Here is a 121,896-nt window from a genome sequence, read left to right on the forward strand (position 1 = left end):
TCAAAGCACGTCCCTGATCTCCTGCACATGTGCTCTGGAGGTGGAGAGACCCAAGAGCTGAACTCGAAACAGACTCAATGAACTCAGATGGTGAGAAGAGCTGGATCCATGGTAGACAGGGTGGACCACCAGAAGAGGGCCTTCTTGGAGCGGCTGACCTTCTAACTAAAATCTGAACGACCAGCTTGCTGTGTGACCCTGCACCAGGCTCTGCCCTCTCTGAGCCTCAGTGTCCCTATCCGTACATGAGGACTTTGAACCAGCTGGTGATTTTGGGGACTGTAGCAGTGGCTCCCAGGGGTGGTTGGAAAAGTGGATTTCTTGCTAACGGGGTCAGAACAGGGAGGCAAAATGAGATCAGAATCCATTCCCCTTGCCGTGGCACCGAGCCCCGCCTAATGGGTTGTTTATTAGGCTGTGATCTCCCCAGCCACCCCCTGACCCCCCACCTGACATTACCTCCCCATTATTTAGCACACCTCCCCGTACATAGTGGGGCCTCTAGTAAATGTGTGGGGACCCTTTCTCTAGGCCATTGACCCCCCCCACCCACCCAAGCTGAAGCCCGAGAGGACAGTAAGGGGGTGGGGGGCAAGGGGATCACATGGGGGCGGCATCAGCATTTTATAGCGCACCCCCCACCCCTTCATAAGACAGTGCTCTCTAAATGTCAAGGCCCCCCCAAGCTTGGGTTTTCACAACCCACTTTGGTGGTTCTGGTTCCTCCTCCCTGGTGCTCAGGATGGCTTTGATGAATGAGAACTGAGACTATGAATTAATTATTATTTCACAAACAGAGTGGGTTAAATAAACAGAATCCTTCCGAAATGACAACTCACTGCCGGGGGAGAAGGGAGAGCGAGCCCAGGGGCCTCTGCGGGTGCCGTCGGTTCCACACGCTCTCGGCTTTGCTGATGGGGAAAAGGAGGCCCAAAGGGGAAAAGGGAACTCATGCAGGTGTCCCCACTGGGTCAGACCCACTTCCCCTGTGCCACTCGGCCTTCCCCTCCCAACCCTAAAGATCAAGTCCAGAGGGAGCCTCACTCCTTGGAGCTCACCCGCCTTTGTTAGCCTGACCGGAGGGCTTGGGCAGGAGGCAGCTAGAGCAGGAAACAGAGCAGAGGCCGGAAGGAGGTCAGGAAGAGGCGGACAGGGCCCTGGCCCTGCTCACACCCAGCCCTACCAGTCTTCAGGAGAGAAACAGGGTGTTTCCAAAAATATTTACAGTGAGTCTTAAATTAATGAGGTACTGTATCAGCACTGACAATGGGAGGATGTGGAGCCAGGCCCTCCAGGAGAGAAGACCAACGCCAATGGCCCCTCGGCTGCACAAGGGCTCTAGAGCCTGGGGAAGGCCCCCTGCGACCACTAGAGGAGGAAGTCAAGCCCTCCGTCCTGGGCTCCCCATCCCCACATTCCAGCGGCCGGAGCCTAGTCTCCCAGGGAGCCGGAAGACTCCCTGGACCCCCACCACTGCAAAGAGCATCACCAACCTGCCTCCCTGCTCCAATCCAGCGCGGCAATCTCCTCTATTGCACCCCAGTCTGAGGGCCATCCAGGGGCCTCTTGAATACCTCTGCTTGAATACCAGACACTCACTCCTGCCCCTGGGAGCCATTCCCACTCCAACTGGGTACAGCACTGCTTATTCAACAGTGACATGTGCAATAGAGCAAAGGGGTTTAGAGCACAGCGCTGCAGCCCACAGGTCATGTTGCCATGGGTAAAGGAGCCATTTCAAGCCTCGGTTTTCTCATCTGTAAAATGGGAGTTGTAATAGTATCTACCTTATGGGCTTGGTGTGAGGATTCAACACGAGTTGAAGTACCCAGTGGGGGTGGGGGGGGATGCCACATAGGCAGAAACACACAGCAAAGGTGCAGAGACACAAAACGAAGTTATTTTTTTCTTGGAGCTAAAGTTAGATAGAGCTGCGGCTAAAGTTACATACAGCCGGAAAAGCCAAGCACCATTTTGTTGCCATTAAAGTGACACAGAGGGGCGCCTGGGTGGCTCAGTCGTTAAGCGTCTGCCTTTGGCTCAGGTCATGATCCCAGGGTCCTGGGACGGAGTCCTACATCAGGCTCCTTGCTCAGCAGGGAGCCTGCTTCTCCCTCTGCCGATCCCCCTGCTTGTGCTCTCTCTCTGTCAAGTAAATAAATAAATAAAATCTTTTTAAAAAGGAAATAAAGGTACACAGAAAACTCGACCTGCGATGTTCCATGTGTTATCTGCTCAGCAAAGGTGGCTACCGAGCCCTTGAAAGGCGGTCAGGGCCAGTGGAGAAGAGTTACGGTATAAGACACATGCCAGGCTGTGAAGACTTCCCACAGAGACAAGACGTAAGACATCTCATTAGTAATTCTTTATTTGATTACGTGTCCAAATGATAATATTTTGAGTACATTGGGGTAAATAAAATATATTATTAAAATGACTTTTACCGGTTTTTTTACTTTATTAATGTGGCTCTTGGGAAATTTTTGATTAGCTATGTAGTTCCCATTATGTTCCTGTCGGACAGCACTGAGCTAAAGGATCGGCTCTAAGCTTTAAGACGCCCACTCGGGAGGCACCTCAGAGGGTGAGTTAGAAGGGGGAAGTAAATGCAATTGTCCAGACCAAAGTTCTGTATTAAGGGGAGGACTCAGACTTTTTTTTTTTTTTTTTTTTTTTTTGGTCAGATGGCACAATCCAAGAGGGATGTGATTTCTCTCTTCCTGAGCTAGGGTGCCAAGTAAATATGACTTCTAGAAATAGGTTAAAGCTTATCACATCTTGATAGGTAATGTTGTCAGGCACTGCAGAAGCACCTCTAAATGCTTTCCTCAACGTAATTTTCATTTAAAAACATTTTTTTAATTTCATTTAAAAATTCATCGGATAACTTCCATCATGATTCCCATTTTACGGATTAGTAAACCAAGGTTCAGAAACTGACATCACTGGCTCGGGAGCACTTGGCTTACAAGTAACAGAGAGGAGACAGAGGGCTGCCGTCGGGGGGGGGGGGTGGGTGCTCACAGGGCCATGACAGCAACAGAATAGTTTGCAAAACCAGCAAACGTGCTTTGCACTGATCATGAGAGTAAACTCTGAGGGCAAAACGCCTGGTTTCAAATCCTAGCTCTGCTACTGTATCCCTCAGAGCCTTAGTTTCATCAACTATGCAGTGGGGTAATAACACACTGCAGTGGTCAGAATCATGAGATACTACACAAAAAGACTGGGTCTACGCCTGGCGGAGAGAATGGCTTAGCAAATACTGCCGATTACAGCGATCTCACGTAAATCCTCACAATCACCCAACGGGACTGGAAGGGTCAATGAAAATAAAGAGGAACAATAATATTCCCAGTTTACAAATGCAGAAATTGAGGCTCAAAGACATTGAGAAACCTGGCTAAGTCCCACAATTTCTAAGTGTTGGAAGGAGAATTCAAACCCAGGATGGCTGGCTCCCAGGTCTGCAGTCTCAAGACCATGGTATGGAGTTCGTCATCTTGAACAATCTGTGAAGTCATATTTTTTTTCTTGTTCTTTTTTAATGACACTTTCTATCTTAGTTTCTTGAGGTATGAAAGTTGCCTGCTCTTCCTGCCCAACATTTTGATGGCAGCCAGTGGGACAGTCCCCAGCTTTGTGTGAGTGCAGAGAGGTTACCTCTGGATGCCACGGAGCTCCGCTGAGGGGTTACCCATGAGCCCTAGGGCTCCACAGTACCGCAGGTGTCCGATGGCAATCTGCCTTCGCCAAGGAGCCACGACTTGCGATGGTAGGTGACACCAGTATCACTACCAGACCAGAGCACAGAGCTGCCTCCCAAGCTATACCCTGGCCAGGCTGGTATCTGCTGTGTGCTTCTGACCGGGGAGATGCTGACATCTGCTGGGGATGAGCTGGTACACAGCCTTGACCTCCCCCTGAGCCTGATTCCCAGCACTGGCTTCTGGGCCCTGCCTTGGGGGCAGAGACCCTGCAGGCTGAGTCCCCCAGGGGGCTCAGGTAAGCCAGACCTCTCCTTCCTCTGGGTTCCCATGGCACTGGAATTGCCAACCCCAGAATCTTCCAGCTGTGGGGTTGTGCTAAGAATTCTTAGCACAGGGGACCTCCCCACAGTCCAATCAGCTGATGATTCTGAGGCTGAGTGGATCCTAGGCCCCAGCTAGCTCAGGTGCCCAGTGTCCTGGAGAATCAAGTACTAGGTCCCTACAACCAGTGCAGTGTTTTGAGCTACATGTTATCTCCTGAAATGTAGTTACATTGAGCTGTAATTATCCAATATCACATTATGACACTCATGTAGGAAAAGAAATGTTCTTGTCATTTCCACTTTGGATGAAAACCGGAGACACTGAATCATCCTCAGTGTTATTCATGACACTTCCTTAAGCATGTCACTGTGTAAAGACACATAAAAGGGGAAAATGTAACTCTTTTATTAAAGAAAGTTATGGACTAGAAAAAGGCTAAGGAAACTTTTTAAAATAAACTGACAAGTGATAAGAAAAAAGTTGGTCGTGAAGTCCCTGGAGGCAAGAATCTCATTGCTGAACACCCAGCGCCACCTTGTGGTTGCTTGCATGACAACAACCGCAGCCTCCACTTCATTCAGCCATTTAAGACTTGTTGAGAACTTGTCTGGAATCTTTTGTCTCGATGGACTTTGTACTGAAATGTCTCCCGCTACACCCACAAATTTTGGCATGGAAAAAAGGTGGACACACAATTGAGGGCCCGAGGGAGAAGTGTGAATATGCAAGTATTCTTCATTCGGAACCCTGCCAAGCTATTGCAATCTTAGCCCTGGGAACTTGGCGGCTACATATGGATTTAACTAATCATATTTTTTTCCTAATGTGTGTGTGTTCTCTTTTCCTCTTTTTCTCTTTCTCTTTCTGGAAAGATTTTCCTACGTCTCAGGCAGCAGCTGCTGTGATAAGACCAGGTGAACTTGGGCACAGAGAGGAGGGGGTACAGATCCAATCAGTGGCCATGCCAGGGTGGGAGCTCCAGGCTCCCCGAGTCTCGCTCACTTAATGAATGAATGTTGCGTTTTCCTCTGTGGGAACCCTGTGCTAAGCTCGGAGATGAACCCAAACACTACCTAGCCCTCTACCTTAGAAAAACAGAGACTAGCGGGGAAGACCAGTGTCTGCTAACTGACATAATGAAAAGTTAATCTGTAGCAGTGGAAAGCAATGACGGAGAGTTAAAGCCACAGTGAGAGTTTTAGGGTCTGACATTTAGAGGCTCCAAGTACTGAGCAGACTATGACCTCCTCCACAATCAATTTGAAATTAAAACAGAAAGACAAGTGTAATGAAATCCCCAAAAAGTCTTGTCTTACCCACGATGACTTCTTTGATGTTATTTTATTTTTGAAAAGTCAAATAGCATGTTATGAAAAATTAGGAGTGACTCTGATTCATTAATGCCTGAAATACAAAAGACACACTTAGTCTGCCTATTGAAGAATCCAGGACTGGATACGTATATAAGAAGGGTTTGACCTAGTCAGGAAAATCAAGAAATACGCCCCTTGAGGAAATGACCACTGCCCTGAGAGCTTCAAGATGAGAAGGCAGGTAGGAGAAAAGGATGACGAACAATTACAGCAAAACTTGGGCAGAGCATGTGCAAAGGTCCTGAGGCAGCCTGGAGCTTGGAAAAGCCGAGGCCAAAAGTAGGCAATGAGGACAGAGACTGTGTTGCAAGAGGAGGCTAAGGGCCAGGCCACATGGGGCTTTGTGGGCCACCTTGAGGAGTTTTGCCTTTATCCTCCTAGCAATGGAGAGGGGTAAAAGGATCTTAATTAGCAGGGCATGGTGACAAGATCCAGTTGGTGTTACAGAAAAGCCACTTTGGCTGTGTGTGGAGAATGGCTGTGAAGAAGGAAAAGAGTTCAGTTAGAAGACACTTGTTCCCATGAGAGACGATTAGAAGCTTTGATTAAGAGTGTGGTAGTCAAAATGGGGAGAAGTGACCAGATTTCAGAGATATTTTGGATCGGATCTAGGTATAAGGAGAAGGGAGATGTCAGGGTGTGTCTAAGGTTTCTCACTTGCTGGAACTAAATGAATGGGGTGTCACTCATGGAAACAGGGTGCGGTAGGAAGTGGTAAGTGAACCCTGATATCTATTTTCTCCTTCTCTATTTAGAGATTGCATGGGAGTTCAGATCTTCTCAGGCTCCCCTGCTCTTGCCCCCGCTCCACAAGGGCCCTGATGAACCCAAAGCAGGCACTCTGGCGGCTCCTCATCTCTGGCCCATGCCATGCCTACTGGCCTCCCTCTCTGGAGCTTCTGGTGCCCATGTCCTTGCAGACATGCCAGCTCAGAAAAGCAAGGGAGTTAGCACCCCAAGGGACGAACCATTGACCAATGGAAAACAAGCCAGTGGAAAAATCCTTCCTGCATTCTCTCCCAGAGGGCTGGTCCTCAGGGGCAGTTTATACAATTTACTGTAGTCGTCTGACAGATTGGCAATTCATAATATGCATGCTCATCTCATCTCTCCCTCCTTCCTCTGCCACGCCCCTTGCCACTTACTCCTAGTCCCTGGCAGTTGGTTCCCTAATAAAATAAGAGCACAGAAGCCCCCTGCCTCAGACGTTGCCCTGAGGGGAACCCAGTCTAGGCGGTAATATGACCCCCCATGTATTAACTGGGGTCACGGCTGCATGACTAGAGACTGGCATGTCCAGCCCCGCTCTCTACAGCTTACTTTCTAACTGTCCACAGGGTATGGGTAGAAGTGGTATGTCCATTACCTGGGTCACAGCTTTCAAAATGGATGTTGCTTACGCTTCACTTCCCGGAAGGGGCGTGGGGCTAGTGAGCCCGTGTTGACCATGTGGGTGAAGACAAGATGTGGAGGAATGGCAGAACATCTGGACATCTTGTGGAGGAGAACTGAGCCACACATTGTCTTGTCTCACTGCTTCACTCTACCTTAACTATCATATAGGAAGTCCAGGTTTGGGGAAAATCCATGAGTCCAGTTTCAGACATTTTTGTTTTTGAGCAGCTTTTGAGAAATCTGAGTGAAATGGCAATTGAGATGTTAGCCTGGGGAGGGCTGGACTGAAAACCTAAGTTTGTGAATCATCTTCCTCTTCTTCGTGACTGGTAATGAAAGTCTCAATGTGTCTGAGGTGGTCTAGAAAGAGGTTAGAGAGTGAGAAGAGATGGGAGCTATGGGAGGGAACTTCCTGGACAGCTCTAGTCATCCCCACCTCCTGTATTTATGCCTTTGTGCAACTCCCCTTGAATGTGGGCTAGACCTACTGACTCGCTTCTAAAAAATAGAATATGGGAAAAGGAATGGGATGTCACTTCCAAATCAGGTCACAAAAAGACTGGCTTCCATCTTGGATGCCCTCTCTCTCAGTCACTTGCTCTGAGGGAAGTCAACCACCATGTTGTAAGCTTCTCTATGGATAGATCCACATGGCAAGGACCTGAAGGAGGCCTCTAGCCAATAGCCAGGGAGGGACTGAAGACCTTAATCCAACATCCTGTGAAAAAATGAATCCTGCCAATAAGCACATGAGGGAGATCGAAAGCAGACTCTACAGTCCTGGTTGAGTTTTCAGAATACTATTCAGCTCTGGCCAATACCTTAATTGCAGGTTTGGGAGACTTTACTCTGGAAACATCTAGCGAAGCCAGAGCCAGATTCCTGACCCAGAGAAACCATGGGATAATAAATGTTTGTTTTCTAAACTACCAGGTTTGGGGTGATTTGTTTCTCAGCAATTGGTAACTAAGACAGAGCCCATGCCAGAGCCTTGAGGATCCCTACCCCTTTAAAGGCTGGAGTGGAGAACAAACCAATAAAGGAGGCCAAGAGCAAGCAGCCATGGGCATAGGAGGCAATCCAAGTGGATGCCAAGTCACAGAACCCAGGAAAAGATAGGAGGGAAGAGTTAGCAGTGTTGGGATGCTGCTGACAGATCAAATAAGGTGAGAGACAAATACTTGATGAACATCAAGATATGGGGATACCGGTGACCTCAGGATCTAAGCTGCTCCCTCAGGACCAGTGGGCCTAGACAACCTGTTTAGAATGATTGAGGAGAAAGCTGGAAAAGAGGAAATACAGAACTTTTACTCAAACTTTGACAGTGAAAGTAAAAACAGAGCAGTAGTTAGAGCAGGACAGAATTTTTTTAATGGCAAAGACTTGAGCTTGATTAAAAGCCAAGGGGGGCTTCTGGGATGGCAGGGTTCAGAGTGCCATGGACCCACTCCCCAGGAAAGAACCATCACTGGTGAAAATCATTAAACCCAATGGCTAGAAGTCTCTGGAAGTTGTTGTAAGGGAGGACAGCACACAAAGAAACATTTATTTAAGAACTAAATCTCAGTAAGTACAGGGAGAGACTATGAAACTTGAGCTTCTTTCCCCCATTCTTCATCTCAACAAGACAATGGAAGCTCGAATCTGAGCAGGTTGTATGCATAAAGTGGGCCTCCCTCTCCCCTAAGTTCCTAGTCGAGAGACAGAATATTTCACAGGGAAAGGCAGACCACTAGCATTTCTCATTTCCCCAAACTCCAAGTTGCAGAGGCTAACTTCCTGGCAAAGGTGGCCAAACTATCAGGGGCTCACTCCCTCCATTTAGTCCTCACTCATAAATCAGAGGCTTAGCCCCAGGAACAACAGTCTAAGAGTATGGGGGCCCTGATTTCCCCCAGCACAGTTCAGTTGTAGGGTGGAGGTTCCACACAGGAGAAGCAAGCAGAGAAGACTAGAGGCTGCCATCATCCCTCAGTGCCCTGCTCTTAAGTCAGGGTTGTCCCTCCAAGATAAGTGACTGTCCCTCACCTCTGAAGAAATAGTTCAGAGATTTTACTTAGGATGAGAAGCAGTTAATACAAATGGAGAGCTCATTCCAGAGAGACTTAATGAATTCAAAATGGAGTGTGGGGAATTTCAAGCCTAAGAGTGCTCACAAAAACAATGAAGATTTTGGTGGTAAGCAATGAAGAGGAAGCTAGTAGATCCCTTAGAGCAACAAGCTAAATCATAGGCCAGTTAGTTTACCAGAAAGAATCAGGTTAAGAGACAGCAAAGAAGAGCCTTCCTGGGTCAGAACAAACCTCAAAGACTTGCCTTTAAAGCTACCTCTGCAAAGGTGCCCAAATCTAATTGGATCAGACTGTGGAACAATGTACGCCCCCAGGGCACTGTCAACAACAATAAAGCAATCAGAAGAAAATGAGTGGAGGCTAAGAGCTAGATGTGATAATAGCAAAGGCAAGCAGGTTAATAGAGATTTTAGAGAAAGAGACCATCAAAGAGAGCCCTGCTAAAACCCACCATCCCAGGGTGACTGTGTGCCTGTCCAAAGCTACACTCTGTGAGGAGCAACATCAGAGGCTTCATATTAAGGCAGAAACATAATTTGCTAAAAGAGTTCAGCTAAGTTACTAAACAAACACATGAGCAACAACAGAAACACACCAGGAAGGTTGAGAATATCAGTCTACAGAGTTTCTACAGTATATCACCTAAAACGTCCAGACTTCAAGAAAAAATTACAAGACATGCAAAGAAACTAAAAATTGTAGCCCATGCAAGGGGGTGGGGGGAAAGAAGCAGCAACAGAAACCATCTATGAGATAGCCCAGATGTCAGATGTAACAGACTTCAAAGCGGCCATTATAAATATGTTCAGAAAAGTAAAGGGAATCACGTTTAAAGGAATAAGAGATATGATGACAATATTCCATCAAAAAGAGACTGCCAGGGCACCTGGGTGGCTCAGTTGGTTAAGTGACTGCCTTCGGCCCAGGTCATGATCCTGGAGTCCTGGGATCGAGTCCTGCATCAGGCTCCCTGCTCAGCAGGGCATCTGCTTTTCCCTCTGCCCCTCCCCCCCATACTCTCTCTCTCTCTCTCATTCTCTCTCTCCCAAATAAATAAATAAATCTTAAAAAAAAAGACTATCAATAAAGCGATAGAGGTTATATTTATTTTTAAAAGAGCCAAATGGAAAAATCTGAAGTTAAAAAGGATAATAACTGATATGAAAATTTCACTGGAGGGATTCAACAATAGATTTGACCCGACAGAAGAAAGAATCCATAAAGTTGAAGATAGGTTGATAGACTATGTAATCCAAAGAACAGAGAAAAAGAATGAAGTAAATGAACAGAACCTCAGAGAAATGTGGGACACCATTAGGCACACTAAAATATACATAATGGGATTACTAGAAGAGGAGATAAAGGAGGAGGGAAAAAATGCAAAGAAATAATGGCTGAAAACTTTCCAAATTTGATGAAAAGCAATTTATACTTCCAAGAATCTCAACAAACTCAAGAAAGATAAGATAAATGCAAGGGGCTCTACACCCAGACACGTCATAGTAAAAATGTGGAAAGCCGGAGATAAAGAAAAAAATTAAAAGCAGCAACAGAAAAACATTTAAGGAAGAACTAATACCAATTCTTCATAGAAATTTCAAAAAAAAAGAATAGGAGAAGAGAGTCCCAACTCATTCCATGAGGTCATTATTACTCTGATACCAAAACCAGACAAAAATATTACAAGAAGATGGGATGCCTAGGTGGCTCAGTCAGTAAAGCATCTACCTTCAGCTCAGGTTATGATCCTGGGGTCCTGGGATAGAGTCCCACATCAGGCTCCTTGCTCAGCAGGGAACCTGCTTCTTCCTCTGTCTGCTGCTCCCCCTGCTTGTGTTCCTGTTCTCACTATCTCTCTCTCTGACAAATAAGTAAAATCTTTAAAAAAAAAAATTACAAGAAGATAGAACTACAGGCCAATATCTCTTACAAATATAGATACCAAAATCCTCCCAAAAAAGCCAACAAACAAAATATACCAACGTGCATTCATACACTATGAAAAAAATGGGATTTATCCCAGGAACACAAGGTCAGTTTAATGTCAATTAATGTAATGCACTATTTCAATAGAATGAAAAACAAAAACTACACAATCATTCCAATATATGCAGATAAACCATCTGACAAAATTCAACACCTCAGCATGATCAAAACATTTGAAAAACTGAAAATGGAAGGGAACTTCTTTAACGTGAAAAAGCATCTATATAAAATCCACAGTTATCATCATACTTAATGGTGAAAGAATGAATGTTTTTCCCCTAAGATCAGGAATAAGACAAAGATGTTCACTTTTGCCATTTCTACCCAAAATTATACCATAGGCTCTAGACAGAACAATTAGTCAAGAAAATGAAATTTCAAAACACCCATATTGGAAAGGTAGAATAAAACTATCCCTGTTTGCAGATGACATGATCTTTCATTAAAAAAAAAAAAAAATCCAGGGGGTGGAGGGTTGGGGTAACCAAGTGTTGTGATGAACAATGGGTGTCATACACAACTAATGAATCATTGAACACTACATCAAAAACTAACGATGTACTATATGTCAGCTAACTGAACATAATAAAATAAATAAATAAAAATAAATGAAGACATCAGTTGAAAAAAAAAATCCTAAGGGATCCATTTAAAAACTGTTAGACCGAACAACAGACTTCAGCAAGATTGCAGGATACAAGATCAATATACAAAAATCAATTGATTTTTCTCTGTGCTAACAATTAACAATCTGAAAATAAAATTAAGAAAACTATAATAGCATCAAAAAGAATAAACACTTGGGAACAAATTAACAAAGACATACAAAATTTAAACTCTGAAAACCATAGGACATTGTTGAAAGAAATTAAATAATATCTAGATAAATGGAAAAGCATCCCATGTTCATGAATTAGAAGATTTCATATTGTTAAGATGGCACCACTCCCCAGACTGATCTACAGATTCCATACAATCCTAATCAAAATTCCAGCTGGCTCCTTTTCAGTAATTAGCAAGATGATCCCAAAATTCTTATGGAAATTCAAGAGATCCAGAATTGCCAAAACAACTGAAAAAGAAGAACAAAGTTGAAGGACTCACACTTCTTGATTTCAAAACTTACTACAAAACTACAGTAATAAAGACTATGTAATACTAACATAAGGACAAGATAGATAGATATATATCAGTGGATTAGAACAGAGTCAATATAATAAACCCTCACATTTATCCGTCAACTGATTTTTGGCAAGAGCGCCAAGACAATTCAATGGGGAAAGCAAAATCTTTTCAACAAATGTGAGGACAACTGAACATCCACATGCAAAGATATGATGTTGAATCCCTATCTCACATCATAGAGAAAAATTAACTCATAATGGACCAAGACCTAAATGTAAGAACTAAAACTATGAAACTTTCAAAGAAAACATAGGCATAAGTCTTCATGACCTTGGATTAAGCAACAGGTTCTTAAATATGACACCAAAAAGCACAAGCAGCAACAACAAAAAATAGATACATTGAACTTCATTAAAATTGAAAACTGTGCTCCAAAGAAGACCATCAAGAGAGTAAGAAGACAACCCACAGAACAGGATAAAATGTTTGTAAACATATATCTGATAAGGGACTTGTGTCTACAATATATAAAGAATTATTTTAACTCAATAATAAAAAGACAAATAACCCAATTAAAAATTGGCAAAGGATCTTAGCGGACATTTTTCCAAAGAAGATATACAAATGGCCAATAAGCATGTGAAAAGATGATTAACATCATTAGCCATCAGGGAAATGCAAAGCAAAATCACAGTGAGATACCATTTCACACCCACAAGGAGGGCTGTAATAAGAAACACAGACAAGAGGGATGCCTGGGTGACTCAGTCGGTTAAGCGTTTGCCTTTGGCTCTGGTCATGATCCCAAGGTCCTGGGATCAAGTTCCCCATCGGACTCCTTGTTCAGCTGGGAGCCTGCTTCTCCCTCTGCCTGCCACTCCCCCTGCTTGTGCTCTCTCTTTCTCTGACAAATAAATAAAAGCAGGTAAAAGGTAGTATAGCCACACACGGTATATTATTTGGCAGTAAAAAAAAAAGAAATGAAGTACTGATATATGCTACAATCTGGATGATTCTCGAAAGCATTATGCTAAATGAAAAAAGTCTACAGAGACAGGAAGTGTATTAGTGGCTGCCTGGCACTGGGTGGGAAGAGGAGGTGAGAAGGGGAATAATTGCTAATGGGGGGGTGCAGAGTTATAAATATGTTCTAAAATTGATTGTAGTGATGACTGCATAACTGAATACATTAAGAACCATTGCACAGTTACACTTACATAGGTGAATTATATGTATGGCATGTGAAGTACATCTCAATAGAGCTGTTATTTAAAAAAACAAAAGTCAACAGAATGGATCGGGTTGAAAGAAGGAGTGAACCAGATGATGGCAGAAAGGAAAAAAGGACGATCTAGGCAAGAGAGCGAGCAAGGCAGAGGTGGAAGGACTCACTTCCAGCAGCAGAACAGCAGGCCTGCCTCCCTGGGGGGTTAGGATCAGTGCTGCTTTTGAAAGGTCTGAAGACCTGGGTTTGAGAACATGCTTGTTCTCATCTGATGGATGAACAGGAAGACAGAGCGGAGCAGGTCAGAGGTTTGAAGGGAATGGAGGTTTGATACATGGTATCTCTGAGCAGTTGCTGTGGAGAGGTTACCTATAGGTGAAGCAGAGCCAGTTTCACCAGTGCGCAACCTGTACAACTGCACAGTGCCTGCACTTAAAAATGCTCCATGTGGAATGCCTGGGTGCCTCAGTCGGTTGGGCATCTGCTTTCTGCTCGGGTCATGATTCCAGGGTCCTGGGATCGGGCCCCACATCGAGCGGGGAGCCTGCTTCTCCCTCTCCAGCCTGCTACTCCCCTTGCTTGTGTTCGCACTCTCTCTGTCAAATAAATAAATAAAATCTTTTTACAAAAAAAATGCTCCATGTGTGCTTTTCTGCTTTGCTGTCAGTGTCTGGAAATTCTTTTTTTTTATTGTTATGTTAATCACCATATATTACATCATTAGTTTTTGATGTAGGGTTCCATGATTCATTGTTTGTTCATAACACCCAGTGCTCCATTCAGTACGTGCCCTCTTTAATACCCATCACCAGGCTAACCCATCCCCCTACCCCCTCCCCTCTAGAACCCTGAGTTTGTTTTTCAGAGTCCATCATCTCTCATGGTTCGTCTCCCCCTCTGACTTACTCCCCTTCATTCTTCCTCTCCTGCTATCTTCTTCTTTTTCTTTTTTCTTAAAATATGTTGCATTATTTGTTTCAGAAGTACAGATCTGTGATTCAACAGTCTTACACAATTCACAGCGCTCACCGTAGCAAATACACTCCCCAATGTCTATCACCCAGCCACCCCATCCCTCCCACCCCCCACCTCTCCAGCAACCCTCAGTTTGTTTCCTGAGATTAAGAATTCCTCATATCAGTGAGGTCATATGATACATGTCTTTCTCTGATTAGTGTCTGGAAATTCTTAATGATTTTTGAACAAGGGGTTCCACGTTTTCATCTGGCACTGGGTCCCACAAATTAGGTAACCTGTCCCACCCTATAAAGAACTATCCAGAACCTGACCAAGAATGGCTACACACATAAAAGTGGCTTCTATTCAGCTAAGACTCGGAGGGGGAATTACAAAATTCAGATTTAAATTAACCCAAGAATGAATCCCCAGATCATCTCTCTCCCTACTATTATTATCTATCTCCCTGGCCCGCTTACTCTTACCTTACACAGAATTTCAGTAAGAAACTATGGCCCTTTTATTGTTCAATTTGATTTACTGGGAAGGAGGAATTAGGCTTCCCCACCCCACTGACATCTGGCTTGGCCATCTGACTTGCTTCAGCCAGGAAATGTGTCACTTCTAAGCAGAAGCTGTGAGACCCAGCACATGGCTTACCAGGGTTTATTTTCCTCTGTTACTAAAGCAGTAATGTCCCAGATACAGTCCGCCCTATCAGCCAGATCCTGAGATGAAGATACCATGGGGTAATGCTCCAGCCAAGCCGGAACTACAGCATGTGCAAGAGACAAAGCTTCGTTGCTTTAATCCACTGGGATTCTAAAGTTGTTTGTGACTGCAATGTCATCCACCTTATTTGGACTAGTCAGAGTGACCTCTGTTTTCCAGGACCACATCAACTCAAAAGCAGCGAATTAGGAGATGCTCTAGGGCTTTTCCCTCACCTCTAGAACTAACTTGACACATAATATGTATTTGTTGCATTCACAGTGGGGAACTCTTGTCTCCTCTGAGTGCTACCCAAACTCCTTTGTCTGTGTTCAGAACTCCCCACCACCAAACTTGACAGCTTTATCTCCCGCTGACCCGCCCCCCCAACAACTGATCTGCTCACTCATCTCCACACATTTTCCCTCTGCTCATTCATTCATTCTTTTATCCAATGTATATTGGTACCCACTCTGTCACGGGGACCGTGTTAGGTGCAGAAAAGTTTACCAGACATGGTCTCCCTGCCCAGGGGATTGAGTCCCCAGACCTTGGTCATGATGTTTCTCATCATTCCGACCCCTCTCTCTGCCCTATTGAAGCTGCTAACCCTCCTTCCAGACACAAACGGAAACCCCATCACCGTCTGCTAATCTGCCCATCACCCCATTTACTCAGGAGTAGCCTCTCCCTCTTCTCAAATCCTGAACTCATCATTTTCTTATAAATTATTTGGCAATCAGTTAGATCCTGCCTGACGACCTCTCTCTTTCTTGTGCTTTGACAGGCTATTTAAATCTCATTATTAAAGCATTTATACTTTTTTTTTCTCACGTCCTTAAATAGATGCATAGAAGCAGCACATTATTAAAGTCGAGTCAAGTGGCCTTATTTATTTCACATGTCTTGCTTATATTCGGCCAACTTTTGACCTAGAAAAATGGTATCCTCCAACCTAATAGTTCTATGGAAAATAACTTGTTGGCTTTGGAGGCCTTTCCCTCGCCTGGGTTCTAGGGAAGAACGCGCGCGACAGGTCTTCGAAAGGGGCTTGCTCAGTGCCTCTTCTGCTCTCTTCCTAAACCTCAAAGGCCCTGGCACCCCGAAACTCCACACCACCCAGAAAAGTGTTGGTAGGTATTAGGGGAGAGAACTATTTCTAGAACATCAGCTCCTTCCAACCTCCTGACCAAGTCCTTCCCTCTCATCGCAAACTAGGAAGGTCTCCAAAGATCCAGCAGAAAGACGGGAGAAACCCCAAAGAGGGGGAAAGTGACATCTGGGGAGCATCCGCTGTGTGCTGGGCACTTGGGCCCAGCGTTGCTTGCACACGTGCTCCCTCAATACTCCCGGAGAGCCCTCAGAGATGGGTGTTCTCCGTTTTCCAGAGAAGGAAGCAGACTTGCAAGACATGACGTGCCATGCCCAAGGTCACTCAGCAGCAAGTACCAGTGTCCCTTTGTCTGGGACGTCCGTGCCACCTGGCCAACTGTAGTTCTTTGGGAGTATCTTCTGGTCTGCAAAGCCTCTCACTGATTGCTCACAACTGTCCCACTCGGTGGGTACCGTCTCCGTCCCACAGATGCCAAGCCAGGCCCCCAAAGACGTTGAACCTGGCCTCTCCCATCACGCAGAAAATCACAGGGGGAGAGCCCCAACAGGGCACACTGGAGTCATCCTGCTCAGCCTGGCCAACTCGGCACAGCCAAGCTGGTAATGGGATGCTCATGGCCACGTGGCTGAATGATCAGAAATAGCGCGGCCTGAGCTTTACCACTATGATTTTAAAGATTATTATTCCGTTATTTCAGCTAATTAAGCCTTGAATGCTGGCCAGCTCAGCTTCCAGCCCAGAGAGGAAGGGAAGCAGCTTGGGCTCTGCTTCCCCTCTGGCTTTTCTCGCTCTTGCTGGCTCAGCAGAACTCAGGGCCTGAAAGGGTGAGGGGTAAGGGGAGTAAGGAAGGGTGCTCAACCTCCCCTGCCACGACCCATCGGAGAAATGGGAGGTCTGGTGTCTGCAGCAGAAAAATCCCCTTTCCTCACGAGCGGGCAGCCTGTTCTCTACAGGCCCAGCAGGGAAGAGCCTGGGCTGGCTTGAAGCCTGGGTTTAAGGCCAGGAGCAGTGCATTGCAACATGGCTTAGTAGCTGTGGGGGTCTGGAGAATCCCCTCCTCACTCACCTGCATGCCATCTGAAATGTCGCATGAGCCTCTCAATCAGGAGGCAGTAGCCTGGTGCTGTGCCTGTCTAATATGGTAGCCAGAAGCCACATGGAGCTATCTAGATTTTAATTTCAATTAGGTAAAATTTAATTAGATTACATACTCAGTTCCTCTGTCACATTGGCCACATATGAGGGCCCTCGGGCTACTGTATCGGATAGGCAGCTAAAGAACATGATGAAGGGTGTGAGCACCCGTGTTCGACCCATGGAGGCGAATCCCAGCCCCACAGCTTACTGGGAGTCTTGGGCAAATTACTTAATCTCCTTGTCCTCAGTTTTCCCATCTATAAAATGGGGAATTACAGGGCCAAGCTCACAGAGCTGTTGTAAAGATGAAATGAGAAATGTATGTGAAACACGGAGAAGAATGCCAAATAATGGTAAAGACCCCATTGCTGGCTCTTATTACATTGATATGAGGCTTCAGTCTTACAAAGCGATTTCACAAATGCTACTTGACTTGCATTTTACGATGAGTTGGAGGCAGGCAGGGACATGAGGAGTCAGCTGAGCCATTTCACAGAGAGACAAACCGAGACACAGAGGTGACGGGACTTCTCCAACAGGTGCCAGAACCAGGACTTGACCTACATGAAGAATTCAACAGCTAACATGTGTGGATTCTTTCATGTCCAACATCCTGAAACATCTTGGCACGTCCTATTTCAGCCTTAGCCTAATCTCATGAAGCCAGGAACATTCCTCGCATGTTAAGAGTAACGTTCTAAGAGGGAAGTAATCCTAATGCTCTCTGGCCCTTATTCTGTGCCAGGCACTGTCCTAAGCATTCATTTAGTCTCCACAGCAACCCAGTGGAGGAGGTACATTTATTATTCCCATTTCAGTGATGCGAAGGGTGAAGCACAGAGAGGGTTGGCAACTTTCCCAAAGTCACACAGCCAGGAAGCTGTGGATCGGGACATGAGAACCCAGAAAGTCTGACCCCAGCCTAGGTGGAGAGATGTCCCACTTCACTCACCCGCGTCCCAGCACACGTGAAGGAAGTGGGAAGAGGGCAGAACCCCTTTGTTCCCAAGGCCTGTTTCTCTCTCCCGCCCATCGCCTGTGTCCAAGGGGAGAAGAAGGCAGGCTGCTCTTGAAGCCTCAGGGGCTGCCGGTGGGAGACGAGAGGTGGAGAATATAGGAGCCTGCCGAGAGGTGTGTGGCCGTGACCTGTGGGCCTGGTGCCTTTCTGTACCTCTCACTATGCCCCCGTCTCCATCTGCTCGGGCGGCCAGGACGAATAGCATGGACTGGGGGACTCAAACAACAGACATTTATTTCCTCAGCTTGGAAGGCTAGAAGTCGGTGGAAGTCGAGGTACCAGCAGGCTTGGTTCCTTCTGAGGCCTCTGTCCTTGGTTTGCAGGTGGTCTTTCCCTATGTCTTCCCTCTGTGCGTGTCTGTGTCCAAACGTCCTCTGCTTGGAAGAACAGTCGTATTGGCTTAGGGCCCACCCCAGTGACCTCTTTTTAACTTAGTGACCTCTTTCAAGACCCTATCGCCTCACATTCTGAGGTCCAGGGCATTATTAGGATTCCAACGTGGATTTGGGAGTGGGGGAGACACAATTCAGCCCGTGATGCACCCTGTCTCGCTCCATGCTGCCCGACCCGGGTCTCGGCCCCCGGAGGAGCCCGTGGGGCAGGTTCTGGGGGCAGAGCTGCAGGGAGCAGGGAAATGGGGAGTAGGGTTCCCAGAAGGAAAGTGAAAACTCTGGGAACCAAATGACAGCCTGAAGCACACTCCACCAGGGGTGATTGGGGTCGGAGCTGAGCGGGAGGAGGACCTTGGTAATCATCCCTGTTTGCTGATTGCCTTCTCTCTGCCAGGCCCTTCAATACTTCACCTCAGTGAACCCCCCCAACAAGCCTGCAAAGTGGGTGTTGTTATCCCATTTCACAGATGAGAAAAGTGATACTCAGCTGGGTTTAAAAACCACCCGGCATTGGGGCACCTGGGTGTTAAGCGGTTAAGCGTCTGCCTTCGGCTCAGGTCATGATCCCTGGGTCTTGGGATGGAGCCCCGCATCGCATCGAGCTCCCTCCTCAGCAGGGAGCCTGTTTCTCCCTCTGCCGCTCCCCCTGCTTGTGCTCTCTCTCTCTCTCTCTGTGAAATAAATAAAATCTTAAAAAAAAAAAAAAAAAAACCCAACCTGGTGTGAGAAAGCCCTTGGAGTTAAGGATCATGGGTCTTCACCTCTCAGTTAAATAGCCCAAGAATCTGTTGTGTGTGTTTGATTGTCTTGCTCCTTCCCACCATGGAACCTTCGCAGATGCTGTTCCCTTCTGTGGAGGATGCCTCCCCCAACGCCCCCAACTCGTCCTGCTTAATTCCTGTTCCTCCTTCCTCTTCCTAGAAACTTCGCCTACATCCCAAAGCCAAGTCTGGTTCCTTGGTTATTTGTTCTAACAGCACCACGATCCTGTCCAGTACCCACAGGTTATTCTGAGAAGTCGGGTGCCCTGCTCCCACCAGACTGTCAGCACCTTGAGGTCAGGCACCATGTCCCTACATCCCCAGTGCCCAGCAGAGTATATGGCATAGAGCCCCATAAATACCTGTTGAAAAGAATAATATTACCTCCTTTCAACAGCCTTACTTAACACGCCTTTCCCGCTGAGATCCAGGCTTCCTTTCTCCTCTTAGTTCCCATGATAGTTTTTATTTTATCTCAGGATATCTTATGCTGAACTGTTCTAGTTATATCGGTCACTCTCTCTCGACTATGAGTCTTTGGAGCTAAGGCTCCAGCCCTATTTATGTTTCTATCCCAGGAGCCCAGCTCATAAGCTTGTACAGAGTAAGAAACCCACTGTGAACTGAGAATGCAAATGCCTCCTGGTGGTAAGATCCCGCCATCCGATAGTGTTCAGACAAACAAAGATGCTTTTTGGAAAACCAGTGTAACAAGCAGGACTCTCAAATAACCGAACCGTTCAGGCGGCCTTCAGGCATGGTTGGATCCAGGGGCTCGCACACAATGGCAACAGGATGCAGCCTCTATTCTATCGGTACTATATTTTGCTATATTAGCCTTAGGCAGATTTTCTCCCAGGACTTAGAGGCTTCCAGAAGGCCCAGGCCCATAACCTCCTCACTGTGAGTCCTGTGAAAAGAGAGGTTCTATCCCCCAAGGGTTCAAATAAAAGTTCACTAACTGAATCCCACTGGGCCAGTTTGGTCACAGACCCACCCCTGAACCAATCACAATAGTCTGGAAGAATTGATATTGTGAGTGTTCGGGCCCCGGAGCAGGACATGGGGTCAGCCCTGCTGAACGGACAGATTTAGAGCTGGCTCAGTAACCAGGAGACCGGAAAATGGACGCTGGGTAGACAAGACCCACCACGTTCCCTCTGACCAGCCTTTCCGACTCCGTTCACCTGTGCTTCCTGGAGCCTGCCAGAAATGTTGCTGGAGACTCTCCACCGCCCAGCTCCCCAGACCTGGTGGACTGCAAGCCGGAGACCCCCAGACCACGGTGCCCGGGGATAAAGAGACCACAACCCCTCCCCACCGAGCTCCTCACACAGGGAAGAACGGGCCCCAAGGAGAAGCACTTAGCCTTGACGTGTTTTCCTGTTGCTGCCCTTCCTACCAAGACGTCACTGGCTTGGCTCCCGTCCTGACTTTGCTATTTTTTTCTAGCTCTTGTGAAGGAGGCAGTAGGCCTGGGAAGGGTTTGTCCAATAACCCCAGCATTTCAGGCTCTCTCATCCTGTTGGTTATAGACTCTCACACATTCAGAGAATGACACTTATTTTTAAGAATTTTGTTTCGTTTGTTGGATGGGTGGATGAATCCGTTCTAGGTACCTTCAGGACTCCCTATGTCCTTATCTCCTACATTTTACCATCTTGGGCTCCAGATGACTGTAAGAATGGAAAGCACTTCTCTTGGCCCGGAAACCGGCCTCCCCGTCCTCCCTTAGCAGTAACAATGGCTGAGATTGAACATAGCAAATTTTTATCAAGCACTTACCCTAATTCAGGCGCCGAGCTCAGCACCCACTTGATCTTCACAGCAGCCCCACGGGCTGGTCTGGGCACTGTGATCACCTGCAATTTATAGTTAAGAAAACCAAGGCTTGGTAGTCATGTGCCCAAAGCACACAGCCTGTCAATGGCAGAGCCAGAACTCAAAGGGTGTGACCCTAACCACTCTGTGATTGAGCCCTATGAGCAAGGACCCTCGGCTCTATCCGCACCAATGTTCTCCTTCTCCTGGAGCATGACACACCTTTATTCATGCTGCTTTGCCCGGAATAAGGTCCTCCCTCCTCCCCTCTGTGTAGACTGATGGCAGGAAATATACTGGTGGCAGGGAGTGCTCGGCTACATTGCTTCACCAATTAACCCCCAAATCTCAGGGGCTTATTACAGCAAAGATCGATTTCTCGTCCATGCCACACTCTGCCGAGGGTCAAGTGGCCTTCCTCTACCTTATAGGTGGCCTCCAACGGGACAGGACACACGGAAGGGGAGCACCAGCTCTTAACTGCCTCTGCCTAGAAAAGACACATGTCATTTCTGCCTACATTTCCCTGACCCCAACCAAGAGCATGTGGACATTTGGTGAACACATCCTGTCTTTGCCACAAATTTTCCATGCAGCTCCTGCCAGGGGGCAAGCAAAAGATAAAGACAGCCAGGCAGCACAGATGGGAGCAGGGGTGAAGGCGAAAGGGCCAGGATCCAGGCTGCTGGTGGGAAAGAGGGGCCGGGTGGGTAGGATTTGGGGACTCACCATGTGCCGCCAACTCCAGACCCCAGCTCGGGGCGGTGCTACATTTCTGCCGTCCTGGGTATTGCTCAGAAGAAGTCAGCCACCACTGAACTTGGCTGAGACTCCTATCTAAGTTGGGGCTGCTAATGACAGGATTTGACCTGAGCCAAGGGAACAATGTAATAAGAATAACAATCCCTGACTTTCCAAACTTTAGAGTTTACAAGTCAGACTCACAGCCAAAATCTCATTTGACCTTCACAATAACCTTGTGACGTGGGTATGTTATCTCCATTGCCTGGTAAGGAAACGCAGAGAGAGATGATATAACAGACCCAAGTCACACAAAGCCCGTGCGTGCTAGAGTCTTTCTCCATGCCAGCTTTCTGGGTCCACACTCGGGCTCTTCCGCAGCTCAGCGGCCTCCCGTGCAAATTTTGATGGAAACCGACCACAAGAAAATGAACATCAACAGGATTTGGACTCAAGAGCGTGGGTGCTCCGGGCACCACAAAGAAGTGCAGGTGCTGGAGGCAGACAGCCTGGCGTGGAGCCCAGCTCTGCCACCTGCTAGCTGGGTGAGAGGTGGCAAGTCGATCCCTCTGGGCTCACTGTCCTTACCTGGAGAACAAGGGTGACAGTACCTAACCCATAAGGTTATGGTGGAGAGTTAATGGAATAAGGGAAATCGAATGCTTAGCACAATGCCTCACTCAACATCAGAACTTAATAAACACTGAACGATGCCGCCGATCCTTCTTAGAGACAAAACGATATCAGTACCTCTTCCTTCCTCCCCGCAGCGTGATTGCGCGTCACTACGTTACACTCGGCTTCTGCCAGAGAACAATCTGACCCCCTAACCCAGCTGCACATGCAGCATCCTACAAAAAGAGAACATTCTTCAAACAAACCAACCAACAAATAGGGGCTCAGTCAGTTAAGCAACTGACTCTTGATTTCCACTCTGGTCATGATCTCAGGGTGGTAAGACAAACGCTGTGCGGGGCTCCGTGCTCAGCAGGGAGTCGGCTTGAGGTTCTCTCCCTCCCTCTCTCTCTCTCTTTCTCTCTCTGTCCCTTCCCCCACGCCCCTCTCCCTCTCTCTTTCTAAAATAAACAAATAAATCTTTTCTAAAGACAACTTTATTTAGCTATTATTGGCATACAAAATGCCATACCTATTTAAACTATACAACTTGCTGAGTTTGGAAATAAGTATACACCCATGAGAACATCACCACAACCTATGTAAGCCATAAACACATCCATCTCCTCCCAAAATCTTTCTTTTGCCCTCATTTTGTGCGTGTGTGTGATGAAAACACTTAACACAAGATTTACCCACTTCGCAAGTCTTTTAAGCATACAATAGAGTATTACCAGCTGTAGACACTATGCCATACAGTAGATCTCTAGGACTTACTAATCCCGTATAATCTAAACTTTGTACCCCTTAATTAACACTTCCCCGTTTCTCCCTCCCCCGCCCCAGCCCCAGGCACACACCCTTCTACTTTCTGGTTCTCTGAGTTTGACTACTTGAGATTCGTCATGTAAGGGATATCATGTAGTATTGTCCTTCTGTGTCTAACTTACTCATGTAGCTTAATGTCCTCCAGGTTCACCCATGTTGTTGCAAATGGCAGGATCTCCTTCTTTTTTACGGCTGAATAATATTCCATTGTACATATATACCATATCGTCTCTTTTTTTTAAGATTTATTTATTTATTTGAGAGAGAGAGAGTGAGTGAGAAGAGAGGGAGAGGAAGAGGGGAGGAATCTCAAGAAGACTTCCTGCTGAGCACAGAGCCCAACATGGGGCTCGATCTCATGACCCTGAGACCATGCCCTGAGCCAAAATCAAGAGTCAGACACTTAACAGACTAGGTCACCCAGGTGCCCCATATATCATATTTTCTTTATGCATTCCTCCATCAATGGACATTTCAGTTGCTTCTGCATCTTGGCTATTGTGAATAAGGCTGCAATGAACATAGGGGTTCAGATAGCTCTTAGAGATCCTGATTTCCATTCCTTGGGCTACATACTCAGAAGTGGGGTTGCTGAATCATATAATAGTTCTCTTTTTAATTTTTTGAGGAACCTCCATACCATTTTTCTTTGGGGATCAGCACTGGCCATTGACCCCAACCCCTGGCCCTTCATCTCAATTTTGCTGCCACCCAGGGGCCATTTCATGCCATGCCAGGGTTTGTCTCCAAGTGTCCCTTTTAGGACAGTAGTTCTTGAAAAGAAAGGGTGGGTGGAGGGAAGAGGAAAGTGTATCTGAGGATATGCTCGGGGAGCCATGAGACTGTAAGAGTTGCAAAAGTCCCACAGGTGATTCTGACATGTGCCTCCTCCCTGTGCTATTAGGGACCCAAGGGCGGAGGCAAAGCTCCAGAAACAAGAAAGGAGAGGAAAGGGGAACCAGGACAATCCTGTCTGCTTTCACCAGCACCAAGAATGCATATGAGCTGTTGCTTCCAATGGGGTTTTTGCTCTGCCTTGTGGATTAGCCAATGTTTTGTTTCAGACACAATTCTCCAGCCAGTAAACCCAGAAACAGGGAAGCTGAGAAATGGCCTTTCCTAAAAATTTGTAAAGCAAACCACAAGAAGGGACTTGTATCAAGAATATATAAAGAATTCCAACAACTCAATAATAAAAGACAAATCAGAAAAGGGTCTAAATAGACATTTCTCCAAAGAAGATATACAGAAGATCAATGTGCAAATAAAAAGATGCTCAACATCGTTAGCCAGCAGGGAAATGCCAAGCAAAACCGCAAAGACATACCGCTTCAAACCCACTAGGAGAGCTAGAATCAAGAAGACAGGTGTTGGCGAAGATGCAGAGAAACCAAAACCCTCACAACAATGCTGGAAAATGGTGCACTTGCCCGGGAAACAATCTGAAAGTTTCCCAAAAGGTTAAATATCAAGTTTGCATATGACCCAGCAATTCCACTCCTTGACATAAACCCCACAGAAATGAACCCTATGTCCACACAAAAGCATATACACAAATGTTCATGGGCATTACTGATAACAACCCAAAAGTGAAGGCAGTCCAAGTGCCTACCAAATATAATGTAGTATAGCCATACAAAGAGTATTACTTGACAGTAAAAAGGAACGGAGCATTGACATATACTATAACATGGATGAACCTTGAAAACATTACACTAAATGAAAGAAGCCAGTTCCTTGGTTTGTCTTTCTCTCTCTCTCTTTTTTTTTTCTTTGCTCATTTGTTTTGTTTCTTAAATTCCACATGAGTGAAATCATATGGTTTTTGTCTTTCCCTGGCTGACTTATTTCACTAAGCATTATACTTTCTAGCTCCATCCACATTGTTGCAAATGGCAAGGTGTCCTTCGTTTATATGGCTGAGTAATATTCCTGTGTGTGTGTGTGTGTGTGTGTACACACCACATCTATACCACATCTTTATCCACTCGTCTTTCCATGGACACTTGGGCTGCTTCCAGAGTTTGGCTATTGTAAATAATGCAATAAACATCGGGGTGCATGTATGCCTTTGAATTAGTATTTTTTTATCCTGTTGAGATGCTCAAAAAATGTTGAGCATCTTTTCTTATGTCTGTTGGCCATCTGGATGCCTTCTTTGGAGAAATGTCTGTTCATGTCTTCTGCCCATTTTTTAATTGGATTATTTGGTTTTTGGATGTTGAGTTGTATCTGTTCTTTATATATTTTGGATACTAACCTTTTATGGGATATGTCATTTGCAAATATCTTCTCCGATTCAGTAGGTTGCCTTTTAGTTGTGTTGATCGTTTCCTTCACTGTGCAGAAGCTCTTTGTTTTGATGTCCCAATAGTGTATTTTTGCATTTGTTTCCCTGGCCTCAGGAGACGTATCTAGAAAAATGTTTCTATGGCCAATGTCAGAGAAATGACTGCCTGTGCTGTCTTCTAAGATCTTTATGGTTTCAGGTCTCACATTTAGGTCTTTAATCATTTTTGTGTGTGGCATAAGAAATGGTCATTTCATTCTTTTGTATGTAGCTGTCCAGGTTTCCCAACACTGTTTGTTGAAGAGACCGAGAATGATTACACACTTTCCTCACACATACCGGAGACTGTACTCACAGATATTTTATACGCTCCCCGTTTCAGGAGGCTCTGATAGGGAGGCAAAGATGTATAGGAGGAATCATACCCTTACAAAAGATACCTTTTCCGTTGGGGGGATGGAGGAGGCAGAGAATTAGTTGACAAGCGCCCTAAAACAGATCAGAGCAGGTCGGAAGAAAGGATCAAGCATAAGGTCATGGCAGGGCCGGGGAGCAGGGTGGGATCAGGAAAGCAGATTCTCTTGCCAGGTCCCAACCAGTGAGAAGGCTTAACTCTGCCTTCCCAGGTCCAGCTGCTTCTCGCCCCATGTTCTAGTTATTATTGGGGGAACAAATTATCCCAAAACTTAGCACCTTGCAACAGCCATTTTATTAGGCAGCTGTATTTCATGGGTCAGAGATTTGGACAGGGCACAGGGTGGACATGTGACCAGAGGGATGACGTGTCTCTATTCCATGATGTCTGAGGCCTCAACTGGATAGATGTGGAGGCAGGGCATGATTTGACAGCTGGAGGCTGGAATCTTCTAGCACCCATTCCCTTGCATGTGAGGTGCCTTGCCTGGGTAGACTCAAGATGGACTAACAACAGGGTGCGTATGTGTGGCCTCGCCATGCGTCTTGGCGTCCTTGGAACATGGCAGCCTCAGGGTAGGAAGCAGTCTTCCAAGGTGGCCCAGTGCTTCAAGGACCAGTGTTCTAGCACATCGGGCAGAAGCTGCATCACCGTTTATGCCTCAGCCTGGGAAGTCCAAAGCATCCTCCCCACACTCACTGTTGATCAAGACAGTCACAAGCCCACCCAGATGAATGGGCAGATGTCCTGACAGGAGGAATGTCAAGAAATTTGGGGGTCATGTTTCAGGGAAGAGTCAAGCTCAGGAGTATACGTGGAACAGACTCTTTGAGGAGGATCTTCCTTGTTTCCAGCAGAATCCAGTGGGAGAGCCTCTCAGATATAAGAGCGAACAAAAGAAGCCAGACACAAAAGAGTGCATACCAGGACCTGAATAGACATTTCTCCAGAGATGACATCCTGATGGCCAACAGACACAGGAAAAGAATGCTCAACATCTCTCATCATCAGGGAAATGCAAATCAAAACTATAATGAGGTGTCACCTCACACCTGTCAGAATGGTTAGGATGAAAAACACAAGAAACAACAAGTGTTGATGAGGATGTGGAAAAAGGGGAACGCTCTTGCACTGTTGCTGGGGATGCAAACTGGTGCAGCCACTCTAGAAAATAGCATGGACTTTTCTCAAAAAATTAAAAACTGAACTACTGGGGTACCTGGATGGTTCAGTTGGTTAAATGTCTGACTCTTGATTTCGGCTCAGACCATAATCTCAGGGTTGTGAGATCGAGTCCCATGTCGGGCTCCACGCTCAGCATGGAGTCTGCTTGAGGTTCTTTCTCTCCCTCTCTCTCTGCCTCTCCCCTTGCTCACGTACTCTCTCCCTAAATAAATAAAATCTTTAAAGAAAACAAAAAGAATTACCATACGATCTAGTAATTCCACTTCTGCATATTTACCTGAAGAAAACAAAAACAGTAATCTGAAAAGACAGATGCACCACTATGTTTATAGCAGCATTATTCACAATAGCCAAAATATGGAAGCAACTCAAGAATGAATAAAGAAGATGTGGTCTAGGGGTGCCTGGCTGGCTCAGTCGGTAGAGCATGCTACTCTTGATCTCAAAGTTATGAGTTTAAGCCCCACACTGGACACCAAGCTTACTTAAAAAAAAAAGAAAGAAAGAAAGAAAGAAAGAAAAAAAATACGGTGTATATACATATACAGTGGAATACGACCCAGCCACAAAAAAGAATGAAACCTTGCCATTCACAACAACAAAGATGGATCTAGAGAGTATTATGCTAAGTGAAATAAGTCAGACAGAGAAAGACAAATACCATATGATTTCACCTATACGTGGAATCTGAAAAAACAAATGAACAAAACAACAACAACAACAAAAGAGAAACAGACTCATAATATTGAGAACAAATTAGTGGTTACCAGAGGGAGGGAGGGTGGGTGATAGGTGAAGGGGGAAGGGGTTAAGACGTACAAACTTCCAATTATAAAATAAAGAAGTCACGGGGATGAAAAATACAGCATAAGAAATATAGTCAGTAATATGGTAATACCTTTTGTGTGGTGACAGATGGTGACTACAGTTATCATGGTGAACATTTCCTACCGTATATAATTGTTGAATCCCTATATGCTGTACCCCTGAAACTAATATGTCATACTGCAATTTAACACTTTTTTAAGAAGGGTGCATACTGTATGATTCTGTGTATGCGACATTCAAGGACAAAACTAATTCATGGTCAGAAGAGTGGTTGTCTGGGGGTGGGGTGCAAAGGGGTACAAGGAAGGGAGACTTCTGAGCTCTGGTATGTTCTATATCTTGATCTGAGTGGTGGTTACACAAATATATTCATACCTGGAAAACCATCAAGCTCTACACTTAGAATTCATGCACCCAACACACGAGGTCAATAAAGGATTTTGAAAAGAATTATGCAGCAGGAGCACTCGCCCTCCATCCCTGCTGCCACCAGCTTTATGTGTCCTAGAAGAGTAGTTTCCCAGGCCTCCCGGTCCTGGCTGGTGGGTGGAGCAGGGAGGCTCTCCCCAGGGGCCCGTGGGTTCCACCCCCTGCTCTCGCCCTTCTGCCCCTACTTCCTTCTCAGTTTCTGGATCCTGAAGTCAATGCTGTAAGGGCCAGGCCCTTAGGGAGTTTATTCCACCCCACCTCCCGTTTTGTGGCGGAGGAAAGCAGGAGGCAGAAGGAAAGGCAGACAGCCTAGGACCACAGACCTCCTAGCCTCCCAGCCCAGGGTGGCCTCACCCCCGACGCAGAACTCCGCTTCCTCCGCTCCCGGGCAAGCTGAGCTCTCTGTGATCCATCAGACTCAGATTAGTGAGACCTTTGTACAGTCCTGCCCACCCAGATGGGAGTTTCTGGAAAGCAGAAAGGTTCACTACTAGGTGTGATGCTGGGACCCACCCAGCTGGGCGGGGCTCCCACGGGGCAGGGCAGACAAGCCCCTGCTGGCCCCTCCTCGGGGCACACCCCATGACCAGCCCTGAAGGCTGTAGGCCTGAGCAAATCTCACCACTCCCAGAACTTCCAGTGCTTTGGGGAACGGAAGATGAGATGCTTTCTCTTTCCAGCGGGCCTCCGAGGCCAGAGCAGGTGCCAACGACTTTAAGTACTGATACAAAAGGCTCAACCCAGACAGTCAAGGCCTTTCCTGATCTGACTCAGCCCATCCCCAGCCCACCCTCCCACCCAGGCCCATTTCTGCATGTTCCGCAGTCAAATCCTGTTACCAGCTGAATTGTGTTCCCTGCCCAAATTCATTATGTTGACGTCCTCACCTCTATACCTCAAATACAAATACCTATATTTGGAGATAGGGTCTTTAAAGAGGTAATTAAGTTAAAATGAGGTCCTATGGATGGGCCCTAATCCAATAAGACTGGTGTCTTTATAAAGAAGAGTTTATGACACAGACTCTCAGAGAGGGAAGACCACGTGAAGACGTGGGGAGATGGCAGGACTGTCTGCAAGCCAAGGACAGAGGCCTCGGAGGAAAACAACCTGCCAGTGCCTTGATCTCAGGGTTCCAGCCCCCAGAACAGCGAGACGTAGTTTAAGCCACCGGGTCTGTCCTATTTTGTAACCGCACCTGAGCCGACCAAGACAACACTCACCATCGAGAGTATCACGTGTTGACACCGGCCTTTGGGCCTTTGCCCAGGCTGACTCCACCCCCACCCGGGGTGCAGTTCCTTCCCTCTTCCTCCCACGCTCTGACAAACCCCACCTTCCAGGCCTAGCTAACTGCTCAGTGCGGCTCCCTTCAAGATCCCCCGAGTCGGCAAACTGCTCAGCACGGTCCAGCTCTGTCCACATGTCACCATTATAATCTCTATGACACCACACTTGGGGTTATTGCCAGACGTTTATCCCGAGACAGGGGCTGTACCTGCCTTATCTCCACGTGCCCAGTGTGAATAACAGATGGCCCGATAAAACGTCTGTTGGATGGAACTGAATCGAGGAGTTTGCTGAGGGCCTTAGCACAGCTCTGGCAGGGTCTCCGGCCCTCAGTCCCCATGACTTCCCCTTCTGTGCCTCTGCCCTGCTCCTCGAACAAACTCTAAGAAAGGCTTTAAGGTCAGAAGAAATTAGCACTCCCTTAGAGATCTTCATTCTAAAACAAAAGCCCGGGGGCGGGGCTGGGGGGTGGGGAAGCAAAGCTTAATCCCCAGATACCCGGTGGTTAGTGATGAAGATACCGGCTATCAGGGGCCGCAAATTGCAGACTTTAGGGGAGAGAAGTCCTTTCCCACCTTCCAAGCACCCCAAAGCTTGAGTCTATGGTTCCTTTTCATGCTGGGTAAGACCAGCCCTAACCTGTATATGAATCTGAAGGAGAGAGAGAGAGAGAGAGAGAGAGAGAGTGTGTGTGTGTGTGTGTGTGTGTGTGAGAGAGAGAGAGAGAGAGAGAAGAGCGAGAGCGAGAGGGCGCGAGAGAGATGGGGGGTGGGGATTGGTTATGTGTGGATCCTGGGGTGGAAAAGACCCCAAACTCCCATGCATGGTAAAGCAGGGATAGAGGCTTCTAGTAATCTGGAGAGAACAGTGTCTGAAGCTCAGCTGGGCCTGGGGCTTGACGTCTTTGCTGATTCAGTGAGCCAAACATTTCGATGAGAGAACCCAGCAGAGCCGCTGACCCTTGCTGGGTCCCCGTCATCCACGGGGTGCTGCCCTTCTCCTGATGTGTGTCTGGACCTAGTGCTGAGCCTGGAACACAGAAGGAATCCTGTTTGGGGCCAGACTGGCAGGGGTTAACAAAGAAAGGCAGGTTGCTTCTTGAGAACAAAGGGCTGGGTTAATAGACCCTGCAGTTGCAGCCATTGATCGATGAGGGCAAAGGCTCCACAGGCGGGCGCTGCCAGCCAGTGTCTTTGAAACCTCTCTCGAAGAGCAATTCAGGAAAGCCAGGCTGAGGCTTGAAAGGCCCTGTGTTATGTCTGTCCTGGGGCCAACATCCTCAGAGCCCAGGGCTCCCTTTCCCCACCCAGAGGACTCCTGGGGATCAGACTCACACTTGGCAGAGCTGGAAGGAACCCGAGGCACCCTGCACCTCGGTTCTTAATCTGGGGTCCGTGGTTAACAATTCAGCCATCTGTGAACTTGAACTGAGGGGGACAGTGTTCACACGCCTGTAACTGAAACTTAGCATTTTTTTCCTATTGTGAACAGAAGCATCAAACCACAGTAGAATCCGGAGTACCTAAGGCTTTGTCACTAAGACTAATGACAGGTTTTTTCATAGCTCGTTAGTCATTGCAGTATTCTCAAAACATTGTTAATATTACCACCTCAAAATTGTAGTAGTGATTGGACCTACCACCAGATCTTGTTTTATGTTACTAAATAAACACATATACCACAGATTTGTTTTTTAATATTTTGATAGCTTTATTTCAGTATAATTAGTTTCCTTTGTGATCCTGTGTATTTTATTTTACTGGCCTACCAGAAGGGTCCATGGCACAAAAAGGGCTAAGAACTCCTACTCTGGTTCGACACCCACGATAGATGGGAAACAGGGGCCCAGAGCAGGCAATGCTTTTCCTGGATGAATGGATGGATGGATGGATGGATGGACGGACAAATGAAAAAAATACCATAGTAATAACAATAATGATAACACTCCCTGCTTACCCTGAGCCAAGCATGTTTTTAAAGTAATTTAAGCTTCGGGGCACCTGGGTGGCCCTGTCGGTTGGGCATCTGACTCTTGATTTCGGCTCAGGTCATGATCTCAGGGGCTTAAGATTCTCTCTTTCCCTCTGCCTCTACCACTCCCCACTGCTCATGCACTCACTCACACTCTCTCTCTCTCAAAAATAAATAAATCTTAAAAAAAAAAAAAATTAAGCCTCACAATAGCCCCATCTGGAAGATGTCATGTCCCCATTGCACAGATAGGAGAACTGAGGCATAAAGATGTGAAGTGACTTACCCAAGGCCACACCGCTAATGAATGGAAGGGCCACGGTTGAAACCCGTGAGCCCGCACTCTGAACCTCCCTGCACTGTGGCTAACGAGGCCAGGTAAGCATGGTTTGGCGCTGAGCTCTGGAGTCACAGACCAAGGTCTCGATTCCAGCTCTACCACTTGCAAAGCTGCGTGACTCTGGGCAACTTCTGCAAATCAAAGTTTTCTCATCTGTAACATGAAGACAGTAACATCACCTCCGTCACTGAGTCATCCGTGGATTCACAAGGCATGGAACGCACTTCACACAGGGACTGGTGCATAGTAAGTACTCAACAGTTCGGTTTTCATGGACGAAACTAAGGCACAGACACATTTAAAAAGGTAATCGGTGCCTCCCTGCTAAGAGCTCCAGAAATTATGAAAATAAAAGGGTCAAGGCTAGAACCCAGATCCCAACTTCTGGCAAGATCCTTAGCGGTCAGGAGTTAACAAGCGCCCATTGGGACTTTGCTCTTGCTTTGGGGGTGAGGGGAAACGTTGAGACTGCAAGCATATCTGTGAATATGCCAGAGCTAGGGTCTTCCTTGCAAAGAGTACAGTATAGAAGGGGGACAGAATAACTTGACAGCAGAGAATCCTGACAGACACTGCCTCGGCCAGCCCGGCATGGTTAAAATGAATAAATGATAGGGGTGCCTGGGTGGCTCAGTTGGTGGAGCGTCCGACTCTTGATTTCTGCTCAGGTGATGGGGTCGGGCCCCACGGCGGGCTCCGCGCTCAACAGGGAGCTTCTCTCTCTCTCTCCCCCTCTCTCTGCTCCTCCCCCTGCTCACTCTCTAATATAAATGGATAAATCTGTTTTAAAAAATGAACAAATGATAGGTCATACTAAGAGCCTGTACTTTCGATAGAATGAAAATGGCACTTTACTTCTACCTCCCGGAAACCTATAATCCCTTTCTAATCACAGGAAAAACATCAGACACTCTCACACTGAAGGACATGCTACAAATTACCAGACCAGGATTCCTCCACACCGTCAAGGTCACCAAACACAAGAAAGGTCTGAGAAATGGTCCCAGGCTAGGGGAGCCTAAGGAGACGTGACTACTAAATGTAATGGGGGTGTCCAGGATGGGATCCTGGAACAGAAAAGGGGAGGCTAGGCAAAAACTAAGGACTGTGAATAAAGTGTGGACTTGAATAAATAACAATGCATCAATATTGCTCCATTAGTTGTAACAAATGTGTACCTTACAAATGTAAACTATTAGGGCAAATTGGGTGTGGGTTTAGAGGAACTCTCTGTACTATTTTGGCAACATGTCTGTAAATCAAAATCTGTCCTGGGCGCCTGGGTGGCTCAGTTGGTTAAGCGACTGCCTTCGGCTCAGGTCATGATCCTGGAGTCCCGGGATCGAGTCCCGCATCGGGGTCCCTGCTCAGCGGGGAGTCTGCTTCTCCCTCTGACCCTCTTCCCTCTCGTGCTCTCTATCTCTCATTCTCTCTCTCTCTCAAATAAATAAATAAAATCTTAAAAAAAAAAAATCTATCCTAAAATAAAAAGTATTCTTTAAAAAAAAATGTTGGCGGCATATCTGGCGACGATGTTACAGGAGGATTTCTGAATCTTACTTCTCTGTGTTTTCTAGGTGGTCCACCATGAATGTTCTGCTTTTGCCATCAGAAGAAAATTCAATAAACTTTGTTTCAAAAAAATGAATGAACGGGTATTTGGCCCTTTGGAGACAGAGCGCTATATAAATAAAAGTATAATTAGAGTCGTTTCTCCAGCAGCGATTAAAACCCACTTTATCACTCTGCGCCCAGGAGGCTCGAGCCACAAGGGCCTGGCTCGCTCCCCAGGGCAGGGTGGTGTGCCTCTGAGCCCTGCCAGCCCTTTTCCTGTCTGTGATCAATCAGCACTTGCTGGGAGAGGAAGGGGGGTGGGCAGCTGCTAGAGGCCAAACGGCTTGTCCCAGGTGAGCCGAAGTTTCTGGCTCAGTGAGACGCTACAGGCAGAGAGATCCTGTCCACCAGCTTCAGCCTGCTCTGGGCCATGAGCCGAGGAATGACTGCTCCATCAGAACTGGCCTGCCTCCAATGCTCTCGGGACAGGCAGTGACCACGACAGATGGCTGGATCACATTTGGGGTCAGGACACTGGAAGGAGGAAGAGCTAAGTGGGCAGCAACCCTTCAGAAGACTCCCCCCACCCAACACCCACCACTACCACCCAGATCCCAAGGGCACCATGGGCAAAGGCCAGCTTGTTCCCAGGCTCTGCCCGACCTCGAACACCAAGTCCAGCTCCTAGATCACAGGGAATGTGGGACCACTCCTTGGGCTCCACTCCTGTTCAGTTCCCAAAGGCTTCCTCCATCATCTGGTATCTGATTCATATGTGGCCGGACTCATGGTGAGGGCCTCAGAAGCAAGGAATAGGAGAGAGATGGTGATGAGACATTCCTACTGGTAATGGGATTGGGACAAGGTTCTCCGAGAAGGGACAGCTCAGCTTTCTAACATCCAGGAAAAGGGTTGAAAAAGGCTCGATTCCTTTATAAGCACACTGACCTGTTGCCTTCAGCCCGAAAGGCTGCACATTTATTCTAGTGACTCTTCCAGAGCTCATTCAACTCTTCAGAAAATGCCTTCAGAGCCACCTTTGACCAAAATTGATCAGCTTCCTTGAATGCCCAGAGTATTCCCCAACGCAAGCCTCCAAGTGACTTTCGGCTGTTTCCAAAAATCCAAATCCAGGCAAAAGACCAACAACACCTGCCCCTCCAAGGCCACTCCCAAGAACCCCAGGCACAGCCCCGAGAAATGGCAGCACCACGAGAACGTTACTATCCCAGTTGTGGTATTTGTCACACACCTGCCTTTATGGTCAAAGCTTGAGTGGGTTGCCCTCTCTCCTGGGCTCCCAACAAAGGCCCTGAACCATTCCCCAGGCGGCGGGTGAGTGTGGGACACCCCCACCCACACCCCAGATCTGGCTCTGCCTTCCCTGGGAGCGGGACCATCTCTTCTTTCCCTCCCAGCAAAGCCCGGGCACCGGGACAGCCCAGGCTCCATTTGTCCCACTAATGAGTCTTAAGTGTTTGGCTTGGGCTCCTGCCAGTGCTACTCATACAAGGAAAAGAGAATGGGAGAGGACAGGACAAAGCTCACACCAGCACCGCTCCGCTGGGCCCCGGGAGGGCTGGCACAGGGGTTGCCTGGCACTGACCCACCAGGGGTGCAGCCACGAGCTGACTTGGGACCCCCCACCTTTCTTTCCCCTCTACTTCAGGGGGCTTCTCAAAATGCAGATTCCTGGGCACAACTACTGGATCGGAAGCCTGGAGGTGGGCCCAGGAATGTACATGTCAGGAAGCACCCCAGGAAACTGTGGTGCCTGGTGAAGGTTAAGAACCATTAGTCTAGGAGGTCCGTGATGGGAATTCCAGGCTGCTGTGTATATGTGCATTTTTCTAGGGAGTCCACAGCTTTGGTCAAATTCTCAAATTAGGTCAACAGCCCCCATACCCCCTAAAGTAACATAACATAATGTAACATAACGTAGTAACAAGCTAAGAAGCTCTGGCGAATGGGACGATTTCCAAATTCAGGTGTAGCTCTGACCTCAGCCACTCAGTTCAGGCTCCACAAGGCGAGGCCCACGGGGGCCTCTCTTCTCAACAAGCCTCGGAGAAAGTGGTTGGCTGGTCTGGGGAACCGGCCGAGGAGGATGCCAGGGCCCGGCGGACACTCCAGAATGCAGGGGCTAAAAGGGCCCTTAGGGTTCACAGAAGCCAAACTCCCTGGCAAAAAGGGCTGACTCTTCACCAACACCCAGTGCTCTCTGGCCACACAGCTAAACTACACTTCCCGAAACAGCAGCCCCTGCAGTTGGCGGGGGCCAGGAGTTGAATTCTGGCCAATGGAAGAGTCTCCCGTCCTATGGTCCCTGTGGGAAGGGTCTCCCACTGGTCCTTGGGGGACTCCAAGGCCCCTGCCAATAGCCAAGCCACCACAGCGAAGAAGCTGAGATCTAAATGACTGCAAGGCGCAGAGCGTCCCCACCACCAGCGCACCCTGGACTGTGCCATGAATGGAAAATAACCCGTTGTGTGTTCGGTTACTGAGATTCGGGGGTTGTCGAATCAGCACACAGCCTGCTGTCACCAATACGCCCTCCTCAGGGACACTGAGCCCACGGGCGCAAGGGAGGTGAGTGTTCAGGGTCACAGCGAGCTGCTGGCGGGCCAGGATGGCCCAGCGATGGCCTTGCATGGGGGTTGGGGCACCTCAACCACACACCACAACCTGGGCAGCACCAATTCCCAAAAAACTTTATTGTTTCAAGTGGCAAAATGTTCTTGGTCTCTGTGGGGCACCTGGCAGGATGGAGGGAGGCCTGGGCTGGGGCTGGGGCAGGGCTCCGCCCATTACAAAAATCAAAGGCTTTTATAAAAATGCTATAAACTGGTATCAAAAGAAAACCCAAGGGAGGCTGGGGAAGGAAGCAGAGAGGGAGGTGTAAAGAGAGCGAGGGAGGAGGGACCAAAACCTTCAACCACTAATGCCTGAATCTGGTCAGGAGGGAAGGAAAGAGGGGATACAAAGTGCATAAATGTGCCTCCCCAGACGCTCCTCAGACGTGGAGGGGGACAGAGGCTGCAGCCTGGGGCCTGGAGGGGCTCCAGCCATCTCCTCGCCGGGGACCCCACAGGAATGGGCACTGCCTGAGACTGCCCAATGGGAAGGACCTGCAAGGGGGAGGGGAGGGAAGAGGTCAGGAGGGGACACCGTGGGGGACACCATGGCGGCCAGAGGAGCCCCCTCAGCTTCAGCTTCCTCTCCCTGTGCCCAGCCCGGCTCCCCCAGCTGAGCCTAGTTGTGAGGAGGGTCCCAGCTGGGGCCCTTGAGCCTCGTAAGTGCCTCCAGGGGTCCCAGACCAGAAGGGCTGGCTGACCCCACTTGGGCCAGCCACGGGGCGGGGGGCGCATGGGGACCGTCCTTGAGCCCAGGGAGGAAGGCAGGACGGAAGCCCTCCTCCTCGTCCATCCCAGGCAACACCTTGTTCTGTTGGCAAAACCAAAGGGAGCCGAGGGGCCCACCAGGTCCTAGAGCTGGGCTCCACTGGCCTTCCTCAGAGAGAAAGGGGGAGAGAACGGCCCAGAAGAAGGTACAGGGCCTCCTGAACCCTCCAGGGCAGGCCCTACTCACCCCTGAGCCCCAGACAGAGCCCCAGCCAGGAACCCACTCTCACCTCAAGGACTTCTCAGACCTTCTTCTTCTTCAGCTTCAGGGCTTGTAGCCAGTTGGGCGATGATCCCTCTGACCTAGATGGCACAGGGAAAACGTCATAAGGCAAACCTTAGGAAAGGTGAACAAAGTGAGGAAGTGGTAGGGAGGGAAACCCGCCCTCCAACCGGAAGAGGGAGGCTGAGGCTTCACCGCAGCACCAGGCACTGGAGCGCCAACTTCACAGCGTTAATTCAGGCCAACCCAGTGAGGCCAGCCGAGGTCACCTACCCTGAGGATTTCTCTGGCTTGGGAGGTAACGCAAGGGGCTTCCCCAGCCCCGGGACCTTGCAGGACTTGGAACGCTGCACGGCGGACTCCTTCTGGCTCAGCTTGCTCTCCGCAGGCTCCCCCTCCTCAGCTGAGCGGTTCCGGGGGCGCAGCTTGGCCTAGGAGATGAGCCCAAGTGCAGAGACACATCAGAGGAATAAGCAGGAGGATTCCCAGAGGGCAAGGCCTTCTCCCAAGAGTATGCTGTCCCCAGAATCAGGCACAGACCCCTCTGCAGTCCTTTTGCCCAGATGGATGGGAAGTCCCTTAAAGATAACCCTTCAAGAGCTGAGCCATGCCCTGAACAGAGTAGGTGCTCAAGAAGATCCTGCTACACTGAATTCAGACCAACTGGGCTGCACAAAGCCAGTGGTGACTTCCCAGCCCTGTGTCTTTGTTCGTTCTGTTCCCTCTGCCTGGAACACTTCCCCGTCATCACCCCACCCTCCAGAGCCAACTCCTACATATGCCTCAAAGCCAAGATCAAATACCTACGTGAGACCTTCCTCAATATACCCTCCCATCCCGTACCGTATGACCATTAGGAAATAATCCCCCCACACACTCTGAACAGGCCTAGCCCTTTATCTGTACCTCCCCAGTGACACCTAAACACCTCCCCCTCTTCACCAGAGCTAATCAGAGACAGGGCTTGTGTCCCCAACCCACCCCCATGAAGTACTGGGACATGAACGCCTTGTTCTTCCTTCCATCCTACTTAGCACACAGCATGGGCCAGCAGGGCCCTCAGTGGAGAGCAAAATGACAGGAGAGAAGGGCCCAGAGGATGGAGGGAGGGAGGGAGGGAGAGATGAACGGACAGAAGAAACGCTGGACGTAAGGTGGCTAGTGGCTGAACGTGTGGTTGAAGGATCAGACGGTACCTTCAGGGCTGATGGACTCAGGCCAGGAAAGAGGTTGACTTTCAGCCCCTTGGTGCCCAAGGACATCCGTGTCCGGCGGTTCTGAGGCTCCTCCACCACCTCCTCGTCTGAAGATGGCACCCGAGAAGCTCGTGGCTCTGCAAGGGCCCAGAGTGGGGGCTCAGCACAGACAGCAAGCCCAGACCAGCCCTCCCCTGCACAGCCCGCAGGCAGCGACACGGATGTCACCCAACAATACAGGGGCCCTACCCGTAGAGTCCTGGAACAGGCGTGCGTCCGAGTCTGCTGCCTCTGACAGGCCCAGGGTGCCCCCGGGCCGAATGGCCGGGGCCCGGTGCCCTCGCTTGCGCCCCAAGTTGGCACGGCTCCGATACATGGCACTGTCAAGGATCTCGGTGTCCTGCTTGGGACAACGGCAACACCACTGCCATTGCTGTCCCATGGCCCTGCCCCATCCCCCAGGAGCCCTCAACAGCTCCAGCAAGCTAGAGTACCCTGTTCATAGGACTCACCCACTGCCCACTTCCTGCCCCCACCCCGGGCTGACACGGCTCAGGGTGGCCTGAAGGCCGAGGCTCCAGCTGCATCACCCACGTGCCCCCCAACAGCCCAACCACTGCCCTGGGCTCACGCTGCACTGACCTCAATGAAGGAGAAGTCCTGACTGGGAGAGCAGGGAGGAGGGCCTTGGGAGGGCCGCCGAGGGGGCCGTGTCGGGCCCTCCTCGCCCTGCCCGACCCCGGAAGGGCTCCAGGTGCCGTCCACCTCTTCTGTCTGGCTGGCTTCACCATCCGGCTGTGGCCTCCAGGAAGGCAGAGGGTCCCCGCTAGGCTCCAGGGGCTTCCCCTGGTCAGTACCCGCTGTGGCTCCTTCCTCCTCCAACAGGCCACTGAGGCCCGAGGCTGCTGACCCCCCACAGACCGCTGCCCTGGAGTTGCTGGTGGCCAGCATCCCCTCCAGCAGGCCCTGGGAGCCAGAGGGCGGGGGGCGGGCCGGGCACCCACCAGGACTGCAAAGGAGACAGACCGGAGGACAGGGTCACCCATGAAGCCCCATCTCCCTCCCCCAAAGCCCACTCCACAGTGTCTGTGCCCCCCACTTCCCCCACCCTTTTCCTCTCCCGCCTTTCCAGGCTTTCCCAGACTCCTTCCAGAAGGATGCGGTCAGGGCCTTATACAGCACAGCACAGAGGGGACAAGGTGGGCAGCCTGGCAGGTTCAAATCCCAGGTCCGCCACTTACTGAGGCTTGGGATGAGTCCCTCCACTACCAAAGCCTGAGGGTCCTCTAACTCCAGAGTCACTGGGGAATGAAATGGGAACCAAAGCGCAAAGCCCAGTGCCTGGCCCCTAGCGTGTACCCCATCACTGACAGCAACGGGCCCCTCCTAGGGGCACCTGCTTGGGACGGGTCAGGCACTGGCCCATCGGGCTGTACAACCTCTTCAGCCCTCAGCCCCCACATCATCTCTCCCTGTGCCCCAGTCTCACAGAACAGCCAGGGACTCCCAGAACATGCTGGGCCTTTGCAGACTGCAGTGCGTGTGTGCACGAGCTGTTCTCTCGCCTGGGAGGCTGCCCCCCGCCCCTCTGCTCACTCTCCCTGCAGTTCAATTCCTCTTCTGAAGCTGGCCTGCTCCCCTCCCTCAGCCTCTGCCCCCCTCCGCAGCCCTGCACACCCTGGGCTCCCACCTGGACCAGCCCCTGCCTCAGAGCCCATCTGGGAGCAACTGAAGGGCAAAGATGGGCTCCTTTTGCTTTTGTGCCCCGAGCCCCTGGGCCAGCGGCCTGGCCAGGAGGAGCAGGACTAAGCAAATGTTTGCCCAGTGACTGAGAGGCTGGGTCACCTTGCACCTCAATACAGCCTCCGCATCTCCTACCTGCCACTCCCTCAAAACACGACACAAACACGCACGCTCGCTAACTCACACACCTCGCACCGCGAGCCGGTGCGCTGGCCAGCTCCCCCTGAAATAGGGACACACCCTGCACACACTCACCACACACCTCCCTCAAGGCACATCTAGGACCCTGCCTCCATACGCACAGCCAAGCCACAGCCCAACACACACACACACACACACACACACACGCGCGCGCGCGCACACACAGGGCAGGGCCGTGCTGGAAGCCAGGCCTCAGAGAGTTGCCAAAGAGACTGGAAGGGGAGAGGAGTAGGGCAGGTGAGTCAGTAGCAGGCCGGAAGGAGGGAGGGCAAGAGAGAACATGTGTCAGTCTGTCCTTCCACAAGCTGCTGACAGATGGAAATTAAAGCGGTCTGGGGAGGGAGGGAGGGAGGGAGGCAGGCAGCAGAAGTGCAGCAGCCCTGGATGGGGGCCAAAGCCAGCTCACCCTGCAGCTTAAAATCAGGGAGGCCGGGAGAGAGGGGGCAGGGGTGGCACCCCCATCCAGCCTGAGGCCCTGCCCAAAGCCTCTCCCTGCGGTGGGGAAAACACAAGGCTGAGGGCAGGCCCGCGGAGTTTAAGGGGATGTGAAACAGCGGATGGGTGGATGGAAAGATCCACATCTAGAGCAAGACCTGGCTCCAAGCCACGTGGGCAGAGGGCAGCAGATGAGCTCCGTGGGCTTCGGGGGTGGCCACAAGGAGGGGAGGGTGGGAAGAGCACCGGGGAATGCAGTGTGCATCATCCCTGCTGGCTTGGCTCCACCCCAGCTCGGGAGAAGCTTGCCTGCCTCTGAGCACCCAGAACACCTATAACCTGAGCTCCTCCCTGGCAGGGAATCAGGAGAGAATGGTCGGGAACCTGTGCTGGGTGCTGCCACTGGCAGAGATGGGCTCCATCCCCTACTACACCTGCGGTACTTGTCCACTCTGAGTCTCAGCTTCTTCATCTGCAAAATGGGGACCATAAAAGACTGATACTTTGCAGGGTCTGTTGGCAACACACTGGAAACATGTGCCCAGCACACCGTTAGCACCGTGTGCTAAACTTTGATAAATTTTTAGGATGATCGGGGCACCTGGGTGGCTCAGTCAGTTGAGCATCCGACTCCTGATTTTGGCTCAGGCCAGGATCTCGGGGGGTCCTGGGATCGAGGCCCACATCCGTTTCCATGCTCAGTGGGGAGTCTGCTTGAGGATTTTCTCTCGCCCTCTGCCCCTCCCCCACTCATGCCTGCACAATCTTTCCCTAAATAAATAAATAAGTCTTTTTTTAAAAAAATTGGAGGCGCCTGGGTGGCTCAGTCATTGGATGCCTGTCTTCGGCTCAGGTCATGATCCCAGGGTCCTGGGATCGAGCCCCGCCATCAGGCTCCCTGTTCCGTGGGAAGCCTGCTTCTCCCTCTCCCACTCCCCCCTGGTGTGTTCCTTCTCTCACTGTGTCTTCCTCTGTCAAATAAATAAATAAAATCTTAAAAAAAAAAAAAAAAAAAAACTGTTTCAGGATAATCACCATCCCTAACATAGGTTCCTGGCCCGAGAACTTGTCCCATCTTGCACCATCTATACCCTCGACCCCATCTGGACTTAGCGTCTCCTGAGGGTCAGGACTTGATCCAACCCCACCCCACCCCGCACAGCCCTTCCAGGCACAGAACTGGGGAAGGGCATGAAGCAGATGTGCACAAAATCAGCTTCCCAGTACTCAAGGCTCCAAGACCCAAAATGAGGGAGGCTCAGGCCTCCAGCTGGAATGATGTGCCTAAAGGGCACATGGCCCGGACCCAAGAGAGACAGGAAACATGCCCGGAGAGATGATGACAAGGCTGGGGCCCGAGGGAACATGAAGGAGCCCATAATCACCAGCTGTGGACCTTGTGTGAGTCACACTGCCTCCCTGGGCCTCAGTTTCCCCACCCATGAAATGAGGGAGCTGGCCTCAATGATCTCTGAGGAGATTTCATTTAGACCCCAAAATGACTGAGAGACGTCCGCACCCCTGGGCCTGGGGGAGGGGCAGGAGATGACCAGGAGGCCACAGAGAGGAGAGGGCAGTTCATGAGCTCTCGGGAGACCCGAGAGAGCCACTCCCACCAGGAAAAGGTGGCCCTAGACACAAAGAAGGAGGCTGAGCTCTCCCCGTGACCCACCCACCCCCACGCTGGCCTTGTCACAACCGTGCTGGACAGCATTCCAGCCAATGACCGCCTGCCATCAGGGGTCATTGTCCCACACAGAGGCAATGACAAAAATGTCCCTGCAGGCCTCACTTTATGGACAGCTCAGATCCATCCAAACTGGCAAAACAGATACGAGTAGCAAGCATTTTTTTTTTCAGTCATCACCACGTGCCAGGCAGGTTTCTATCACTTTGTGTGTGTCCGCGCCTCTTAACTCTGTGAGTAGGGGGAGTAAGTGCAAGAAATAGGAGGCCCTGAGAAAGAGAAGGAACTTGCCCAAAGTCACAGAGGTGGTGGCTGAATCAGGACCCAAACCTGGCAGATAGACCCAAACCCAGACTACTCTGGGCTATCCTCAAGGATTTCCCAGGGGAATCTCCAAAACTTCCCACAAAGAGCAATTTTCCAGGGTGTAGAATTTCCCCTAAGTCAGATGCCCAGAACACCAGCTCCTTGGATATTAGTCAGATAAGTCTGGGAAACCTTGCACTAGAGAAAGGTAAACAGGTTTCCTTATTCCTGTGCTTTCACCTGCTAGCACATGCTCATGCACCAACACTCGAGGTCTCCTTATGTGGCCACAGAGCACAAAGCCTTCCCCAAACTTAGAACACAGACAGAAGACCAGAGCGTCTTAAAGGCAGGCTAGAGACCGAAGCTCAGCTGGCTGAGTGCTGAGTCCTCCTTCTCCGCTCCTACCTTCCCCTTCCCCAACCCAGTCCTGCAGCCTCCTGACGGCCCTCACCCCGGTCCTAAGTAAAGGGAAAAATCCCCTTCTCAAGAGCCACCCAAGCAGAGGGGAAAGGTGAGGGCGTCAGTCCGGCTCCCTAGTAGTCTGAGACTCTCAAGCACTGCGACCACACCTGACAGCATTTACAATGTCGAAGCCAGAAAGAGGTACACACCCCTCGTCTACATGCAAACTGGAGATGGTAAAAATCCCTTTCCACGGCACAGGGCAGCTGTGAAGGTCAACAAGGTAAGGTAGGCAGCAGGGCACTGGGCCCTGCAGAGCAGGGTCCTGGGCCCCAGGAATGGGAAAGTTTCCTGAGGCTAACGTTACAGATGTCCAGGAACTCATCCAAGACCCCAGGAGCCTCTGGATTCCATGTCCTGTGAACCCACCCCTGCCCTGCAGCCTTCGGCACCTCCCCACGCTCTGCCCACCTTCCTCTCTCTCTCTCTCCTCCTCCTCCTCAGCTCCAGTACCTCTCCCAACCCGTTGGCTGACATCCCCACCATTCCCTCTAGACCCTTCCCCGTCCCTGCCACTACCCTCAGCCCCTTCCACTCACAACACGGCCCCCACCCAATGCCTCCCTTTCCCTTCTTCCCCGACTGCCTGGTGAGAAGCTCCAGCTTCTTCAGAAAAGTATAACCTTCTACCCAGTCAAAAGAGTAAAACCAAATCTCAATGAATGGGAAATGTTAACAAAACAGATGCAACCTCTTTTTAGCCCCGTTTCCATCTGTGAGACCACCTCAACTGGTTTCAGAACATAAAAATCCCTGGGACAGCCTGTGGTTGGCTCGTAAAACCACTAGTCTGTTCCTCGGGAAAGCTCCCTTTCAGTCACTGTGTGTGTGGAGGTCAAGATCAGGGGGTCAGGAGCCAGGTCCCTATGACCTTCAGGTTTTTAAACTGTTGCTCTTCCGGGCCTAAAGACAGGGCAGGCAAGAAACACCAAGTTCCCAATCTCTGCAAGAAACAAGCACCACTGTCCACTCCACTCCTAACCTGGAGGGTCCCAGGCCGAGTGGACACAGAGCCCAGTCCTCCTGCTGACACCCGTGAAAGCACCCATGTTCCCTGGCCCGGGAAGCCCTGCGGCTTTGGGCCAAGAGACCTGGGGGACCCCAAAGATGGGACACACGCCGTTCCAGCACAGTCACGATACACAGTCACCAAGGAGCCTAAAGCATGGGCAGCACCCACCACCTCAAACATCACCATCATCATCAAAACAAGAATCCAACTGTATGTGTATCACACTCCAATTAAAAAAAAAAAAAAGTAAAATTAGTAATTCACAGTCCAAACCATCTCAATTTTCCAAACCCTACAAGTCCCTGGGGGAAAGTGGTTTCTTCACTCCTGAAAAGGGCTGCAGTGTTTCAGAGAGCTGCCAAACCTTCCCTCCCACACAGGGATGGGGCTCCCTTACCTGGTTCCAAAGCCGGGGGCTTCTCCCGTCTCCATCCCGGGGTCTTCAGGGCAGGTCTCCAGGGAAGGTGTGGAGTGGTCTTCACCATGGGTCTCTGGCCCACCTGTCCCACCAGGCCCCAGCTCTCTGGCCTCCAGGCCCAGGGACAAGGCGCTGTGGTCCCTGAGCCCTAGCTCCGGGCACTGGCTGACCTCTCCCACGCCATGCTCCCTGGCTTCACTCGGGGCCCCCGAGAGCTCCACGTCCCGGAGTCCCAAGTCCTGGGTCCAGTCCATCTGGCCCACTCCACATCCCCGTGGGTCCCGAGAACCTCCGGACTCTAGGTCACACGGCACTTCCAAACTCCTTAGGCCCAGACTGCTACCCCAGTCCACCTGGCCCGCCCCAAGCTCTCTGGGGCTACAACCTGCCCCCGCCATGCTCCTCAGCCCGAGGTCTGGTGTCCAGTCTGCCTGTCCCACCCCACGCTCCCTTGATTTAAGAAACTCTCCAGCCTCCACACCCGACCAGTCAGTCTGTCCCACGCCGCTCTCTCTAGCCTGGCCGGGGCTCCCTACCTCCCCAACACCAGCCAGATCTCTGCTCCTCCCCCCGACGTTGGAGGTCCAGTCCTTCTCCCCAACCCCAATCCCCCTGGGCTCCTCGGACCCTCCAGCCTCCAAACGGCCGGCCAGGTCCACATCTCTCAGGCCCAGCTTGTCTGACCAGCCCATGTGTCCCATAGCTTCCTCCCTGGCCCCCCTTGAGCCCCCAGAAGCCACACAGCTGGACACCTCCAAGTTCCTCAGGCCCAGCTGGTCGGTCCAGTCCACAGGCCCGGCCGGGGTCTTCTCTGGAGGCACAAAGGGACCTCCCGCCATCTGGCCAGAAGGGCCCAGGACAGCACTGCCCGCCCGGTCGTCACCGATGATGCCGAACTGATGGCCTCTCTCGGAGGCTTCCGCGCAGAAGTCACCACTCCAATCTCGCTGCCCCGGGCTGAAGGCGGTCTCTGGCTGGGGGACGACACCGCGGCTGAAGTCGCCCGCCCAGCCTCCCCGGCCCACCTCCCTGTCATCCTGGCCAGCGTGGCCCGAGCTCTGGGCCCCTGCCTCCTGACCGGCGCCACCGCCATGAGAGCTGCTCTGGTCCCTCTGTCCCGGTGCCCCATCCTGGCCCTGGGGGGTGCTGGGGCCAAACAGGCCCCCCGATTCTCTCTCCTCAAGCTGGCTGGCCTCCCTGCTGGTCTCGCCCGGGCCGTCTCCACCACTCGGGACCTTCTTCTCAAACTCCTCGTCCTGCTGCTGGGCTTCCTCGGGGCTGAAGCCGGTGCGCAGGGCTCTCATCCCGAAGCCTCGGTCCTGGGGGCCCGCGGCTGTGGAACTGCTGCTGCTGCTGTAGTCCCTCATCCAGGCGCTCTTCCCGAAATCCTGATCCGGCGGCTCTGCACCCCGGCTGCTGAAGGTGCTGAGCGAAGACGCGCTCTTGCCAAACTCCGGGTCCTGCCCATCTGCATCCTCGCTGCCGTACCTGCCACGGTGGTCCTTCTTCCCCAATTTCTGGCACTGCTCATCTATATCCTGGCTGGTATAAGCACCCAGAGAGTCTCTCTTCCCAAATTCCCAGTCCTGAAGGCTTACATCCCGACTGCTGTAAGTACCCAGCGAGTCTCTCTTCCCAAATTCCTGGTCTTGGAGTTCCGCATCCCGGCTGGAGTAAGTGCCCTGGGAATCCCGCTTTCTGAACGCCCAGTCCGGAACATCTGCCTCCTGGCTCTGCTGAGCACCAAGCTGGGCTGGCTTTCCAATCATCCAGTCCTGGGCGGCAAGGCCCCCCGGGGCAGACACTCCACTCCCATCCCGGCGGGCGAGCTCGATGTCCTCCTGGCCAATGCCACACCTGCTGGCCCACTCCCTGGCACTCCCCTCCCCTGCTGCTTGCCCACACTTGCTGGTCCAGTCTCCCTCTCCAAGGCCTGGGTCCCCTCGAGGGCTTGCACTCCCAAGGCCATAGTTTTGAGAAGTGTCCTGGGACCAGCTGGAAGGACTGAAACTGCTGGGAGGTGGGTCTGCTGCAATCCCAAATTCACTCTGCAGATCTTTCTGGGCCCAGCCAAGGAGTCCCTAGGAATCAGAAAATAAAGACACAAAAACACAATGCTTACAGTCCATCAGAGTGGGAGTCCATGATGAGACACAGCACTGCCTAGTGTCTGAGAGCCCCACTTTGGCAACAGAAAGCCTGGGTTTAGATCCCAGCTGTGTGACCTTGAGCAAATCACTTAACCACTCTGGGCCTCAGGGTCCTCACCCTTAAATGGGAAGAATTCCTACTGCATGGGGTGGTTTGGGAGAATGAAACAAGATCACTTAAACCACACCTCAGCAGAGTGCCTGGCATGCAAGGGGCACTTCTTATGGACACTCAATCAATGATCCCATGGTCATGTTTACAGCCCTTGGGCAACACTTGGCTAACTGCCAAAATGAAAGGCAGCCTGGCAGAGTGGTCTTCACAGGGCTGTGAAAGAGGTCCACTTTCTATTAGGAATGATCAAGACTTAAAGGCCCTCCACAACCTCCTTTCCAAGGGAACAGTCCGACCCTGCCCCTGGCCCTACTCACCCTTCCTGAAGTTCCCAGCCCCTTCCTCCCTATGGAAAGCACCCTTCTCCCTAGCCCTTTGCAGGAAGACCTCGTAGCCCTCGCCTCATCCCTGGAGAAGACAACCTCTGCCATGGCAAAAGAGCCAGCCCAGGGCTCCCTGCAGCACCCCCCATTCCCCCACCCCAACTCACTCCTTCAGGCGGGGGAGCCCTGGGCTCGGGGCTGCGGAGCCGGCCAGCCTCATCCCTCAGCGCTGCATTGGCTAACAGCCTCTCCAAGATAGACATGCTGGGTTCCCGGTCCCCAAGCCCCGCCATGGCCCCTGCCCCCAGCTCGTCCCGGGCTCCTGGGTGCGGCTGGGCGCAGGGACAGGGCTGGGCTGCTCCCCTCGCCCGGACCTGTCCAACGACTCTGGCTCGCGCTCGCCCTGGCCCCGCTCCCTCCACGGCAGCTGCAGCTCTGGTAGCCCCGCCCAGAAGCTAGTTGAGTCACCCAGAGCCCGGGACAGACACACCTACTGGGAGCCAGCCTGGTCTTAACTCCTTCCTGCTCCTCCTCCTCCGCCTCCACCTCCCCGCCCCCTACCCCTAGAGGCCGCCTGGCTCTGCCTTCCTTCCAGCCCCACCCCTACCAGCCCAGGCTGGCCTTGAGAAAGACATTTCAAAAGCCACCTGGACCCCAGCCCTTAAATTCAGAGCAGCCTGGTAGGAGAAAGGGCACTGGCCAGAGAACTGGCACTCTGACCGCGGCCCAGCTGCCGACTTGCTGGGTAACCCTGCACAAGGTTCCGCCTCCTCTGGGCCTCAGCTTCCTGTCTACAAGGCAAGTCTTGAGCTCAAGGGTAAGGGCGTTCATAAAGCCAGCACTTCCTAAACACTCACGATGAACTACGTGCTATTCTTAGTGCTTTACGGCCTCCTGAGTCTTCGCCATGTGAGGGAGTTTATCGTCACCCCCATTTTACAGACGCAGAAACCGAGGCACAGAAAAGTAACTCATTCAAGCTCACATCTGGGCAAAGAGCAGAGAAGCCAAGCAGTCTGGTTCCAGAGCCCGCATGCTTAATGGCTGCGCTACGTTGCCTTCCACAGTCCCATCTCTAAAGCTGAACTAACGCTCAGTATAGGTCAAGCACTGAGCACCTGGACATCTCGGTCTACCTGCAGTCCGACCCTAAGAGGCAAATGCCTCTTACCGTGAAAGGTCTCTGAAGCTAAGAGGTTAGCCAGACGGCTCAGCTGATGGGAGCTGGAGCTGGATGTGAACTCACACCAGCCCCGTACCCTCTGCTCCATCAGCTCTACCACACTGTATAGCTGTGAGGGACACAGCTCTAGGTGCCTGGCCCAGGGCCGTATCCCAAGCTCTCGACACATGAAATCCACACTGAGAAAGCCCACCCAAGCCCCGGCTTCCATCCGGAGGCCCCCCACCCTCCCTTTGCCCCGGTCCTCACCTCGGAGCATGCACCTGGGGTCTGTGCGTCTTTGAGCTCAGATCCAGCTCCCCGCCTTGCGCTGCCCGCACTAGATGGTGGTGAGGCCAGGAGCTCATCCAGCCAGCGGGAGCTGCCGTCAGGGCCTGCAGGCTCGGGCGACACACTACAGGGCTCTCGACCTTCCATTCTGGATTGGGTGGCCTCAGCCTGGGCCAGGGTCATGGCCTCCTCCTCAGCAGGCAAGGCCTGCTGGGGGTCCGGGGTATCAGCAAAGAGGACACAGGGCTGGTCGGGGGGTGCTGACTGCTGCTGCCCTAGGACCGGCTCCAGGACGGGCAGAGCAGCGTCCCTGGTGGCCAGAGGGAGCAGGGACTCCTGTCCAGCCAGGGGCTCCCGCTCCTCACACCTCTCCTCTGCCTGCAGCAAGGCCACTCCAGGTGGGCCTCCTGGTGTTGAGAAGGGCTTGAGGGGAACTGGGGACCGGGGCTGACTCTCCCCATCCCCCTTCTGGGTTGGGGAGATGCCCGGGTCATCTGCCTGCACCCAGGAACCAGGCCTTCCTGGCCCCTCTGGAGCTGACTGGGCCCCTTGCCCCTGCTCGGACACTCCTTCCTCTCTGCTGGATGCAGCCCAGTCACTAGCCTCGGCAGCCTCGGCGGCCTCAGTGGCTTCAGTGATGGGGGAGGGAGGTGGGGAGTCCAGCCGCCACACCCCCAGACCCGAAGGCCGAGTAGGAAAGGTCCATTCAAAGGACTGTGACAAGCTCCAGTTGGACTCTGTCCCACTCCCAAAGGGACGATCCAGGGCAGACTGGCTCCCCTGGGTTTGGGGCAGGGCAGCCAGAGAGCCCCCCAGCTTCTCCTGGTCCTGGTCAGGCGGCCGGAGCACACCTTCAGAAAATCGGCGCTGAGTCAGGCTGATGGGACGGTCTATGTCACCCTTGGCCACCACATCCCCAGATGGAAACGTCCGAGGAAGGTCCAGCAACTCACCCCCCTCCATCAGGGGCTGGGCAGAGGTAGCTGAGGGCTGCTCCAGGCTGCGGTGCCCCGAGACCTTCTCAAGGGCTGGGCTGCCAGGTGTGGGGGCCTCTGGGGCTTCCACAACAGGGAGCCCTGAGCTTGGGGGGCAGCAGGAGCTCTGACCCTCATTGGGCAGGGCTACAGTTGGAGATGCTGGGGTCACAGGGAGGCAGGGAGAGGGCCCAGAAACTGCAGGACTCTGGGTTTCTGGAAGCTGAGAGTAGCGGGGAGAGCTCTCATCAGGTGAGTGAAGTCGGGGAGACCCCTCATCAAGTGAGTGAAGTCGGGAAGACCCCTCATCAGGTGAGTGAAGTCGGGGAGACCCCTCATCAAGTGAGTGAAGTCGGGAAGACCCCTCATCAGGTGAGTGAAGTCGGGGAGACCCAGGGGCTAGGCCAGAGACTTCAGTGGGGAGGCCTGGGCTGGAGGAGCCTCCATTCTCTGGGGCAGGGCCTGGACTCGAGGGGTCCCAGGGCTTGGAGATCTGCAAGAGAAAGGTCAAGAGCCATTACTCACTGCCCAGCTAGGGAGAAGGGCCCTGCCAACCCCACATAGACCCCAGATCAGCTGCTTCCTCACACTCTCGCTCCACAGACCAGAGAAGGAGACAAGCGCTCAGAAGGTGGGCCTCTCAGGACAGCTAGGAAAGGTGCCAAAAGTGATTTACAGTATCCCATGCTTCTTAGGGTTCGCACAGACTCCACCCCAGGCCCTCTCCCAAAGATTCTGCGGATCCACAGGCCCCAGCACTATCCAATCCCCGAGGAAGCAGGCAGGCCTTGACTCGGGATTCAGGCAAAAGGCACCGAGGGACATGAACGCACAGGGCTTGGAGTGACGAGCACTGCCCCTCCTAAGCCATACGCCCTCCCCATGACCACGGTGGTCGTTGGGATCTCAGAGTCTCAGCTCTCCCCTGGGTAAGCTGGGGCTACAACATCCACCTCAGAGAATTAGGTCAGAATTAAGTAAGATCTGTGCACATGGCCTCTTGGGATAGGACTTACAGGAACAACGGATGCTACGGGACAGGGGCCCGGGGGGAGGAGGAAGGGGCAGAGGGAGCACCAAGCCCCTGGCTTCCTGGCATTCCACCACTCCACTTGGCCTGTCCCTGGACAATGAAGGAAGCTTTGCTCCCTTTGACCTTTGCCCTCCCCACGGGTCACACTTCCCCTGCCACCCTCTCCAATGGGGTGCTTTCTCCCACATCATCCCCTGCTCAGTCTGGGCAGGTGGAGATCCTGCTTGCTTCTCAAGGCCCCTTCCACTCACTCCATCCTCCCTCCTCTCTACAAAACTCGTTTTCGGGGCATCTGGGTGGCTCGGTAGGTTGAGTGCCTGACTCTTGACTTCAACTCAGGTCATGATCTCAGGGTCCTGGGACTGAGCCCCGCATGGGGCTCTGCGCTCAGCGGAGAGTTTGCTTGGGGTTCTCTCTCCCTCTTCTTCTGCCCTGCCCTGCCATGCTCTCTCTCTCCTCCCTCTCTCTCTAAAATAAATAAATCTTAAAGGAAAAAAAAGAAAACACCTCCAGTGACCCCTCCTGCTAATGCCCCCTGCAGAGCTCTCATTCCAGGATCACAGCACCCCTCCCCCCACTAGCCACCTGGTATAATCCCTAGTGATTTCAATGGCCACACCGGCGACACTTCTCGCATCCTGGCTCTCTGTTCCTTGACCTCTTCTTGACTTTGTGACCCACCCGTCCCGGGTCTCCACCTCCCGGCAGCCACACCTGGGACTGGATGTGGCTGGAGAAAAGCAAGCAAACAGAATGCACGGTCTCACGACAGCCTGACCTGCACTCGAACCTCCAGGACCTCAGATGGGCCTCGAGTGCCCAGCGGTCCCCCAACACTTCCCCTCCCCTGCCCACACTCCCCGGCAATGCTTCTGCCGTCCCTGCCAGCTGCCAGCCCTCATACCCCACCGCCTGCACGTGGACCCAAGCGCTGTGCCCCGCCCCTTCTATGCCTGTGAGCGTCCTCGCTCAGAGCTCTCCCTCCTGCATCGTAGACCTTTCCTTCTCTACCGGCTCATTTCCGTCAGCACACAAACTGCTTTCATTTCTTCTGTCTTCAAAAACAAACACACCCTCCTAACCTCACCTCTCTCCAAGGGTACCACTCAGTTTCTTGAACACCTTGCCTACGTTCACTATCTATCCAGAGAGTTCCTCTCGCCCCATTCCCTCCCGAACCCACTTCCCAACAGCCTTTTCCCTTCACCATGCCAGCTGACACTCTTGTCCAGGTCACCAGTGACCTCCCTGTAGCTAAATCCCATTCCCAGGGCTCACCTGCCTTGACCTGGCAGCAGCATCTGACCATGGATATGCCCTCGTCCAGCCCCGAAGCTGGCTGCTGGCTCCATGTGGCCTCTAGGACTCCACCATCCCCGACCCCCTCGGGGTCTCCCCTGCTACGTCTGGGGAGGGCCTTCTGCCCTCCACTACCTCCCCTGTGCCTCTGGTGACCTTAACCCTCCTGGGGACCTCAGCCATCTTAACCGCCACATTTACGCCTACAACTCCCCAGCTGCCCCCCCCCCCCCCCCCCGCTCAGTATTTCCATTTGGATGTCTAAGAGGGATTGCAAACGCAACAAATCCAGAAGCAAACTCCTCATTTCCCCTGATCCTGCTTCAGCCTTCCCAGTCCCCATCTCAGTGAACAGTAACCTCACCCCTCCGCTGTACAGGCCCAACGCCCTGCCGTCATCCGTGCCTCTGCACTGGCCCCCCTCTCCTACCAGTCTACCTGCAAACCCTACCCACTTCACGCCTCCCAACCGCACCTGGAGTCGGCGGCCAGGGTCCAACCACCATCATCTCCTACCTGGATTAGGCCCCAACTGGGCCCTGCTACCGCTCTTAGCTCCCTGCCACCGCTCTTAGCTCCCTGCCACCAAGATCACCCTTTACAACTAAGCCAGCAACACGTCACCGCCCTCCTCCACACCCCTCAACGGCTTCTTCCTCTCAGTGGAGCCCAAGTCCTACTGGTGGCCTGTGAGGCTCCAAGCACTCTGACCCACCACCTGTCACACCTCACCAGCACGCGACCCCGCCCCCCCTCGCTGCGATCCAGGCGTCCTGGCTTCCTAGCCAGCAAGGTACCAAGTCCCTTGTACTTGCAGGTCCTTCTGCCCAACACGCTGCTCCCCAAACACCCATGCAGCTCACTCCCTTACCTTCACGGCAAGGCCTCCCCGATTACCCTCAGCCCAGAGCTCTCTGCCTCTCCAGGTCTCCCACACTTGTCTGACTCACTACAGTCTGCGGGTTCACAGGGAGGCCTGTGCTCGTGTCTGCCTCCCCACACTAGAAGGTGAGCTCCCTGAGAGCAGGACAGTGCGAGCTTTGTTCTTTGCTGTGTCCCCGGCACCCAGCTCACGGTAGGTGCTCAGTAAACACTTGTTGGATGGACAAGGAAATGTGGTCAGGTCTCCACTGTCGGGGAGATGGAACAGCCTTTGGCTAGCAAGGGCTCTGTGAGCAAGAAGGAATATCAGTTACTTAGGAAAGCAGGCTGGGGGGCGCCTGGGGGGCTCAGTTGGTTAAGCGTCTGCCTTTGGCTCAGGTTGTGATCCCAGGGTCCTGGGATCAAGCCCCACGTCTGGCTCCCTGCTCAGCAGAGTCTGTTTCTCCCTCTCCCTCTGCCCCTCCCCGACTCCTGTCCGATCTCTTCCTCCCCCTACTCAAATAAATAAATAAAATCTTTTGAAGAAAAAAAACAAAAAGAAAGAAAAGCCGGCTGAGCCTGGCCACCCTCTGAGCACGCTATGGGGAACAGTGGGAATGAAACAGGAGACCCTCCTCTTCTAAACCCCAAGAAGGCAGCTCAGCCGGGGAGAACAGTAGAACCAGGCACCTCTGATCCTGCTTCAGCCCCTGCATACCTAACCCTTGTGAGCCATGGCATCCACACGCCTCACATGGGACCAGGAGCACCCACTAGCCAGAGTTATCACGACTGAGTTAGTCACTGTTCCTAGGACCTGCCCAGGTAGGTACCTCATCGGTCCCAGTTGTTACAGACACTGTAACTACTCTTCATAACGACCTGTCTTACGGCCTGAACCACACTTAACCACCTCGGTGATCGAGAACGCTGGCCTGGGGGTCAAGAAATCTGAGTCCTGGGGCCAGACCCGGGGCAAGCCACCTCCTCCCCAGGCCTCAGTGTCCCCATATCTGAACTACAGGAGGTAACACAGATGATCTCAGGTGACCCTTCCAGCTCTAAAATACTAGGATTCTGACTCATAACAGGAGGCTAACTCACATCAGCAGGTGGGTCCGAGCCAACTGGCAGAGCCAGGTCCCCGTTGAAGGCCAGGTCCAAAGGGGTGGTGTTCCTGTGAAGGAACAAGACAGGAAATGGAGGCAAAGAATGGAGCAGCCCCTCACTGATGGGCAAGGGGAGAGTGGATCAAGAGTCTGCGTAAGTAACTGTACTAGCACCCAAAGGTAACCCCCCTCCGCCCCAGGCCATCAATTCCTGAACCCCCCCCCACCCCCAGAATCACTGAGGGCGGATGCTGTACAGATTCCATAGAGAAAGTGCCCAAGGAGAAGGTCCCCATTCCCTTCCCGCACATCAAGGGTTAAATGCCCCCCCGCACAACCCGCTCCTTCAGGAGAAGCACCCTGCATGCCCAGACCCCTCAGTGGTTCCCCAAAAGGTAAGTCCTCCTTCCCCTAGCCCCTAAGGGGTTAACGCTCTCCTCCAGCCAGGGAGAGTGCAGCTGGTCTCAGCTGCCCTGCCAATACTTCTTGAAGGATTGCAGGGGGAGGACAAGGCGGAAGAGTGATTTTCCAAAGTTGACGTTCTCTTAAGCTCTGCTTAGAGCAAGGAAGAGGAGGAAGCCAGAGAGCAGACCGGGGCAGGGTGTGACCTTCCAGAGGCTGGGAACAAAGAAGGGTGAATTGGGGCCCCTACCCTCCAGGCAGGCTCAGGTGTGAGAACGGCAAGGCTGGAGGGGCAGGGTAGGGTGGGGGGGGAGGGCCTTCAGGTTGGGGCTCAGGCCACACCACAGCGGCCCTGCCCTTCAGAGCAGCAGGAGAGGGAGCGGAGCCTCTCCCTCCAATGCCCAGTGCCCACCACCCCAAGGGGCACCCACCTCCCGGCCAGCCTTCCGTCTACACTGGCACCAACTCCAGGGAAGTGAAGCCTACACAACAGTCTCCAACCTGGCCGGGCATCAAGGTGTACTCAGGTCTTACCTGTTCTATGAGACTCCTCCTCGTGGGCTCCCTACTCATCCTACCCCCTGCTTCCCCCCCCCACACACACACACACCAGCACCTGCACACCGTTGCACCCACAGTGCAAGCTACACTTAAGAGAACGTGCTTTGGCCTCAAAGAGACCCGAATTCAAATCCCAGTTCTGTCTCTCACGTGCTGAGGAGCCATGAAAAGTTACTCACGAGACTGTTTCCAGATCTCTAGAAGAGGTCTAACATTCTCTTCACTAAAGAGCATGGCTGTCGATTAAATGAGGCAAAATTCAACTCTCAGTATAAAAAGACCTAAAAATAAACTTCCCTGTGGTACATTTGAACTCCACCGTGAACGTCCATCCACTCTGTAAACAGCGTTACAATTATAAAAAGAACAGCGTTAAGATGACGCTGTCTACAAGGGGAATGTTTTGTGACTTAGACAAGGGTCTGCCTGCACTCACAGCACACTAAACTAAACCAACCTAAACGTGAAGGTCACAGTCCCAGATAAGGCCACCCACGTGTCCTCCAGGCTGCCTCCCACCCCTCACCTCTCCTCAGGGGTCTTGCTGTGCTCTTCCTGGCACTCGCTGGGAGACTTTGCTGGCCCCTCCTGGGACCATGCCCTGGAGAGGGTCCCACCGTCCTCATCCCTGGGACCCGTGGCCACACCATAGGTCCTGGGGCCGTATCTCGAGCTGCCATCATGGTTAAAGGTGAGGCGGGAGCCCCATAGGCGATCGGGGCTGGCAGGGACCTCCTTCCGAGGCTGCTCCATCTTGGCCAGGATCTCTTCCACTGTGGTGGCTGCAAAGCGCTCTGAGGCGGGACGGAAGGGGGCAGGGGCCTTCCGCACACCTCCTGGGGCAGCACATCGGGCTGGGGGTGTCAAAGGGGGTATCTCTTCTTTCCCAGCCTCCTCTTTCCCAGTCTCTTGAGGGGCTTCTCCTCCAGTAGAGGCCTCGGTGGTAGGCCTTGGTGCAAAGGGAAGGGGACGCTTGCTGCCACCGTAGGGCTGGGGTCCTGCCAGCATGTTCATCTTCCGGGCAGAAGGCAGCTCAGCCAGGGGACCCCGGGGGGGCCGAGGCCCAACAGGCACCAGCAGACTTGGCTTGGCAGGCAGGGCTGGCTTTGCAGGCAGGGCCCGGGGTTTGGGCTTGACGGGAGGTTTGGCCCGAGGGTCACCTACCATAAAGGAAACGGTTGGTTGGGGAACTGTCAGAAGAACCAGAAAACTGAACTTCATCTCCCACCCTAAAAACTCAGAATGTTCACATCCTTCTAGGTCCAAGTCAAATGTCACCGCTTCCAGGAAGCCTTCCTTGATTTACCATACACATCTCAGAAGCATCTTCTCCCAACTCCAAATTTCACAAATGTTAATCAACTCCCTCACAAGCTAAAGCCACTTAAGGGCCCAGTTGGCACCTTATTTCTCCTTGTACCCCATTTTGCACCCTAGCACGCGTTCTCCTCAAATGAACAAACAAATGAATGAACAAGAGCCAATAAACAGATGCCGGCCTGCCCACATCAAGCAGCCAGGCCACCATGTCCCCAGTCCAGTCCTTTCCTCCAACATGACACATGACACTCTACTATGCCACCACCCACAGTAAACGTAGCTCAGCCTCCCCACTCTGTCCCTCCACTGCCCACCCCCCGCCAAGTGCACACCCAGGCCACCTGGGTCATCTGGTGTGTGATCAGGAATGCAAACTTACTATTGACCTAAGCCAAACAGAAGTAAATCTGCTACAGGAAAAAAAACAAGACCAGAAACGTACCTTCTACATAAGGCATTCCAATGCCAAATAAAAGACTTGGAATTACTCATGGCCACGGCCCTTCCCATAGAATCCTGTATCACCCACTCATTGGGCTCAGCCCAAGAAAGGAGTCTAGACAGAGCCAGGAGGCCTGGGTTCAAACCCTCCCCTAGGTGCATGCCATTTCTCCCCTAGACCTCAGTGTCCTCCCCTGCAAAACACAGTTTAATCCGTTTGCCCTCGAGGGTCAGTTTGCTCTCATCTGCTGGGGATCTAGGGTCTCAAACGCTTCTGAAAGGTCTCAACAGGAGCGGACAGCCTTCAGAACTCACCCTGCATATCCCCAGCATGCCTCCTGCCCTCACTCCCCCACCCCCCTCCAAGGCAGAGCTGGGGTTCAGCTGCTGCCCCTCCCCCCTCCTCTCAGCCACCCTGCTCCACCCTGCACCCATAGGTACCTGGCTCAGAGCCAGCAGATACCAGCTCCTCCTCCATCTCCCGGGGCGGTGGGGAAGCCATGGGTGTGCCTTCCCTGAGAGCCGACACTTTCATCACATGCGGCAGAACCTGCATGAGAATTGGGGAGCAGAGGGGCTGTGAGCTGGGTGGCTAGAAACCCAGGAAAAGAGAGAGAGAGAGAGAGAGAGAGACTGAGAAGGCAAAGGGGCTGGGCACTGGCAGCAGGCTTAGCTGAGGGAAGTCTCCTACAACTAACAGGGACAGAGTGTGGGACAGGAAGCGGGAACTTCAGAGGGGTTTGGAAGAGGTCAAGGGACGTCCCCAGCGGCTGCATCCTCCACTCTTCCCAGCCTAGTCTCTAAACTCCAGGCTCCTAACCCCGAAGTCCTGGAGCTTCAGGGACCCGCCCGCTGCTCCCTCTGGCAAGCTCTCCAAAACACCCCACTTACCGTTCCCAAGGCACCCCTTGGGGCCGGCAGCCCTGCCTGAGATACCTACTCGGGGGCAGAGCAAGAGGGCCGAGAAGTCTGAGGTTTCTCCGTGAATCACCTCATGGGAGACGGGAAAAACCCGCTCCTCCCCAACCTGGGGCTCCGCCCCGCCTGCCTCCCCCTTCCCGCTCACCCTCCTTCCCCCCCTCCTGCAGCTGGGAGTGGTTCCCTCTCCCCCCCTTCCCCCTCCTCCTTCCACATCCTTACCCCACTCCCGCCTCCCTCCGAGCTGTCTCATCCAAACACGGAAAAATAAGGAATAAAAAGTAAACATCTGGAATACATTTTTTTTTCTTTAATTTCTCAATCGCTTTGGCTTCAGCTTGGAATTTGATGAGGTAAAGCCAGGGCCTAGTCCTGTTGCCATAGCAATGGCCTCCCACTGGATTTCCAGCGCCTCGCCAAGAGGAAGGAGGAGCCGGCCCAGGCCTGGGCTGGGAGAATGGGACAGGGCTTGAGAACACCCGGGGGGGGGGTGGGGTGGCTTGGGGGAAAAAACTCCCTGGGGTTCCCCCTTCTAGGCAGTCAGGGTGGGATAGCCACAGCCTATGAAATGGGGATACTGGGCATCACTTGGCCCCCAGGGTTGGCCTGAGGGATTTTGAGGGGGACAGAAGAAATTTTAAGACCCAGCAACACAGCCCTATGGCAGGGACCAAATGGTGCCCCTCCTCTAAACCTGTCTGTAGCAGGAGCTTTGGGGTTTGAGATACCAGGATTCAAATGCTGAGTGGCTCCACCACTTTCCAGCTGTGTGACCTTAGGCACATTGCCTACTTCTCTAAGCCTGTTTCTCTATGCGAAAAACAGTGTACCTGAAGCTGGTGGGAGACCTATGTGAGATGGTGCATGCAAACTTAGCACAACGCCCAACCCGTAAAAAGTAGCCAGTAAATGTTGGCCAGTATTAGTATGATTCCATTCAGTGTCACCAATGAGCTAAGACCTTGGTAACTAACTACCTCCTCCTCTCCCCAGGCCACAGGCTGCTGGCATTCCAGACCATTCCTTCACTCCTGCGGGCCCCAATCTTGTCACCTGCTCCTCAGATACTCCACCACCTCCTCAGTTCCCATTCTAGCTCCATCCCACCCACAAGACCCCCACCCCCCAGGCTCCAGAGCCCTGCCCCTCTCCTTCCAAAGGCAGGAGGAGGTTTCCCATCACCTGGTATGCACACAGCCCTGAGGACAACCCAACCCTCTCACACCTGCAAGGGGCACTGCCTTCCTCAGCACCCACTCCAGCTAGCCTGGGGAGACAGCACCAAATCCTGAGAAGGGACCCCTGGGGCCCAGCCTTTGGAAAACCCACCCACCCCTCACATTTGACCCTGCCCCAGCTTGCTTCTAAGATGAGAGAAAACACCAAGAGGATAAAGAGAAACCCAGGACCGTCAATCCCTTGGCCAGCCAACTACAAGGGAGGACTGCCCGCTGTGGGTGGGTGATAACTGTGCAGAGCCAGTCCGAGCGTGCATGGGGGAGGGGCACACGCCATGAAAAAAAAATTAAAAAACACAAGATTACTTCCTTGTCCTTGAACATTTATTTCAAGGGACATGGTGTGGGTGGTTAGAAATGGGGACAATTTGGCCCAGAACCGTAAAACCCTTTCACCTGGGGGCCTGATGGGCACCTCTGCAGTATGAGGGGTTGCAGCAATGAAGTGGGGGCTCGGCTTCCCCAGTTGAGAGGGGCCACAGAAGCTCAGAAGGCCCCAACCGAGAAACCCAGGTGACCAAGGCCGTAGCCAAAAGCTGTAGAATCGCAGCAGCACGGAGCACCCCTGACCCCCCAACAGTCAGGGAGAGACTAGCTGACCCCCGGAAGCAAAGGCCGCCAGACGGGCTGGGGAGAGGCCGGGCAGCTGCAGCCCAGGGGGGCAAGGGCCCAGAGCGCCATCGGTGCAAGCGGGGTCGCCCCTATGGACCCTGGGATCTCGGGCCGGATCCGGGGCCAGAGAGGTCGGCAGGGACAGCACGTAAACTGCTGGAGGAGGGAGGGCCAACGGGAAGACGGAACAGCCCGGGGCGAGGGCCCGTCTGGAGGGGCCCAGTGGGGAGCTCTGGACACAGAGGGGACGCCGGCAGCCGAAGAGGAAGAGAAGAGGGTGGTGGAGGAGGAGGAGGAGGAGGAGGAGGAGGAGGGGGCGGCGGCGGCAGAAGCCGAGGACCTGTGCGCGGGCTGTGAAGCAGCCGGCGAACAGACGAGGGACTGGGGACGCGGACCGGGTGGGGGCGGACTGGGGTGGCTGAGGGCGTGTCGAGGAAGCCGGGGGAGGGGGCGAGCGCGGGCCCGGGGAGGGGGAGGCGGGGGTCCCTCCAGCAGCTCCGCCCGCCCCCGGCCCCGCCTCAAGCCCTCGCCCCCTCCCCCCTTTCTTCTAGCTCGGCCAGCACGAGCTCCAGACCGTGCACCCTCCGCCCCCGCGCACATGCGCCAGCTCCCCCGCGACCCCCGCTTCCTCCGCGCCCCCGGCCCCTGCAAACTTTCCTGATGACCCCCTCTCCACCTCAACCCGAGGTCCCGGCAGGAAAGCGCCCACTCCTTCCATGCCTCTCCCCCGCCCCCATCCCGGACCCCGCCCCCTCCTTCGCCCTCCTGACCGCCCCCGCGCACTCACGCGCTCCCCCGGGATCCGGCTCCGCTGGGCTCGGGCTCTGCGACCCGACGCCAGTCCCTGCCGCTGCCGCCGCCGCCGCCGCCACCGCCGCCGCCGCCGTCACCGCGGGACCAAGCCCGTGCGAGCCCCGGCGGGGCCCCGCCCCTAACTCCGCCCAGGAGCACGCCCCCAGAGCGCCTCATGAATATCCATGAGCCGGTGGAAACCGGGAGTGGGAAGCCCGGGCAGAACACGCCGAGTCGTATGCAAATAGGCGCAGCCCCGGTACTCAATTATTTATGAGCCTTGCAAATAAGGGGCCTGTCCCAGGCTCGGACCCCCGCGAAACTGACGCAACTCGGAGGCTAGGAACGCTCAGGCAAGATGGCCACCGAGACGACTGCCTAGAGAGGCTGCCTGAGGACGGCCGGCTCGGGCCCGGCGGCCGGCACTGATTGCAGCACCATAGAGTCACAGCGAGAAAGAAGGTCACCGTTGGCCGACCGGAGAGGCTTCCTATGGCAAACACCTGAGAACGCACGCAACGTGGCCGCTCCACGTGTATCAGTTCAGACGTGGAGGAGCCGTGAGGACGACTGGAAGCTCTGGTTCCCTAGCTGATCCTCACTTATCTGCTGTTATATCCCCTTCCCAGACGTAAATGCCTCCCAGTCCCCCAAAACAAAAGCTTCCTCCATACTCCACACCTTTCCTGCACCCCTACCCACCCCCCACACCGCTCGTCGTCCACATCTCTCCAGGATCGGGTTTCCGCTGTCCCGCGCCGCGGAGGCTGGTCAATCCTGATTCCATTATCTAAACCCGTGGAAGACCCTTGACTCATAGGTGATTAAGGACTGAGCCAGAAGCTGCCTCCCCTCAGCTTGGCTAATGGAGTGGAATTGTGAGAGTGACTTCCTAATCAGATCAGCTCTCATTTCTAGACTCTCAGGTGGCCCACCCCGGCAGAAGATTGTGAAAACCAATGCTTGTCCAACCGGGAACAGAACAGGATGTACCTGGAGGCTTGCTTCCCGGCTGGCCGGTAGGGCCCCGCCCAGTCAAAACAGTATGGTAAACACCACCCCCCAAAAATGGGTGCAATACAACAGGGCTAGAGAGAAGGCATTAGGACATGGTTTCCAAAGTCAGTTCCCTTTATTAAATGTTGATTTTTCACAGACCAGAAATACAAAATAAAAGTAGAAATAGGCCCCCCTTAGGAGCTATAGGCCTCGACCTCACATGACCCCTGCTGCGGCAAAGTGAAGAGGAGAAGCAGCAGCCCTAAGGTCCGGAGAGCAGGCCCAGGATTCCACCCTGCACTGCACTGCCCCACCCAATCTCTCCCCAAATGATAAAGAGCCATCCTTGGGAAGCAGAGGGAAACGCCTCCCCTGCTGCCTCAGTGCAGTGCATTCCAGCAGGAGAGCTTGTCAAGATGGCACAAAACCCAGGGACTACATTTCGTATGAGAAACTGGTACCAAAACATGGGTGGAGAGACCGCAGGTGTGACAGGGCAAGCCCAAGGAGAGAGAATTTTTCTCCTCTCTACTCATCAGATCCCGATGCCGAGTCTTCTGAGCTGGGGGGAGTACTGGCCAGCTCCTCTTCTTCAGAGTCCTGAAAATCAAAGGTCTCTTAAGGGGAAAGGCTGAGTCCTGGTTGCCCTCCCAGCAAGCTACTTTTCAGGGGTGAAGGACCCCTAATTCCATACCCACCCCCCCAAATGCAGCACTGGCCTTCAGAACCTCTGATGTGCACCCTTCCATTCCACCTCATTACTCTTACAGACCTACCTACCACAACCAGGCCCTAGACATCCACCCCTCTGCCTCAGGTGCCCCTCACCCCCAAACTCTGACCGCACCTCACTCCGCCTTCTCTTCTTTTTGCTCTTGTTCTCTCCAGAAGAGCTCTCATCACTGGATACAAACTCTTTGCTCTTGAAGCTTTCACTTAGCTGCCTTGATGAGGACTTGGATGATGAGCCCCTCGAGGGTGTTGATTTCTTTTCTATCTTCACCTTTACTTTCTTCTTCTTCTTCGACTTGTCCCTACAGCAGCAAGAGGGAAAAGGGCCTGGGCCTTCAGGTTCACCCATCAAAACCAATCCACCCCTAACTTTAACAGGGCTTTTCTCACTCCCAGCCACACTGCCCCTTCTCACTATAAATGCAAACAGCCAGCCAGGTGAGCCCCAAGTGCCCCAAGGGAAAGCCTCCTAAGTAAATAACCAGAAGAATCAGGGGCCATAGCTTGAAGCAGACTCACATACAGAACTTGTTTGACATCTCTTGATTTATCTCTAAAAATTCGTGTGAGTTATGTTCTGTCATAATTTTTTGTTAATTCCTTCACACCTTCAAATAAAACTAACTCTCTAGGAAAGGGCCCCATTTATCCAGTGACCCCAGGAATTCCCTACCACATTACCCATACTTGGGCAGTTGCCTACCCCAACTTGAAAAGCACTGCCCTAATGCAGTCAGAGCATATCTATTATCTTTAACACCCCAATTCTCAACCTGGACCCACAAAAATAGATGCCAAAAAAGCACTTACTGGGCCATTTTGTTCCCAACACTCACCTCTTAGAAGACTCACCCCGGCCCCCTTCATATTCTTTCATGGCTTTTTCATATTCCCTCCTGGCATCCTCAGCCTTCCGATCCCACTCCTGTCACACACACACACACACACACACACACACACAAGAGAGAGAGAAGAATGAGGCCTCTTCCCTGATGCAGACAAAATCTGTACAGAGAAGGTGCACTGATGGACCATCCCTGCCCCCGCTATCAGTGACTAAGTTGCCACCCCTCATCTCTGCTGCCATTCACCTCTTTCTTCTCTTTGGACATTCCCTTCCAGATCTCGCCTGCCTTCTTGGAAAGATCCGTGATACTGATGCCGGGATGGTCTGACTTGATCTTCTCTCGGCTGGCATTGAGCCACAGCATGTAGGCAGACATCGGCCTCTTGGGGGCATTGGGGTCTTTGCCCTTCTTCACCTACATAAAAACCCAAATGCCTTCAGCCATCCATTTCTCATAGACCCCCATCTTCTCCAAAACAAATTATTTAGATCACCTGCTCGGAGGGGAAAAAAATGAGAGGACTACATAGGCATAGAGCTAGACTGAGAGCTCCCAAGGCCAGGAACCCTGTCTTCCTCCCCCTGCACCCACCACCTCACTCATTAGGGACCCCTTGCCTCAGGCCCCTGGGACAGAAGCTGGTCTCCTAATTCAGATCTCCCAGAAGCTAATTAGCCCAAAGACCAGAGAGAAAAAATTTCCAAGAAGATACTCCTCAAGGCCATTATTCACTGGCTACAAAAAGCAGCCCCAGAAGGACCACCTGAGGCCCTACTGGCGGTGGACAGGAGAAGGTAAAGGGCATGGCTCCCCAGCACTCTCCCATTCTGAGTGTGCACCTCCACAGGCTTCTTGCGGCTTTTGCGGTCCTTAGCCATCTTGGCCTTCTTCAGCTGCTTCCGTTTCTTTTCATCCCGGTCACTGTCACCCTCATTACTAGAGGAGCTGGCTGAGGCATTGCTGTCAAACCTGCCAAGGAGAGGGGGGCTTAGAGCCGGGATAGAGAGCACCCCACGGCCTCAGGACAGGAGGGAAACAAGTCTAAAGCTACCTGCCCAAAAAGGGGGGAGATGGGGCCACAGGACAGTCTCCACCCCGTTTCCTCCTCTCAGCTGAAGTGGCTTCAGCGGTCCCCTCCCCACACCTGGCCCTTTCTGAACACCCATCCGTGCCATCAGTCAACCAATGAAACACAAAATAACGAGTGGGCTTCAGCTGCTGTCTTTGCTCATGGCCTGACCCATGTCCTACTCCAACCCCATACTCTTGGGGAGAGACACTTGGTCTTATCTTGCCCAGAAACACCCTAAACACTCTTCACCACTTCCTTTGAGTTAGTTGTCTTAATCCACCCTAGAGTCTTCTCTGATAAAGAGATAATTACTATAGAAAAGGAAACATTTTTTAAAGATAAATAAATATAATAAAATAGGATCTAGGGGCACCTGACCAGCAGTTGGAAGAGCATGTGGCTCTTGACCTCAGGGTTGTGAGTTCAAGCCTCACGTTGGGTAAAGAGATTACTTAAAAAATACGTATCTAAAAGGGGAAACTGACCTCTGTCCAAGTACGTCCACAACCATATAATTAAGTTCTATCCAATACGCATGGAACTCCTCAGAAGATAGACACACCTGTGTGGTGCCGGTTTTCAAGAGATTTTTGCAATCATCTGCTCACTGACCTTCATGAGTACGTGGCCAGCAGAACTAGTCAACTCCTATATACATATGCTACGTGTATACACACGTATATATAGCTACGTATCTCTCTATATATAATCTATTTGGGGTTGGGGGGGAGGTTGGGTTTTTTGGCTGCCCAACATCCATTTCCAATTCTTCTGGATAAAGAAATTCTTCCTAATTTTCTGTGGGAACCACCTTGCCCTCATTCAGGAGGGGCTCACTCCACCCCCAGGCTTTAAGGATGGGTACATGCCTGGTTCTAGCACATCAGCACACATCCTGGTAACCTCAGGAAGGGGCAGTGACCGTGCTGTTCACTACTGCCCTGAGAGAAGAGGCACTTCTGGGTGTTAAACCAATTGGATTAAGCCTGCCCAGAGCTTCTGAGGGTCATGTGACACTGCATGGGCCAAACCTATCTAAAAATAAGAAAATCAGAAAAAATAAAACAGATTCCCCACAACTTTTGAGCATCTGGATCCAAGTACCTGAAGCCAATTATATCCCTGGACTCTCCATTACGTGAACTTACAAAACTCCCTTTTATGCTAAAGTCAGTTTGAGTCACAGTACAGCATGGGGGGACCACCATGAGGTTCTAGGTGAGGATACAGAGATTCAACAACTCACCCCAAAAATCCCAGCAAGGAAGTGGGCAGGCGTTGGTTCTTATTCCTATTATCTCCCCACTGTATTTTTTGGCTTTACCCTGTGCCATGCACTTGCAAAGCCCTCGACAATTTCCAAAGCATTTCCGTGTAATACCTCGGTGGAGGTCACTTTGCCACCCTGGCTCAGTAGCTAATGTGAAGACATGAGAAATGTCCGGATATCGTCTGGTCCCTTAAGGTTACAGGCCTCCACCTCCCCCCTGGGCGTGGAACCAAAACTCACTCCTCTGCCACGTCTTCCTCCTCTTCACCTGGGTTGAATGACTCATCTGAAAAAGAGCACGATGCATCAGCTTTGCCCCAAATGGAGATCCTGCCCTCTTCCCCGGACGCCCGGCTCTGGCCCCAGGCAAGAGCCTAGGCTCCTGAGCGCCCTCACGCCCCGGCGCTGCTGAGGCTGGCCCACCGGTTTCTTCTCCGGAGTCATCGCTGCTGTCGTTGGCATTCTCTTCCCGGATCTTGCCCTCCTCCTTCATCCGCTCCAAGTAAGCGTCGTGCTGGTCCTCGTCGGAGTCGGCGTATTCATCGTAGCTTGGGTTCATGCCCTAGCCAGGGGAGAGAGGTGAGCGAGGGCCGACTCACCCTGGTGCCAGAACCCTGCACACTCAAAAGCACGCCCCCCATGCCTGTGAGTAAGATCAGCTCCCAGAAGACCCTGGGGCTGGATTGGCCACACACAGCGACGTGCAGGGCCTGTGCCCGAGGACCTCCTGCCGACCGGGTTAGTCCAAGCCCCTCCCTCTCCCAGCCCCACTGAGGGCTCCTGAGGCAGCCGAGACTGATCTAAGGTCATGCTGAGGAAACCTGCACCGGGAAGGGGGGAGGGTCACACGCACCTCTTTTTTCTATAAGGGTAAGAAGAAAAGAGAGAGTGAAAAAGAAGGCAGAAGAATCCCTGCTCCCTCCACACCCCCAACAGATCAGAAAAGGGTCATCCTTCCCTCACACACAGGTACCTCTTTTAGTCCTCGGTTTTTGATGTTGAGTTTTTTGGCATTGACAAAATCAAACAGCTTCCCATACTCCTCCCTGTGAGGCGAGATGCACCAGGTTACTAGACAGGCGGGGCCCATGCCCAGGATGGGCTGCACGCTGTTCTGACACCCACAGGCTGGGACAGGCTGTGGGGCCTAGAGCTACTGACCACATTACCCAAGCTAACAGCTCAGAGAGCCCCAGAGGACGGTGGTAAGGAAGAGTCAGACACTAGTCTCGAAAGGAACCTGCAGAGTCTCAAGCGTCTGGGAAAGAAAAGGTGGGGCTGGTGTGTACCTATTCACCAGATATGCCCAAAGCAGGGGGAAAACGTCAGAGAAAGGGACATTTTCACCTTTGTGCTAGTCTGAATTTCGTACTTCACAAGACTGTCATGAGGGTGAAGCGGGAAGATGTTTGGAAGACGTTTAGCCCACAGTGAGCACTTAATAAACATTAGCTGCTGTTTTCTCGGGCACAGAGCTCATTCCAGGAAAGGGAGAGATAGCATTTCCATCATGGGGGGAGTGGAGAAGGGCTGGTACTGAACACACAATATGGGAAACACTTTAAGTACAGAAAGCAAGCCAGGGAGAGGTTTTCAAAGGCTGAGCACTCCAAGAAGGACCAAATCCCAGGGAAGCAAAAGAAAAATTCTGCTCAAGGCTTGAAAAGTTGGGGAAGAGTCACAGGCCCAGAGAGGGCCCCATGCCATGCCAGGCTTTCCAGTAGAGGCTCGGTCCAGACCAGGATGCCCAGGAAGTGACTGGAAGAAGCTCTCACCTCTCAATGCTACTGAAGGTATACTGGGTGCCCTGCTTGGTCTCAATTTCGAAGTCAAAGGAACGAGTGGTGGTGGTACCACGAGCAAAGTTGACAAAGGAGATCTCATCAAAGCGGATGTGCACAGGTGGCTTGTGGACGTAGATGAAGCCCCGCTCCAGGGGGTAGAGCAGTCCTGAGCTCGCCTTGTAGGAGCAGGTGATGCACTGGGCCCCTGAGTGCCTGTGGAGGAGGCCAGGAGCCTAGTCAGTGCCTCCCTCAGGGGCAGGTGGCACAGAGCCAAAGGCACATCTCTCAGCAGCGACACACATGTTCTCAGGCCCTCGAGTGAGTAAACCCCGCTACGCTGCTCTGATGGAGACAACTGACACCCATCATGCTCTGACCCAACCAGACCTCTAGGAGATTGCGTTCCCAGCCCAGGAGGGATTTACCAAGAAGACACAGCACAGTGCCCCCCAGTCAGGCCAGGACTCCAAGCCGGCACTCTCACCCTTGGAAGTTGCCTGGCACTGTGATCTTGCGGTTGACCAGCGCTTTCATGACCCGGCTGACCATCTCGTACAGGGATCCCGACATGTTCTTAGTGAGTCGCCCCTCAAAGCGCTTCTCCACCTCTTCCCTACAAAGAGAGGAAGGCGAGGTCACAAGCGTTGCTGCCTTCTAATGGCACACCAGTCCCCTGCCTGGACAGGGGAAGAACAGGAGTTCAGGGACACACTCACTCATTCATGTTGAGAGTCAAGGAGATGTCCTCATCCTTGGAGAAGAGGAGGATCAGGAAGTGGTAACGCGTTTGGCCCTGCTTGATGGGGGGATCTAGACTGATCTGGTAAGGAAGAGCCGACAAGGTTTCACACCAATCAGTGTTCCACAAGAATTGCTCATTAACTAAACACCAGCAAGACCGATCTACAGGGCAAAAACCAGGACGAGATCCAGCCCCCATGGTTTCTGCTTACCACAAAAAACATCTGGCGCTGGTCTTTGTGGGGCAGCAAAAAGAGACGCAGCACCGTGGTATAGGGGATCTTGTAGTCGAAGGTCTTGCCGTGAAGGTGCAGAAAGGTGGGGTAGATCCGAATGTCGTAACGGCCTCGGGGAGTCAGACACTGCAGCTCCCGGAAGATGCAGATGGCGTCTCCGGTGGCCTGGATCACATCCGCCTTAGACAGCACATTCTGGGCAAAGGCCTGCAAAAATACACACTGGTAGTCAGGCAGCGGGGGATCCTGCTCCCAGGCCACCCAGGGCCTGCTCAGCACCGTCTGTTCTCCAGGCGACCAGGGGAGGCCTCACCTCAACTGGGTCCACGCCATCCTCCTGAGTGGGAGGCACATAGAAGCGCACCTCCATGAGGGACACCTCTGCATCATCATTCTGGTGGAATTCCAGTGTCACCTCATTCTTGCCGGTGGTACACTGGGACACATTGCTGAGGGGTATCTCAAAGACAGGCTGGTCGCCAATGTCGAAGGAAAGCAGCTGCCCTGCGGGGAAAGGGCTTATCAACCGCAAGCTCCATCCCTTAAGGTCTGCATAAACGACGTTCCCACCAGACTGTCGATCCCAAGGACAGAGCACTGCGCTATTTGGTCACACTGTACCTGCAAGACCAGGCACAGTGCCTCATACACTACTGGTCCTCAATAAATTTATGATGAATTACAAACTGATAGGAAATCAGAAACTGTAGTGGAAAAAGAGCAAAACAAGGTAAAGGCTGAAACCCTTCATCCTACCTTCTCCTCCAAACCTCAGTCTTCCCCAGGACTCACCACCAAACTTCACTGTTCCCCAGTTCCAACCCTTCACACAGAGATCCTTCTCCATGAGCTCAAGGCGATAGTGAGTTTTGAAGAAATCCGAGAGTTTCTCAAACTCCTGTGGGCAGAGGGGAGAGAGCAGTCCCCGTAAACCCTGGTGGCCTTAACACAAACATTCTGGGATTCTCTCTGAGAAACTGCCCCCATCTACCTTCTATCAGAAACCCAGAAACTGTTGCCGGGGACTGGGTCTCAGAGTAGGGGAGGAGTAAAGTATGGAAATGACATTCCTGATCATAGGCCTCACAATGCTCTCTGATTTTGGATAGGCAGTGCTTTGATGAAAGGGAAATTAAAATGCAGTAAAATCTTTAACTCAGTTCAAAACAGAAAAACAAACCTCAAACTAAAGCACTAAGACCCTGAATCTGGATAAAGACAATGAGCAGAAACCACCAAAAAAATCACTACGGTAGAAAACCTGGAGTCAAAGCACAAGACACCCAAAGCTGAACACTGCTTAATGGCCACAATGGCCCTGCTCTGAGAAGCCAAAACTAGCAATTACATGGTTATCAAAGGAGCCCCAAATCTTTCTAGAAGATTAAAAACAAACAAGGTGGCCACAAGACACCTCACCGATTCTCGGAAGCCGTCATACTTGTAGACATGGCCATTCTTTGTAAGCAATTTAAGTCCGTGGCCCAGGGCAACACGGCGCCAGATGCCTTCCGTCAACTCCCCAGCCTGGATGTTGTCCACTTTGCCCGTCTTACTGTTCTTGAAGATGATACCCTGGCGGCTCAACCTCAGCCGACCATCGTTCTGTTGGAAAAACAGGCCCAAATGCAAGGCTACAATACACACTGTGTACAGGGCATAGACAATCCCACCCAAAACCTACACTGGGCTGGCCAGACACAGATGCAGGACCAACAGCTGCAGGGGTGAGGGTCAGAAAGAAGAGACAAGTAACCAGGAAATCTGGATCCTAAAACCAAACCCTGGCATCCAAATCCCCTGCAGGTCCTTAGTCTGCACTGGGATGGAGCAGCATGAACGGTCCCTTTCAAACTGTGACCCTAGAACTCCTATACAGACATTTTTTGAATTACAATGGCTCAACTTAGAATTTTTCAACTTTATGATGGTGTGAAAATGATACTCATTGAACAGAAACCATAATTTGAATTTTGAATATGTTTTCCCAAGCTAGCAACAGGTGGTACAATCCTCTCCTGATGCTGGGCAGTGGCAGCTCCCAGCCAGCCACATAACCACCAGGGTTGATCACCAGGGTCAACAACCGATATGCACACAACCATTTTCTACCCGTTCTGTTTCACTTTCAGGACACAATTTAATAAATTACACGAGGTATTCAAACTTTATTATAGAGTAGACTTTGTGTTTGATGGTTTTGCCCAACCGTACACTGATGAAAACATTCTGAACCTGTTTAAGGCTAAGCTAACCTACGATGCTCATCAGGTTGGATGTATTAAATGCACTTTCAACTTAAACAGTATTTTCAATTCACAATGAGTTTTTGGGGATGTAACCCCACTGGAAGGGGAGGAAGATCTGGATGCACTGCCTTTTGCTGGGGAAACACCAACTACACATTATCCTCAGACTCCTTTTCTAAAATAGCAACGTCATCAAAGTAAGCTCTTACTGACGGACAAAAAGTCTACTCCTCCTTCCCTCTCTCAGCCTATACTAAAAAGCCCAGGTCCTTCTTACCATGGAGCCTTTCACCTCCTGATAGACGTCGTTGAACTCCAGTGTTTCCGCCATACTGCTCTGCCCCTGCTGGCCTCAACTGGGAGCTGGGCCCCAACTCCTGGGTGGGTGTGCAGACACTCAGCAGGTTAGGAATCTGAATTCAAGAGGGGGCTAGACAAACATCAAAGGCCCATGGATGGAGCCAGGTGGCAACCCCTGGCTGAGCCTGGGAAGTCTCAGTATCTCCTCTGCCTGGGAACCTACAGCAGGCCCTGCAGACCTCAAGGAGTCAGGCCCAGCCGGGGCTGGACGACCCGGCCTGGAGTAGCGCTTACAGCCGGACCAGACACCCGCCCGGGGCGCTCCACCGGGCGCCATGGCAACGAGCAGCAGAACCCCGGGACCTGCCCGGGGCCTGCACCTCAGCCGCGCCCCGACCCAGCTCCCAGTGCAAGGTTTCCCTCCCAGCGCTCCCACCGCGTCGCGGCCCTAGACCCGCGGCTCCCCCGCCCCCTAAAATGGATTCGCCCGCTGCCCGTGGATTCGAACGCGGAACGGTCCATCTTGAGCGTCCCGCGGGGGGAAGCGGGGCCCGCGTCCTCCCAGGGCACGGGGCCGGAGACCACCCACCTCCTCAAGCTGCAGCCTCGCGACGGCCCAGGTGCGGCCGGTGGGCGCGCTGGGGGACGCGGGAGGGGGGGCGGGGACAAGGGGGATTGGGGGGGGACGCTGGGGAAGCTTTTCCCGCGTGCGCGGCCCCGCGTCCCGCCACCGGAAGCCGCGCATGGACCATAGAGAGGGTGTGCGCTGGCTAGAGAGACGCGAGCCGGGCCCGCCTACGAGGCGGCCTCCTAGAGCGTCAACCGCTCTGGAGGACCTGCCGGAAGGGGAGCTGCGATTCAAGTCGCACCGCAGAAGGGAGGGTGTAGGGCTCCTTCTTTAAAAATTACACCTCTTCAGTGGAGGACTAGGTTCTGGAGAGAAATTCTGTCGTTTTCCCTTGTCACGCTTCCCGCATACGCGTGTGTGTGTCTTTCCGTCCGTCCTGCACAGGAGTGGCTTTTGTGTGGAGTAGAAAGGAGTCTGTGAGGCAAGAAGACAAGACATTTCGAGTTGCGGAGGGAAATGACCCGCCCGCACCCGGGGTGTCGGCGTCACGGTGACTGTCCTGCTCTCCCCCGTCACGTGGGACTGGATCCTCTTTGAAAGGAGTTCTCAGTCCGCACCCAAAAACTTCACTTCTGAAACCAAAGTGTCGGGGAGGCCTGGAAGAGGCTCGCGAACGGCGGTGTCAAGTTCAAGCGCGCGAGTCAGTCACCTCAGAGCCGGCCCTGACTCGAAACCACGTCAGCGCGGGATGGCAGAAGCCGTGCGCCCTCCTGCCGCCAAAAGGCCAGGCCTAGGAGAGGTGTTTGAGTTTGTCCCCCGCAGCCTTCCTTTGCAGATGGGAAAGCCGAGGCCCAAAGAGGATTTGCCCAGGGCCCCAAATCCCCTTACCCCCCTCTAGTTTTCCTCTACACCCAGCACGATTGATGGTACCTGTCCTGCTAGGAATTTTCTTTTAAGATCTTATTTATTTATTGGACAGAGAGACCACAAGCAGGGGGAGCTGCAAGCAGAAGCAGAGGGGGAAGCAGGCTTCCCACGGCGCGGGGAGCCCTATGCAGGGCTCCATCCCAGGACCCTGGGATCATGACCCCAGCCAAAGGCAAATGCTTAACTGACAGAGCCACCCAGGCGCCCCTAGGATGGAATATTTAAATTCAAGACTTCCCTGACAATCTTGGTTATGCCAGCTTGCCAACTCAATCCTGGGATAAGAGACGGCAGGAACGCTCTGTCGCTCCCTGAACTCATGACTTTAACTCTGGGAAATGGCTATTCCAGCACTGTCTAGCAACATACATTCAGCTGGATTCAGTAACTACGGATTGAGCTCCCACTGAGTTCTAGGATTTGAGGAAACTCGTAAACAAGATGGGAACAGCCCCAGCCTTCCAGGAGCATGTTATCAAACAAAAGATTCAGATAAGTAAACTCAACAGTACAGCAAAGCAAAATAAAACAAAACACCCCAATGGGATAATGCTGTGCTGCAGGTCGAGCTTCAGCCACTGCTGACTTGAGTTAGGGACGTGAACTATATGACTCTTTAATCACCCCCGCCCCAGGAGATCAAGAGAAATATTCAAGAGACCCTTCCCCGAGACCCATGCTATTGGAGGCAACTCAGGAAGGGAGCGGTCGGTTGCCGAAATGAGTGGCTTTGGGAAGGCATTCACGAATGAAGGGGGCACCCAGCCCTGGGAAGGCTATTAGGTGGCTGGGGCTGGGGCGTTGCAAGGAGCTTTAAGGAGAGCATGAAGCAGCTGGTGAGCAGGGATGAAGATGCAGCATAAGAGAACAGAACAGAAAGGGTAGACGGAGTGCAGATAAAACATTAGTCCCAGAGGGCCCTAGCCAGCTGCATCCCAGGCAATCAGGAGCCGGGGATTGGAGACCCCACCCCTGCCGTGACATCACAGGGGAGTGGGGTGGAGACGAACAAAAAGGGGGTCCCCCGCCCTGGCCTTGGACTCTTGGCAGCCCAGAGTGTCAAGGGCAGAGAGAGCCTGGACACTGAGCTAGGGTTGCCTGACTTAAAGGAACAGGCTCCCCGTTCCTCAAGCCCCTCCAAGCTGTCCCCTCCAGGCTTTGATCTCTTTCTCCCTGTCCTGAGGACCTCTCCCCCCTGAGGCCACCATTGGGTCCCTTTTGAGTGGCCCCTGAATGCTCTCTCAGCATGAACTGCGTGTCAGATTTCTTCACCTACGAGACCACCAAGTCAGTGGTTGTGAAGAGCTGGACCATTGGGGTCATCAACCGGGCAGTCCAGCTTTTGATCATCTCCTACTTCGTGGGGTGAGTCCTGTGGCCCTTCGGGTCATAGCAGGGGAGGGCTGCTTGGTGTCCCGTCAGTGTTGCTGTCCAGCTGCCTGACCTTCTCTCTTGGAGGAAACAGTCTCTACTCTGGAGTCCAAGAACTGGACTCTGCCACCCCCACCAGGGATCTGGTCCCCAGATTAGTTCTTTTCCCCAGTAAATCCTCTGGAGTCAGAGAGTGGTTTCTAGGCACACACCGCAAGAAGTGGGGCTCTTGCACTGGTGCCACCCTCCACCAGGAGAGGTCCCAAGTGACCATCTCCCCTCTCCCTTCTTTCCTGCTCCCCCCAGAGAACAGACCACCTTCACACCTTCCCATTCTCCTCAGCCAGTGCTTTGGGGTCTCACAAAGAGGAGGGAGCACAGGAAAGGGGAAGGGATGGCGCTGACATGAGGGAGACAGTCATGGGTCGATCAGGTCGACGGTGGGATGGGAAGGAGAGAACTGGACCGCTTTGGAAGGAGGGATTCCCCTGCTGGCTTGAGGAGATGGTGAAAGAACAGGGCAAGGGGAGAAGCCCTTGTTCTTGGAAGGTAGGACAAAGCAGGGTGTCTGCGGCTTGGGGAGGGGGAGAGACACGGGCACAAATAACTCAGTGGAAGAGGTGCTCAGGGGAAAGTGGCTTTTCTGCACACAATCCAGGGGACCTCCTCGTGAATCCAGAAACACTCCCCTTTCCCAGAAAGCATAAATTCTCTACTGCTACTGACTTTGTACCATATAACCCATCCCAGGAGTTGCTTAAGAGCCAGTGATCCGAACACCCCCTCTCGGCTCCCACCTCTAGAGGCATCCACCCCCCCACACACACACACACATACGCACACATATGCACCAAGGGCCATGGAGCAGACAATGGTTCCGTCCTTCTTGTGGTCATTTGCACCCACTGGTGGGCACCAGAAATGACAGGCAGAAACCTCTAGAGTTTTCTTTCCTGGCGTGTGGGTCTCTAGTCTCACGCTGTTGCCTGAGACAATAGCTCTGTGTATGAGAAACGACAAGCCACGGACAACTGTCATGAGTTAATTCAAGTCAGTCAAAGAAGACATCCGGTGTGCGCATGGGCTGGAGCTGCGTGTGCGTGGGCCTCCTTGCCTGAAAGGTCGGAATAGTGTGTGATCGTGTGTGTGGAAAAGTGGGCAGGCGTGGATCAAGGGATTTTTTTTTTTTTTTTTTTTTTTTTTTTTGCTTTGCATGCTTTGTGGGAGCCAGTAGGACTCATTTCTGTGGCTGCTGTAGGCAAGGCTGTATTTCTAGTACTTCTCTCAGGGATATTAGAGAAGGGATTCAAGCTTTGGGGTAAGAAAAATGGCCTTGAAGCTTACTTACAACTTCGAGGTTTTGTGAGGTATGGTGTTTGCAAATGTTCTGTGTCTGCATCTCCAGAGGCTGGCTCAAAGTTGGTTCTTAAATGTTCCATGTTCGCATGTACATGCAATGCTGTCACTGTTTATACCCACAAGACGGTGTGGGGCTCCAGGTGAGTCCAAAAGCTGCCTCAGCACATTCCTGACTCTGTTGGCTCCAGGTGGAAGGTTGATGGAGGGTAGACAGCGGCTGCTGGACCAGCCTGCTCTGCTCTCCCGCTGCCCCTGTCTCTCCTTCATTGTGATATGATCTGATGCTCTGATCCTCAGTGCTGGAGCCCGGCCTGCAGAAACAAGCATGAGAGGCTCTTTGGCGTCTTGATATCCAACCCCATCCATCTCCCAGCCTGACAGCTCCCCACGGAGCTGCTCCTTCCAGTTACATCTGTGCAGTCTGTAGCCCAGCCCCCTGGCCTGAGCCCCATCTCTGTGCACATGAGCCCAGGCACCATTAGGACTTCATGAATCCATTGTGTTTAATTTAGCAGAAATTTATCAAGCATTTCTTCATGCCAGGCATTGTGCACCAAGCATAGAACATGGGCAAAAGCAGACAGGGCCCTCACCCTCATGGAGGTTACAATGCAAGAGATGCACATTAATCAACAACCTCCACAAAACAAATGTAAAATTTCAACTGTGGCTCAAGATTTGAAGAAGAGGTGCACAGTGCTAGGAGAGCTGCTAGTATGGAGGCATTTGACCTGGTCGGGGAGCTAAGAGAAGGTTTTCTGGAGATGTGATGCCCAAGCCAAGATCCGAAGGATAAGTAAGAGCAACCCAGGAGAAAAAAAGGGAAGAAAGAGCGTTCAAGGCAGAGAAACCCAGCTCTGTGAAGGGAAAGAGCCAGGCAAATGGGGAGAAGAAAAGAAGGTCTCTATGGCTAGAGCAGAGGGAGCAAAGGTGAGGGTGGTTGTAAGATGGGGGTGGGATCACACCCAGCCAGACCTCAGACACCCTCAGAGCTTTCGTTTTGACACAGGGGCAATGGATGGGAATTCTGTGTGTGTGTGTGTGTGTGTGTGCGTGTGTGTGTGTCTGTGTCTGTGTCTGTGTCTGTGTGTCTGGGGGCAGGGGCGGGGGGGAGACAGACAATGAGATCCGAGCTGGGAAGATCACTCTGGCTAATTCACTGAGTGATTGGAGTGGGTAGGAGTGAATGCAGTGATTGGAGAGGGCAGTGCAGTATATTGAGAGAGATGATGGTGGCCTAGACTCAGTAGAATTTGAAAGGATTTTTAACGCTGTAATATTAATATCTAACTAGGACTTGAATCTCTTCCATAGTATCCCTGCGAGGTAGACCAGATGCACAGTCTTCCTAGGACACGTGTAACATGAGCCAACCGTTTCTCTTATGCATTTACCACAGCATGCCAGCTAATTGTCTCCACATGTGCTCTCACCCCTGCTCCAGCCTCAGCTGCTTGTCTGGAGTTGACACCACTTCATCCCTGGTGTCTATTACCCACCCAGATGCATAGAGACACCAGTGGTGTTTCTACATGGCTTTCCCAGGGCCCAGGTGGCAATCCCCAGTCTCCTCTGTGGGGCGGCACTTCCTAAGAACCAATCTCTTGTTGGGATCCTAAGACACAGGAGATCCCTAGGGACTGAATTTCCAGAAGTGCTGGCTGTTCCATGGCCTGAGCTAGTTTGCAGAGCCTCCTGGAAGGAAGCCACCTCCCTGCAAACCAGAAGAGGGCCACTCCCGGCCATCTGATGCTCCATCATCAGAAGGACCTGTAGTGGCTGGTGGTGCCTTGGACCCCTCACAGCCCTGCTCTCCCCATCCCTTCCTCCCCCTGCAAAACCTGATCCACAGACTCACTATTTGCACAGCTGTCCCATTTGGTTCATAATATTCAGCCTTGTTTGGGATCTTTTTTTAAAAGATCTTTTTTATTTATTTACTTCTTTATTTGAGAGTGAGAGGGAGAGAGAGGGCGGGGGGAGCAGCAGAGGGAGAGGGACAAACAGACTCCACGCTGAGCATGGAGCCTGATGTGGGGCTCGATCCCACGACCCTGAGATCACGACTTGAGCCAAAATCTAGAGTTCGATGCCCAACCAACTGAGCCACCCAGGTGCCCCATGCCTCACTTTGAATCTTATGAAGAAGCTCAATACATAAATTGGTTAAACAGAGGAGCTGTTCTAGCTTAAAGAGAAGGGCCTGGAATTCCACCTTCTTGACCCACCACCCCATCATTTCAGCCTAGAATAGCACCCTGAGGCATCCCGTGGGATACTAGGTGACAAGTATGGTGGGAAGACCTGTTGGAACCCACCTTACAGATGCAGAGAAGAGTGTCACTCTTGTCTCCCCCACCCCTCTCTGCAGCCCCATGATGGGGAGACCTTTGAACGAGGACCCCCTGGTTAGAAGCCTCACTGTGACACCAACTAGGAGTGGGGCTTGGACAGGTCACCTTACGTCTCTAAGTCTCAGTCCTTGTATCTGGAAAATGGGTTTAGGAATGCCTACCCCAGGGAGTTACAGCAAGGAGAACTATCATGTCAAGTGCCTTGCCTGAAATGGGAGACCCACTAATAGAGGGCAACAATTGTCATTTCCTAGATCCCCCAACACACCTCCCCCTTCCCCGCCATCCAGCCCACACCTTCCTCAGAGACCCCTCTCCTCCTGGCGCACAGAGCACACACTCCCCACGCCCACTCCGCAGCCTCCTCCCTGACTCCTTGGGGGTGGACAGAAGGGTGCCGGGATGCTGCTCTGGCCTCCTTCCTGTACATCCCACCTGCCAAGGAGCTGCCACCCGCCTTCCAGTCTATAAATAATAAACCAGGAACACGAGGAAAAAAAATAAGAGCAGCAGAGTAAATGCCAAGAATTGAAGGCTTAGTCCTGCCCCATCTCCTCAGCCCTGGCCTCTAGAGACAGACTCAGCCCCCTCTGTTCTGGAAATGAAGCATCCCCTTATTTTGAGCTGCCCTGATGACGTCCTTGGGCCCCAAGGGGCCACTGAAATTCTTCCGCTTATTATTTAACTCAGAGAATTCTGATGTGGCCTCTCCTACCCACTGGGCACAAGAAGGAGCCTTGAAGGAGGAGAAAGGTGAGCGAGATAGGTTAATTGTTCTTCCGAGCCCTAGGGCCCTTCCCCCTGAGACTTTCCCGGAGCTGCAGATGTTCCCCTAGTGACCGACAGGACCAGCAGCACCGGGACCAGGATCCCGTTCAGGGTGTAAGTTGGTTCTGAGCAGTCTGCCCAGGTTGGAGCCCACCTACCGGCTTGGCAAGTTAGCACAGTACTCTGTGCCTCTGTTTCCTTATCTGTAACGTAAGCAGAACAATAAAGGGCTCTCACTGGGACGTGGTAAGGACTCCATGAACCCTTACCACATAGAGCACTCAGCAGGCTGTGTTGGTTAGATAATAATAATCTGAACCCCGCTTCTCATCTGCAAATGTTCCTGGACTTTAAGGACAGGGTAGGGGGCCTTGGGAAACCATGTCATTAGATCACCACTCAGAGATGTGTCCATTCCGTGGCCAGGCACACTGAGGCTCTAGAGGGCGTATTGCAACTGTGGCTTCTACTCAGGACAGAGGTGCGCTCAGTTGGGAGCAGGGAGATCTGGGCCCTCAGCCTCACTCCCTCCACTGCGCAGGGCCCCCACCCGTGAGCTGATAATACTCATTCGGACATAAGGTGGTGGATGACATTTCTGTGAAACCCATACTTCCTTATGAGACTTGATGAAACCCCTCCCCTTCCAAAAAAAAAGAAGAAAGGTGCTAGGAAAGGAAAGCACATAGCACCACAAAAGTCCACACAGGCGGGGTGTTCGTAAGAGCCTTCTACAAACCTGTGACCCCCTCCTAACGGTGCATCCCTCAGGGCACCACCTGCTCTACAGCAGCAGCAATAAAACCGGGGACAGGATAGGAGCCATCCACCAGCGCTGTGACTCCACCCTTTCTCTCCCACTCAAGAGAGCATTCGCATTCGGAATTTAAGCGCATGAGGGAAGCCCCATGCTGGGGATAACTCCCAGCCCCCTCACTGAAAACTGAGCGAAGAGTCTCTTGCAAATGTCAGCCTGTGTGAGCACAAACATGACGGGCAGGTGCCCCATCCCACAGGTGACTGTGACCCCCCAGCATGACCCAGGAGCTGTTCCCCTCTATGGGGACCCAGAGGTCATCCAATCCAACCACCCCCCAACTGAACACCTCTCCTTAAGCCTTCCCAGGCATGTGGAACTCACCACCTCCCACAGCAGTCTGCTCTTGGACAACTTTCTGGGGTTGGAAAGCTCCCAGGCTTGAAGTCCCAACTCCCTCCTTATAAAGCCGTCAGGTCAGCTTCCCAGCCTAGCGCGCCCCCAGCTTTGTGTTCTCTGCACTACACCGTCTCCAGTCCCCTCCTCCCGCTCATCCTCAACCTTATGCCTCCCTGGTTAGCCAGCAGAAAATGCCCTAATCGAGCATTTCCAAAAGTGCACTCCCCGACTCTACAAGATGTCACCAGCATTTCTCCAAAAGTAAGAGTGTGTGCGGCATTTTCCAAACGTGTTTGATGACCTTTTCTCATCCGTGCAATGGGGACAGTGACAGCATCTGCCTGCCAGTGTGCTGTCGGGCTACAGATAGGGCAGGCCGCAGGCTGGAAGCCTGCTATCGAGGCGGAGAGTGGGTCGAGCCTTGAGGGCTGTGACGAGAAAGGCGGGCACCTCACAGAACTGCAGAGGGAAGAGTTGCCTGCAGGCTCTTCTTGCTGCTGGGGAAAGCTGCCAGAGTCCGGGGAGGGACGTGGGGGTGGAAGGAAGGGGGCCCTCCCTGATCCTGGCCGCGGGGAAAAAGGCAGTACAGGTAAATGTCCACTGGGTGGCAGCACAATGCAAGGAATAAGATTTGCGGCCTCTCCCTGCTTAACCCAACTCCTACCTGCCAGGGAAAGGCTCAGCGGCTGCCCCAACCTTCCTCCTCTACCCTTCTCATCTGGCGCCTGCACAGATGGAGACTCCTCCAAGCACCCAGCTCCCAAATGCCTTCACTGCCTTGTTTACTGAACACCTACTATGTGCCGGCACTTAGGATACACCTGGGATGAGCAAAGCCTGGGATGCTCAGGGTCAGAGGCTTGGGATGCTTTGTCCCTCCTCTTGCCTGCCAAAGAGGTGGCCTCCTGGTCAGGGGGAATGACTACGCATTGGCAAAGGAGTGATGTCACCCTCAAGGGGGTGAAAATTTGTTCTTGAGGGATAAAAAAAATCTCACTCTTCTTATGTGTAAAGCACAAATATACATACAGCACATAAGTTAATATCTATACTTTTAAAATTTCATGATGGGGCGGTTAGGGGAGAAAGTCTACAAATGGTCCTGAAGCGGGAAATGGGAAAGATGGAAAAAAACCACTCTAAGCCAACTCAGGGCGAGGTCCCTCCCCTCCAGCACAGGCCTCCCTGACCGGACACTCCATGCGGTCTAGTGTTGGGGAAGAAAACCTCCTGGCCTCTCTCTGCTGGTCCTAGACCCTCCTCTCTTACTCTCCATCCCTGCTCTCCTGCCCAGGTGGGTTTTCTTGCACGAGAAGGCTTACCAGGTGCGGGACACAGCCATTGAGTCCTCGGTCGTCACCAAGGTGAAGGGCTTTGGACGCTATGCCAACAGAGTCATGGACGTGTCTGATTATGTGACCCCACCCCAGGTATGGTTCCCCTACCCCAGGGCCACAGGTAGATTCCCAGATGCTGGGGCAAGGCAAGGAGGGTGCCAATGGGATCCGATCCCCAAACCAGCGTGTGTGGCATTAGTGATCAGAGAAACCCCTCCGCAGCGGCTGGGAGGTGCCGGGGAGGGGGGGTCAGGGGGTGCCCTCCAGAGTGCAGCCCTAGGCATCAGGACAGTGGGGTAGGTTCTGCCACACTCATCCTGTGATCAACACAACACACAGAGGGAGCAAGAGAAGCTAGGTGGGTGGCTGGACTTGACTTGGACCCACCTCTGCCCTTTATTAGCCCTGTGACCTTGGCCAGATCTCTTAGCCCACACCTTAGTTTCCCCACCTGTAGAATGGGGATTGGTACTGGTGAATTTTTTTTTCTCCCTTCTCCTACCAAGGGCACCTCTGTCTTTGTCATCATCACCAAGATGATAGTCACTGAAAACCAGATGCAAGGATTCTGCCCAGAGGTGAGGGGAGGGAGGGAGGTTGGTTGGAGCAGGTCAAGGAAGAAAACGTTGGGAGTGGGGAGCGGTGGCAGGGAGGGGCGTGGTTATATGCAGAGGTCGAGCTCCAGCCTTGGAGCTATGTCTCAAGACCTCCACTTCCCAAGGCCCCTGGTTATGGGGAAGCACTGGGAGCCAAAGGGCTCATCCAGGGCCAGAGCAGGGTCCTACACCCACCTGCAGACGTGTCTCCCCACAGAGCGAGGAGAAGTACCGCTGTGTATCAGACAGCCAGTGCGGGCCTCAGCGCTTCCCGGGTGGGGGTGAGTGCAGCCCTTCCCCACCCCCTTACAACCCCAGGGTGTTCGTGGGACCCTGGAAGGCAGCACAGCCCCCATGGCGGAGAAAGTGGGAATTGGCCTGTTCCTCGCCATTCTGCCAGCACTTAAGACACTGGCTGGTGTCAGACCCGGTGGGGGCCGCCCCCGGAGGAGCTTGCAGCCCAGGGAGCAGGCCTGCATGAGGCAGCAAGTGCTGTGAAGGGGGGCAGTGGGTGCTGGGGAAGGGAGAGGGATCTGTTCCAGGTAGGGGGCCCCCCCTGGCTTCCTAGAGGCAGGGACATTTTAGATGGGCCCTGAAGGATGGGAAGGAGTTGGCAGGATAGAAGGGGTTTGAAAGAACATTCTAGGCAGAAGGAACAGCTACAGCAAAGACTCGGAGGCAAGGAAGAGCACGGTGTGCCCTGGGAACAAAGAGAACAGGGCCCTCAGGGTGGCTGGGCCCAGAACATGTCAGAGGAAGGCTGTCACCTCCCCTTAGCTTGGTCTAGGGCTCAGGAGGAGCCAAGGGCGAGAGCTCAGCAGGGCTCCTGTACCCCGGGTCCACCTCCCCTGCCCTGCCTGTCTGTCCCCTCCCCTGCGGCATCCCTGAATGGGGGGTGGTCCCTGATGAGAGGTGGGGTGGGGGTGAGGGAGTAGCAAAGGGCCAGGCAGGCACCCAGCACGTGTGGCTCCCCCTGGCAGGGATCCTCACCGGCCGGTGCGTGAACTACAGCTCTGTGCTCCGGACCTGTGAGATCCAGGGCTGGTGCCCCACCGAGGTGGACACAGTGGAAAGGTGAGGACCCCGCCCCAGCTCTCCTTTGCCAATAGGGGGAGCTCTGCATCTCGAGCCTGCAGAGGGTCTCCTGGGTTCCCCTAGTAGTATCCACTTCTGGGGGGGAAGTGGCCTCAGGATGGCGCCTTTCCCCCCGCCTCACCTGCCACCCCCCTCCCTCTGTCCCTAGAGCCCCAGAGAGGCCATGACCAGGTGCCCGGTGGGAAACGTCCACCGAGAAAGGTGGTCCCTGGGGCGAAAGCCCCGTGTTTCCTCTTCCTCTTCCCAAGAAGCTAAGGCCCCCTTGTTCTCACCCACAGGCCTGTCATGATGGAAGCCGAGAACTTTACTATTTTCATCAAGAACAGCATCCGCTTCCCCCTCTTCAACTTTGAGAAGTGAGTCCCAGCTCCCTCCCTAAAGCAGAAAGCAGGGCACCCACCCCACCCTGCCAGCTCATTTTCAGAGGGGTGGAGAATCCCGCCCACACGGTTCTCCACACTTTCTCACCCCCTGCCCATCTCCCTGGGGCTCCTAGCCCCGATCTCCTAGCTGGCCTTGACCAGCGAGCATTAGGTGGGCCCTGGAGCCAATCTCTTTGCCAGCCTCCCGCCTTGGGGCTCGGAACACAGATGGGAGCTCTGCTTGAGGCAGGTGAGGGTCAAGTTCCACCTGGGCCTGGAGTCCAGATACCTGCAAAGGTCAGGGCCCAAGGGGGGACGTCATGTCCTTTCCTTTCCTCCCACGTCAAGCCCAAGCGGGGGCGTCCCTTCTTGACAGGCTAGTTAGGAGTTCACTGACTCCTTCCCTCGGCAGGCCCCCAGTGGGCATCAGGCATGTACAAAGCACAACGCCAGGCACCACGGAGGTGCTGAGAGAAGTCAGGCGTGACTCCTGCGCCCTGGGACCCCCAGCCTGGGAGCTGGGGGACATTAGACACGAACACACTCAACCCTGATGCAGAGAGAGGGGATAGGAGTCATAGGGAAGATGCAGGAATGGAGGAGACAGAGCCCGCGAGTATCCAAGACATCAGGTCCCAGATCCTCCTGCCTGGGCTGGAGAAGGCCAGAGACGTTGGTGCATGCCTGTCTTCACTCCAGCCCCTGGGCCTTGCTTCTCTCCTCTCCTCCTCCGCAGGGGAAACCTCCTTCCCAACCTAACAGCCGCTGACATGAAGACGTGCCGCTTCCACCCTGACAAGGCCCCCTTCTGCCCCATCTTGCGGGTGGGGGATGTGGTCAAGTTTGCAGGGCAGGATTTTGCCAAGCTGGCCAGCACGGTGAGGACCTCACGAAAGACCCGGGGCCCCTTGGCATGCGGAGGGTGGAACTACCGGGAAGGCGGAGCAGCGGCGAGGCAGCAGCGCCACCTAGTGGAAGCACGTCAGGCCTGCAACTGGCTCTGTGCCTCGCCGCGGGCTCCCACCCCTGACCTGAGGGGCCGTGCCTCCCGCACCCTTCCCGCCAAGCCTCGGTCTCCCATTCCCGCCTTCACACTTGACCTTAGTGCTCTGAAAAAGCCCACACAACGGGAAAGTGGATCCTGGATTGCTGCTAAGAGAAGCAAGACAAAAGCAGGATCTAGAGACCCAAAGGTCCACGTCCCTGACTGCAGTACTTTGTTTACTAAGCGGCGTGTGCCAATAGGAAGAATCACGTGTCTGTGTGTCACGACCCCCAGCCCCCACCCTGGCAGGCGGCGGAGACAGCCCTCCCTCCTCATATGTGGCCCCTTTGCACAGGGTGGAGTCCTAGGCATTAAGATCGGCTGGGTGTGTGACCTGGACAGGGCCTGGGACCAGTGCATCCCCAAATACTCCTTCACCCGGCTCGACAGCGTCTCGGAGAAGAGCAGCGTCTCCCCAGGCTACAACTTCAGGTAATCCCCTGTCTCCTGGGACCTCGGGAGGAGGAAGCAGGGGCTGTTCTAAAGAGTCACACCTCCAGCAGCCGTGTATATCGGGAAGAAAAGACCCCATGTACCCCCGTCAGGTGTTGGCTCAAAACCAGGAAGGGCTTTCTAACTGTCGCCGTCCCTAGGAGATGGACAGGCTATGTCAGCGGTGTGAGCATGTGACCAAGGTCTCCCAGAATGCATGTGCTGTGATTCTGAGCCCTTCTTAGCTCTGGCTCTGAAGCTGTCCTGAGCCTAAGGGACGCCCAGGCAGCCCTTCTCCGGTGCCTGCATTTTCTAAGGTTTCTCAGTCCACAAAGCCAGAGCAATAGTGGGATCAGTTTACAAGATGGGAAGTTTGTCTTTCTGTTCATAACCAGGAAGTTTCATCTGACTCACAAATAACCACAATGATCATTAGTGATCCCTTGCTATTCCAACCAAGAGCTCAAACCGGTCTCTAAATATCATCTAGTTTATATCCCCAATGGCCTTGAGCCATAAGGAATCTCTCCCTGACGCCCCCTCCCATCACCCCCATCTTGAAGAAAAGGAAAAAGAAGAACCTGGGGTTAACTATCTGGAACCAGCTGAAACTGAGCAAGCCCTTGGTCTTCTCCCATCCTAATTTCCCCGTCTATGAAATGGCCATAGTACCATTATCTTGAGGATCCTATTGGCCAAGGTGTGAAAAGCTTCAGCTCTCTGTTTTGTTTTGCCCTTGATTTTTGAAGACCCGGAAGTTTCTGGCAGAGCCCTGGTTACATACAACAGTGCTATACACTAAACAGGAGACATTGGCTAAATAGGCAGTGATCAGGAAAAAAAAAAAAGTACACATAAGAATATACTTCAGTTATATATCCAAAGAATTGTTACTCAAACTTTCTTTGTGGTGGTGGTGTTTTCCAATATAATGGCAGACATAAGCAAAAAAAATAATCATTTCACCTTTTTCTTACTTTTATTTGTAGTTTTAAAACTACATCTAAAACTACGTCCCATTACACTTTATATTTAATAGTTTAAAATATATATGTATATTCTCTGGAGAGAAGAATTTTTTAAAATTGAAAGTGCTTTCATAATCAACTCCAAACTTTAAAAAACCATAGGAAACAACACATATTTTAAAGTAGGTTAAAAATACTGTTCAGCTCCCTGGCAGAAATTGGCATATTTATTCAGTGGGTACATCACACAGAAATCAATACAAAGGATATTTGTATGGTGGCTTAAAATAGCAACATATTAATAAAATTCTCAGGATCTAAAATGCAAAGTTTTCATCTTCATAACTTCCCTGTGGCCAGTGGGAATTCTTCAATTTCCCAAATAACTTACTTGGCAGGAGAGCTTATGAAGAATGTGAACTATGATGAAGACCCCTACTACGGGTGCCACACAGTTTTAGAACAAGCTCTTTGATCTAAAGAAGCAATGGTGTGGAGTTCTCAATCTCCAGTGCATTGTGCTTCAGCTGCCCCTCCACCCCGACTCCCCTTCCCGGTCCCCCCTCACCCCCACTCCACACGGCAGAATGTGAGGTGGACCTGGTCCTAAATCAGCTTAGGTTGTATTTGGGCAGACAGATCCGAGGATCCCTGAGCCTAACCCCCAGGGGCCTATGAGAGGTGTGGACCCAAATAACTAACCCCCTCACCAAAGACCCCCAGGCCAGAGTAGGAAGGGACAAAGCTGCTCATTTTGACCCCCCTGTAGTTTAAAAGAATTTCCAGAGCGATGGCATGGGGGGGGGCATCTGGCAGCCATGACAAGCAGAGGTCTCCGCCCAAGCCCCCTCAGATCCCTCCCCTGGGTGCCCACCCACCACCTCATATTGCTTTCAAGCTACTGGCACCACATGGATCTCCAAGGCGGAGCCAAGCGCCCACGTTGGAGAGGCCACAGAGAATAAAGATCACAGCCAGGTTCGGCACTGCTGTTTCTGATAATGGTAGACCTTCGGATCCCACAAACCTCCCGATCTGTGGGCACCATACTCACCACCCTGGGTGCCGAGTGTTTCATGCGCTTTGGTCCATTGTTCCTTACCCGCTCTGTGAAGTAGATGCCACAATCCCCTCACTTCACAGATGAGAAAACAAAGACTTGGCAGAATGAAGCCAGTTTCCCCAGGTCACACAGCCAGTAGGCATGAGAGCCTGGACGCAAACACATTTTTCTTGGATGATTTCCACACAGCCAGGAGGGCTGGGGACATTCATATTTGTGAATCCTCAAAAAAACATGCCCATGTGGTTGATACTTCCGTCACTTAAAAACGAAGAAACTGAGGTCCACAGAGGCTAAAGGACTAGCGGCTGCTGGAGGCACAATTCAGGGTCTGGCCTTTTGTGTCCCCAACAAATTCGTCTGCTACTCCCTCTCTAACAGAGGCCAGAGTTTTTTTAAATGTCCTACTGTTGCCATTTGCTCTGGAGGAAATGCAGTCATTCAGCCAAGAGTCAGCCTTGTTTTAATCTGCACACTCAGGCAAGAGGCAGCTAGAGATTCTCATTTCCATCACTAATTACTTCTGCAGCTCCTTTCCAAATGCCCCCCCACCCCACTTCTTGCAGCTCTTTGCCTGTAGGATCAGAGATTTAGAGAATTGGTAGCCACCGAGGACCCCTGGGACACCCCAGGCTGAGGTGGCCATTCCACCGATGAGGAAGCAGAAATTTCAGAGGGGAAGTGACTTGCCCAAGGTTACAGAGACATCCTAAGGAGCCTTCAAGGTCATTTGTCCCAGCTCGAGCTACATCAGTCTCCCAAACATGGGGCCACTTCACAAAATGGCCTGTCCCTCATTGACAGCTCCAATTATTGGAAAGGTGACCTTGTATTGAGCCAGAATGTGTCTCCGTTCGACTTTCCCCCAAATTACCTGGTGCCGTCCACCGAAATTAATCTTTATTTGTGTGATCTCCTGAAGCTGCCATCTGTCCCAACCTAACAGCCACTGACATGAAGACGTGCCTGAAACTTGGTGGAAAGATTTTGTTTTCACTCCTATATCTATTCTGTATGGCTAACCTCTCCAGGAGCCACTTTAATTTGGTACTTTTATGAAGCCTCTTTCCAAGTACATTGAGATGTGGCATTGGTGGGTCCATCCGGATTAGTAGTGGGCAAAGGACAGCATTTCTAAAAAGAACTGGCGAGAGTCACCAGGGACCCCACCAGCAGGGGGGGTGTAGACAAGGGCTGAGTTCTGGCATCACAGGGGGACCCTCCGTTCACCGGCACAGGATTTTAACCAGGGAGCTACCCCCTCCCCCGCCACGGTTCTGGGGGATGTGAGTACTATGTCTTTGAGTGAGCGGGTGTGTTTGTTAGGGGATGAGCGTGAATCTGTGGGTGAGTGTGCCTGAGCGGGGCCTGTGTGTGTGTGTGTGTGTGTGTGTGTGTGTGTGTGTGTGTGTGTATGCGAGTGTGTGAGTGAATGTATGCGAGCGCATGGGAGTATGTGGGCAGAGATGGTACAAAAACCGATTGAAAATACCGTAGCAGTCAGGGTCCCAGCAGGAAACAGCACACGCAGACTGGGTGACATGAGGAGAGTTCAATAAAAGGACTGTTTCAAAGGTGTGGGCAGGATGTAGGGAAGCCACAAAGGATAGCACAGGGCCTGGGACCAGCAACGGGACATTGGTGACTGCCCACCAGGTTTGAAGGGGCGAAGGCAGGAAGCAGTTAGTGGGACCCAGAGATACTGCTGGGGGGACAGGAGCTGCCAGGGGGGGCAGCCCAGGGTAGGGTGGGGAAGGCAGGAGCGCCGGACCAGGGCTTTCCTTCATGAACACTTGGAGGTCTCTAACCCTTATAGCCCCCGGATGAACTCATGGACCAGATGCCCAGTAAGATGCACATATTCATACACATGAGCAGTTCTGCAGGCAATTTCTTTGTAAAAAAATATATATATATATATATATATCTTATTTCTACAAAAAAAGATATAAATACATCCTCAGAGTAATAAATCCAAGCGATCCTGATACATAGGCATGATGATGTGGAGACTCCCTTTCCTTCCTCCAGCCTTTCTCCCCTTATAGGAAGTTAACATCTTGGACAGTTTGGCGGGCTTCCCTCTAGTGCTTTTTCTCTGTGTTTATGAGGCATACAACTCCGGGACTCTGAAGATCTTTTAAAGCCCATCCCCAGACCTCAGATTGAGAGCCCCTAGAGTTAAGTTTGCAAAGCCTTTTTGTGCCTATTTTGACAGGATTCACAGCTCACCCCCACACCCCCATAGTAGGCTCGGAAAGACGGAGACTTGCCCAAGATTATACAGCTTAAGCAAGAGGGACATCGGGACTCAAACCCGGGGACCCGGTCCATCAGTAGCCGCAGCTTCTAGCACACCTTCCACCGTCACATCGTCAGAGTGTTTGCAACAAAGAAGCGAGCGGGAGAGACAGGCCCAGCAGTGATGGCGGGAACGATGGACAGAAGCAAAACGGTGCGTCTCGCGACGTCGGATTCGTATTTCTCCTCTGAGAGCTCCCGAGTCAGCTTTGCTACAAAAAGGCAAGGCAGTTTTGGATTTCCTGTCTTGGTGTCTGGGACAGAAAACACTTGTTCAGCTGCTAGATGTTCCTCATGCCGGAGGTGTTTCTAGTGATGGTTTCGTGTTGGAAATGTACCCACAACAGCTTTCCTGGAGCTCGGAAATTTGGCGCCTGCTCTGCTTCCCATGCACAAACGTGCAGATCAGCAAGATCTTAGGCCAATTGACAGAGATGGAATCGAAAGTGCGCCCTTGGCTTTGATCATTCTTTCTGCAATCTGGATTTTTCTCCTTCCAAAAGCCATAGAATATGTGTTTAAAAAAGCAGCCATCTTCCATCATCTCCACAGAGATGCCTGAAGGCCCCGCTGACGGGAATGTATTTTGCTTGCCTTCGCCCTGATCCATTTCCCTCTTTGTTTAGGTTCAAGTGGAAGGAGAGACCATTAGAGCGATCCGGAATTTATACAGCCTTTTATAATTTTAATGTCTAGCCTGTCCTCACAGCAACCAACTTTATTGGCAGAAAACAAGGGCTAACCCTCATCGAGCGCTTACCAGTGAGCCAGGGACTTAGCAGGTGCTCTTTGTGGATTATCTTGTCAATTCTGAAGAGAGAATTTTATAGCTGGAAACCTAACACTCAAGGGTTTTCGTTATCTGCCCAAGGCCACCCAGCAAATAGTGCTGGCTTGGATTTCAAATTCCAGCAGCCTCTGGAACCTATGCTGGTGACCACGAGTATCCTATAGGACCGGTATAGTTACCCCCCGTTTTACAGACAAGGAAATTGAGGCCAAAAAGGCTAAGTCCCAGGAACAAACAGCTAGCCACCTGGCTCTCAGGTACATCTTCCAGCTCCAGGTCCATTTATCTTTCCCTGCCTCATTCAAGATGAACTAATAGTAATCTGTTTAAAAAGGTCAACAACCAATCACTGCTTAAATGTCAGCCCCTGAAGCTGATTAGGTTCCCAGACTATGCGTAAGTAAACATGGCTCAGGGTCTTCTCTAAGGGAAGGAGTCCCAGCCTGCTCCAAGGACATTGCCCCGCCCCCACGCAATGAGTCTGCCAGGAGATATTTTCCTATCAGTATAAAATCAACTGTAAAAGTATATTTCAGCTGGCAAAATCACTTCTCACCAGCCAAAAGCTTCACAGAGAACACCACTTCCTTCACTCAGACGCTCAAATCCCAGGCCCAAGTTTTCCCTCGCAAGTCCAACCTGGATCCCGCGAGTTTGTTGCTATTTTTCCTGTAACAGTTACGTGTCCCTGCTTTAGGAAGGAATTTCCATCACTCTATGGGATCGTTTCTAAACAGATGTCTGAGAGCTTCCAAGGGATTCGTACATTGTGATCAAAACCTTCTCCATTCAACAGACATTTATGGACTGCCGACTGTGGCAAATGTCAGCCTGGCGTGGAGAAGCGTTCCTGCAGGCCGGAGCCTCCCAAGGCTGAAATTGGGGTGCTCCGAGCTTCCTCTCTCTGGGGCGGTCCAGGCAGCGGCAGCAAACCTCTTGCGGCTAACCAGGGGAGGGCTCTGAAGATCTCTTCCAGTGCCAGATTCTGTCAGGCACAAACACGAACGAGACCCGTTCCTATGATCACGTGGAAATGATAAACCTGAACCCAAGTAACGAAATATTTATACGCAAAATATTTTGTGCTGGAGCAAGCCGAGAATAATTAATTATTCATCTTAAGATGAAGCAAAGGTGAAGCAGGGAGAGCCCAGGCTGCACGTCAGGAGGCCCACAGGCTGTGGTTGAGGCCTCGCCACGAATGCTCAGTGTGATTTTTCAGCAATTCTCAGGCCCTCCGTAGGCCTCAGTTTCCTCCTCTGTGAAATGGGCTGTTTCAAGGTGATCAGGTCCCTTCAAGCTCTGAAAGTCTGAATGAGTGCATGTGGGTGTCTGGGGAAGGCTCTGGAAATGGGCTGCTGAAGCGTGCACTATTATTTATAGACCTGTCACATTGGAACGTAGCTTCCACGCTGCCCGGCAGAAGCACATCTGACAAATGATTTATTATGGTAATTGATGTTTGTACTTACTCATTCTTTATCTGCTGCTGCCCGTGGCATGAGGGATCACATGTACACACACACACACACACACACACGTGTCTCAGCCCTGTCAGGCCTCGGCTTGTTGGATTCAGTGCCATGTTGGGCTTGTCCTGTCTGGTCACAGCACAGGTGTCCCCGGGAGGGTCCTCATGGGAAAGCCCTCTCAGCCGACGTTTGTGAAGAAACTCACCCAGCGAGGGAGCAGAGACACTCAGAGCCTAACAGAGTGGGAAGCCATTCCCACCACCAGCCCCCAGCCCCAGGGGAGGAACGGGAGCCCGGCCGAGAGCTGGAGTCCCTGACAAGAGCGACAGTCATAGAGCAGCACAACCACGGAGAGAACCCTAGCCACGCAGGGAAGCAGTGGACCACATACCGGTCATCTGCCCGCCCTCTGGCCCCTCCAGTGTCCCCGTTCCCCAAAGCCCCGCGTTAACCAGAGAGGAAGGGAGGCAGGCAGGCGGCCTGTGGAGGTCAGCAGTGGAGAGTGGTGGGCATGCCAGGGGCTCTCCGCCCTCCTTCCACCGCTGCCCACACCTGGGCCCATCAGAGAAGCTCCTGGCCTGCCCTGCGCCCCCCTCCCTGCCCCTCCTGGGCCCAGGGCTGCAGGCGGCGGGCGCCCTTCTCTCCTCCTCGGTGCATCCCCACCATCCGGGGCCATGCAGCCTCTCCGCAGGAGGCACCAGCTTCGCAAGTCCCTGCTCACCGAGGCCGCCCTGAAGTCCCCTTTCTGGCTCGTCTCTCAGGGGAGCGGCGGGGGTGGGCATTGGAGTTCAGATCCCAGCTGTGCCCCTGGCAGGCCCAGGAGATTTTATAGCCATGGGCCAGGCTTCTCTCCAGCCCGATGAGCACCAGGTGGCATGCACCGAAAGCTCGGCGCCTCACAGCCAGCAGCTCACAGAATCCTCTGGCACAAGCCCACTGCTCTCGCTAGTACCCCCATTTCACATCTGGGGAGACGGAGACTCTGGGAGGCGAAGGACTTTCCCTCGGCTTATGTAAGCTAATCTGGAGCCACGGTTCAAGCCCAGGACTGTCTCCCTCCAAAGCTCCTCCTCCAACAGCCGCAGCACCGAGCCGTCGTCGTTGTGAGGCCTGAATGTAGGAACAGGTGTGCAAGCCTCCAGCCTGGCGCTCAGCAGCAGTAAGCAGGGCGCACAGATTATGTCTCTGCTCTCCCCACCCCGTTTCCCTCCCCAGGGGCCGGTTCCCACCCATAGCGCCTACCCAGCCACATGCCAGATCTAAATGTTTTCTACTTGGCGGGGGGGCGGGGAACAGCCTGATGCTACCACCTTACACTGGCTCCACCGAAGATTGGGAGAATTTAGAGGAGCCAAGTCAGGAGGAGGAAACCCGGAGGCCAACGTCGTTAAACTCAGTCTGGGAGATGTCAGGAATCCACGGCTGCCTTCAGAAAGCGTTTACCCTGCCCGTTTCGGCACCAGGGAGGCCCTCGGACAAAGGCGGTGAGATCTGGCGCATCGTCCATAGTGCAGACTGTTACGTGCAGTCTGGTGCGTGGGAACGGAGGGAGAGACCTGGGCCCAGCAGTGGCAGGAAAGGTAGCTCCGGGCGATTTGACAGCCTCCCCGCACGCTGATAAACCGCTCTGGAGAAAAAGGAAACAGACAAAGGAAACACCTGATTCATGGTGGCCGCCAATTTCCCTGGTGTAAATATACCCCTCTTGTCAATTTCAAGCTGCATGTGAAGTCCCTGAATGTGGAACTGGGAAGAGATATGGGCAGTGGCAGGACCACGTGGACCCAGCCATTTCCGCCGGTCCCAGTCTCCAGCCCACCAAGCCCCTACAGCTTCTTCAGAGACACTATGTCCTTTCTCAGGAGAGGGCTCGTGGTTCCCACAGCCAGGAAAGCGGCCCCCACCTCTGGCCTTCGCACCTCTGTCAACCCTCCATCCCTCAGGCCTCAGCTCTAACGTCACTTTACACGAAGCCTGCCTTGACTCGCAGCCTAGGTCAGATTGTCTTCACTAAATGTGCTCTTCGAATGGTGCTCTCTCTTCTCCAGCCCTTACATCAGATTTTAGCTATTTATGGGAGTGTGTGGTTATTCATATTTCTCTCCCTCTGATGAGAGCAGAGCTTGTTGCCAAGGTGTCAGTGGGGCTAGCACAGTGCCTGGCATAGGGTAGGTGTGCTCTAAATACCTGCTGGGCCCTGGTGGCTGAATAGGAGTTTGCAAGGTGGGAAGGGGAAGAACAGCGTAGGCACAGGCAAGAAGCCCACGTCTGAGGGGCGTGTTCAGGAAATAAGAAAGCGGGCGGAGTGGTGTGGCTGGCACTCGAACTGCATGGCACGGAGGGGGCTTCTTCCGACGGGTGAGGAAGGTGGACTGGGCAGGAGGGTATTGGTGGTGGTGTTCTCGCCGACTGCATTTCCCAACCAAGAAAACTAAAGCTGGAGAAGTAGGAATCAGGGGATTTGGGAGAAATCAGGGCTGGCCAGGGTGTCGCTCCATCCATCTCCTTTTCAGTTGAGGAGGCTGGGGAATCCTTCTTCCCACACTCCATGGCTCTTCTGTTCTACTCCCAGCCGATGACGCTGGGTGTGGAGACCTGCCTTGCCAATGCAAGAGGGCCCCCAGCTGGAGAACTGAAAGAAATCAGCCACGACCTAATAGAAATCAGGCAACAAAAAGAACAGTCTAGAAAGAATACTGGCTCAGAGTGTGAACTCGGGCACTGGAACTGCCTGAGTTTGAATCCCAGGTTCGGTTACTGACTGCTGGGTTTGGGGACCTTAGACAAATTGCCTAATCTGTGTGATCCTGCTTCCTCATCTGTAGAATGGGAAGGGCAATAGAACTCAATTCCATGGGGCTGGGTCTTAAAAGAGATAGGAAGTATAAAGCACGTGGCACAGTGCTGGGCACATAGTAAGCGCTTGGTGTGTGCTGGCTCTTCTTACCACTGATGGGATTCTCTCTAGGAAGCAGGAGACTGTAGTGGCTCAGGTGAACGTAGATATTCTTTCATTTATCGTGATCCCAGGAAAAGAAAGAAAAGGAACAAGCTTTAGGGACTTCCTATTTGTTAACATTATCTCATCCATCCTCCCCATGGCTCTTTCTACTCTCATTGCTCAGTTGAGGCAGAAAGCTCAGAGAGGCTTCACTGGTCCAGGGTGGAAAAGCTAATTAAAGATAACAGAGCCATACCCAGACCTCCAAGACTCTTAGAGGGAATAAGCCTAGGAATGTGTCATCATTGGGAATTGCCCTCTTGTGGGCTAATCTTGAAAAACTCCCCACTTTAACCCAGTCTTCATCCTTTGGTAGAGAACTTCTCCTCCCTGAACCCCAGGTTCCCTCAGCTGGAACATCAGGGGTGTTTGTAACAGTCAGGGTAACTATCGCCAGCTGCTGTAACAAACAACCCCCTCGGCTCAGAGGCTTCACCCAAATGTCAGTGTGGTCGGGGGAGGTGGGGCGCTAGGGAGCAGGGCTCCTGTCACCTATTGAATCAGGCTCCCCCAGGGCCTGAGTTCACCACTAGCTCCTGAGCAAGTGGCCATGAGGACGGGGAGGGTGAACAAGGCACACGGCTCTGACACGCCTCAGCCCACAGGTGCCAGACCTCACTTCCATTCACATTACTAGTCAAGGGCCCCACCTAGCTCACTGCAAGGGGGTGGGCAGCATAGTCCAGCCTTGTGCCAAGAGATAAGATAACCCAAACTCCAGTGCCACAGGGTTGGGCTGGATTCCGTGACCCTCACGGGCCACCCTTGAACACAGTAGTCAGGACTCCTGGGCCCTTCCCTCCTGCAGCCGGGGCCCTCCCTCCCCGAGCACTGTTCTGCCTCCTCCCTCCCTCCCAGGAAGAGAACCAGTCCCTGCCAACCCTCCTCCGAGGGTGGGTGGTTGGTGAGATAATGATCTTATCATACTTATTGCCTCTTGGAAGGCAGGTGCTGGAGAAAAACCAAGTCCGCTTTGGTTTTTCTCCCTGTTCCTTCACATTCCTTCCCAAGATAAATTTAGCCAGCTTTCTCTTTGAACGCAGTGCCCAGGATGCTGACTTTTTGTTCTCCAAGGCGAGGTGAGAGCGTTTTTCGTGCCTACAGCCTCGGGCCAGAATGCAGACTTCAAGAGTACCGTCCTGGCCTCTGCCCTGCCCCAAACATCCATGACCCTCCTCCCCACCCCTGCCCGGTCCCCGAGGACATCAGGTACCACATCTCCCAGACTGGGAACCTGAGTTCTCCAGTGATGTGAACAGAACACAGAATACAGAAGGGCTTTGAGATCTGGCTCCTTACCGGCCACCCAAATCCCAGAGACAGCAGGTTCACGGTTAAGAGCAGAGACTGGAATCCCGGCTCTGGCAAGTTACCTTCTTCTCTGTCTCCCCATCTGTAAAATGGGTCCCCCTGCTGGTGCAGCCTGGCCCACTCCATTCTGCCTTGGTCTGTGAAGCCCTCTGCCGCCACCACCCGGACCATAACTTAGCACATCTTTAAAGCTGGTCCAGCCCCTCCCCTCTCTCCTTGTCCTCCAGGTCTTTGCTTCTTTGGCATAAGTAGTTGGGCTTCTTTCATTCCTGGGGCCACTCCCATTTTTACTCTGGGTCTCAGTCTCAAGATCATCCTGCCTCCCCTGCCTCTCCCTTTGGCTGCAAAGGCCATGGGACACACGTTCCCAGGTCAGGCTCCCCGGGGAACCTTTCCCTCACTGACTAGCTTTCAGCCTTAGCTTTTCAGCCTGGGGCTGCAGGTGCACCATGTGGGCACACAGGCTCCAGCCATGCCCAGGCACAGGCAGGCATGAAAACATGCAGCCCGGACTCCTTCCTGACCCAGTTAAATAAACTCTTCTTCCATTCCCGCTCTCTGATGGCCCATGGATGCCTCCCACTGCTGAGCCCACCGGGAACCAGAGGGCAGGGTGCTTGGTGGAGGGGAGGTCTGCAGACCAGGCTCCCAGGCCCTGCGGGGAAGGGCGGGCAGAGAACCTGTGTGGAGGGACAGGCAGAAGGCCCAACCCCGGATCTCGACAGGGCCCGTCTTAAATGGTGGGTCTCAGTGTTTACCCCTCTCACTAACAGACCCGTGGGGGGGGGGGCATGAGCACCCCGAGGTCATAGACGTGAGCCATGAAGCTGTTCTGAGTCACATAGAAGGCCCCACTGCCAGCAAGGGGTGGAGCCAGGATTTAGATTCGTTGCTGCCTGCCTCCAGCGTTCAGACAGCCAGAGCAGACAATGGCTGACATCGCATCAGTTTCGATGACTCTTCCCCAAAAGGAAGAGTCCCATGCCTGTGATCGATCCCTCTGCTATCTATGCCCTTGGGCTGAGCATTGCCCTCTCCCTGCTGTGCATGCTCAAAGGCAAATAGCCCTGGGAGGGGCGTCACAGTCACAGAACACTTGGACACCTTCCGGGAAGGAGTTTCCCAGACTCCCCATCTCTGTGGGAGAGGCCTGGGGATCTGGGGATCATCAGAAACACTGAAGGGGAGACATCCGGCACCAAATAAGATCCATGGCAACCCCACAGAGTTACGGAGCTTTCTGAGCCCCTTCTCCCCATCATCTCACTTACCCCTCGCATGCTCCTGGGATCCTGTCACCCCTGCGGGTCCATGGTAGCCCCAAGAAATTACACTTTGCTGATATTAGAGTTTTGCCTACAATGGGCAGGGCCATAGGGGCAATACACTGGCTTTAGATAAAGTCTTGGGCAGCTCTAGCACTGAGTCTCAGCCAGCTGGGCAACCCTGGACAAGTCTCTTAACCTCCTCAGAGCCTCACTTAAAAACCGAGCAGTCACATCCCTATCCCGCAGGGCTTTTAAAACTGCTCTATAAATGCGAGAATGTATTTCTTCAGCAATAATAACAGCCAATACCAGCATGCATTCCCTGGGTGCTTACTGTGTTCCAGGCACTGCTCTAGATCGCTGGTATGTGTGCTTTCCCTCAATGTTCACAACACCCCTGTGAAGCAGGACTTCTATATTATTCCCGATAATAAAAGTGGAAATTGGATCTCAGAGAGGTTAAGTAACTGGCCCAAGTTTGCACAGCTGGTAAGTGACAGAGCCAGGCTTTGAACACAAGCAGGCTGAGAAGCCAAGGGGAGGGGAGCATCTGTAGTGAGCTGGGCCCAGAGATACCCAAACAAATAAAACCGAAGAAGCTTGGGGTCCAGACTCAGACTTTTGCACACATCAGAATCATCTAGGGAAATTACTTAAAAGGCAGAATCCTGGTCCCTACCCACGGAGATGTGGGTTCCACAGGTTCAGCGTGGGGCTGGGAATCGGCCTTGGTAACACGCCCCCAGGATGACATCTGCCCAGAGGGTCAGCCAACCGCACAGGGAGGACTCTGGCAGGTGTCCAGCAAACCATCAGTAAGAGTAGCTCAGTAAGTGAGGGTTGTAGGCTCTAGAGGACCCTGAAGCTTCAGGTAGGAGGCCACAGTGGGACCCACCTTCCGCCTCTGGCTTCCAGGTTTGCCAAGTACTACAAGATGGAGAATGGCAGTGAGTACCGCACACTCCTGAAGGCTTTCGGCATCCGCTTTGACGTGCTGGTGTATGGGAACGTGAGTCCTTGGGCCGGGGAGAGCAGGGGGCGGACAGGGGAGGAAACCCGGACCAGTCTTGGGCCCTCAAGAACCTCCTCCCGGGGGGCAAGGTCCTGCCACTGACCAGCTCTAGGAGCCTCAGTGAATCACATCTCTAGTCTCTTCACCAGTGCGGTCAAGGGCTGGGGCCTCCTGGTCCACCAAGAAACCTCCACTCCACGGTCTCTCGGGCTGGGAGTCCACATTCAGCCTCAAGCCTCAGGACCTCGTGCTAGACCCTCGGCCCACCTGCCTTGGTCTTTCTGCTTGCAGGCTGGCAAGTTCAACATCATCCCCACCATCATCAGCTCTGTGGCAGCCTTCACCTCCGTGGGAGTGGTGAGTTCAGCCCCTCCAGGCTCAGACAGGAGACCAATCAAGGTGGGGCCCCAGCTGGGGGCGGGGGCAGGTAAGCCCTGCTTCTGCCTAGAATGGAAAGCCTGACCTCTGGCCAGGTGCCTCAGTCTCCCTCACCGCCTCCCTGCTGGGTCAGTCCTTGAGTGAACGTCTCTGGTCACGGGGAGCTCATTGGAGAGGTGGGTGATGAAGACATTCTGCAAAGCCCTCCCACAGCAGCCTCCCCATTTGCAGGAGGCTCCACCTGGTATAAATTTCCTGCTCCCCACCATGAAGGTGAGGGAGGAGACTCCAGGGTTCCACAGACCAAAGGAACAGAGCCCAGCTCCCAAGGGACTTTTACCCCCTCACCCTCTGCTTCTCCCACCAAGTCCTCTCTCTGCCTTTTTGTCTGCGGTCACTGCCAAGAGCTGGAGAGGTGGGTGATGAAGACATTCTGCAAAGCCCCTGGATGTTTTTCCAAGTGGAAACATCAGTCGGGTGTCTTTGGAGGACTCACCCCAACCCCTGGCCTGCTGTCTGCCTGAGGGCGGTCCTGCCCACTGCCCGGGCCACTCTGTGGCCACCTGAGCCTGCTGCTTCCCACCCCACTGAGCCCACTCGGCCTCTTCTCCTGCAGGGGACTGTCCTCTGTGACATCATCCTGCTCAACTTCCTCAAGGGGGCCGACCAGTACAAAGCCAAGAAGTTTGAGGAGGTGAGCTGGAGGGGAGGGCAGGGAGGGGCACTAGACCCCAAGGGGCTCTCAGTGGCTCCCCCTTTTGGGGGCTTCTTAAGGGGAGTTCATGGGACCTCAATGCAAACTGAGGGATTCAGCCAAGAATGGGCTCTGGGGGGGCTCTGTGGCTCATCACCGCCGACACCCCTACCCACTCACTGTCCCCTCTCCGTTTCTGGGGCAGGACAGCTATGGGTTAGCTCAGGTTTCTGTTGGCCCATGAGGTTCACGGAAGGACTGCTGGGGTCACACAGACTTGCTGGAACTTCCTGATAGTGAGCACAGTGACGCTCAGAGGATGATAACGCCAGCCCTTCTGCTTGCAGGTGGATGAGACAACACTGAAGGTCACTGCCTCAGCCCACCCAGTGTGCCCCAGCGACCAGACCACCGAGGAGAAGCAGTCCACGGATTCGGGGGCCTTCTCCATCGGCCACTAAGGCCTCTTCCAGGGCCCCAGGCTCACCCCTGGGCTCCAGGCCTCCCGATAGGGCACCCCACCCGGGCGAGGGAGGATGGAAAGGGGCGAGGCTTTCATTTCTGCTGCTTACCCCACAAATCCACGCCGGACCCAGGTGTCTGGGCTTCCCAGTGCGCTGGCAGACAGGTAGTACCCCTGCTAAGACCTCCATCTCCCCTTCACCCCTTGCCTTGCCCCTGTCAGCTTCCCAGGAGCCCCAGGGCAGCAGCACCTGAGTTGTCCCCCTTCTGAAGAGTAGAGAGCGTAATAGTAATAACAGGTGGTCACAAGGCACTACCAAGTGCCAGGCGGCATCACACACATTATCTCATTTAGCCCTTAGAATAATCCGATGAGGTAGATAATAGTTTCCCTGTTTTGAAGCTGAACTGAGGCTCAGAGAGACTGAGTCATTTGCCCAAGGCCACACAGCCAAGAAGCAAGAGGGCTGCGGTTTGAACCCAGATCTAACTCCATCACCCACGCCCACAAGAGAAGAGTGAAGTCCCAGGGGTGATCCGCCCCTGTGGCTTCAGCCTTCCCCACAGTGACCAGGATTAGGTTCTGCTTAATAAAGAGTAAGCCCCGTGCTTTCAGTAGGAACTCAGGCCCCATTTTAGTGGAGACCAGTTAGATAGTGATGCAGGTCTCTCTCTCTGACTTGGGTGGATCCCCAATTCAGAAGTAAAGAGGAGGCATGACTTAGCTCTGTCCCCAGCCAGGGAAGGGCCATTCTGTTCTCTCTCTGGGCCCCCCACTCCAGCAGTGGAATTAGGCCACCCCTAGGGTGGGCGTGATTCCCAGACCCAGGCCCTTTTCTCAGCGGGCCGTGCTCCTTTATGACGCTGGTGAACAGGCTGCAGTGAGGCCCAATGCCCTGTGAGCAGGTGGTCAGCCAGGACACCCCCCACGGGGTCCTAATCGGTGGTCAGTGTTCAAGTGCTAGAATCCCTCTTGTCCCACTCTCCTGCTTACAGATGAGCAGTCCGAGGCCAGAGAGGGGAAATGACTTGGGTCACACAGTTAGTGGCCAAACGAGAACCCAGGTGTCCTGGCAAGAGCAAGGAGCCAGAAAGCCTGCTGTGGGAGCATCTAGTCCCCCCACACCTCTGTCAGCCTGGCGTCCCCTCCCCGTTCTGTGCTCTCCTCCAGTGAGAGGCCCGGGAGTCTCCCCAGGGCAGAGCTCAGGAGCACACCCAGGTCTTCGGAAGACTGAAGCATATATAATTTAGGGCATCTTTTCAAAATAATACGAAATTAGGTGTTAGAAGGGGCCCATGCATGAGGGTGGCCCTGAAGGACGAATTTCATTAGCCCCACTGTCTGGAGGTGTCTGGAAAAGTTGGAGTGTAGGCATGACCATGTGGTCTGAGCTGCAAGGAGCTTGCCTGCAGATGGAGGGCTGGCCCCTCTACAGAAGGCGCAGGGAGATGGTGGGGTGTGGGGGAGACAGCTTTGGGAGTCATTTGGAAGGGACTGGTTTAGGGGCAGTGGGCACTTGCAAAGGCCTGACCCCAGTGATGCCCCCCTCTGGGGGAAAGGGGTCAGATTCCGTCGCAGGAGGCCCATCGCGCCTTCCCCTGCTCGGCCTTCACCCCACCTCATCCTCAGACTGGTGGGATCACACTTCCCCAGGGGTGGCCTCGGGCATCAGGCCGTGTCCAGAGATCTGACCAGCAGAGACATCAGCAGAGGCCGTGTTCTGCACCCGGGAGACCCACAGGCAGCCCCGGCAGGGGTACAGGGATGTTCCCTGCAGAGGAGACTGCAGCAACCGTGTCCTCCCTTTCCTCCGGACTGGGGTGGTCCTCCCGCGGGTACAGCAGCCACTCCTGGGCCTGCCAGCAAGCGTGTGAACTCGGGGCGGCGAGCCCGCCATGCAGGCCACACGGAGCTGAGCCACGGCTTCTGGGCGCTAGATGGACAGCTGTCGTCTGTAGTAGCGACAGCCGCTGGCTGGACCCTGCCGCATCCCCGACGCGCCAACCCTGCTGGGGTTGCCGTGGCTTGTCACTAATCCTGCCGGATGGAAAAAGAAATCTGGAATCCGTGGAAGTTTGAACTGGAGCCCATACTCACTCCTAGCAGTCTGTTGTGTCTGTAGTTACCCCGCATAAAAGCTAACATTTAGAGATAACTCACCTCTGCTGAGCAATGGGCGGGGTGCGCGACAAGGGTCGTCTACTGTGACCCTCCTTTTACAGAAGGGGGATGAGGCTTAGTAAGGGGAAGAGACTGAGCCGGCAGAGCTGGGCCTCCAGCCCCGAGCTTTATGGCTCCGGAGTCTGCGATCTTGACTTCTGTGCCACGGCTGTCTGAGAAAAACCAGGACGTCCATGGGCCCCTTCCTTTCGGTATGTGTTGGCCTAAACGAGGTGTCTGGGCGGCAGGACCAAGGAAATAGCAGAACCCAAAAGTTTCACATCACACAGTGGGCCAGACAGCCCCCTCCCCCTGCCTGGTGGCTGTCCCATCCGAGACCCAGGGAGGCCAGGTCACGGGGATAGGGAAGGGGGAACAGGAGGCTCACGGACCCCGGAAAGGCCAGGCCCCGAAGATGCTTACAGCACCTCCAAACCCGCCACACAGGCCAGGCTCAGCGGCAGGCTGCAGAGCCCAACTTCACCGCAAGGAAGACTGGGAAACAGTCCTCCTGGGTCCTCGGGAGGAGGAAACGGTGCACACAGCACCCTCCGCTGCATTATCCCCCTTCTCTCCAGCCCACGGCCACTGACAGTTACACACACCCTTCCCTCCTGTGTTCCTTCTCACAAAACCTTGTTCTCCACCAGTTACCCATCAACCTCCCAGAGGTTTTAGTAGATAACACCCTCAGGAGTTTCTTCTCCCAAGACTATTCGCCTTTTAATCAAGGGCTATACAAGACTGAAAGGCCTTAAACAGCCAAAGATATAAATGCATAATGGTTGAAGTTGAAGCCCAGTAACTGACAGTGCTGGATATTTGAGAGATATCTTATCTCCCCTGTCCTGCCTCAAGTGAGCCTCAGTCTGGAGGGGTCTGAGCCCTGCTCAGTTCCCCTCCCTGCCTCTATCTCTTGGGTTGGCTGGCAAGATACTGGGCTACTGGTGTTGGCTACTGCTCATCGCCCATCCAGGAGATAAGTGGAGGCTGATAAAAGCAAAAATACCGGTCCCAGAGCTCCCTGTGCAGATCTTCCCTTACCGAGCATCCTCCCACCACCCCCAGCGGGATTCCACTGTCCTTTTAGAAGCAGTCAAGAATTAGCTTGTGAAAGTATGCAAGGAAGGGACCTGGGGGGAGGAGGGTCTGACCCCCAGGGAGCCCCCTGTCTCTGCCCCTGGGAAGACCAACATGCTGTGATTAGCTTCCCGGCTCAGTGTCCATCCAGGGCAGATGGACAGACCCCTCTCCTGAGGAGAGGCCTCTACACTAGAGGCAGTCCCTGGGCCCAGCACTGGTGATGTTCATTGCAATGCCCAGGCCCATCCTGCTGCCAGGGGCCTGCTCATGTTCACTGTCTCATCTCCTGCTTTTTCACCACCTCCTTCCCCTGGGGGTCTCCATTCCTGACCTATGCCATTAACTCCTGCCCCTTTAGCAGCAAAGCCCATCTGAGAATACTGTTCTTTTTGTTCCTGAAACTCTGCATCCCATCACGTGCCTGGACAGATACATGTACACACAGACGTGGACCTGTACATACGTATGCCACACACGCACATATACGCACACTCACAAACATACTGGTACACACATACACAGGCACAGCCAGATCCAGGCATGTGAGGGGGCAGAGCGATACAGACGAACACAACACCCAGGTGTATCCATAAATACACAGAGGCTCATACAGATTTATGCATATCATCTAGCTAGCTAGCTCTGTGCCTCAGTCTCTCTCCCTGCATTCCCCGCCCCCCAACAACCCAGGGCTCTCTGCCCTCTTAATACCCAGTCTCAGGTGCGAGCTTCCTGCCTATCAACCCCAGCATCCTGCCTGGAACGAAGAGCTGCAGCAGTGTTCTCCCTCCATCTGTCTATCTGGGTCCCCGGAGTCTGAGACAGTGAGGTGAGGGAAAGCAGCGGTGCGGGGGGGGGGGGGGGGCGGGGGGTGGGGTGTGGGGGGTCGCTAGAGCTCGAGAATAGGGACGGGAGCCACACTGCTCCCTGATGCTGTAACTTTTGCCCCAAGGCCCTCCAGGTGGGAGGCAGCTCCCATCTGAGAATGTCTTCTCTCTAGGGAGGTCAGCGGGGGATAGGGGAGAGGGAGAGGGGATTGGGGTGGGGGACACACCTGGGAAAGGAGTGAGGACCCATCTCAGGAGCGGGGGACTTGGAACTCAGCCACAGGTGGCTGGGAGAATAGAAAACAGGGGCCAGTGTCTGGGAGGCCAGGAAGATCCAGGGCTAGAGGAGCCGGCTGCCCTAGAGGAGACTTCCTCCCTCCCACGTGGTTCCCCCAGGTGGGATCTCACTACGCCCCACGCACACCCCAGTTCATGAATGAGTGACATCCCCTCCACATTGGAAAGTTGTCCCACTCCCGCCCCCCCCCCCGGCACCCCTTACGGGAGCCGAAAAAGCAAGAGGGCCAATCTCACGTGGTGCACAAATGAGGCGGTCCCCCGGCGCCTGGGGAGTGGGTGGAAGTGGAGGAGGCCAGGCGGAGAAAAGCCATGGGGAGCCCACCACCCCCCCCGGGGGCCCCAGCTGCTCCAGCTGTGCTTCCCGGCCCGCCCCGCGGCAGGGAGCCGTCCACAGCTCCACCGGCAGCCCTCCAATGTGCGCGATAATGAGACAGAGTCGGGAAAGTCTGGGTTTACGGCCAGAGTGGCTGGGGGACAGCCTGGGGGTTCTGGGGGCTGCCGGGAGTGGTGAAGGGAGGGGGCTCCAAGACAGGGGCTCCGCGCCTCGAGCCTCGGGCTTAGAAGGAGCAGACGAAGGGCAGACTCCTTTTGAATGAAGTCCACTGTCAGTGTCCCCCCAGCAGTGGAGAGCACGGTGACATCAGCTGCCACCTGTGCGGCGTATGGCCCTCGTTCCCTCTCCAGCTGGCTGTGGTCAGGACTGTCAGTTTTGCTCCCCGCGTGTCCCTTCTAGCTAAGGTGCATCCGGCTCTTCCCGAGGGAGGAGGGAGGCAGTGTGCTAAGTGCTGCCTGTGGGCTATTGCACTTGATCCTCACAGTGACCCCAACAGGTAGATGTTATCATCATCCCCATTTCACAGATGGGGAAAGTGAGGCTTAGTGGGGGTGCTAACTTGCCTGGGTCTCAGCCTGCAAGAGGCAGAGCCGGATGTGGATGGCAGCAGGCTTCCTCCAGCACATACGGTCTTAGCCATGGTGCTAGCTCCCTCACATCTGGCTTCCATGCTGTTCAAACTGGTGAATTATCCGTCAGCCAGCCCTGATTCCCACATTTTGCCTTCGTCCCTTGTCCATACCTTGCATTCACATCTGCTCCTGTCATCTGTCGCATCAGTCACTCCTCGTGGCCCTCATATCAGAGGAAGGAAAGCAGCCCCCAGGCCCCGAGCCTAGCGCTGCCGGTGAGGATGGAGAGCCTCCATCTAGCTCCCATACAGGGCACCCCATCGCCTGGTTTTGCTTTGAGGAATCCCTACATTTCAGCCCCCCTCACAGAGGACGTGGCTTCTCCAGTTGGGGGAAGGTGTGAGTTTGGGGAGGTGTGTTCAGGGACCTCAAAGGGACAGTGTGTAAGAGTCTACCTTGTCCCCCCTTCCCCTTGCCCTGGTCCCCAGTTCCCCTCACCTCTGGTGCATAGGGCCACACAGTTGCCTTCCCCATTCGCAGGCTGCCCTGGGGCCCAGTATCCAAAATTCCCGCAGCTCCCATCAGTCTAAGGAAATCTCTGGCACAGGAACTAACGAAGTGATAGGCTGGGTCAGAGGGCTGAGGTCCAGGGAGACAGATCCAGGAGCCTCAGAGAAGGCTCTTTGAGTGTTCCTTCCTCCTCTCACCGCCCACCCAGACAGGAGCCAGAGTCGCTAGAGACCCATGCCTGAGGGCTTGCAGGCAATGCCAGTACCCCCAGCCATCACACAGAGCAGGCTTCTCCATCTTTCCTGTGCATACAGATCTCCTGGGGATCTTGTTAAAATGCAGGTTCTGATTCAGGAGCTCTAGGGTGGGGCCCAAGATCGGGCATTCCTAACAAGCTACCCGGTTTGCCGGCACTGCTGGTCCAGGGACCATGCTTGAGAAGCAAATATAATGGCACCTATTCATCCACAATCCCAGAGCTGCCTTGAGAGAAGTGGTCTATTTTAGAGACGAAGAAACTGAGACTCCAAGGAAGTCATCCAGCTAGTAGGTCACTAAGCTGGCCATGGAGCCTATCTCCTGACTCCAGTGATGCGCCGGGAAATGTTCGGCAGCCAGCTCTGGGGGACGGTGAGAACACAAAGGGCGGGAGGAACCCCGATTTACAACAATTGCCCATTTCCTTGGTGTGCGTACGTCCACGGGGGGCAGATTTCAAGCTACAGGCATGAGGTCCATGAGCATGGAGCTGGGACAAGATGCCCAGAATCATCGGTCCTCCTGATCCAGTCCAAGCCAGCTCCAGCGCAGCCCTGCCCGCTGCTTGAGGCTGGCCTCCGCTGCTGAGATGCGGCCAGACGGCCAGAAGGGGCTCCCTGGAGGCAGTCAGAGAGAACTTCCTGTCCCCGCGGAGGTTGGTGCCTCGCTTACCCAGCCCTTGAGCATGCCTCCGATCCAGACCTGGCCTTCGTTGACCCTCTGACCGTGCACAGGACGCGGTAATCTAAGTTGTAGTTGTGTATGGAGACAAGGTTGTCCCTGCAGCACCTTCTGCAGACATTCGGCAGAAAGACGAAAATGTAGGGTAGAGAACTCGCTGGTTTTTCTCAAGTCTCTGAGCCTCCAGGAGAGAGCTTCTCATCCCTTTGCAGGTCAGAAATCAGTGACCTACTTGCCCCTCTCAATCCCATCTTGTGTCCCTTCTCTGTGGTCAGAACTTCTTGCAAAAACTAATGATACTCGGAACAATCATAGCTACCATTTGCTGAGAGTTTTAGTGACCCAGGGACTATTCCAAATACTTCCATGTATTATCTGATTTAATCCTCAACCACAGCCCTAACAGGTTGGTACTGTATATCTCCATTTGACAAACGAAGACTCTGAAACCCCAAAAGGTGAGCTGACTTGCCCAGTAACACAGCCAATGACAGGCAGAGCGAGATTGAACACAGACATAGCTAATACCGAAGCCTTTCGTCCACACAGTGTTTCTCAAAGTGCAGTCCCCAGACCAACAACACCATCATTACCTGGGAATTGTTATAAATGCAAACTCTCAAGCCCCGCCCCAGATTCGCAAAGCCAGAAATGTATTTTAACAAGACCTCTAGGAGATCCTGACACACACTAGGCTTGGAGAAACACTCATCTAAAAGGGAAGAGAAGATTGAGTCCGGTCTCTTCTCCCCGCCTCCAGTCCTCGACAGTAGCCTCCCTGCCACTCACCTGAGCATTTACAAATTTCTCGAGGCTCCGCACCAACAGGAAGCAGCAAGTCTTGCACCCAGTACTGCCGGGATTCAGACTGTGCCCTCTTCTTCGGGGCACTGCAAGTCCTTGTCTAGGGCAGCTGGGTCAGAATCCATGGCCTCCTCCTCCTCAAATGTGTCCTGATATCCAGAAGGCTTGGTCTCCTCTCCCTCAGACAAATCACTTCCTGGGTCAGGGCCGAGTCTCCCTCCTGCTCCCCTGAGCATTCCAGATTCTGACTCAGGTCTGCCTGTGTCTCTCGGCTGTCCAGACGGGGGCCATTATTCTCCGGGAAGAAGGGGTAAGCTGCTATCAGGTCAGGGGTCTCCCTTCTCCCAGGACCACAGACAACTCTGAAGGCCCGTGCGGGCCTTCTTAGAGCCACCGTCTGCAGTCAGTACTGGAAGGACCTCCTTAGCATTGGGTGAGGTGAGAACGCTTAGGTCATAAGCACGAATGAATGAGACCCTGACTTCTGGCTGAGACCGCAGCTGTGTGTTGTGGAGGTGGGAGGAAGCACCTTTGAGAAGCCCTTCATCTTCACAGGTGGGTGGGTTTTCCTGTGAAATAGCCCTGACAGAAAGTTTGGGTCCCAGTTCCGAGTCCAGGAGAAATCTAACCAGAGATGGGCTGGGTCAGCTGAAGGGGGGCAGCTTGGGCCCTGGCCCCATGAGGCAAAAAAGCTGCAGGAAAGAGGAGGAAAGAGAAAGGTTGGTGAGACAGGAAGGGGAGGCTTACCCAGATGGAGAGCAGCAACCGTCCCCAGCAAGAGAAGGGGCAGGAGCAGGGGGCCTATCTTTTTTTTTTTTTTGTAAGTTTTTTTTTAAGATTTTTATTTATTTATTGAGAGAGAGAGAGAACGGTAGAGAGAGAGCATGAGAGGGAGGAAGGTCAGAGGGAGAAGCAGACTCCCGGCTGAGCAGGGAGCCCGATGCGGGACTCGATCCCGGGGCTCCAGGATCATGACCTGAGCCGAAGGCAGTCGCTCAACGAACTGAGCCACCCAGGCGCCCAGGGGGGGCCTTTCATGTCCACTCAAGCTTGGGACAGGGACACATCTCCCCCTTCCCTCCGTGTGGGTGTCCTGTGTGTCTGCACAGCTCCCGGCACATAGGGGATGAAATGCTTGTTTAACCAGTTGATTACGGGGCAAAGTGTTGATTAGAGCACTGCTTCCTCCCCAGTGAACAGACCCTGAACTGGAGAATTAGGAAAAGGCTGTGGGATGTCAGCTCAGGTACAAAAGTCCCGTTTTCCCCGAAAGCCCCATCCCTGCTTCCTGGACGGCCCTTAGCTCAGACCCTTGCCCCTGCAGGAACAGGCCTGCTCTGAGTCAGGGCCACGTTCGTTCACACTAGGGAATGAGGGGAAAGGATGGTGGCCATAATAGTCCTGAGGACGGGCTTTGGAGGTGCAGGCCACGTTGGGTCAAGCACTCGCCTCCGAGAGTCTGAGGCCGCCACTCTCGGTGCTTCTGGCTGTTGGGCCCCAGAGGCAGCTCTTATACTGGGCTTCTGGGGAAGTGGGAAGAGGCCAGGATGATTGCCCCTGGCTGGGGTGGACAGCAGAGGAGCTGATAAGAAGAGTTTTGCTCAGTCCTCCCACCCTTGAGCTCGCTGTCCGCTGGGACTGCAGAGACCTATCTCCCGGGGCCCCCTTCTCATGTGGGTACCCAGACGCCCTGGTGTGCTCAAGAAGACCCCAGCTGACTACTGTCCAGGCATTATTACTGCCCCTAAAGTGCCCCAGTCTGAACAACACTCCCTAACCCCAGGAGCTGCCTTCCTCTGGCCAGTAACCCAGCTAATGAGGTGGGGAATCCCAGGGAGCTAGGAGACCACGTTGGGGCGGCAGGTAGGAGGCCCCCGGGAGGCTCAGCCCTCCTGAGCGCTTATCTAGACCAGGTCCTTTACATGCTTCACCTCCCTGAATCCTCACCTTCACCTCATTCCAAGAGAAGGTATGCTTATCCTTTCTTCACAGTTGTGAAAAATGAGATTCAGAGAGGGAAGGCAACTTGCCAAGGTTGCACAAGAAGTAGGAGAACTGGGATTTCTAAGTCTTTGTGGCTCAAAACACTTCTGTCTCTCTCTGACTCTCCGTCTCTGTCTCTGTCTGACTCTGGCCCTCTCTCTCCTTCACTTTCTTCCTTTCTCTCCCTCTCCGCTCCTTCTCCCTCTTTCTCATCTTTAATATGTGAAAGCTTTTATGCTCGTTCTTTTATGATGTGGCTCTAGATCAAGTTCTCAACCTTTGTACTCTTGCTCCTTCCGGTGAAATCATTCCTTGTTGGGGGGTGGGGGCAGTCCTGTGCATTGTAATAAGTTTAGTGGCATCCCTGGCCTCCATCCACCAGATGTCAGTAGCACCTCCCCCAGTTATGATGATCAAAAATGTCTCCCCACAGTCCCAAATGTCCTCTGGGTAGCTAAATTGCCCTGGCTGGGGGATCACTGATCTAGAACATGTAGAACATGCCATTTTGTCCAATCTCAAGCCATATCTTCTGGCCAGGAGGCAGCAGTTGCAATGGAAAACTTCATGCAGAGTCGTTCAGACACTCTGGGCCAGACTTCTCCCCACCCCCACTCCCCATCTCCCACCAGCTCTCTATCACCACCAAGGCCGGGACTAGGGGGACATGAGCAAGGCACTTGCCTCCATTGCAAAATTTAAGAGGGCACTAAAGAATTCAGTAGTCAAGAGAAACAATATTTTAATGTGATCTTTCTTAAAACTCAAGATACATGCAAAAAATCCACAATGAACAAAATAGCAAACTTTTAATCAATCAAGCTCCGGCCAAATTAACTGTAATCCAAGAAGAGGCCAGCAAGTGCTGAGCCCTGATTTTGCTGGGTATCCCCACCAAGAGCTAGAGGACTTGTTGGGCTGGGTGTCTCAACTCTGTGCCTTCCTAGCTGGGCAATGCATATTTGATTATTGGATTCCAGCCCAACCCTCCAGTACCCAGAGCACCAGACAGGTAGCCCAGAAGGTGAAAAGGCCTGGGTCCTCCCCTCCTCTGCTCTCTCAGGGGACCTACAAATGGAGAAATATCTGAGAGCTCATTTCTGCACCCAATTGCAGGGTAACGGTCTTGCCCCTTATCTCCCCAGCCCAACGGACTTGACTCTCGGCTTCTCTTCCTGATTCAGAGACTGGGGGCTGGGCCAATTCCAGGCCCCTAAAACCCAGTCTCCAGATTTTGAACTTGAGATCTCCCTAGTGGGAGGGCTAGACCCCCTCCCCATTTTTCTAACCCATCCTGGGGCCCAGACAGGGGTATCATTTCATCAGTGTTTGGGGTGACCAGTAAAGTCAGTTAGCACCATGATAAGTTTTACATGTGTCTTTTCATTGGAAAGTCCATTTCATAGGTGAGGGAATGGCATCTCAGAGAGCTTAAGACACAGCAAGTCAGAGACAGGCCTAAACCCAGGCCTTCGAGCCTCTCATCCACCCCACGCCTCCCTTCCCTCTGCCGCCTCTCATGGACCTCCCTTCTCTACAACTTGCCCCTCTCTGCATTCACCCCACTTTCTTTACACACAAACCCTGGGCAAAGACAGTGCATTAACTTTAGTGACCTCCTCACTGACCACAGTGAAGCTTGTCTGATTCCAAAATAATATTTTTGAAGGTCCACCACAGACCAAACACTATGTCTCATTAAGGCTTTTATCTCCACGATCCTACGTACTTAATTTTTACAATCATCCTGCAAATTAGGTATTGTCATCTCTAGCCTCCATATCTACTGCTCGAGCTCAGAGAGGTTAAATTACTTGCCCAAGTAGACACAACTAGTAAGAAGCGGCACGTGTGACCCTTGTCTGTCGGACTCCCACATCCTTGCTTTCTTTGATAGGCCCAACTGTGTTAGCCCCAGACATTCTGGCTAACATGTCCAGCATTCATGAGACTCCAATCCTCTGGCTTACTGTTAGCACTTGGATTCATAGGGGTTTCAAACACTGCCTCTTGTCTCAAGATTCAGCCCTGCCCCAAACCGTGCAGAGGGCGGGTCTCTCTGTCTTGAGGGGCAGTGTAGTGTGATTGTGTCCTGGAATCAAGAGTCCAAATGCAGCCCGTCTGTCATTCTGTTTTCTCATCCAAAAGCAGAGGCTCATAGCAGGACCTCCATCTAATGCGCCAAACTCCCAGAACAGTGCCTGACTCATGGGGTTGAGAGGTGGCCCTTGTCAGGAAGCCAGGCCTGGAACTGTGACCCCAGTCAACAAATGAGCACTGTGTGTTGATTGAGCTCCTGCTCTGTGCTTTGCAGAGTGTAACGAACTCCAGGGATTCCGTCCCAAAAATGCAAGTTAGCTTCAGAGAGCTTAGTTAACATTTTGTTGGAGATGAAAAAATGACACACAAACCCACACTTGGGGATGCAAGGCCAGTCCTCTTATTTCACTTTTTACTTTTATATGACTTTTCTTGTGGACATATAACATGCATCCTATAAAGTGGACTGGAGGGTGGGCTGCTCAGGAAATTTTCACAGAGTGAATGTACCCTTGGAGCCGTGCCCAGATCAAGACCCAGAATGTTTCCAGGAACCCAAATGCCTCTTTCATGGCTCCTTGACATGAATCCCCCACAGGGGATCTCCATGGACTGGAAGGCCCACTTCTGTCACAACACACAACCCCAGCAGAAGAGATCGGTGAGGACCAAGACCAAGTCCACTTACCACTTAGCGTAAAGCCTGGCACCTAGTAAATGCTTAATCAATGGGAAGTAGTGTTACTCTTTATTAGGTATATTGGAATATAGGGAAGCCATGCCTTCCCACAGCAGAATATAGTCTATGAGGACAAGGAGTGAAAGTTCTACTTAAGTGGCATCCTCCCCAGCACGCAGCCCAAGGCTGAACCCGGAAGAACATCCCAGAATTCCACTGTCTTTGAAGTCAGCAGACTGTCATAGAACAGCAGTTACAATGGGCTTCAGTCTGATTTCTATCTTTCTCAACTAACTGTGCAGCCTTGAGCAAGTGGCTTCCCCAGTCTGGGCCACACTCAAAAAATTCAGGTTCTTAATTTGCCTCTGGGATTCTAGAGCCCTATGTATTTGAGGAGTCCAGGAGGAAAAGGCACTTTAGGGCATTGACACCTTATTTTCTGCTCACCTCCTTGGTGGAGTGAGGATTTGGAATGCCTTCCTTCCCCACCTCTGACTGGGACTCCCTCCTGTCCCACTGGGTGGGAGTCCTATGTCCCAAGATGAACCCAAGGGTCAGGGAATGTGTCCTGCCTCTCCACAGTGCTCCATCCCTAGGTGACCCTGTCCTGGAAGCAGTCAGTGCTACCAGCCACAGGACCCTATGGTTGAAAGAACACACTCTGGAACAGATGGCCGAGTCACAACATTGGTCGCCTTTAGAGGTTCTGCCTTGGGCCGGTCTTTGCAAGGGCCATAACTTCTCTAAGCCTGGTTTTGTACAATGGGGTCATAATTAGCGATCACACAAGGTCACCTTTGCAAGGTGCCTGCCTCAGCTGGGGGTACTTCGTGGGTGTGCAATAAGCAGTAACAATTAGTAGATGTTGTTGTGCTTCTATTTCAAACAACTGTATGTTCCCGAATGGCCAGAAGCTGGGTCTTGTTTTCCCAGGTCTTAGAGAGAGTTGAACATGCTGTCTTCTATTGGGTTTCCCCAGAAACAGGCCCTGAGACAAGGATTTGAGAGCAAGTAGCTTATTTGGGAGGTGCAGGGACACTTGTAAGGAAGAGGAGAATTCAGATGGATGAGGGAAGACAGCCAATAACATGTGTGCTGCAAAGCCCGCTGCCTCAGGGGATACCTGGAAGTTGATCCCCCTGGGAAGCCCTGGGAAACAGTACCTAATACGTGCCTTAGAATCAGTCCACTTGAAGGGCAAGGGACCAGGGCACTCAGACTCCCAGTCCGTGTTGTGGACTGTTCCCAGGGACATGTTAATTTCCGGGCAGTTAAGGTGGCCACACTCTGTGGGAAGGAGAAAAGGCCCTTGGATGTGGAAATGCAAGCCCCGGACTTCGAGAGCCCACCCGGAATGAAAAAAACAGGTGGGGTCCTGAGAGCTCCTGCTATTCAGGTGCCAGGAACTGGGTGTCGTGTGAAAAGAGCTACCTGAGCCCATTCTTCCATCTTCAGGAAGGCCCCACGGACCCCACCCCATGCTCCAGCCTCCTTGTTATGAGAGACCGAGGCGTGGGGAGGGGGCGGTCATTGCTGGGCAGAAAGTTCATGGGTGGGGCTAAGCAGAGAGAATCAATGACCGGAGGAAAAAGAAGTCAGTTTCAGGAAAGCAGTTTTATTGCTGGGGGCTGGAAGCAGGGGCAGCAGGCAGGGGAGGGGAGGCAGCTACCCCGGAGGGGGCGGCTCTGGACTCCTGGCTGGGTCCAGCTCAGTAGGAACAGATGAAGGGGAGGCGCCTGTGGCAGCAAGTTACACGCCAACGACCTCCTGTGAAGGCAGAACAGGAAGGGACCTTCAGCCTCTGGTTTCCCCGCACTCAGCCCCAACAGGGCCTCCCTCGCCATCCCAGCCCACCCCTGCCTCCATGGAAAGGGAGTCTCAAGACTCAGCAGGCCCCTCCCCTGAAGGCACAGGCCCCTCCCAGCACCTCTTCTGTGAGCCCCTCCTACCCCCCCACCGCCCCCCACCCGGTCCCCAGGTCTTCCCATCCCTTGTCCCCACTCCCACCTCACCTTGGGTACACTGGGCCACACATCTGCCACCCCTGGCCTGGGGCTGGCCAGGAGCCCAGTATCCAAAGTTCCAGCGACTGCCATCAACCCACTGAAAGCATTTCCAGGGTCCCTAGAGGAGGCAGGAGAAGAGATGGGCGGGGGCGAAGGGACAGCAGAAAGGCAGAGCTGGAACTGTCCCACCCGGCCTTTGCCCTTGATCATCGGGCCGTGATGGACACTGTCCTGGTCAACTGCAGTGCTGATCCACAGTGATCATCACCATCACCTTCTATGCATGGCAGTGACACACTCATCCTTCTGGCCCGAACAAGAGGTAAGCAGGAGTTGCAACCCCATCCTAGAGATGCAGAAACAGGCTCACGGTCTCACCCAAGTCATACAGACAGAAGGTCAGAAGCTGAGCAAAATTTGGCCCCAAACGTCCTCACAATGAATCCTTGGCTCCTCCCAGTGCCTAGGCAGCCTCCTGGGCATCGTGCCCCAGTTGTCCGTCTGTCCCCAGTTCTTCGGAGGATCAGAGGGGAAGCACAGACAGAGCTGCAGCAAAGTGAGCCCTGCCTGAGGTCCAGGAGAGCTCCCCACTTAGAGCTGGGACCCCTCTTACCCAGCCTACGACCCTGCCTCCAATCCAGACTTGGCCCTGGTTGAGCCCTCCGACTGCGTACTGGATCTGTTGATTGAAGTGGAGGCTGTGGATGGAGACGAGGTTGCCCCGGTAGCACCTCTGGCAAATACACTGCAGGGCAGGGTAAAAGAGGAAGAATGGAGTGCCCTCCTCAAAGGAATTCATGTGACCTTAGTCTTGGGTCTCTAAATCTCCAAACTTCATCTTCTCCACCCCCCATGCCCACCTCCACAACCATTTGAAGGCTGGAGATCTGTTTCCACATGCCACTCCCCTCTGACCCCGACACCTGGGCGCACCCTAGCCCCTGCTTACGCCCCCAGGCTCTCCAGTGAGGCAAATAGTGATGCAGAGGCTGGAGACATCTGTCCCCGCCCCCACCCCAGGCCTCAGCCTCAGCCCCAAGACCACTCACCTGAGCTTGAGAAAATCTCCTGGGGCTCCTCACTAGGAGAAAGCGGGGACAGTTCTTGCACCCAGGGCTGTTCTCCAGTTTCACTGTGTCCTCTTCTTTGGGGCACTGAAAGTCCTTGTCCTCCTCATCCAGGGCTGAGGCAGACTCTACAGCCCCCTCCTCCTCAGGGGCATTTTCCCTTCCCGAGTACCCCTCCTCCTCTTCCTCCAGCAGCGTCAGCTCCCCCGGAGCGGCCTCCTTTGCCTCATTTTCTGAAATCTCCCCATCCTGAGGCACAGGCTCATCTCCTAAGAAGCTCTCAGAGTTGGACGTTACAGTCCCTGGCAGAGAGAAATTCCAAGCGTCCCTTCTTCACATCTACCCCTGTTTCTTCCCAGCACCATGGACAGCATCCACCTTGACCTGGGCAACCAAGAGGTTCCTCAAAAAATTAAAAATAGAGCTACTATTGCACTACTCGGTATTTACCCCGAAGACACAGATGTAGTGAAAAGAAGGGCCATATGCACCCCAATGTTCATGTCAGTAATAATAGAAGTCCGCAATAGCCAAACTGTGGAAAGAGCCGAGATGCCCTTCAACAGATGAATGGATAAAGAAGATGTGGTCCATATATACAATGGAATATTATTCAGCCATCAGAAAGGGTGAATACCCAACTTTTACATCAACAGGGATGGGACTGGAGGAGATTATGCTAAGTGAATTAAGTCAAGCAGAGAAAGTCAATTATCATATGGTTTCACTTACTTGTGGAACATAAGGAATAACGTGGAGGACATTAGGAGAAGGAAGGGAAAAATGAAGGGGAAGAAATCGGAGGGGGAAATGAACGATGAGAGACTTTGGACTCGAGGAAACAAACTGAGGGTTCTAGAGGGGAGGGGGGTGGGGGATAGGTTAGCCCGGTGATGGGTATTAAGGAGGGCAGGTACTGCATGGAGCACTGGGTGCTAGAGGCAAACAATGAGTCATGGAACACTACATCAAAAACTAGTGATGTACTGTATGGTGACTAACATAACAAAATAAAAAAATGTGGGCTCTATCTCAGGAAAAAGATATTGTTTAGACACTGGGTAAATAAAGATTGTTAATGACAAAACAAAAGAGAGGAACCTGGAACGGAGCCAACAGGAGGAGACCCCCCAACCTCCCATAAGAGCCCATGTTGTTAAGAGCAAGGACTTAGATTCAGGCAGCTGTGGGTTTGGGGACTGGTTCCATCACCTATTAGCTTTATTTTTTTGTTTGTGATATGAGTACACAATAGTACATACCTCATGGGGATGCTATGATGTTTAAAAGAGATAATGCATAGGAAATGCTTAGCATGATACACTCAGTGAGCTCAAAGTAGAAGGAAGCTATTATCATATTCATCATTGGTATTATGCAGAAAGGACAAAATCGAGAATGTCACAGTGGAACAGAGACCGCAGACACAGTTGCCCTGGGGAGTCCCTTCAACTCCTGGTTCTAGAGCCTCTCTGCTCCTCTGAGTGTGCAAAGATCCTGATGTAGGGGGAGGGCCACCGAAGGAGGCGGCTCTGTAGCTCCGACCCCATCTACTCTAGAAAGGAGCAAAGTGAAGAAAGAGAGACTGAAGGCCAAGGAGACTTACCCAGATGGAGAGTTGAAACTGCCCCAAATAAAAGAGCCAGAAGTAGGGGGACTTTCATCTTGGCTTTTGTTCTGCAATGAAGAACCCAGTTAGTCACACACACGCATGCACGCACACACGCACAACCCTTGGGAATGGGTGGAAAAAGAGAAGGCATGACTAGAAGTCCCTGAAACTCCAGGATGCTGGGAACCTGTCTGAATGGAGTGAGGCCAGACCACGACAGGTAGAGCTTTCCTGTGGATTTGCATGTGAAGAAGGGAATATTACCTTTATTGGTTTGTACTGAACGGACCCCTCAGAGTCTATGAAATAAGAGAGAACCGAGAACCAAGAACCAATGATTGTCGGCCTTCCCAGCAACGCATGGTCCTTAGATAGTGCTTCCCCGCCTCAAAGCTCTGAAAGCCACACACACTCCCATGTCCTCCACGCTCTTCCCTCCCCGGCCAAGGAGAGCTGTCATGTGCCTCAGAAGGAGTATGAAAGGCAGGGATGAGAAGAGAAGTCTCGCCCCTGCCAACCCCTGAAAGCCGCTACACACAGTCCCAGCCAGCCCTGCAGAACTTCTCAGCCCGGGCTGCGCGCCTCCCCGGAGGGTGAACACATGCCCGAAATCAGCTCCACCACGACAGGGAGAGCACTTACTTGCCCAGAGGTCTTCCTGGCTCCTGAGGAGTTCACAAAGCTCAGACTCTCCTCTCCATCCCTCAGTGACATTTTATAGAGGGGTCTTGGAGGAAGTTCCCCAGAGAAAGGAGGTTTTCCCCAGCCTGAAGGAAATGGGAGGGCTGATAAGAAGTGTTTCCTCACTTCCCTGGAGAGCCCACTCATCTGCTTCCAGATTCTCTCCTGCGACCCCTTTTAGGAGGCTGGGGGCCGTTCTGGGCCAGCCTTGAACCGGTGGTTCTTATCCTGGGCTGCACTTCAGAATCTCCCAGGGAGCTTTTCCAGAATACACAGTTCCTCTGCTTCCCTGATGGGAACGTGAACTGCCACAGGCATTTGGGAAATAAATCTGTCGATATCTATTAAGATTAAAGGTGTGCATGTCACTTGCTCAATTTCACTCTTCGGAGACGATCCTTTGGAAATAAAAGCACTTATAAGTAAGAACATTTTTACAAAGTTGCGTATTGCTTTCCCGTTTGTAAAAACAAAAGTCTCCATGAAAACAAGGAGCTGACTCTCCCCTGGATGGATAGGTGGTGAACAGAGGGGAGGGAAACAGGGCATTCCGGGCATGAGCAAAGGTGTAGTGAGGATGGAATTACCATGGCATCAGCAAAGGACAGTGTCCTTTCTTGCGTAACTAAAGTTAACAAAGTACACATTGGAAAGAGGTGGGGAAAACAGAGTACATCCCATCTTTTTTTTTTTTTAAGGTTTATTTATTTAGAGAGAGAGAAAGAGAGTGAGCAGAGGGAGGGACAGAAGGAGAGGGAAAGAGAGGGAGGGAAGCAGACTCCCCGCTGAGCACGGAGCCTGACATGGGGCTTGATCCCATGACCCAGAGATCACGACTGGAGCCAAAATCAAGAGCTGGTCGCTCAAACCACTGAGCCTCCCAGGCGCCCTGAGGACATCCCATCTTGAGCAAAGAATGGAGATATCCTTCCCCCCATGTCCACTGACTTAAGGAGACAGAATGCAGGAACCAAGGACATGACTCAAAAAACAGCGAAGACAAGGAGCTTTGAGCTGTATTCAGCCTCACCCCCGTCCCCAGGCCCCCCTGCAGGGCCACTTCGCCTGTTGGACAAAGCTATTACAGTGAGACAATGACAGGGTAGGGCCAATTCTCGGAGGCCAGTTGCTGCTCAGGCTCCCCAACCCTGAGGGAAGTCTCTCCTTTAAGTCATACAATCCAGGGTCTGAAATCCACAGCTTAGTGGCCCTAGAAATTCCATTTCGTCAACATCCACTGGGGGTTAGAGCAGCGGCTGAGAGCATGGGTTCGGGAGTCAGGACAGTCCAAGTCTGAATCTAGGGTCTACCACTTCATAGCTGTGTGACCCTGGACATGTTCCTTAACCTCTCTGTACCTCATTATCATTGTTGATAAAGTGGGGACAACTATCCCGACCTCATTGGGTCATCAGAAGGAACAAACGAGAGACAGTGTGTGGGTAGCGGACATGCTGTGAGCCACCCAGCCCCCTCACTGCCTTCTGGTTTCTGGAATCCCACTTCCTGTGAATCTTGGTGGGGGGTAGGCCTCTTGTTCTTGAAAAGAAAGTGCCACATAGATTCCCAGCCTCCCTTGCAGCACAGGCATATGACTAGGGCTCTATCGAATGGAGTATCCAATCTTGGCATCTGGAGCTCGTGACCAAGAAGTGGGGGCCAAGAAGACCTCTCTCTGGTGGTGCAAGGGTGTAGACCCAGTTCCTGGGTGGCAGTGTCCGCAGTGCTGGAGGGTGGTCCAGGGTCCAGGCCCTACGCTGCCACCCCAGGGTCTGAATCACAGCAGCAGCTGGGGCTTCCCCACACCATCCTATGGCCTGGTTTTGGCCCCTGGTTCTCTTCCTGCAATTTTATTGAACTATCTTGTTTCCTTTTAATAAATTCATTTTTCTGCTCAGATCCGCTGGGGGAGAGGTTTGTCTGCCTGCCACAGAGCCCTGACTGAGGCAGCATTTAGCACAAGAACTAGCATGTCGTCACTGCTCAGTAAACGACAGCTACTTGTGTTCATAGGTCTAGAAGTGATCAACGTCTCTGGGACTGACCCACATTAATCAAATTCTCAAGAGACTGATGTCTACATCTGGTGCCAGTGACATAAATTTAGGTTGACTTGAACCCACACGGGGCCCACTTAGGGCCTTTCTGACCCGCACATTCCCTCCCTGCCTCACAAGTTCCAAATTTTGCTAAATGTGTGTCAATTTGTCTTACGGCATAGAAGAGTAATAAGATGGTGTGGCACGTCAAGACCCGGACCTTCCCCGGATGAAAGTTATAGTTAGTGCGGTTGGCGGAGGGGATTGACACAGGGCTTCCCAAAGGAATGGGCTTGAGGAGTTCCTGGAGAAGAATCCAGGGTCAGTAGGTCAGGAAATACGGGCAGAGAAAGAGAGGTTCGATCCAGGCCAGAGGTCCCCCACCCTCTCCCCCTTAGACCGTAACAGGCTGGGAAGTCCCTTCTAGTTCCAAGCTCTGCCCCCACAGTGGTGATGTCCTCCAGGAGTTGGACCTCTGGGGCTGACCAACTGCCTGGTAACTGGGCTTGGCCAACATCCTTGTGGGGCAGATAAGATAAGAGGTGGTGAAAGGCCTAGCATCATCCCAAGGCTGAGCCGCCCGGAGATAAGGACCAGGGCCGTAGCTCTGAGAAATCAGCCTCAACAGCAGCTGCTCTGACAATCCCCTCTTTGGACACCCCAGGGATGGACACTGACCAAGGCTGCTGGAGCCCAAAGGGCCCCAGTCCAGTCTCCACGTCTCAGCCACGGAGAGCGCCCCAGACTGGACTCAGATGTCCCCATTCCCAGATTCACTGCTCTCCCTGCTCCCACTGAGAGACTTGGCCCTCCATCGCCTCCTGGCACCTCCTCTCCCAGACTGAGTACTCGCCACGGGGTTAAGTCTTTGCAGTCCGTGGCTCCCCCACCCCACTCGCCACCCTTTCGTACCTCCCCAGTCCACCCACTTCTCTCCATGTCCGCTGCCGCCTCCCTAGCCCGGGCCACCATGCTTGATGACATACATCAGAGCCCGTCGTCCCCATGCTCCCCGTTCGGCGTCTTCCTTCTGCACTAACAACCGATCCAAACTCATGCCCACTGCCTGCAAGTGGTAGTCTGGCTCTTGTCTACTTGCCCGACCTCAGGGGTGTAAGTGATCCTTCTCAGGCTGGTTTCTGCTTCATGGGCCAAGCTGAGCCTTCATACTGGCTGCTTCTGTCTATCAGGTCTCAGCTCAAAGGTCATCTCGTCAGAGAAACTTTCTCGAGAACTCTTTCTAAAGAACCCACCCCCCAGCCCATTCTCACATCAAGTTACTTTGTTCCATATCATTCCATGTATTTCCATCCGGAGCATTTACCAAAATCACACGATCTTGCTTACATATTGGTTTCTTGACGATGGTCTGTCTCCCCCAGGAAGAAGTAAGTTCCATGAGAACAGGGACTTTGTCTTTCTCATTTACTGCCTAGAACTCTACCCAGATCCTAGAAGGAGTTTTCCAATTACATGTTGCATTAATTAATCAACTTGAACTTTACACCTGGAGAAACTCCAGCTGAGTTTCGCTCCAAGTATAAACCCATTAATGTTCTGAGCTCTACCTGCCATGGGCACAGCCCTGAGCCAGCCTCTGTGTTCTGTGGCATTCATGTATTTATTGGTTCATTCACTCACTTGCTCATTCATTCATTCATCCATTCACCAAATACTCAGGGGTAGTCTCTAGCTTAATGTAGCTAAGACAGCTAGACAAACAGAATGAACCTATTTGTCAGTAAAACAAGGCACTGTGTTGAGTGGACACTTAGAAGGACAGACCTTATACAAACTGGAAGATACAAATTTTCAGTGCTACCGGAGGGCAGGCAGAGAGGGCTTCCTGGAAGAGGTGTTGCTTCGAGTGGGCTCTGATGGACTAATAGACAGGATAGGAGAGGCTGAGGAGGAGTGGGAGGCCCTTCTGGAGGCCAGACCATGGCCTGGAGCTGCTGGAATTTGAGCCAGGATATGAATGATTTGGTGTTTCCTACAGGTTAAGTCGAATCATGAGGGGCTTCTCTGCTTTGCCCCAAAGCCAAGCTCCTCCGACAAGCAGTGTAGACTTAACGGCCAATTCCTCAACCCCCTCTTACACCTCTACACCACAGTTATCTGGCTTCTGCCCACTCATTGCTCCACAGAAACTACTTTTGCCACAGTCCCCACTGACCACCCAACTGCCAAACTCAAAGAACTTCTTCAGTTCTTACCCTACTTGACCTCTGTACTACATGACACCTCTTCCCTTCCTCCTTCTTAAAAACTGCCTTAGCAACATTCCTTCCCAGTTTCTGCTGGTGGCCTCCTCTTCCTCTTCTAGAAAGTTAAATATTGGCAATCACCTGGTTTCCTGGTGCCTTCTTTTCTAATTTTACACACTTTCTATGGGTTATCTCATCTACGCCCCCATTTCAAGCTACCAAATATGTACCGATCACTCCAACCCCAGCCCCACTCCTCGCCAGGTCTGGCCATCACCACAGACTCACATATATGGCCACCCAGTAAGTTCCCAACTTGAATGTCTCACAAGCATTGCGAATTCAACACATGCCAGACTGAATTCACCCCTACACAAACACACACCCACATACGCACGCACACACCCAAACCCGCTCCTCTCCTGTGGTCACTTTCTCAGGAGAAACCATCCCCTTGTACCCAGACCCCCACACCAGGACCCTGGGGCCATCTCTTTCTTTGCGGCATCTCGTCAACCCCCAGCGCCTCCCCTCTGCGGCTCTCCCAATCCACTGCTGACCATTTTTCACCTGGATCATTTCAATGGTTCCAAATTACTTTCCTGCCCCAGCCTTACCACCTCTCCCCGCCCCTGATACTTGGTCCAGAGGCTGCCAAAGTGAGCTAGCTGTCTAAAGCCCTGCTCTTTCCCTGTCATGCGTGATCTCTCTGGCGTCATGCGCTTGCATCTAAGAATGCCCTTTCCTCCCTAACCCCTGTTCCACCCTTCCTCTTTGTCTGCCTTTCAACCAAGGATTGCCTCCTCTATGAAGCCTGCCCTGACTCTCCCAGGCAGAGGTAGAAGGAAGCCTAAGCGGGGCTCATTTCTCTATTCCGGCGCCGCCCCATCTCACTGCAGCTCTCCTCTTTCTCTGTTTTCCCAGCAGACCAAGGCACGCCCACCTGCGTTATCTCTGCTTTCTGCACAGTCGCGGACATGCGCTGGGGGCTCTATTTTTTTTTTTTTTTTTTTTTTTTTTGCCGGTGAAGTGAATGAGCGACCGAAAGCAACTCTTGTTTAAGATCTCCACGGACTGAGCGGGGCGCATGCTCCCTGAAATGGGATCACGGACAGGGATTCTAGTAAGAGTAACATCAGCACCCGCGAAGTCAGGAAGCACTTTCCGTGGGCTCCGCGCGCTACGCGCTCCCTATCATTGAATTTCATCAACGATCCTACGAGGCAGGCACCACGGTCATCTGTCAACGACAGACAGAAGGACTGAGGCTCCGAATGGGTACTTGTCAGGGAAGCATCAAAACCAGGATTTGAGCGGAGCGCCTGCACTCTTCCCCTCTGTACCCCAGCCCCCATGGCAGTGCACAACTCGCAGGAAGCATCCCCACTCGTTCCCCAATGGGCACTCTGTGAGGTCGTGCGTGGGGCAGGTGA

At 52.8% G+C, this 121,896-nt stretch overlaps 4 protein-coding genes and 1 long non-coding RNA gene across 12 annotated transcripts; 1 reads left to right on the forward strand and 4 right to left on the reverse strand.

Moving 5' to 3' along the window:
* Nucleotides 1-14,313: 14,313 nt before the first annotated feature.
* Nucleotides 14,314-21,987, reverse strand: LOC113914594. Its single transcript, XR_003517487.1, has 4 exons — nucleotides 21,854-21,987; nucleotides 21,089-21,165; nucleotides 18,085-18,524; nucleotides 14,314-17,692 (listed from the first exon to the last, which is right to left on the reverse strand). It is a non-coding gene; the product is annotated as an uncharacterized LOC113914594 (long non-coding RNA).
* A 14,294-nt stretch (nucleotides 21,988-36,281) lies between these two features.
* Nucleotides 36,282-60,820, reverse strand: TNKS1BP1 (tankyrase 1 binding protein 1). 4 transcript variants are annotated; one of them, XM_027579329.1, is made up of 12 exons: nucleotides 60,802-60,820; nucleotides 57,180-57,288; nucleotides 55,504-56,137; nucleotides 54,010-54,082; nucleotides 48,718-50,205; nucleotides 44,677-46,778; nucleotides 39,073-39,439; nucleotides 38,680-38,830; nucleotides 38,431-38,567; nucleotides 37,508-37,665; nucleotides 37,242-37,314; nucleotides 36,282-36,738 (listed from the first exon to the last, which is right to left on the reverse strand). In XM_027579329.1, the coding sequence occupies exons 2-11, from the start codon at nucleotides 57,271-57,273 to the stop codon at nucleotides 37,254-37,256; spliced, it is 5,265 nt and encodes a 1,754-aa protein (XP_027435130.1). In that variant the 5' UTR covers nucleotides 57,274-57,288; nucleotides 60,802-60,820; the 3' UTR covers nucleotides 36,282-36,738; nucleotides 37,242-37,253. The 4 variants fall into 4 exon arrangements, with proteins under 4 accessions (XP_027435130.1, XP_027435128.1, XP_027435129.1 ...); XM_027579327.1 differs by lacking the exon at nucleotides 60,802-60,820 and adding an exon at nucleotides 60,294-60,433; XM_027579328.1 differs by lacking the exon at nucleotides 60,802-60,820 and adding an exon at nucleotides 57,630-57,731.
* A 591-nt stretch (nucleotides 60,821-61,411) lies between these two features.
* Nucleotides 61,412-71,251, reverse strand: SSRP1 (structure specific recognition protein 1). 5 transcript variants are annotated; one of them, XM_027579306.2, is made up of 18 exons: nucleotides 71,119-71,251; nucleotides 70,507-70,606; nucleotides 69,400-69,585; nucleotides 68,773-68,878; nucleotides 68,294-68,484; nucleotides 67,957-68,187; nucleotides 67,720-67,823; nucleotides 67,488-67,616; nucleotides 66,995-67,216; nucleotides 66,193-66,265; nucleotides 66,073-66,081; nucleotides 65,643-65,781; nucleotides 65,460-65,505; nucleotides 63,717-63,846; nucleotides 63,121-63,291; nucleotides 62,866-62,954; nucleotides 62,145-62,331; nucleotides 61,412-61,897 (listed from the first exon to the last, which is right to left on the reverse strand). In XM_027579306.2, the coding sequence occupies exons 2-18, from the start codon at nucleotides 70,558-70,560 to the stop codon at nucleotides 61,826-61,828; spliced, it is 2,139 nt and encodes a 712-aa protein (XP_027435107.1). In that variant the 5' UTR covers nucleotides 70,561-70,606; nucleotides 71,119-71,251; the 3' UTR covers nucleotides 61,412-61,825. The 5 variants fall into 5 exon arrangements, with proteins under 5 accessions (XP_027435107.1, XP_027435106.1, XP_027435105.1 ...); XM_027579305.2 differs by having other exon boundaries at nucleotides 70,507-70,642; nucleotides 71,119-71,242; XM_027579304.2 differs by having other exon boundaries at nucleotides 70,507-70,659; nucleotides 71,119-71,224.
* Nucleotides 71,252-71,339: 88 nt separating this feature from the next.
* On the forward strand, nucleotides 71,340-100,757 carry P2RX3 (purinergic receptor P2X 3). Its single transcript, XM_027579308.2, has 12 exons — nucleotides 71,340-73,389; nucleotides 80,327-80,462; nucleotides 80,876-80,947; nucleotides 81,183-81,246; nucleotides 81,946-82,039; nucleotides 82,339-82,416; nucleotides 83,159-83,300; nucleotides 83,763-83,899; nucleotides 96,989-97,082; nucleotides 97,377-97,442; nucleotides 98,080-98,157; nucleotides 98,505-100,757. Exons 1-12 carry the CDS (start codon nucleotides 73,271-73,273, stop codon nucleotides 98,616-98,618), a joined length of 1,194 nt encoding a protein of 397 aa, XP_027435109.1. The 5' UTR covers nucleotides 71,340-73,270; the 3' UTR covers nucleotides 98,619-100,757.
* An 11,702-nt stretch (nucleotides 100,758-112,459) lies between these two features.
* On the reverse strand, nucleotides 112,460-116,298 carry LOC113914998 (bone marrow proteoglycan-like). The gene is made up of 6 exons (XM_027580645.1): nucleotides 116,179-116,298; nucleotides 115,531-115,601; nucleotides 113,907-114,226; nucleotides 113,471-113,602; nucleotides 112,864-112,975; nucleotides 112,460-112,618 (listed from the first exon to the last, which is right to left on the reverse strand). Exons 2-6 carry the CDS (start codon nucleotides 115,586-115,588, stop codon nucleotides 112,560-112,562), a joined length of 681 nt encoding a protein of 226 aa, XP_027436446.1. The 5' UTR covers nucleotides 115,589-115,601; nucleotides 116,179-116,298; the 3' UTR covers nucleotides 112,460-112,559.
* Nucleotides 116,299-121,896: the final 5,598 nt, after the last annotated feature.

The sequence above is a fragment of the Zalophus californianus genome, chromosome 11 (genome assembly GCF_009762305.2).
Source record: "Zalophus californianus isolate mZalCal1 chromosome 11, mZalCal1.pri.v2, whole genome shotgun sequence".
In the NCBI taxonomy this organism is placed as follows: Eukaryota; Metazoa; Chordata; class Mammalia; order Carnivora; family Otariidae; genus Zalophus; species Zalophus californianus.

What these genes read in the sequence shown, in the direction of transcription:
- LOC113914998 (XM_027580645.1), bottom strand. Translation starts at nt 115,588, where the DNA reads ATGAAAGTCCCCCTACTTCTGGCTCTTTTATTTGGGGCAGTTTCAACT. An exon ending in GGAGATTTTCTCAAGCTCAG is followed by an intron (nt 113,603 to 113,906) that starts GTGAGTGGTCTT and finishes CCTGCCCTGCAG; the next exon opens with TGTATTTGCCAGAGGTGCTA. An exon ending in GAGGCAGGGTCGTAGGCTGG is followed by an intron (nt 112,976 to 113,470) that starts GTAAGAGGGGTC and finishes TGCCTCCTCTAG; the next exon opens with GGACCCTGGAAATGCTTTCA.
- TNKS1BP1 (XM_027579329.1), bottom strand. Translation starts at nt 57,273, where the DNA reads ATGAAAGTGTCGGCTCTCAGGGAAGGCACACCCATGGCTTCCCCACCG. An exon ending in AGGACTTCTCCTTCATTGAG is followed by an intron (nt 38,831 to 39,072) that starts GTCAGTGCAGCG and finishes TGTCCCAAGCAG; the next exon opens with GACACCGAGATCCTTGACAG. An exon ending in CCTGTTCCAGGACTCTACGG is followed by an intron (nt 38,568 to 38,679) that starts GTAGGGCCCCTG and finishes GGGCCCTTGCAG; the next exon opens with AGCCACGAGCTTCTCGGGTG.
- SSRP1 (XM_027579306.2), bottom strand. Translation starts at nt 70,560, where the DNA reads ATGGCGGAAACACTGGAGTTCAACGACGTCTATCAGGAGGTGAAAGGC. An exon ending in GAGGAAGACGTGGCAGAGGA is followed by an intron (nt 63,847 to 65,459) that starts GTGAGTTTTGGT and finishes TCTCCTTGGCAG; the next exon opens with GTTTGACAGCAATGCCTCAG. An exon ending in TGTCCAAAGAGAAGAAAGAG is followed by an intron (nt 62,955 to 63,120) that starts GTGAATGGCAGC and finishes TGTGTGTGACAG; the next exon opens with GAGTGGGATCGGAAGGCTGA.
- P2RX3 (XM_027579308.2), top strand. Translation starts at nt 73,271, where the DNA reads ATGAACTGCGTGTCAGATTTCTTCACCTACGAGACCACCAAGTCAGTG. An exon ending in ATCATCTCCTACTTCGTGGG is followed by an intron (nt 73,390 to 80,326) that starts GTGAGTCCTGTG and finishes TCTCCTGCCCAG; the next exon opens with GTGGGTTTTCTTGCACGAGA. An exon ending in ACGTGCTGGTGTATGGGAAC is followed by an intron (nt 97,083 to 97,376) that starts GTGAGTCCTTGG and finishes TTCTGCTTGCAG; the next exon opens with GCTGGCAAGTTCAACATCAT.